The 144,179-nt window shown below is 28.1% G+C and overlaps 11 protein-coding genes across 25 annotated transcripts in view; 5 read left to right on the top strand and 6 right to left on the bottom strand.

Annotated features, from left to right (window-relative positions):
• LOC130663650 (protein twist-like) overlaps window positions 1-39 on the top strand; it is a 6,329-nt gene extending 6,290 nt beyond the window's left edge. Inside the window, exon 2 of the mRNA XM_057463008.1 lies at window positions 1-39. This exon is cut by the window's left edge and continues 2,382 nt beyond it. The gene's annotated coding sequence lies outside the window, so the exon portion shown is untranslated.
• A 7,325-nt stretch (window positions 40-7,364) lies between these two features.
• LOC130662916 (uncharacterized) lies at window positions 7,365-16,504 on the bottom strand. The gene is made up of 2 exons (XM_057461887.1): window positions 11,679-16,504; window positions 7,365-8,318 (listed from the first exon to the last, which is right to left on the bottom strand). The coding sequence occupies exons 1-2, from the start codon at window positions 11,749-11,751 to the stop codon at window positions 7,885-7,887; spliced, it is 507 nt and encodes a 168-aa protein (XP_057317870.1). The 5' UTR covers window positions 11,752-16,504; the 3' UTR covers window positions 7,365-7,884.
• A 144-nt stretch (window positions 16,505-16,648) lies between these two features.
• LOC130662915 (ubiquitin-conjugating enzyme E2 J2-like) lies at window positions 16,649-22,426 on the bottom strand. Its single transcript, XM_057461886.1, has 5 exons — window positions 22,273-22,426; window positions 21,778-21,913; window positions 20,283-20,517; window positions 18,438-18,566; window positions 16,649-16,923 (listed from the first exon to the last, which is right to left on the bottom strand). The coding sequence occupies exons 2-5, from the start codon at window positions 21,891-21,893 to the stop codon at window positions 16,711-16,713; spliced, it is 693 nt and encodes a 230-aa protein (XP_057317869.1). The 5' UTR covers window positions 21,894-21,913; window positions 22,273-22,426; the 3' UTR covers window positions 16,649-16,710.
• Window positions 22,427-27,532: 5,106 nt separating this feature from the next.
• On the top strand, window positions 27,533-33,595 carry LOC130662914 (SAP domain-containing ribonucleoprotein). The gene is made up of 7 exons (XM_057461884.1): window positions 27,533-27,786; window positions 27,891-27,987; window positions 28,075-28,136; window positions 28,986-29,222; window positions 29,500-29,631; window positions 29,720-29,791; window positions 30,923-33,595. Exons 1-7 carry the CDS (start codon window positions 27,736-27,738, stop codon window positions 31,028-31,030), a joined length of 759 nt encoding a protein of 252 aa, XP_057317867.1. The 5' UTR covers window positions 27,533-27,735; the 3' UTR covers window positions 31,031-33,595.
• LOC130662912 (tyrosine-protein phosphatase corkscrew) lies at window positions 32,990-42,572 on the bottom strand. Of its 5 annotated transcripts, none has more exons than XM_057461881.1 (12): window positions 42,253-42,568; window positions 42,050-42,104; window positions 41,380-41,502; window positions 39,604-39,961; window positions 39,427-39,539; window positions 39,089-39,360; window positions 38,936-39,015; window positions 37,492-37,674; window positions 37,230-37,406; window positions 35,730-35,946; window positions 35,500-35,651; window positions 32,990-34,267 (listed from the first exon to the last, which is right to left on the bottom strand). In XM_057461881.1, exons 3-12 carry the CDS (start codon window positions 41,454-41,456, stop codon window positions 34,100-34,102), a joined length of 1,797 nt encoding a protein of 598 aa, XP_057317864.1. In that variant the 5' UTR covers window positions 41,457-41,502; window positions 42,050-42,104; window positions 42,253-42,568; the 3' UTR covers window positions 32,990-34,099. The 5 variants fall into 5 exon arrangements, with proteins under 5 accessions (XP_057317864.1, XP_057317866.1, XP_057317862.1 ...); XM_057461883.1 differs by having other exon boundaries at window positions 41,385-41,502; XM_057461879.1 differs by lacking the exon at window positions 42,050-42,104 and having other exon boundaries at window positions 42,253-42,572.
• A 212-nt stretch (window positions 42,573-42,784) lies between these two features.
• On the top strand, window positions 42,785-53,007 carry LOC130662911 (leucine-zipper-like transcriptional regulator 1). Its single transcript, XM_057461878.1, has 4 exons — window positions 42,785-43,131; window positions 44,596-46,714; window positions 46,797-46,974; window positions 52,866-53,007. Exons 1-3 carry the CDS (start codon window positions 43,025-43,027, stop codon window positions 46,911-46,913), a joined length of 2,343 nt encoding a protein of 780 aa, XP_057317861.1. The 5' UTR covers window positions 42,785-43,024; the 3' UTR covers window positions 46,914-46,974; window positions 52,866-53,007.
• LOC130662910 (pleckstrin homology domain-containing family G member 5-like) lies at window positions 50,394-116,446 on the bottom strand. Of its 6 annotated transcripts, XM_057461872.1 has the most exons (22): window positions 108,187-108,403; window positions 107,529-108,005; window positions 105,836-106,194; window positions 100,262-100,340; window positions 96,212-96,305; window positions 93,640-93,766; window positions 71,505-71,765; window positions 69,121-69,224; window positions 64,090-64,229; window positions 62,189-62,265; window positions 60,170-60,467; window positions 59,625-59,773; window positions 59,222-59,533; window positions 57,539-57,688; window positions 56,818-57,078; window positions 56,412-56,663; window positions 55,099-55,313; window positions 53,459-53,632; window positions 53,189-53,394; window positions 52,847-53,081; window positions 52,540-52,744; window positions 50,395-50,992 (listed from the first exon to the last, which is right to left on the bottom strand). In XM_057461872.1, the coding sequence occupies exons 2-21, from the start codon at window positions 107,698-107,700 to the stop codon at window positions 52,726-52,728; spliced, it is 3,684 nt and encodes a 1,227-aa protein (XP_057317855.1). In that variant the 5' UTR covers window positions 107,701-108,005; window positions 108,187-108,403; the 3' UTR covers window positions 50,395-50,992; window positions 52,540-52,725. The 6 variants fall into 6 exon arrangements, with proteins under 6 accessions (XP_057317859.1, XP_057317855.1, XP_057317858.1 ...); XM_057461875.1 differs by lacking the exons at window positions 105,836-106,194; window positions 107,529-108,005; window positions 108,187-108,403 and adding an exon at window positions 116,249-116,446 and having other exon boundaries at window positions 50,397-50,992; XM_057461874.1 differs by lacking the exons at window positions 105,836-106,194; window positions 107,529-108,005; window positions 108,187-108,403 and adding an exon at window positions 115,851-115,976 and having other exon boundaries at window positions 50,397-50,992.
• A 3,987-nt stretch (window positions 116,447-120,433) lies between these two features.
• LOC130662908 (uncharacterized) lies at window positions 120,434-124,975 on the top strand. The gene is made up of 7 exons (XM_057461869.1): window positions 120,434-120,647; window positions 120,753-120,893; window positions 120,970-121,087; window positions 123,461-123,622; window positions 123,681-123,914; window positions 124,441-124,745; window positions 124,824-124,975. Coding segments are annotated over exons 1-7 (1,050 nt in total). The 5' UTR covers window positions 120,434-120,645; the 3' UTR covers window positions 124,912-124,975.
• Window positions 124,976-126,377: 1,402 nt separating this feature from the next.
• On the bottom strand, window positions 126,378-128,412 carry LOC130662909 (N-acetyltransferase family 8 member 3-like). The gene is made up of 2 exons (XM_057461870.1): window positions 127,989-128,412; window positions 126,378-127,021 (listed from the first exon to the last, which is right to left on the bottom strand). The coding sequence occupies exons 1-2, from the start codon at window positions 128,285-128,287 to the stop codon at window positions 126,496-126,498; spliced, it is 825 nt and encodes a 274-aa protein (XP_057317853.1). The 5' UTR covers window positions 128,288-128,412; the 3' UTR covers window positions 126,378-126,495.
• Window positions 128,413-130,599: 2,187 nt separating this feature from the next.
• On the bottom strand, window positions 130,600-143,420 carry LOC130662906 (protein jim lovell-like). Of its 6 annotated transcripts, none has more exons than XM_057461867.1 (5): window positions 142,997-143,420; window positions 142,552-142,882; window positions 134,736-135,019; window positions 134,322-134,669; window positions 130,600-132,952 (listed from the first exon to the last, which is right to left on the bottom strand). In XM_057461867.1, exons 1-5 carry the CDS (start codon window positions 143,039-143,041, stop codon window positions 132,311-132,313), a joined length of 1,650 nt encoding a protein of 549 aa, XP_057317850.1. In that variant the 5' UTR covers window positions 143,042-143,420; the 3' UTR covers window positions 130,600-132,310. The 6 variants fall into 6 exon arrangements, with proteins under 6 accessions (XP_057317850.1, XP_057317849.1, XP_057317846.1 ...); XM_057461866.1 differs by lacking the exon at window positions 142,997-143,420 and adding an exon at window positions 136,813-137,393 and having other exon boundaries at window positions 130,645-132,952; window positions 142,552-142,681; XM_057461863.1 differs by lacking the exons at window positions 142,552-142,882; window positions 142,997-143,420 and adding exons at window positions 136,813-137,393; window positions 140,124-140,456 and having other exon boundaries at window positions 130,645-132,952.
• Window positions 143,421-143,955: 535 nt separating this feature from the next.
• Window positions 143,956-144,179, top strand: part of LOC130662905 (protein son of sevenless) — a 14,595-nt gene continuing 14,371 nt past the window's right edge. Inside the window, exon 1 of the mRNA XM_057461861.1 lies at window positions 143,956-144,087. The gene's annotated coding sequence lies outside the window, so the exon portion shown is untranslated. The remainder of the gene's footprint in view (window positions 144,088-144,179) is intronic.

Genomic DNA, 144,179 nt, shown 5'->3' with positions numbered 1-144,179 from the left:
ATATCAGCATTCGATACTCCACTATATTTATAATGTAATGCCCAGTATTTTTGTAACTAATAGAGATAATAAATTTTAATAAATAATCTTTTCATAAATTCAATTATTTTTTATTTTTTTACTGTAAAGAATTTGTAAAGTCATCGCGGTGTGAATCTGAAGTGAACGCGGGGTGATTATTTTTTACACAGAAAAAAAGAATTTTTTGGCGGAAGAAAAATTTTTTCTTACTCTCTAGATATGAATTAGTAAAAATAAGTGAATATTCACTAACTCCAAGTGCAAACCGAACCACTAATTTCAAAAATTGGTTCGGTTGGCACTCAGAATTAGTGAATATTCACTTATTTTACTTATTCATGTTTAGAGAGTATAAAATGAAAACAAAAATTTTTCTTAGGATTAGAAAAAATTTATTGGAGTAAGAAATTTTTTCTCGTTCTAAAAAAATTTTTGTTTCCTATTTGTAAAGCAAAAAATTTCGTAGAGCAAGTAAAAAAGTTTTCTTGGACCGAGTTAAAATTTTTTGCGCCAAGGAATCCTTTTTTTCTGTGTTCGAATTTCGATTCGCGAAGTTGAAAATACTAACTTCTTACTAAATATTTGTGAGCTAAGTCCTCAAAAGTAGAAGCATGAACAAGATTTCAATTCCAAAACTCGACAAGTTCAAAAATATTCTCTCAAAATAAATTAGCAAAATTCACTAGCAAATAGTGAATATTCATTAATTTTTTCCGCCTAAAAATCCTTTTTTACTGTGTACAGATAACTAAAATCATTGTTCACTTGATCACAAATGTATGGTTTACTTGACTTACACACTAGATTGGTATCAATTATATAAAAGTAATAAGTAACAACATTGATAAATAACTGATAAATATTTAATATTACCAATAATTATTACTTTATGTTTAACGATACTTAAATTTTTATGCTTTTCAATGAAATACTTATAGTAAATAAAATTTTATATAAATTCACTTAATTTTTTTCTCAGTATACTCACTCCCTTTCGGAATGAAATTTATTCCGAAAGGGAGTTTTAGAAAATATTAATTATAATAAAACTCCGCAGAATGAACTCGTAGTAAAAATTAATCAATTTTTTATTCAAATAATTATATTTTTCATAAAAAAGTTATTTATATCAAATATAAATATATTTAAATTTTAAAAATCCAGGAGCGAATGCGGATTGAAATAAAATCCGCGTCACTCTGAAATCACTCCACTGAAAAAAACCTACTTATTTATCCCGTATGCAGAGAGTTTTTTTCAAGCTCCGGAACTCCTGAAGTAACGGAGTAAATCCGGACGAAAATAAAATCCGCAATCACTCCCTATTTTTTACAAGGGTACACTGTAAAAAATTCGCGGAGTGAATGCGGAGTAAATGAATTTTTAATTATTCCCTCCCCTCGGAGTGAAATTTACTCCGCAGGGGAGTTTTCGCGAAGTAGATAAATTTTTATTAATTTAATTCCCCCGGAGTGAAATTCACTCCGGAGGGGGGTTTTGGAAATATTATTAATGAAAAATAACTCCACTAAATAAAGTCGAAGTAAAAACTCGCGTATTACATTGCTGATCAACTGATACGCGCACACACACGCACACACATATTCGGACACACACACGCAATCGCGCACTCGCACACCTTCGCACATACACGAACCCACGTGCACACACATTCGCACACACCCGAATAGACACACTCTCATTCGCACACACAAACGAAAACACGCGAACTCGCACACGCACTCGCACATACACACTTTTTAACAGTTCAATATAAATTAATTTCAATGTTAAAACTCCGGAGCGGAGTGAATTGGGAGTGAAATAAAATCCGCGTCACTCCGAGATCACTCCGCTAAACAAAAACTCCCAATTAACTCCGCATGCGAAGCGATTTTTTTTAAAACTCCGGAACTCCAAGTGGCGGAGTGAATGCGGAGTGAATTCGGATTTAATTTCAATCCGAATTCACTCCGGATTTTTTACAGTGTAGGTATAAGTTTATACTTATAGGTTTTAATCATTTTATCAAGGATGAATGATAGATAATTTATGAAGACTATACTTCTAGTATGAGTTTTAATATAGCTTTATTGAACATCTTAAATCTCCGCCCAGTTAGCGATGCAGTTGGCTTAAAAGATGTCAACTGCATAAAGACTGCATCCAATAGTTATGCTTCCATTTGTTTCAAGGCGGTACGTTTTTATTATATTTTTTTTTTTTATCATCTTCTCTATGACTAAGACATAATATTACATGAAATATCGTCTTAAAAAGCGCAATAATTATCATAAAATAATACTTGATGTAGATAAAAAAATTAATTTTAAGTTTAAATTAATATAATTGTTTTATCAAAGATCAAAGTGATGAAAGAATAAAATTTTTTTTGTTAAAAGTAAAGTAAGCGATAAGAAATAAAAATAAAATGATAACTAATAATGACGTTAATGCGATGATGCGTATTAAACTTCGAGGAAATAACAAAAATATGTCATATACATATGTATATATACGGAAGTCAATTATTTTAATTGTTTTTCGAACATTTTAAGATAACGATGACCTTAAAATATGTCTATATGAATTGTGTACAATGACATAGAAACAATAGCTGTTGTTTAATACATTTATATATGTTAGATTGTATTTAGATATTTTTAGAATTTATACGGTAACGGAAATAAAAATTGTAAGTATACCTAGTAAAAAATGTACACTGTAAAAAATTTGCGGAGTGAATGCAGATTAAATCCGGAGCAAATGTGAAGCGGATGCATCCTATGCAGTCTTGACTATTTATTTATTTGATCTCTTCGGAGTGAAATTTATTCCTGAAAGGAAATTATTTTAATATTAAAACACTGTTTTTTCAGCGGAGAGATCTAGATTTCATTTAAATCCGCATTTACTCCGATTTAAACTCCGAATTTTCTCCGTCTCCGGAGTGAATTTTTTTAAAACTCCGGAACTTCGATGAGTGAATTCGGATTCAAATAAAATCTGTAATCAATCAAAATTCACTCCCATTTGTTCCAGTGTATCGTCAATCGATAAATAAAGTGCGTGTTAAGTATTAATATTTTTTCATACTCTCTTAAAATAAACCAGTGAAATTCCACTGATTCAACCAGTGAATTTCACTGGTTGAATCAGTGAATGTCGCGCTCACTGGTTTCAACCAGTGAACTAAAAATATGTAAGCGCGCGAGTACAGCAGCATTCTGTACATGAGTATATTTAAGCCTTTTATTGTATCAATAAGTAAATAATATTTATTTATTATCTTTATGTAATATTTCATCTAACTTTTATATAACAATCATAATTATATGACACAATTTTTACAGCCCTGGCGGTTTTGAATCACTCTGGAAACAGCCTGGAAACACCCTGGGAGTGGAAACACGGTGGAATCCCGGTGGATCCAGGGTGGTTACACGGTGGGTTTGTGCCATTTTACCACCGTGTATTTTACCCATGCACAAATTTGCACACACGCACACAAACACCTGCACACACGCACACATTTGCACACACACACACACACACACACACACACCCACACCCACACCCACACACACACACACACACACACACACACACACACACACACACACACACACACACACACACACACACACACACACACACACACACACACACACACACACACACACACACACACACACACACATTGTTTAGCAGTTTCATATAAATTTATTTAAGTATTAAAACTCCGGACCGGAGTGAATTGGGGGTGAAATAAAATCCGCGTCACTCCGAGATCACTCCGCTAAAAAAAAACTCCCAATTAACTCTGCATGCGGAGTGATTTTTTTTAAACTCCGGAACTCCGAGTGGTGGAGTGAATCTGGAGTGAATTCGGATTTTATTTCACTCCCAATTCACTCCGGATTTTTTACAGTGTGACAAAACTTGAACTCATTTTTAAAAAAAAAATTATTTTTTTGTTCAATTATAGAGAACTTTTCCAGTTCCAAATTTAAAAAACATTTTTAATGCTGCTGCTATCAGAACTCAACAGCAAACAGTTCATATTGAAAACAAATTAAATTTTTATAATTCCTAATAAATATTATTTATTTTATTACTAAATAATTTATAATTAAATATAATTGTTATTAAGACTCTTTTAGTTCACTTTGTTTTTAAATAAACTGGAGAATCAGTGAAATTTCACTGGTTCATTTTAAGAGAGATAAATTTACCACTTCGTCATTATCCCAACTAGAAATTTTTAAGTGAGACCTATTGAGACCTTATTGGGTTGCCTTATAGGGACCCTACATGGGGACGTCAAGCTAAGACTTATTGAGCAGTCCCAGCTGGGCCCCAACAAGGAAATCCCACCTCGGCTTCGCCTCGGGTAACAATTACATGAGATCTGAGACATTTCTTACTTTACTGCCCTAGGTGTGTACTATACTATTTATTTTTTGCTGCCAAAATGGGGTACTCCTTAAAAAAAGTGAAAAACTTTTTTTTATTTTAACGTCGGGTTTTCTCACTTAAGTCCCACACAGAACCCAATGGAAAATATTGACGATAATTTTTTATTTTTACACTGGGATTTCCTACTTAGGCCCCACTTAGGACCCGGTTGGGAAATACTGACCATGAATTATTTTATTTTGGTTTGGGATTTCCTGATAAGGATTTACCTATTGGAAATGCCCCATTGGGGCCCAATGAGGTCCAGATGCGTACGCTGGGCGATCCCAAAGTAATTTCTAGTCGGGTATCTGGTTCTATCAGTTTTAATAAATTTATTTTTTAACACAAAAAAGTGGTATTTGATGAAAAATTAACATTTTTCAAATGTTACTATCAAATTAACTCTTAATATTTCAACATTTACTTGTATTGCGTTTCAAATTCATGTGTGTAACTTTTTTCAGACATCGACGCACGTGAAAATAATATATAAATAAATGCAAATTCGTTGTTTTTACAAGCGATTTGTGTCAATTTTGACGAAAAATTTTTCACTGTGTATTCAATTAAATTTAAAAAGCTGCATGATTTAGTTTATAAATATCAGAATAAATAAATGAATGCCAGAATATCGATGTTATAATGATGACTTACTGCATGCTTTGTTACCAATTTTCTAGTTTCACTGCACTGTATGTTATATATAAAGATCTAAAAGTCACGTAAATTGTGAAGACTATATGGATTTTAAACGATCATATACTTGAAGTAAAGCGCAAAATACGAACTTGCAGACCTCCTCTTTCGTCACTACCCCTTACATTTAGATCGTAAAACAGTTTCATAGTAGCTTTTTGGTAGCTAAAGAGACCTGTTTCGTTTGCCTATACGTCTCTACTTTAACGCATTAAAATATTTGAGAGAATCAACACTAAAACTAAACATAGATTTTATTTAAGTTTAAAACCCAATGCACCAGTTATTTATGTAGAATTATAAAAATTTTTCGGCTTCGCCTCGGCCAACAATTACATGTGATCTGAGACATTTCTTACTTTACTGCCCTAGGTGTGTAATATACTATTATGTTGTTTTAAATATATATATATATATATATATATATATATATATATATATTAGGGTGCTTCGTTTCCGGCGAAAGTATTTTTTTCGATGCTCATCAAGCAAAATATTGTTTTTTATGCTGAAACAAAAATTCCTGCCAAGTTTGAGCTCTTAATTACAATTTCAAGTACATTCCATTTGATTTCAAAGATTTCCCATTTAAAATACATGTAAATTAAATTACTTTTTTTTTAACTTTCTAATACTCAGCTGCATTTTATGATATCGACGCGGTTTTGGTCGCAAATTGTAGGGCATTTGGTGTTCTTCAAAAGTGCCCGTAGTTACTTAGCTGTAATTCCAGCTGTTTTACTAGTGTCCGTTGCGGAAGTTATTTTTTCTATGAAATTGACCTTTATTGACTTGCGGAACGTAAACCAATGAAAGTACACTAAAAATGCTGATGGAGATTTTATAGGAAATTTGATTCCCTTCAAAAAAAGTTCTATGAGTCAAGTCGCTAAAGTCCATAGTTTCCGAGTTATAGTAATTTTAATAATTTGAAAAATATAATATCAATTATAATAGTTTTTTTTTATATTTTATTTTTCAAATTATTAAAATTACTATAATCCGGAAACTATGGACTTAAGCGACTTGACTGATAGGACTTTTTTTGAAGGGAATAAAATTTCCTATAAAATCTCCATCAGCATTTTTAGTATACTTTCATTGGTTTACGTTCTGCAAGCCAATAAAGGTCAATTTCATAGGAAAATTGAGTTCCACAACGGACACAAGTAAAACAGCTGGAATTACAGCTAAGTAACTATGGGCACTTTTGAAGAACACCAAATGCCCTACAATTTGCGACCAAAACCGCGTCGATATCATAAAATGCAGCTGAGTAATAGAAAGTTAAAAAAAAAGTAATTTAATTTACATGTATTTTAAATGGGAAATCTTTGAAATCAAATGGAATGTACTTGAAATTGTAATTAAGAGCTCAAACTTGGCAGGAATTTTTGTTGCAGCATAAAAAACAATATTTTGCTTGATGAGCAACGAAAAAAATACTTTCGCCGGAAACGAAGCACCCTAATATATATATAAATTTCGTTTTTTATTGTCTCCGAGACGATTTTTTTATGAAACATTTTATAATATAAAATTTAAGCAATAAAAATTTTATGGTTATTTATTTATTTTATTTATTTAATTGATAAGAAGTCGGAAAAACCATTTTTTTTTCTTCTATTATCAGAAACGTCTAGACACAAGTATTTACGAAAGCTTATTAAAGCCGGTAAGGAGTTTGTCTCATAGACAAATTATCTTGGGCCGCCATACCAAATAAGGTATTGAGAAGGATAATGTGACACTTAACTACCCGTGATGTAAAAGGATTCCTTGAAACGATTTCGAGATATTGATGAGTTTCTTTTGCTTTACAACAACCATATGGACAATTATAAATAACTTTATTTTCTTTTAAACATCGAAATTTGGAAAACAATCGACCATTGTCCGTCACAATGTCACTAATAATCACAGGTCGATGCCACTAACTTTAAGATTTTTATACACTATCAAATTAATCAGTAGATAAAAAAATGTTCAGAACTTAAATTTGAAATTAATTTTATTTTTTGAAAGCTTGAAAACAATCCAATACAATCATTCATTAATAACTAAATTAATATTAATATAAATTACTTAAATAATGCTGTTAAGCAGGAAAGTATGTGTCCATGTTCACACATACGGGAACATATACTTGCAGCCTTCCACACTTTCGTATTATGGGGAAGAAGAATTATGATAGTAAGGGATTGGGCAGGATAAGGAAGGAACCTCCTCAACGAAAAGTTTATAAATAAATTGAGAAAAATATGGATAGTACGAACTGGGAATTGAACCGAAGCCATGTCGGTTACGCGCCAAGTGCTCAAAATTGAAGAATCAATTCTCTGAAAAATTTATTTATTAGCTTTTAAGACGAAATAAAATAATAACCAAATTTTAGTAGATTTCTTAGGGTCCATTTTGCCCCAAATTAAAATTTTTTATTTTTAGAGCATATTGATTACGAATACATGGAAAAAGACTAGAAAAAGTAAGAGGGGTGAAAAAAATTCAAATATTAACACTTTTTTTGGGAGGCCCATTTTGCTCCAAGTTTAAAGATTTTTAATTGTCAATAGGCGCGGCGTATTGAGACCAAATATATGGTAAGAAGCTGGAAAGAAGTGAAACAAATAAGAACAACTGACTATACATGCCCGTTTTTATTAAAGGGCCCATTTTGCCCCTCCCTCCCCTATATAAATTAGAAAATTATAATAATACAAAATATGTAGTAACAGCTGATATCAGCAAAATAGTAAGCAACTGGGAGCTATGACTTGATGCACTATTGTAATGATCATCTTTCGGATCCATTGTTCCAGCAAACGAAATCCTTTGAGCATTGCTATCGTCAGGGCTACGAGTTCCAAGCAGTACTTCTTCGGGTTCCTTCGTAGTCGTATCTTCTGATTTTTTTTGTGAAGTCGGAGGGTTGGTTCCAGATGCTTGAGTCGTATCGTCTGATTTTTCTGATGAAGTCGGGGGCTTGGTTCCAGATGCTTGAGTCGTACCTTCTGGTTTTTCTGTTGAAGTCGGAGGCTTGGTTCCAGGTGCTTGATTCGTATCTTTTGGTTTTTCTTGTGAAGTCGCAGGGTTGTTGGTTCCAGGTGCTTGTTTCACATCACTTGTTTCTACAAATACCCCTGGAAAATAAATATATTTTTTTTTTAATTCATGACGATAATTTGGCTTAGAAAATATTGAAGACTTTGAACTTTGATCTATTACTTTAATATTTCAATTACATTTTATGTATCATTCATACTTAAGTAAAATTCAAATTAAATAATAATAAGTCGCAGAATTTAGGTTTCTCTATAAGTAGAGAGTAGTCATTTTATATAAGTTTCAAAAAAATAAACACAAAAATTACCGAAAAATTTTTCTAGGACTGACATTACTTTAGAGTGTTCTCTAGAGAACACGTGAAACGTTTTCATATATACACTGTAAAAAATTTTGAGTCCGTGATGGTGTTAATAATTTGGTGTTAAAGTTTTCAAAACCGCCGGTGTGAAAGTTACACAACGCGATTACTTCGACACCAGGTATTTAATTTTTATTTAAAAATAATCTACATCAACAATAATAATAATAATAATATACTACTGTTGCAACTTATATACTATTTATTAATTTTTAATTACAGATTATATTATCAGACAATGTTTGAGCGAATAACACCCAACGGTGTGTAAGAAAAGCCTCATACCGTGTCAAAAGTACACCGCTTGATATTTCACACTGAAAATATTTAACACCGTCAATTCACACCGAACTGACCGTAAAAAGTCCTAGGGATCATTGTCACACCGAAAATTTTTTACGGTATAAATAATTCTTTGCTAATTCAGATTTTTTATGCTTAATACATTATAAGGTAAAAGTCCCTATACCCGCTCACTTTTTATTGGAGTAAGATTAAATCACTCAATATAAATGTTTAGTAAAATGAAAAACCAAATTTTTGTTTATAGTTTTAAGTATTAATTAATTAATGTAACGGGACCTAAGTCCACCTCCGCTGACCGGAGGCCGTTTTCTCACCCTTTTGGACATACACGCGCTGCGTTAAACCCTATCCTCTACCATAATATTATAAAAGCGAAATGTGAGCATAAGCTCACATTAGCGTACCCATTAGACATGCAGTGCATGTGGGTGCCTCACCACCAGCCACCACGAGTCCAACCTCACTTGGGTCCATCACTCCTCCCGTCTCAGGAAATAAAGAGACTCTGGTCGAAGTGGGGCTTGAAATGGGCCCCCGATGGCACCAATTCCCTGTATTGGTCGACAGGTTGCAGCATTCTAGTGGTGAGACGCAACTTCTCATCCCCATACGAGGTCACTTCCACTTATTGTCACTCAGATCTGAGACAGCAATTATAGACCTTGCTCTAAGTCACCTCCGAGTGACAGTTTTAAGTATGAGAATAAAATTTTAGTTTGAAGAATATAATGTTGATAATTAATTATTGTTAATTTTTAAAATAAGGTCCTTGAGTGTACCCATAGTCGCTCACTATAAGTTGTGATGTACCATTACTCGATCAACACATGGCCATATAGTCGCTCAAAAAACTATGATAAGTTTATTGATTTGGAAAATAATTTGTAAATTATATTACTTTATTCTTTCATAATATAAAATTTCATGAATTTTAAAAATATATTTAATAAGATATAGTTATAACAATTCTTAAAAAATTCGACGAAACTTAAATTTAATCTAACGAATCAACGTTAAAGTAAAAAATGCCCAGCTAGGGAAACTTTTTAGTTAAAATTTTTTTTTTATAAAAATTTTGAAAAACGCGTTAAACAGTTAAAGTGAGCGACTAATGGTACTGAGCGGGTATAGGCGCTTTTACCTGAAATGATTTTTCATAGATTTTTCTATTGGATTTGTTGTCAAAACCGTAAATAAGACGATGTACTACACGCAGATAAATTTTTAGTAAATATTACCCAAAAAGTTTGATACTGTGAGGACTTATAGTAAATATCTTAATTTTTCCCAAGTACATTGTAAAATATACTACTCGATAGCATGTAAATGAAGTGCAATTTCTACTAACATTGTAAAAATTTAGTTGGCTAGATGTCCATTTAAATGTCGGAAACGGAATAAATGAATTAATAACACGCAATTTTGATCAATACACAGAAAAAAAATATTTCTTGGCACTAGAAATAGTTTGCATTATGAATTGAAGAGAAAAATTTTCTTAGGAATAGAAAAATTTTATTGGCATAAGAATTTTTTTCTCACCCCAAGAAAATTTGTTTTCAATTTATAATGCAAAAATTTTCTTGGGGTGAGTTATAATTTTTTGCGTCAAAAAATACTTTTTTTTCTGTGTAATAGCTGATTTACACATTTATATATAATACTAACGAGCAACCCACAGTCACTACGTGACTGCCCGAGTATTACTACCAAATTTGATTTGCGCGTTTATTAAGGTCTTAACAATTTACTTTCAGATGTTTTCATGAATTTGCAAACCAATCGATTACAAAAATTGTGTTAATTGTAGGATTTAAAAAAAAAATTTACACGACCTAATTTTTTTTTGTAAGTTGTCGATATAATTTTTTTTCCTAAAATATATCAACTACGATGAAAAATACAAAAAACTGATTACATTTCGTGGGTTTACCACAAGGCTGTTGTCTTTTATTGATACGAAAAAAATCCAGTATCTAATCTCAAAGTTTTTTAAAATTTTTATGCCCGTAATTTTATAAAATCATTGATTATTATCATAGAGACATGGCATGGACTAAATTTTTCTTATTTTCTCTTATTAATATAGATATTAGATGTATATTCAGTAATAGAATAAAGTATTAATTTATTTATTTAAAGAAAATAAATACGATCGACTTTTTTTGGCGCCTAATTTAAATGTATTGCGAACCCGATGAAAAAAGATTTTATACAACTGTATAAAATTGGATAGAAAAAATGGCCCGATCCAATTGTATACAATTCTATATAATCATATACAATTCTATACAAATTATATACAATTCTATATGGTTGCAATATATAGAATTGTATACAATTGGATCGGGCCATTTTTTCTATCCAATTTATATATAGTCTATATATAATTGATATATAATTTTATACAATTGTATAAAATCTTTTTTCATCGGGAATGACATAAATAACTTTGTTTCACTCAATACTTAGCAATAAAAAAGAGTTTAAAGTATGAAAAGGCACAAATTCAAGTAAAGACCTTTCTAATGATACCAAATTTAATAACATTAACTTATTTTATTATGTAGATATGACGGGAACAAAATTTTTCTTATTCTCTTAATAATATAGATTACAGCCTGAATTTGTAATGATGAATAAATCTTGTGTAATAATCGTCTATTGAATATTTTTAGGTGGATATAAAACACATTTTAAGCTTCACGTCAAAACATCCAGTATTTTTTTTTTTATAGTTTATCGAATTTAAAATTTTATTTCTACTTACTTTGATTAATACTAAGAATCACTAAAGTACTAAATAGCACTAATAATTTTGTATCTATCATCCTTAAAATCATTTAAACAATTACGTATATTATTAAATATGTTATATTCTTCCACTGCACTAAAGTGGACTACGTGGATTTTTTATTGATATCTTTTTATATACATTGCCATGATTAACACTAAATTACCGATAAAATTTCGATTCCATTAACGGTGGGATTTTTTTACATTAAGATCCATAAAATCAATTAATACCTTGACTTACTTTATCTTTTTACTAATAATTGATATTGTTCTAATTACATTCAAGTGTCGTAGGTAGAATTGGATCATCAAAATGCTTTTAGCTGTAAAAAAATGAGTCAAATGTTATACTTCTACATATATATATTAGTTTAAAAGTATTGAAAACCTATACTTGTATGAGAAAAAAATTAATTGCCCCTAAAACGGTAATTCTCCAAGCTCTTAGCACTTAGCACTCAAAATATAATGCATTATACCTATTAAATTCATTAATTCGATTAATTAATATCATTATCTGAAAAAAATTTTTATTCTCTATAAAAAAAAATTAATAACTAAATTTATTTTATTTCGAATTTTATTTATTAATTATTTATAAAATAAATAATATTTTACAGCTTCGCATTTTACGAATTTTCACATAATTCACAGACTGTAAAAAATTTTCAGTGAACCCGGAGTAAATCCGGAGTGAATGCAAGCGGATGACGATTTATTTGTTTAATCCCCTCGGAGTGAAATTTATTTCAAAGGGAGTTTGTTTTAATAGTAAAACTCTGAATCGGAGTGGATGCGGATTTAAATAAAACCAAATCATTCCAATGAAAAGACAAACTCCCTATTTATTACGTATGCGGAATAACTTTTTTAACAACTCCGAGACTCCGATTGACGGATTGAAGTCAACTGATCCCAACAATTTTATACCACAAGTGATCCCTACAAATTGATCCCACCGACATCTGATCTCATCTACAATTAAGGGGGAAAGAGGTTTGAGATACAAAACAAAAAAGCATATTTTTGTGATTTTTTTTTAGAGGACCTTCTTTTTTAAAATTCTTAAAATTTGTGACATTATTAAGCATCATTCCAAGAACATTCTGCGAAATTTTCATAAAAAAGTATTGAAAAATAAGGCAATGGTAGTGGGGAGATCCGAGTCACCTTAAAAAAAAAGTCTCCATGTCGTAGGCAGGATAACTCATGACTTTCACCTGAAATCAAAAAACGAAAAGATTTCTTTTTGTACATAAGTTTATCTTGGATTTGAACGAAAGTTTTTTTTTTTCAAATACTACTTATTTCTTAATTAAACAAGAGGAACAATTTTTAGCAAAAATCAGAGTTTTTTGATTGCATTACCATAAATTCAAAAATGAATATTTTGCACGACTCTTAATGCGAAGCATTAGAGTGTGCTTTACGATCGAAAAATTCAGTTTGCCTCTTTTTCGCTAATGTTTTTAGTGTTTTACTCTTGTTAGTCTACGGAGCTTAACCAAGTTACACATCAACGAATAGAGAATTTAATAAGGTATAATTTTATTACTTATAAAGACGAATTTGATGTATCGAAAAACTGAAAAAACATCAAAATGTAAAAAAAATTTCTCGTCAAGCAGTAAAAAGTGTCCGTAACCCGTAAACACAAACCCGTAAAAACTCGAGAAAAAAGCCATTATTTGGATCATTTTATTTTTTTTAAAGATTATTTTAGGGATGAAGAAGAAGTCTGTCATAAATGGCCATCAAATTCGGCCCCGTTTAATTATAATTAATAAAAAGAACATAACTACTTTATATATCTATATATGTTTTTTACATATACTTTCGTTACACCAGTCACGCCTGCGCGAAAAAATACATCTGACTATCTGTCGAAGCAAAATTTAAATTTCTAGTGTAATAAAAAGGAAAAAAAATTGTCCTTGAAACTTTTATCATTCATTTTTATTTTTTTTCGCCAAACTTTTGTTTATTCCTTCGTTCAAATCCAAGATAAACTTATGTACTAAAAAAATCTTTTTGGATTTTTGATTTCAAATGAACCAGTCATGAGTTATCCTGCCTACCGCATAGACTTTTTTTTTTTAAGGTGACTCAGCTCTCCCCACTACCACTGGTTTATTTTTCAATATTTTTTTATGAAAATTTAGCAGAATATTCTTGGAATTATGCTTAATAATGTCACAAATTCTAAGAATTTTAATAAAGAAGTTACTCTGAAAAAAAAAATCACAAAAATATGCTCTTTTTTTATCTCAAACCCCTTTCCCCGCTTAATAATCAATTGATTTTCTCAAAAACTAAATTAACTTTTTATATTTATAAGAGTGAATTTTAATTACTCATATCATAGTAATTAATGGTTATTATATAGAAGTGGGGCTCCCCTGTTTTTTGGCTATAAAAAATCGAAAAATGAAGATATCCGAGAATTTTTTTTTTTCTATTTTGTTCTACTCTTCGGCGGATTTATGGTAATTAATAATAATTATTAATTAATTAGTTAGGAATTACTAATTAATTAATAAGGAATTATTTTATGAAATTGTCTGAGGGATCAGTTGTCTGTGTGATCACTTGTTGGGAATCAGTTGTCATGGAACCTCAAGTGACGGAGTGAATTTGTATTTAAATAAAATCCGTAATCACTCGGAATTTACTCCCGATTTTTTCCACTGTAAATGATATTTTTGATCTATAATTGTATTTTAAAAAAAAAAAATATTAATCGTAAGAAATAAGAGTACTTGTTAAAATATTACATTATTATCGTTATTTTTATTATTATTTCATTTTTTTTTAAATAAATAATGTTCAAATGAAATTTACATTAACAATAAATTGTACGCAAACATTTTGTTGTTGTTCAATAATGCAGGAAAATTCAAAAAATTCTTTGGTAGACAAACTTTATAAACCTGAATAGTGTTGGAAGTATATTGACAAGTAATTATAACATTAATTGATGTGAACGAAAAAAAAAAAATATATATATATGTATATATATTTTTTATAAACTTTTGTACTGAAATAATTGATTGTTTTAATTTGTAAATATGTAAATTGCATCTTAATGTTAATATTATTTATTTACAAATATTTCTACCGATGGCCTCATTTATATTTATTAAGTTTAAATTTTATATCTATACTCAGTTGAACATTGGTACAGACTTTATTTAATTTATATTGACAATAAAGTGATTATGACAGTAAAACTTATAAATACATATGAAGCAATAAAATATCTTATCAAGGTATTTCTCGGTTTAAAAACTAACAATTACAGACAACTGACAAATAAAATTTTTTTTATTATTAACTGTATTATTTTTTAACTAAAATTTTTAAAAATCTAAATCATTTTAAAAAAATATATACTTTTAATAAACATTAATTAAAGTTAATTTTTTTTTCTCTGTTATTAATAGGGGAGAGTGGGCAAAATGGGCTTATACTTAGTTTGAATATAAGCCTTATTTTCTTGAGGAGTCCATTTTATCCCACTCTTCCTACCTTTAATTTTTTATTTTTTAGTAAAAAAAATTTTATTGCAAACTAATTTTAGTTTTTATTAATTAAATAAGCAAAAAAATTTATGGTATTTAATGGGCCACCATTGAATAAATTTTGTTCTTAATAATTTATATATAGATATTTATGTATATATTAGATTGATTAAAAAAAATCGGCTATTTTTTTTTACAAAAATTATATGGAAAATATTGTTCGAGATGACGAAAAAAAAATAATGTTAAAGTTTGAGCTCTTAATTAATATTAAAATTAACCGCGTTATCGCAATCATCGATTTTCCATTTAAATAACATGGGAAAATTTTTTTGAAAGTTTAAATTTTATCAATGATCAGCGAATCAGTGCATCGGAAAAATTGATAGACATTTTTGTTGGAAATTGAACGCTGTACAACAAAAGTCTCTTATCATTTTTCGATATATTTAATTTTTCAAAAATTATTCGAGGTCAAAGTTGAATCCACAGTAAATTTTAATATTATTTAACTTTTCCGACGAAACTATCAGACTTATCGTAAAATGTCATAGGACTTTTTTTGTACATTATTTCATTTCCTACAACTTATTTTCTACAAAGTTTTCTAAATTCCGAAATCTCTTTAGTTATTTGCATTCAAATGTCTAATTGTTCTAAGCAATCGTATTCTGTCCGATTTTAATTATTTACTTGTAAATGCAAAGAACTAAAGACCTTTCGAAAATTTCGGAAACTTGATGAGAGATTATTTATAGGAAATGAAATGATCTACAAAAATTGTCTTATAATATTTTAAGATAAATCTGATAGTTTCGCTGAAAAAGTCAAATAATACTAAAACTTTACTATGAATTCAACTTTGACCTTGAATAACTTTTGAAAAATTTAATTTATCGAAAAATCATTAGAGACCTCTATTGTAGAGCGTTCAATTTTCAACAAAAATGTCTATCAATTTTTCCGATACACTGATTTACTGATCAGTGATAAAATTCCAAACTTCCAAAAAAATTTTTCTCATGTTATTTAAATAGGAAATCGAAAATTGCGATGACGCGGTTAATTTGGAAATTAAGAGCTCAAAATTAAACTTTTTTTTTTTTCGTCATCTCAAACAATATTTTCCGTATAATTTCTACAAAAAAATAGTCGATTTTTTTGAATCAGTCTAATATATGTATATATATATTCACAATAAAATTAAAACTTCATGAATGTTAGTAAATTAATGTTTCGTTATCTACTTCACAACGCGTAAATATCAATTTCATTAAATTTATAACTGCAGCAACTTTAAGTAACCCTTCTTAAACATTTTCGTAATATTTAAATGAGTTATCTTGCACCACTCAATGGACTTAAGGTTATTTATTTAATTATGATTTGATATTTTAGTCACCAAATTTTGTTTCTTTTTAAAAACTTTTTTTTTCTAAGATACTTTATTACCTTAATAATTTTATTTACGTTTTTTTATATCACTCATTCCATCGCAATACTTCTTAGTACATATTTGACAGTATAAGCAAATGCAGCAAATCCTACAATAACTGCTAAATTTGTTAATGCGCTATGAATAGGACTTTGTTCTCTATTTAATTGATTACGAATTAATGAGGATACTTCAGATGTTGTAGATTGATGTCTTGTTTGCATCTCTCGTTCTTTTCGGCTTTCCAGTTCGCTGTTAATCTCCTAAACAAAATTTAATTATTTATACAGTCATATTCAACTAAATAAATAAAGTATATAAAACATATATGTAATAAAAATCTAAAGTTAATTACGAAATCTCATATATTTTCAAACAGGCGTAACTATTATTAATTATAAATCATAAATACAGATTAATGAAAAATTTCATTAAGCTCAGGGAGCTCGAAAACGTTATTAGTTGTAAACTTTTGAGCCCTGCGAGGTCAAAAAACGATTCAACCGAGTCGCTACTGCTTTACGGCAATCGAAAGAGCTTGAGATTTAGATTTGATCAAATCTTAAAACAAATCGGCCGAGGGATTCAGAATCATGCAACAAAAACTTAAAAAAAAAAAACATTTTTTTAACTTTTACTTTTCGTATAACTGGTAAACTACTCGACTGATCAACACCAAAATCTAATCAATTCTAAGTCTTAGTGAGGCCTTTCAATTGTCGTGCGTTCTAATCGGTTGATTCCTTCCAAAAAAACAGTCAAAGACGATTTTCGATAGTCTTTTTTCCGTCAATCACAAGATTCACAATTACTTAGTTAAACTCATAAATAAAATAATTTATAATTAAAGTGATTTCAAACTTAAATAGCCTTCAGTTTATCACTAAAGTATGCGAGAGCACGGCAGTGCCCAGCAGCTCCAACGACACTACCAGATAGTGTTATTATTAAAGAGTGTTTTTTAAGTTACATTTCTTCTTAATGCTCCCGGGTTAAAAAAATTTCGTTCATAATGAATTTAGATCTGAATTTCATAACGAAACTCAGATCGTGACGCAAATATAACTTTTATCATGAATTTGCCCCAACTTTTCGTCTAGTAAATCAGTATCAATTATAAAATTAATTTATTACGTCTTTGAATTGGACTTGGGATGACTTCGAGAGAAACTTGACTGAATTTTTACTGAATTAAACCTTTTATCAAATTTATCGGTTCAGAAATTACCAATAAACTTGTTCTATCAAGTACTTGAGTTACGTAAATCAGTTTCAATTGTAAAATTAATTTAGTGAATGAACTTCGGATCACTTGGATTTAAATTTTACTGAGTCATAATTTTGACGTGATTAAAGTTCTTGATACAAATTCATGATGAAAGTCATGTTTGTGTCATCATCTGAGTTTCGAGATGAAATTTATATCTAAATTCATTATGAACAATAATTTTTTTAACACGGGTTAAAACAATGTACTGACTTCAACGAAATAAACTTTATTTAAAAAAAAAAAAAAGATTCCTTCCAAAGATATCGTCGGGCAAAAAAAGTTTACACACTTATATACGGCCGGACGTCCATCCGGAAATAGCCAGAATGCCTAGGACTTCAAAACGTCAAGATCTGATGAAAACTCGATGTTCAAAAATCGGACCGAAACCAATAATTTCCATTTGTTTCGAAAATTTTCAATTGTCATAGCGGGAAATTAGAAAAAACTCAAAATAAATACTAATATTATCTAGTGTAATAAATAAAATAAAATATTTATAGTTACCGTAACTGTGTCCGGAAATAATTCACAAAACGTTTTGTCTTTTAGATTAAACTCTAAACTCTGATATGCCCATTGTTTTTTTTCCCAGTCGGATGTATTTATACTACCAAGAGTAGGACTTTTTTCAATCTATAACAATAAATTGTTTGTGTCTATAAATAATTTGTATAATTTTATATGAAAAATTTATTTCTTAATAATTATGTTATTTTTCAGATCCTGGTATATCATAAGAATGTTAGGATCGGTTGTGGTTAATTAATAACTACTATTACAAGACGCAACATTTCGCAATTTATTATCGCTTCTTCAGGCGATCTATAAAAAAGCAAAATGAGCAAAGCAATATAAAGAAATAGACGGAATTAATTACATCCATTACGGTATGTGGTATATGTCCATAAATGACATCAGATTTATATTGTTAATGCTAAAATTTATAAATTGTTATTTATAGATCACCTGAAGAAGCAACAATTAATTGCGAAACGTTGCGTCAAGTAATAGTAGTTATTAATTAACCACAACCGATCGTAACATCCTCTGAAACGGTACCGTCACTTATTATCCGAACACAAAATATCCGCGATAAAATATCCGAATACATTTTATCCGATAGACAAATTATCCCTGAACTAAATACTCGATAGATAAAATATCCCCGACAAAATATCTTATAATATAAATACTTTTAATTTAAATAGTACGGTACCCTTTTATCAGAAATGTTTAATAAATTTGCACATCAAATTTGAGTGTGTGATATTAAAAATAGATCAACACATATGCTTGAAATCGTACTGTGCCCTTTTTTCACAGATTTTAGGTGGGTATTATTTTGGAAATAGGTCAACACATATGCTTGGAATGGTACGGTACCCGTTTATCAAAAACCATTAATTATTTTTTCACTTAAAATATATTTTTCTGAATAAGATTTATCGACAGGATATTTTGTCATGAATTTTTTGTCTCTTGAACATTTAGTCTGGGGATATTTTGTCTATCGGATAATTTGTACTTGAATATTTTATCCACGAACTACAATTCGTGCTACCCTCTGAAACATTAACTTATTTCATAATAATATTATAATTTAAACCATTCGCGATTACAATTCATTGATCTGTTAAGTAAAAATTTTAATACCCAACAACGTTTCGGTTTTTATTATTTAAACTATTATCAGATCTGTAATATTTTTTCTATCAAAATATTTTCTCAATATTTAAATTATCAATTATTTTTTTTAGTTCGTGTCTTTGATAAGTTATGAATTATTGATTCTTAGGAAGAAGGACTTCTTATAAACATTGGAACTTAGTTTTAATTTCTGTTGAACGTTTCGTCGACTTTATTGCGACTTCCTCAGTAACTGCAGTAAATCAATACATAAAACAATAAAACACGTGTAGTAAATTTTATTGTTTTATGTATTTATTTACTGCAATTGCTGAGGAAGTCGCAATAAAGTCAATGCAACGTTCAACAGGAAGTAAAACTAAGTTCTAATGTTTAGAAGTCCTTCTTCTCAAGAATCGATAATTCATAATGTAAATTATGATATAACTGATTACACAATCACTAAGTTTAGAGTTTAAATTTTATGTCTTACGGGTAAACATAAAATTTTATAATAAAAAAAGTATTACAAACCTAAAATTTTTTTAAATAATCTAAGCAAAATCATTGTCATGTACTAAAATTTTTCCTTAATACATAATAATCAATAAGTTGTAATCATAAACGTTTGGGTTAAAATAAATTATAAATAATAATCATAATAACGTGTAAAAAAAATTAGAATTAAAAATAAATAAATGTTTAGATTTAAAATGAACGTACCATAAAACTTAAAAGACCCGTGAGAATAGTTGATACACTCCAAGCAGGATTCCACGTATCAGGGTGAAAGTCAGATATTGATAAGCACAATCGCGTATTGACTTTAAATCTACCGTTTGGTGTTGTCATATATATACTTGGTGGTTGAAATGGAAATTCACCAGGAAACACTAATTTACCATGATAATAACCACCTTCGTACGGTGTATTTTCTGGTCCTTTTACGACATAGTGCCTGAAATAATAATTATATTAACTATCAACACAAAAAAAAAAATATACTGAAGTTAGCAGACGTCTGATAATTTTTAAATTTTTTTCAAAACGATAAATTATAAAAAAAATATTTTTAAAATTTGCACTTATAGTTTTTTTAATTTTCTACATGTGCATATTTTTAGTTTTGCTTTTTTTTGTGAATGATTTGTTTAAAAAAATCCGAAAATTTTTAACTGTGTTCTAACTTCAAGATCATAAAAAAAATGGGTGTAAATGTGGCTGATAATTGTCAATTTCATAAATTTAAGAATAAGTGAATAAAAATTAGTAGAATGAAAATTTAAAAAAAGGTGTATTTATATAAAAAATCAGACCGCGCATTTTTTTTAAAACCATTACTTTAACATGGTGACCAGATTTTTTAAACTGAAATTTCTTGACTTTTTCATGTATTCCAGTAAAATAATTAAAAAATTCCTTGACCATATGCAGTAATATTGAATCATTGAAAATATTTATTTAATTCAAAATAAAACGGTATAAGTCAGTTTAATAAATAATCAATCATTGTCGTTAAATGAAACTTCATTTTATTATTTGTCAATGATCATGGGTTTTTTTTTATTTATTAAATGAATAATTTTTTATTCTTTATTTTAAATCTATGATTTTATATAACTTACTCTGTAATAAAATATAAATAAACCTTTCATTTTCACTAGAATAAATTTCATAAATAAGAACGTTTTATAGAATTTTAATAAAATATTAATCAAGTACGTGGATAATAAATATAGTGAAACTTATTAGCTCAATACTTATGTATACTTTAATGTTTTTGGTTTTTTAACTTGTCAATATGCATGTTAATGGTTTGAAGATCCTGACGATTGATTTCTACTAAGACTTTTTTTTTCTAACAGTCATTTTAATTCTGACTGCTTAATTTTTTCGCTATCGGAATCAATTTCTGCTGATTTTTTTTTCGACGGTATTCAAATCGCATTCGCGCCACGCCACTTTTTGAACAATTTTGACAGAAAAAAAAATTTATCGGATTTTTTCAGTAAAAAAAAGAAAGTAAAAATTTTTCCAGCTTTGAGACGAAATTCCCTAACTTTTCCCTGATTTTTGCAGTATATTTATAATTCCCTGACATTTCCAAGCTTTCCATAAATGTGGCCACCATGTTTAATTAATCAATTTATTTATTTAAAATTTATAAATCATCTCATGTATGCTTCATTAATTAAATAATAAACAATTTTTCATTTACCATTCGAGAATATTTGAAGGAACTGGTTCTGCAACAACATAAGGTACTGGATCTTTTTTTAACCGCAAATAATCTTGTTTTAATCTAGCAGTTGCACTATTAGTCTTTCTCGCCATTATGGTTATCTATTGATGACCTTAAAAATAAATCACAACAAATCACTACAATACGATCATTTAAATTTTACAACAATATTTCATTAATCATCATCTCAATTGATAAATTTTATTTCACTTCGTTACTATTATTATTATTATTATACACAAATGTCAATGTCAATATCAGTCATTGATAATTTTACTTCTACATGATAATTAATAATTTGAATAATAATAAAAAAAAAATAATAAGTAGGTAATAAAGTTTAAATAGTAATAATAATAAATATGTGAAATCAAATATAAACTGAGTAAATAAAAAATATTAAATATAAATTAACAGCACGAACTATCAAATTATTGTATTGTTAATATGAATATATAAATATATACTTACATAAAGTATAAATAGTAATTTATTTTTATATTATTTGTTAATAATATGATAATAATATTAAATAGTAATTAATTGGTGAAATACCATATATTTGACAGAACGTTTTCGTGCGACACACAAAACATATGACGATGAAATCGTTTTGACAAACACGTTCTGCCCTCTGTTATGTAATTATTCAATTAATTAATTATCGACGTATTTATTGTAAAAATTATGTTAAATAAATATTTTTATTATTAAATTAAAAACAGTTTATTGAATATGATAATTATTTTTTTTTTCATTTTTTAATAAAATAATTTTAAAAAATTATAAAATATTTATGATACTGAAGTTAGCCGACGTCTAATAGATTTTTTTTTTGAAACGACAAATTGAAACAAAAAAATATTATTTAAAAATTGCACCTATAGGTTTTTAAATTATCTACATGTGCATATTTTTAGTTTGTTTCTTTGTTTTAATTAAATTGTTGAAAAAAACAAAATTCGAAAATTGTTAATTGTCAGCTAACTTCAGAATCATGGGATGCAGCGTAGCGCATTTCGGAATGCACCCTTATTAATTATTCTTATTACTTGCGCGGTACATTTAAATATTTGAAAAATAAATTGTTAGAAATTGGAGAAAACTAAAAATCGTAGGTCAAAATAAAATGGCGGCCGAATATAATAGAAAAATATTTTTAAAAAAAACACGCAAGTGTTTGAACAAACCTTGGTGGGGAAATAATATGCAGAAGGGTGTCCTAATACACTTGGAGATTTAATTCAAATTGCTCCAAGTGTATTACAGCTAAAAAAACGTCACAACTGCTATTTCTCACCAGACAATGCCAGATGATTTTGCTCAGGAACTTGGAAGTTATCAGTATCAGCAATTCGCAACACTTTACACTAGCACTGAACACTCAACACTTAACGACACCACAGACACTTTGCACAATTTAAATTTTACAAACACTGCACATTTTAATTAAACAATGACTATGAACAATAAATTTTATGGATAATTCCGCGAATTAACTGCAATACTGTGTTTAAATTTCAAGAAGGATCTAGACTACTACTGCCGTTGTCGAGATGATACTGACTGCCGCTATTGAACCTTCAGTTGATAGAAAGCAATCGAATTTGCGATTCTTTCGCCCCCCACTTTAGCAAGAATTTAAACGTTGAACTATTAATTAGATTAAAAAGTATACTGGAAATGCAAACATTTCCAGTATACACATTAACCCTGTGTTACTATCAAAAAAGGGTAAGCGTCACTCTGCTAATTTATCTGCGAATATAATAACTCTGAAATAAGTTTCTTACCAGGGACACTACAAGCTGTGGGCACGATTTAGTGGCGAGCACCGAACTACTCCCGCTGCTGCTACCTAGCACTATAACTTCTTCTCTATTTGGAGAGCAATCTTTCTGATCCAACATATGGAGCAAATTAAAGCGTGTAGGTATCATAAAAACAAAACAATCATCGCCTCTTGATCATTTTTCTGCTGATGCTCTAAATGAATTTTATGCTAAGATTCTAACTAGATATCCATCATGTAATTTCGATTTTGTTCAAAATCTCCCACTTCTTTCCGCAAGGAAAGTAACTTGTGAATTCAAGTGGAGCCTAATAGACATTGTTGATGTTACGAAAAATTTACAGTTAAATTCGCAAAAGTCGAGCGGTAAAAGTCCTGATGGCCTTCATTTGAAGTGGTTAAGAGACCATCTATCGCAAGTGTCTCTTTTCCTGAAACATATTTTCAATCGTTCGTTAAATACTGGTCTGTGGTCTTACAATAATATTTGATTTAAAAAATATAAATAATTTTTTAATTTTTAAATCTGCTTCCATAGATTTTATTTTATTTCATATTTCGTCCATATAAAATAATGGAATGAAGATGATTGCGAATTCAGGTGATTCTGAATAAGCATGAGGTGAATTCATATTTTTATCAATATAGATGTCGCTATAAGTACAATATCGGTCATTAATTCTTGCGCGGTAGCATAACATCGGGAAAAAAAAAACTTCTCTAAAGGAAAATATGTATCACTTTTTTATACAAATATTATCTATAAAAAAAAAAAATTGTAAAAAAAAAATACAATATTTAAAAATATATCTATATTAATTAATTGTAAAATTATAAATATGTATTGTAAAATAAGTGAATAAAAAAAAGTCCCTATAAAAAAAATCTCTAGATTTATAAATCACTAAAAAAAAATTACAATAAAAAAAAAATTCCTACAAAGAAACATTTGCATATCTAAACATCTACTTAAAAAAAATATATAAAAATGAAAATCTCTACAAATAAAATATCTATAAAAAATCGGCTGTTTTGGAAAATCTCTATAAATCATCACATGTACAAATAAATATCTGAATAAAGTATAACCTCGAGAACTGGAAGCATTGCCACCACGTGCTCATAATCATGAATAAGTTCGTGTTGTAATATATAAGTATAAATAATAATAATAATAAAAATTATGGTTATTATTATGTTATTAAGAAAAATATAATAAATAATTTTAAACTTATAATAAGTGACTTCGAAAAACGTGAAAGATTCAAATCTGATAACTCCAAAGCACTGAGCCTGTAATAATTCATATAATTTTAATTTTTTTAATTTTATTAGTTAAACTTTATTTGAGAATATCATAAAATTATTATTATTTATTTTATAATTTTTAATTTTGTTTGACTATCAAGCCGTATGCCAGGATTCGATGAACGTCCAAAAATCACTTTTCTTTTTTAACTTCCCGCTAAGAGAATCGACGATTTTCGAAAGTCGAGTTTTCATCAGATGTCGACGTTTTGAGGTCCTAGGAAGCTATTCTAACTATTTTCAGAATGATGTCCGAGTGTATGTATATATATATATATATATATATATATATATATACTAATGCAAAAAATTAAAGGAGCAGAAAAATTTTATAAATTTTTTAGTGATTTTTGGAAGACTGTAACTTGGTGAAAAAAAATCGTATCGAAAATTTAAAAAAAGCATTTTATAGCTTGAAACCTCTAGTTTAGGTGTATTTTTTCAAAATTTTTTAAAAGCTCCGATTATTGCGCAAACATGAGAAATACCGCGAGCCAAAAAATTTCTAAATTTTTTTTTTTTTTCGAAGAGCCCACGGACCGCGGAAAAATTCTTTCAACTAAACGAATGCATACATCGTTTAGCAAATTTATTCAGCTTCAATTTGGTTTTTTTTTTAACCTCGTAGGACGATTTGTCGCAGAGATATCAGCCTTCAATTGATTATGATTACACAATTAAAGGAACAAAACTTGCTCCTTTCATTGTTTAGCTAAACGTTGATCGATGATTCCCAAAAAACGGTACGATAGATCAATTCAAAAATTTACAGGGGTCTTGGGGGTACATTAAGCTAAAAAAGTCCCTGGCAACATTATTTTTTTTATCGATATATGCAGAGTAGCGGTTGATTTACTAAAAAACCAAAAAAAGTCATTTTTTTGTACTTTCTTCTAATGGATGTTAAAAATAAAAAAAAATTTTTTTTTCAAAAAATGATGACAGGATCTTGTAGGGAATTTATTCAAGTTTTTAACGCCGCCCTTCAACTTTCTGTGCGATCATTGGTACCTGAAATATCGAAGATCAAAGCCAAAAGGATCACTTTCTATTTGAAGGCTGATATCTCTGCGACAAATCGTCCTACGAGGTTAAAAAAAAAACCAAATTGAAGCTGAATAAATTTGCTAAACGATGTATGCATTCGTTTAGTTGAAAGAATTTTTCCGCGGTCCGTGGGCTCTTCGAAAAAAAAAAAAAATTTAGAAATTTTTTGGCTCGCGGTATTTCTCATGTTTGCGCAATAATCGGAGCTTTTAAAAAATTTTGAAAAAATACACCTAAACTAGAGGTTTCAAGCTATAAAATGCTTTTTTTAAATTTTCGATACGATTTTTTTTCACCAAGTTACAGTCTTCCAAAAATCACTAAAAAATTTATAAAATTTTTCTGCTCCTTTAATTTTTTGCATTAGTATATATATATATATATATATATATATATATACATACACTCGGACATCATTCTGAAAATAGTTAGAATAGCTTCCTAGGACCTCAAAACGTCGACATCTGATGAAAACTCGACTTTCGAAAATCGTCGATTCTCTTAGCGGGAAGTTAAAAAAGAAAAGTGATTTTTGGACGTTCATCGAATCCTGGCATACGGCTTGATAGTCAAACAAAATTAAAAATTATAAAATAAATAATAATAATTTTATGATATTCTCAAATAAAGTTTAACTAATAAAATTAAAAAAATTAAAATTATATGAATTATTACAGGCTCAGTGCTTTGGAGTTATCAGATTTGAATCTTTCACGTTTTTCGAAGTCACTTATTATAAGTTTAAAATTATTTATTATATTTTTCTTAATAACATAATAATAACCATAATTTTTATTATTATTATTATTTATACTTATATATTACAACACGAACTTATTCATGATTATGAGCACGTGGTGGCAATGCTTCCAGTTCTCGAGGTTATACTTTATTCAGATATTTATTTGTACATGTGATGATTTATAGAGATTTTCCAAAACAGCCGATTTTTTATAGATATTTTATTTGTAGAGATTTTCATTTTTATATATTTTTTTTAAGTAGATGTTTAGATATGCAAATGTTTCTTTGTAGGAATTTTTTTTTTATTGTAATTTTTTTTTAGTGATTTATAAATCTAGAGATTTTTTTTATAGGGACTTTTTTTTATTCACTTATTTTACAATACATATTTATAATTTTACAATTAATTAATATAGATATATTTTTAAATATTGTATTTTTTTTTTACAATTTTTTTTTTTTATAGATAATATTTGTATAAAAAAGTGATACATATTTTCCTTTAGAGAAGTTTTTTTTTTCCCGATGTTATGCTACCGCGCAAGAATTAATGACCGATATTGTATATACTAATGAATAAAGTTATCGTTGAATTTACATGTTGGCAAATGAAGATGTATTTTTACCATTTGAGTAGAGATGTTTAGAATGGCGCGCGTATAGTATCTATCCCACAAATTTCCTTTTCTACTCACTCGATAGATAAATTCCCGACAGAACTCTCAACTAATTATAATTTAAAATACCAAGTACACGTGTCGCTAGGGTGTTAAAATAATAATTACAACAATAATAATCATTTTATAATTTCTTCTAAAATATTTCTATGATCAAAGTTTTAAGGAATCGATCGTGTGGTTGGTTATTTGGTTTGCGTCGTTATTGGAAACAAAGTTAGACCACGCATTGCAGATTGCATTATTATTTTTATCATAAACGACTATTTAAATACAGTTGATTATTCAAATTTATTATTTAAACTCAGTTACATTACTATTATAATTATATAAATATTCACAAAAGATATATTTAAAAAAAAAATAATGGCTGATTCGTCATATGAAAAAGGACTGAGCGAACTTTCAAAAATGAAAGTAAGAATTTTTAAATTTAAATAATTACAATAAAATATAAGTTTGTTAATTAAGTTAAATTATTTATTTTATTTAATATAAATTAATAATTATTGTTAATTAAGGTCGCAGATTTAAAAGTCGAATTAAAACAAAGAGGCCTACCTACAACGGGAAATAAAAATGAACTTGTTGAGAGGCTTCAACTTGCTATTCATGGCGGTAAGTTGGCTATTTTTTTTGCTATTTTAAACACGTGGCTGCTGTAAGAGATAAAGTGATTTATCAATAAATTGTTTATCATTTAAGATAGCGCACTATCACTGGACGAGACGGCGGATGAAATTTTAGATGAAGATGCTGTACTTGGGGTATGTAATAATAAAATAAGTAAATAAATATTATAACCATAGTGGCCACATTTCTGGAAAACCTGGAAATGTCAGGGAATTATAAATATACTGGAAAAATCAGGGAATTTCGTCTCAAAGCGGGAAAAATTTTTACTTTCTTTTTTTTTTACTGAAAAAATCCGATAAATTTTTTTTTCTGTCAAAATTGTTCAAAAAGTGGCGCGGCGCGAATGCGATTTGAATACCGTCTTGAAAAAAAGTTAGCAAAAATTGATTACAATAACGAAAAAATGAAGCAGTCAGAATTAAAAAGGCTGTTAGAAAAAAAAAGTCTTAGTAGAAACCAATCATCAGGATCTTCAAACTATTAACGTGCATATTGACAAGTTAAAAAACCAAAAACATTAAAAGTATACATAAGTATTGAACTAATAAGTTTTACTATATTTATTATTCGCGTAGTTGATTAATATTTTATTAATATTCTATAAAACGTTCTTATTTATGGAATTTATTTTAGTGAAAATAAAAAGTTTATTTATATTTTATTACAGAGTAAGTTATATAAAAACAAAGATTTAAAATAAAAAATTATTCATTTAATAAATAAAAAAAAACCTATGATCATTGACAAATAATAAAACAAAGTTTCGTTTAACGACAATGATTGATTATTTATTAAACTGACTTATACCGTTTTATTTTGAATTAAATAAATATTTTCAATGATTTAATGTAACTACATATGGTCAGGGAATTTTTTAATTATTTGACTGGGATGCATAGAACAGTCAGGGAATTTCAGTTTAAAAAACCTGTGGTCACCATAATAATTTTTTATTTATATAATTTATTTGTTTATTACAGGATGAAGAAATAGAAGAATTGACACCAGAGAAACCAGATTCTCAAGAAGTTGGTGAAAAACGAAAATTATCCACAGATAATAATCCAGTGTCTGCTAAAAAAATAGTTCTTAATCGTAATTCAGTTATTGAAGAGATAAAAGTTGATAAACAGAGTACTGAAGAAACACCAAAACCCGCTGAAACAACTGAGACTCAGAAACGTGTCATTAAATTATCGGAAGTCGGAATAAAAGAGGTAACATAATAATTATATTTTTAATAATTACTATTCGTGCTGATAATTGGCTAATTTTTTCAATACATCGACATAACGATGACATTTGAATTGTGCACGAATACGTAATAGTGTAAAGCTAATATTTTTCATTGATATTATCGTAACTTGAGCTTATGTACAGTATTCATAAATACAGAGTATTATTAGTCATTTCATGATTACGTGTTTCAAAACAGTAGAGTTGGCAGTACGATGATTGTTATTATTTTTTTAAAAAATTTATTTTATGTTTTAGCGATTGGAAATGAGAGCTAAGAAATTTGGTGTCCCACTATCAGAATCAGCGAAAAAAGAAGCTAGGTCTGCAAGATTCAATAGCATTAATAATCAAAATAATAAATCTGCGGCGTCTATTAAAATACCTGTTGTAAGTAAAATATTATGATAATTGATTCTATTTTATAATTTAATTTATTAATGCAATTAATTTCATTAAATTATTGTTATTGTTACAGGAAACGTCAGTTGAAACGTTGAAAAAACGCGCTGAAAGATTTGGTACCAACGTTTCAAACGTTGTAGAAAAGGTAATTTATTATTTCTTGATAAAGTAACAGAATTATCAGATAACTGGCAATTTTCTTATTTTTAAGGCCATTCTTAGACAGTGCCCCCACTTTTTAAAATATTCAATGACTATCAATTGTATTTACCGTATTCAAATTTTGATAATTAACCCTAAACCGCGAACATAGGTCGTTTGTGTTGATGAATTTTTAAATATTTTACGGTGAATAGCCTACATGCCTCCGAATTTTGATGAAAATGTTCTTTGGAAAAGGGATTTTCCGGGCTGGCAACAACTTTATCGCATAGTTATTAGTCTAAAGAAGATCTACGAATTTTTTAAGATTTTTCCTTACAGAATAACACAATTAAATGAGCGGCGGACGCTAATGACCCATTTTTAAGTACGGGTGCTGAAAACAGCGACATGGGATTAGTGTTAATTGAAAAAAATTTTAATTACAATTTTTCCAAAGCATATTTTTTTAAAAAAATGATTTACAGTTGATATCAATTAGGAGTTAAACGAAATTTGAAAATTAAATTTTAGTATAATCTTCATGTCAACATTATAATTTGGAATGTCAAATTTTGAAGGGTAAAATTTATTTAGCAAATTTCCTTTAACTTCTAATTGATAATAACTGTGAGTAATTTTTTTAAAATTCTATATCGGCGAAATTGTAGCTGCGTTTTCCTTTTTTCAATTAATTTCTTAATTTTTTTGAAATTAATTAATAAAATTTTAATACTGTTATGACAGTTCGTCATTGAATATTTTTAAAAAATAGGGGGGGGGGACTGTCTAAGAATACCCTTAAAAAAAAATTTAATATTAATAGAGAAACAATTTAAAAAATGTATATGGGAGTTTTTTGAAAATTTCTGTAAGGTAAGAGATCCAGTACCCCATCAGGGAACTAATACCTGATCACTCATGTATTTATATATATATTTACCACATATATCTATACAAATACATGGAGTGATCAAGTATTAGTTCACTCATCGGGTACTAGATCTTTTACCTTCTGCATAATTTAAAATAATATTCTTTTATTGTTCCGTAATTTATTTTTAAAAATTGTTGGATGTCCGGTATCATTTAATAGACGAATTAAACATGAATATAAATTTTTTTTTTTTTTTAGGTTGAACTGCAGGAAAAAATAGAAAAACGCAAGGCAAGGTTCGGTGAAGTTCAACCACTACCACTTAAGAAACCAACTTTTGTTAATAGAGTTAAATATGTCAAATGATATAATTTATTGTATATGCCTTTATCAAAACCTATTATTTAAAGTTCATATTTAGCCTTGGATGTTTCATTAATTTTATTTTATTATTTTTTTTATTAAATAGTATTCGTTATTAAAGTTGAACGAACTGAAAAGTAGCCTGAGTTTATTTCATTTGTTAAATTTAAACTCTAATGAATTTATTATTGCAAAATTAAATGACTACGAACTTTTTTTTTTATAAGAAATTTTATAAAAGGATCTAAAATAATATAACTCATTACCATAATGACAGGGTTTTTTTTTTATTGATCTAGACATGATCAGGATTACATATAATCGAAGAGCTTAAATCAAATGGAGACATTTTAATTTTTTTTACCCAATTATAAAAATGACTCATTTGATTTTAAGATCTCTAATTACAATGTATGAAACAAATTAATAAGTATTTTTAAATCAAAATAAATAAAAATGAATTGACAAGAAAAAAAAAATACAAAACGACAAATATTATATATTACTAATAATTGATAAAAACAAGTAGCAATTGGTCAAATTTAAAAAATAAATTTCCATAAAAATAAAAAGCAAAATTTTTTTTAATTAATTAATTAATAATAATTATAATTGTTGACATAATTTGTTATTATTTAACTTAAAGCTTTATATTATAAAAAATCTAAGTCAAGACATTATCACAATTTCGCTTGTCTTGAAATAGGATACAAAAAATTTTCTTTTTTTTTTCTTTCTACTAAACAAAAATAACACAGAAACTTTTTCTTTTCCCTCTTTTTTTTTTCTTCATTTCATTTTTCTTTTTAATTATCATCTCACATTAATATAAATTTAATATAATATAATATAGAGGCAGTTTGAAAAAATTTACAATTTATTTTCACCGAAAGATACATTTGAACTTCAGGTGTCGTATGGGAATTTTAAATATTTTTTCACACTTGTGCCGAAATTATTGTTAAAAAATAAAATATAATAATGTCGTATTGTTTCAAAATGAACTGTAACGTTAAAAATATTGCAATCAATAAAAATATTTATATAAATTCATTTTATTTTAAATCGAATAACAAATTTTTTTTTTTTTTTTAAGGGCATTCTCAGACAGTGCCCCCACTTTTTAAATATTTTCAATGACTTAATTGCCATAAGCGCATCAAAATTTTATTAATTGATTAAAAAAAAGTTAGAGTATTCATTGAAAAAAAGGAAACTTCGCTGATATAGATTTAAAAAAAAATTACTTACAGTTGATATCAATTAGGAGTCAAACAAAATATAGAAAATAAATTTCAGTAAAATCTTCATGTCAATTTTATAATTGAAATTTTCAATTTTTTTAGGCTGAAATTTATTTTCCAAATTTTGCCCGCACAAAAAAATATATAACTAACATATGTCCCATGTAGCCGATACATTGATGGATATATGTCACATATATATTTTTTCGTGTGGGTGTTTAACTCCTAATTGATAACAACTGCAAGTAATTTTTTTAAAATTCCATATCTCAGGGAAATTGTCCTTTTTTCAATTACACGGAGAAAAATGGAGGTAAAAAACGTACGAATTTTTATTATGCCGTCGACCAAACTTGAAACAGAAAGTTGAGTCACTAAAAAATGATTATCCTGCAATCCAAACAATATTATACACTTAAAACTTATTGATAAATTGTAATAAAAACTATTTGTGTGAACTAGGAATTATAGTAGAAAATGAAAAAATTTCTAGAGGATCACAATAATAATTATAGTGCAGCATAATTTTTTGACGACTCAACTTCCTGTTTCAAGTTTGGTTGACAGCATAATAAAAATTCGTACATTTTTTGTCTCCATGTAAGGTTTTAATTTTTTTTTTAATTAGTTAATAAAATTTGAATACGGTTATGACAGTTGGAGTCATTGCATATTTTTAAAAAGTTTGGGCACTATCTGAGTATACCCTTAAGACTCGTTATTTATTTTTTTTTCCAAGATATTTATAAATCAATTAGTAAAATACTGACAATAAATTTCAAAAATAACCCCAGGTTTAATGGGTATTAAAAAATAAAAAAAAAACCTTTATTATAAAATCGTTTTTGGAATTATTAATTGATTAATAATTATCACAGAAAATGTTTAAAAATAATTTACTTTTTTTAGTTAACGAATCTTGAATATAAGTTAAAAAAAAATGTGAAAAAGACAATGCGTTTTTTTATATTAAATCAGACTCTAACTTAATAATTATTAATATTGTTATTGTTTCTATAGCGTACGCTTTAACGAAATCTTATTATAACTAAAAATATATATAAATATATATACGAAGCGTGATTTGTGTTTTCATAGCACATAAGTCTTTCAGTTATTTAATAAATTGTCATGTGTTTTATTTAAATCTTAATTATTATGACAAAAAAAAATAATATTAATAAAAATAAGAAAAAAAGTAAAACATTCTCATCACTTTTACAATTCCCATCAGCATTTGCACATATCCATGGACCGAAATATTATTTAATTATATTTTAAATCACAATTTAATTATAATTAGCATTTTTTTTTAAATTTCTTTTAATAAAATTCGAATTGCTAAATTAATTTTTTTTAAATTGCACTCTGGTGCATACTATTATATATTAATATTAATAATTATTGTGTCGCATTGAATTGATAACAGGCTTCTGCAAATATTTTAAATAAATTTTACAATATGTAGAAAGCTATGCAACATTGTGATAACAATGATAAACTTTTCAATAACCCGAATATTATATAGTAATATATTTTATTAAATTAATGCAAGTCAATTGTTGTAAATTGACGCATTAATGTATTTTATAAAAAAAAAAAAATAAAAATAAATATTTCATTTGTTTATTAATTTCTTTTGAACAAATTCCAATCTATATTTATCTAATGACTAAAAATTCTAGGCTTAAGATTGCATTATAGAGAAAAAAACTAAATAATTTGAACGTGGATGTACAATTATTTCCATTACCGTAATCATCAGAGCCTGTTGTTTTTATGTGTATTAATATTTATATAAATAAATTGCAAATATATTAACTAACAACTACTTAGGTCTCAGACTGGTGACAGGAGATGGAAGTGTGAAATTGTTTGTCGTTGCTAAGGTCGGTGTTTGAACAAACGCTGAATTTTCGTTTAAACTTGTGCTCAAGGAATTTGTTTCACTCTTATAACGTATATTCGTGTACTCACGGCCAAATTGAAGAGATTTCTATAACAAATAAATATTCAATTGTTAATAAATATGTATAATATTAGATCAGAATGATCCGCAGTGAAGTCATTTGAGAATTAGGGACAAATTTTAAAATTCATTTTAAATAGAGAAATTTTTTCTAAGGGTAGAAGTACCATTTGTGGTCACTGCTCCACTTTTGGACATTTAATCCTTTATTTTAATTTATGAAAAAGTGTAAAATAATATTTTCATTTTAATAGTGGGAGAGAAGTATCTTTAAACATATTTAAAAAATTGATTATGTGATTGGGTCTTTTACAAATTATTTTATTTCAATTTTTCAAGTGTCCAAAACTAGCCCTAAAGTGGCCAAAAACGGTACCTCTACTTTATTTATATCGAGGGGTGTTCTCTCAGCAGATTTTTTTTAATAGTAAAAAAATTTTCGTTTCAAAATTTAAGTATTTAAAAATTTTTTTTTTAGTGATTCGAAATTTATATTTTACATTTTGAATTAATTTTTTTTAGTCTCAAATGTAAAATTAATATATGACATTGTAGGGGTGTGCGAATAGTTCGAATTTACGAAATATTCGTATCGAATCGAATAATTCGTAAGTTTTCAAATTATTTGTAATTTTTTGGATCATTCAAAACTTTCCAAATTATTCGTAAATTCTCGAAGTATTTGAAAGTTTACGAATAATTCCAAAATTTTCCTTGGAACAACTTAAAATTTTAATATTTTTTCCAATAATTCAAATTTTAATTAGAGATAAGTAGAGCTCAGACACGAATCTACGAAAAAATGATTATTTATCATCATTCGAAAAGTTACGAATAATTCGAAAATTCGAATTATTCGATTTGATTTGATTCGAACCCGATTTGCATACCCTTAAAAAATTGTAAATAATCAAAAATATAATCTCAAGTTATTTTATTGCAATTATTATTGAAAATTAATGAATTTTTAAATATTTTCTCTTATTTCTGGGTAATAATTTATCAAATAATATAACTAATTTTGTTTCAGTGAAATAAGTAATTATTTTCTAACAAAAATTCTTAAATTTTGAAATTTAATTTTTTTATTTATAAAAAAAATATATGAAATCGAGCTTATGAACACTCATTATGAAGACTAAGAAAAAAAATTTTATCGTCATGTGAAACCGATCATAAAATAAAAAGCAACATTCCGAAAAACGGTTCTTTATTAAGGATCATCCTAATAAAAATGCAAATATAAAAGAATAATAAACCTGTTCTGCTTGTCTTCTTTGTGTTGCAGTCTCAATATAATGCAGTACAGCGAGATAAACAAATTTATACTGCGCTTCTGTTTGTACCATTCCAGATCGTTGAGATCTAACTCGCTGAATTGTACGCTGAATATCTATTTCACAGTCCAAGCCTACAAAAAGAATTTTACACATGTCATGAATACAATTACTGCATTAAGATAATGGGCACTATTATTTATAAACCATACCATGTTGTTTAATTTGATCTAAAATCATATCAATGACGATAAATGTACCAGTTCGTCCAATTCCCGCGCTACAATGAACGAGAATAGGACCAACATGTGCTGGTGTTTGGCCATTTGAATTTAACGACGCTGCAATTGAATCTTGTCGTGCGTTAACATCATGAAGAAAATTCAATACACAACCTGGGTCCGAAGGTACACCGTGATCAGGCCATGCCTGTAAATAAAATAATTAATAATAATAATAATAATAATAATAATAATAATAATAATAATAATAATAATAATAATAATAATAATAATGACAATAATAATAATAATAATAATAATAATAATAATAATAATAATAATAATAATAATAATAATAATAACAATAATAATAATAATAATAATAATAATAACAATAATAATAATAACAATAATAATAATAATAATAATAATAATAATAATAATAATAATAATAATAATAATATCATTCGGCATCCGAAATAGAAGTAAATTTCTCATTATTAATTTTCAAGTTTTAAGATAAGATTGAATTAAAAAGATTTTTTTTTCGGCAGTTTAATAAATTTTGAGGTAAAAAAATTTCAAAGACATAATAAATGAATGAACATTGGGTACAACCTCTTGAATTGCGATGTTAAAATTTAACCCGTCAGCACTCTAGTGATTTTTTAGTGTCTCGCTTGCGCGACGGCGACATCCTATAAGTTGAATAGTGTCCTGTGAGCAAAATGCTCATAATGGAAGTGCTGACGGGTTAAAAAATGTTATACGGCTATAAACTTAATTATAGCAGACCCGCAAATTTAGGGAAAAATAGGAGAACAAATGCAACATTTGAATTTCAATGAATAAATAGGTGATTTATGTTTAAGAAAAGGCTGTTGTAATAGTACATAACACACCAAGGGAGGAAAGTAGGACATTCCAACCCACGTGTATAACTGCCTGCCCGAGCCGAAAATTTATTTTCTATTTCTTAAAAAATTTTGAAACTCATCAAAGTTTTAGGAAAAATTAATTAAAAAATAAGTAGTATATCACAAATTAAATGTATTATAAGATGCAATCACCCTAAATAGATTATCTTTTTAAGTTTAGAAGTTTTTTGACGATAAATCAACAAAAGTCGATTTTTTTGAAAAACAAAAAAATTTCATACGATCATAACTTCTAAACTTTCTGTCCGATTTAGTTCATTTTCGAGCTGAAATGAGCTCTTTAACTAAAGAATAAGTATATAAAGTTTCATTAAGATCGGTGTAGAATTGTGATCGCTATCGTGAGAGAACGGCGCGTTATATTGTATATATATAAACTTTCGAACCAATGGTTTTTTGGAACCTACTCGACTAGCTGAGGCAGAAAATGGTAAAGTTTTCGGAAAGTTGTCATGAGGACAAATACAATAGTTAGATTTTTTCAATGAAATCTACTAACATTAATAATTAAATTTTCATTTATTTATAATTTAATTACTGAGTTATTTTTCACCTGAAAATGATAATGATAAATTCTCCTAGGCTCTGAGAAATTAGGTTTGTTTCCTTGTAAAAGAAATTCACGCAGCGTATAATCGGCTGTTGATGTACGTGCGAGCGCACGAACTTTCCATTCATTACCGTATTCAGCAGCTTCACCTTCTTCCGGCCAGTATCTAGCACACTTGTTCTATAAATAAAAAATATACCAATAAATAAAACATAATGATGTGATAAATATTTTATTTATTAAGTTATTTAACAAGTTGCCATACCTTTCCCCGTTCCATTTCTTTAGTGGTCATTACAATAACTTGAGTATTCTCTTGATAAACCATGTGCCAAAAATCTTGAATTGTATTAGGAAGACAACCTTGAGTTGCAATATAACATTTATTAAATGCTAAAGAGTCATTACTGGCCACAGTACCGGTCCCTGAACCCTCTCTTTCTTCATTCTGCAATAAATTTATTCACATAAATTTATCACATTTATTTTTATTACAAATATATTTATGCTACATAAACTAATGCAGACACTGAGGGGAGAGACAATTAACGAAATCTGCTCCTATATAAAAAAATTTGAACAATTACTCGATCGTGAGGAGAAAAATTAAAGGAAGGCCAGCAGGGGGTCAAACGGAAGTGCTTGAAAAGAAGGAGATCCAAAGATGTTTTGTGACCAAGTGGAAAAAGTGTGCAATTAATTAGAATCTGTCATAAATTTAAAAAAAAGAATATTAAAAAAATCGCAGTTAATTAATCCAAAGAAAAAATGTTAAAAGTTTTATGTGTAAAAATAAATTATATTTGAGCCGTTCAAATAAATAAAATAATAATCTTATGACCTTAATAAAATAATTAATGAATTGATTGATTCGCCTGATATACTAGGAGGCTTTGGTATAGTCTGTAATAAACCGTGTCTCAGGAACAATCGAGTAATTAACACGCTAAGATCTAATAAAAAAGTATGTAGTTAATGGACCGTACAATAGAATAGCTGACCAAGTCAACAAGTTCAATTCGGACATCAAATTTTTTGGCGGATCATTCAAATATTATTGGTCGAGTATCAAATCGAATCGATTATATTTTACGGCATGTTACTTTTATAAAGCTTAGCACAGGTGAACCTAAATTTATACGAAGGTTGTTCAAAGAAGAGGATCCTGAAATCAAAAGATCTGATAGGCTAGCCATGAAAAATATTTCAAAACTTTAAACTACCAAACTTCGCTACAATTTTTTATGAGCGCTCGTTTGTTGTTTCTTTGACACGACTTTGAAGAGAGCTACCAGTTGATATTTCAAATTCATATAGTTTGTAAGTTTTTAAAAATAAAATTTTTGATTTTCTATTAAAACTTGAGGTAGAGGGTAGTAATAAATTGGCTATAAATTAGTGTACTTTAATTATTCGATTATTCGATTTGATAACGATTCTGTAGTACTTATGTAATATATTTATCTTGTATATAATTGTTGCCATTCGGCTTATGCCTTGGCATTAAAAAATCTAAACGAATAAAATTAAATTAAAAATCTCCATAAGTAATCAAGTTTTTTCTTTCCTCAGTCAAAGATGTCTAAATTTAAATATAATTGAATATGATTCGATTTTCAAATCATAGTTTTTCTTATATTTGTAACTATAATATGTAACCAGTTGTATATAGCCGATTGGCCTACAATATAAATAAATGAATTATTTACCTTAATGTAATTAGCGTTAATATAATCTGCCCCAGGAACATTGGGATCTACATCTTTAAGTTTCACTCTCGTATGATCGACTAAAAAGAAATTTTATTGTAACTATAATATATATAAAAAAAAAAAATTAAGTAGTTAAATAAAATATCTTACAAGGTAAAATATTTTTATAACGATTTTTTGCACGATTCTCCGGCCTCAATCCTTCCTTGCGTGAGAATAAATGGCGGCATTCAAGTTGCTGAAGAGATTCAAATTCTTCCCAGAAACCAGCTTTACCTTTACCACGTCCCGATCCAGATTCATCACTTCCTGGTGCGCCATTCCAGCTCGTCCAACCGTTTGACGAACCATTTTCTTTGTGTAATTGTCTTACTCGACTTTCAATGCCACTGGCATTAATGCGAGTTGCATTAAATGGTTGTCTAAAATTATTTATCATTTCATTTAATCTTCTTTATTTTAAATTTAATGATAATTTATAATCATACCGTAAATGTACGACACTGCCACTTGTTTCAACCATTGGATTGCGTTTATAATGCTCAATAAGGTCGCTTAAACTATCAAATTTTTCACCACCACCAACATCATATTTATTATCCTATAAAATAATTTTAAAAATTATATTTTACCAATGAATATTTTTTGTTTATATTAAAAAGTACCTGATAACGAATCATAACGTGTGTAACGCGATCGTCTGTACGTACAGACAATACAAAATCACCGGGTTTACTTTGAGACTCTCGCACCAAAAAAGATCCATTTTTACCCCGTTCGAGCATCAACCGCTCAGCTTCTTTAGCTGACAAGTGACCGTGAAACCACCTCTCTGTCGTAGGATCAGCACAATTCAGAGGATACTTTAATTCAATAACTTCACCATTTTTTTCACGCAACTGTCCCCCATTTTCCATATAATACTGCACGAGTTCTGACAGGGTTGCAAATTTTTCACCACCATACAAATCGTAAAAGTCACCAGTATTTTGAATTTTAATGTGAGTTACTTCGCTATTCCTTCTATTTTAAATAAAATAATATTGTTATAAGTTATCACTATCAACAATAGATGTAATTAAGTAAATTGATAGTTAAGGCAATTCGCAGACAGTGCCCCCACTTTTTAAAAATTTTCAATGGCTTTCAACTGTCACAAGCGTATAAAAATTTTATTAATTAATAAAAAAAAAAAAAATTGAGGCATTAATTGAAAAAAAGACAATTTCGCTGAAATATAGAATTTTTAAAAAATTACTTACAGTTGATATCAATTGGGAGTTGAACGAAATTTGGAAAATAAATTTCAGTAAAATCTTCATGTCAATTCTATAATTCGAATTTTCAAATTTTGTAGGCTAAAATTTATTCAACAAATTTCGTTTTCTGCCCTTCGACCGGAAAGTGGCAACTTTCGAGCCGCTGCCCTGAACGAAGTTACAACTTTCCGGCTCCGTCGAGCAGAAAAATAGTATACGCACCTTGGCCAGTAAAAAAGAAAGCCTCAGACCACATGTTTGTCAGCCTCGGCCTACAATTACATGTGATCTGAGACTTTTCTTATTTTACTGGCCTAGGTATGTAATCTACTATTTACTCCTAATCGATAACAACTGTAAGTAATTTTTTTAAAATTCTATATCTCAGCGAAATTGCGACTACACTGTAAAAAAAACCGGGGTAAGTCCAGGCGGTATAGGTGTTAAATTTCAACACCGAAAGCGGTGTTAAAATAACACCGCCGGTGTAAGTATTCTTTACCGGTGTTAAAATATTTAACTTTGTGAATATTTTTACTTACTCAATCACTACAGTTAATTAGTGTTTTTATTAATTAATTAAATTATTAGTGATTGAAATGGTGGGCGTAAAATTGTGTAATTTTTAAATAAATTACGTATAACATAAATAATTATTTAAATAAGTACATAGAAAAATTGAAATTTCCTCCAGATAATATTTATTAAATTTTTATTTTTTTTATAAATAATACATTTTTTTTCTAATTTCTATACGTGAATTTTTTTTACACCGGTATTTAAACACCACCTACACCGGTGTTATTTCATTTTAACACCGTTCTTTTTACAGTGTACGTTGTTTTTTTTTCAATTAATGCTTAAATTTTTTCAAAATCAATTAAGTAGATAGCGGACATCTGACAATTTTAAAAATTTTGAAAGAATAAATTAAAATGTTTATAAAATAAAAATAAAAAATTACATGTTCAGAGAATTCAAAATTCAGTACATGTATTTTTATTAATTATCTAATTTTTTTATATGTAATTAAAAAAATTGTATGTCTGCTGCATTTACACTTATGAAATTCAAATACAATTATGACGTTTAAATTATTGCATATTTTTAAAAAGTGGGGGCACTGTCAAAATACCCTTAATACTATAAATATATATGTATATTAATTTATAAGTAAACTACCTTACTGAAAGAGTAAAGTCACCAGGATTGGAAGAACTTGGACGTGCAAGAAATGAACTGTCATAGCCTCGTTCCATCAATAAACGTTCGGCCTCTAATCCTGATATGTTGGGATGAAACCATCTGCAAAATTAAAAATATTAAATCTAAATAAACTGGCAGTAAAAAAATAAATTAAGTAGTTTAAATAAACAAAACAAATAATAATAATAATATTAATAAACTCAAAGCAATGTAATTATTAAATAACTATAACATTTAAAATAAACGACAAAAGCTCGCTGTCTGCCGCGCCCTGTACTCTCATTCTCATGTGGGACATGTGAATTTTACTGTACATATTGACAAGTGATATTCATTCGATGCTATTGATATTCTATAAATCAGACTAGATGTTCATATATATGTATATACTTTTTTTAAGCCTCACCTACTAAACAAAACAATAATAATAATAATAAAAATAAATATCGAAAAATGATAATTAACAAGTATGTTATTGTCGCACTTTAGCTCTCAAAATAATTAGATCTTTTTATGCAAATAAACAATTTTTTTTATAACATATATTTATATATATATATATATATATATATATATAATAACTATTATATGATAAATTAATGAGTGCGATGAAATGATTTTGTTCACATAAGAGCGCATAACTTACCGTTAATGACTAATCTCAGCGATGATTATCAGCACCTCGCTTAATTATTCGCTGTCTGTGATGATATTATTTATGATAATAATAATTATCATACATTTATTTATTTATTATTATTATTATTAGTTTATTAATTAACTTATTTATTAATAACTTAGTAGTATTACAGTATTTTGTTTTTTAAAAAGAAGATAAACTTTTCTCACCTGCGAGATGCCATGTCGTGATTATAATTACGACCACCTGGCAATCAATAATTTGTAATATCTCATCAGAGATTTTTTACTTTATATATATATCTATATATATATACTATGTATATGTATATATCTATATTAATTATTATAAAAGTTAAATTAAATTAAATTGCAACATAAAATATTTAATTATTTAGTTTTACGATAAAATCCGCGCCACTGAATTAACATTTTTTAAAAATTTAAATAATAAATTGTTTAATTGTAAATTTAAAAATAATATAAAATAATTTATTTCTGTATGTACAAGCGGCAATGAAAATGCTGCTAAAAAATTGCACTCAAACTCAACTAAACGACAGATTGAGAATAAGAGAAATGGTCAACTAAAACCATTGGTTATAAAAATATATTGAGATATGAATTGATAAGCTGGATCTGGATGCTGATAACTTTATTTATATTTTATCTCAACTGATAGCGTTACTTGTCTGTTTCTAAAAATAATTATTTAAAATTCTCTACCTTATCGATTCCATTGTTGTTGTTGTGGGTGTTGGTGTTTTCGTTTGACAATGAAGCAAATTATTTAGCTGCTATTAAAATTTTTAATTACTCGTTTTTATATTTTATTATTGTTAATAATTAGTGACAGATAAATTTATTAACATGTGCACATTTTTACAAGCAATTATTACGAGTAAATAAATAAATAGTTGTAAATATATGGGTTTTAGAGTAATTAGCTGTTGGGTTAATTAATTAAGTGATAATTAATAATATGGATAACACTATGACTGCTGAATGTTTGACACTAGATTTTGGACCTTTTGAAACTGTTCATCGTTGGCAACGAATGCCTGAATGTGATGAATTTGTTGGAGCAAGGTACGAAAATTATGGTACCTAAAGTTAGCAGACTGCTGACAATTTTTGGATTTTTTTTAAATTGATAAATATTCCAAAAAAAATTGCACCCAGTTTTTTTAATTTTTTACATGTACATATTCTATGATCCTGAAGTTAGCAGACGTCTAATAATTTTTGGTTTTTTTTTAGGCGATAAACCATAAAAAAAAAATAATTGAAAAAATTGCACCTGTAGTTTTTTAAATTTTCTACGTGTGCATATTTTTATTTTATTTTTTTGCAATCGATTTGTTGAAAAACAAAAATTCAAAAATTGTTAAATGTCTGCTAACTTCAGGATCATCAGATTTTTAATTTTTTTTTAATTGATTTGGTGGAAAAAAAACATGAAAATTTGTAACCGTCTGTTAACTTTAGGATCATCAATAAATATATTTTTTTATTAATTAACATAAATTTTAATGAGTGAATGTAATGATCCTGTGAAACTGAAAGTAGCAGACATTAAAAAAAATTATTCCTTTTAAATAAATAAGTAAAATACTTATAGGAAAATCTTTGAAAAATTGCACATAAAAACTGTAAAAGATCTTTTTGTGCAAATTCTAAAAATTGTATTTTACTTACAACTAATTAATTCATAAAAATTTCAAAAATGTCTAATGTCTGGTACTTCCAGTATTATATGATTCTAAAATTAGCAAATAATTAACAATTTTCGGATTTTTTTTCAACAAATCAAATACAAGGAAAAAAAACAACTAAAAATTTGCACGTGCAGAAAATTTTAAAAACTACAAGTGCAATTTTTTTGAATATTTTTTTTATGATTTATCATTTTTGAAAACATCCAAAATTTATAAACTTTAACCCTGACAGCATTCAAGTCAGAATGACTGCTTTACTTGGTCTTTTTGAAAGCGTCCTCAAGAAGTCTTATATTGACTTCTTAAAGGTGCCATTTTTAAGAAATCTTAAGAGTTCTTGAAGACTCCATAAATAAGACGTCAATTTTGTGACGTCTAAATGTATCCTTTTTTTTAACTCCTTTGAAGTCAAAATTAGGAGCTCCTTAAGACGTCATGGTAAATTCAAACTGAAGTCTTATTTGCGAAGTCAGAAAAAAGAACTCTTTGAGAACTCTTTTTAAAGACGTCTTACTGAGTTCGCTAGGTGGCTCATTCGACATCTTGAGAACTTCTTAAAGACTTCTTTAAGATGTTGATGAGACGTCCAAATCATATATAGGGACTCATTCAGAACTCATCAAGACGTCATTTTGCTATCTCGGAAATAAATAAAAATAATGAAATTTAAAAAAATACGCGTACTGTTTTTTCATTGATCTAAATATGAATTTTTTTATTTTTATTCTTCTTACATTTTATTTATATCTTCAAGAATTTAAAAAATTCCTATTTGTCAGTTACATTCACACTCATAATTTAATTAATTATCTAATTTATTAATTATTGTTTATAGACGCAGTAAACACACAGTAGCTGCATACAAGGATGCAATTTATGTATTTGGTGGTGACAATGGCAAAAGAATGTTAAACGATTTACTACGTTTTGATGTGAAGGAAAAATCTTGGGGACGTGCTGTCGTAACTGGAAATCCTCCAGCACCCAGATATCATCACTCAGCAGTAGTTCATGACTCATCAATGTTCGTATTCGGTGGTTACACCGGTGACATTCACTCGAATTCAAACTTAACAAATAAAAATGATTTGTTCGAATACAAATTTCAAACCGGACAGTGGACTGAGTGGAAATTTATTGGCAAAACTCCAGTAGCAAGATCAGCACACGGTGCTGCTGTTTATGACAACAAATTATGGATATTTGCTGGATACGATGGAAATGCGCGTTTGAATGATATGTGGACAATATCACTACTACCTGGTGAACTAAGAACTTGGGAACAAGTTGTACAGTCTGGTGATTGTCCACCAACATGCTGTAATTTTCCAGTTGCAGTTGCACGCGAATCGATGTTTGTATTCAGCGGTCAAAGTGGTGCTAAAATAACAAATAGTCTATTTAAATTTCACTTTAGAGAAAAAAAATGGACGCGTATATCTACAGAACATATATTACGTGGTACACCACCACCTCCAGCAAGACGCTACGGTCATACAATGGTCAGTTTTGACCGTCACTTGTATGTATTTGGTGGTGCTGCTGATCAAACACTTCCAAATGATCTCCATTGTTATGATTTAGATACACAAGCTTGGAGTATTGTCATTCCCTCAAGTGACAGTGAAATACCATCTGGCAGATTATTTCATGCTGCTGCTGTTATTGGTGAAGCCATGTTCATATTTGGCGGTACTGTTGACAATAATGTACGTTCTGGTGAAACTTATCGCTTCCAATTTTCATCTTATCCAAAATGTACTTTACACGATGACTTTGGTAGACTACTAAGCTTAAGACAATTTTGTGACGTTGAATTTATTGTCGGTAAAGACAGTATGGAAAAAAAAATACCAGCTCATATTGCCATGGTAGCGGCACGTTCACAATTTTTGAGCGCCAAAATTCGCGAGGCAAGAAAAAAAACTGTAGCTGCAGCAAAAACTACGGAACAAGTAAAAGATAAAGATGATAAAAATACTGCAGCAAAAGAATCATCGTCGTCGTCATCAGTAGTATCATTATTGGAAGTTAAACTTGAAGACGCAGTACCAGAGGCTTTTGAAATGGTTTTAAATTACATTTATACAGATCGTATTGATCCGACAAAAAGTATAAGAGATCAGCAACCACAGTCTGAACAGCAGCAACAACAAACGAGTAATAGAATTGTTTTGCTTATGATGGATGTATACCGACTTGCATTTCAATTTAATATGAAGCGGTTGGAGCAGCTGTGTGTTCATTATCTTGAAGCGACAATTAATCATACAAATGTTTTAGAGGCGTTGCATAATGCGGCTCATCTTAAGTTATATTTTATCAAAGAATTTTGTTTGAGTTTTGTTGTCAAAGACAGTAATTACAATCAAATTGTCATGAGCCATGAGTTTGAGACACTAGATCAGCCGTTGATGGTAGAAATTATACGACGCAGACAGGTACCACAAACGACACGAGTGTATTCAAAGCAGTATGAACTGGGCACTGGTACGACACTTGAACAGGATATGGAAAAATTTTTGAAAGACAGTGGTAAAGAATTTTGTGATATCACTTTGATGCTGCGTGGAGATCCTTATCCAGCTCATAAAGCCATTTTAGCAGCACGTTGCAGTTATTTTGAAGGAATGTTTCGTTCCTTTATGCCTAAAAATAATACTGTAAATATACAAATCGGTGAAATGATTCCTTCAACAGAATCCTTTGTTTCGTTAATGAGATATATTTATTACGCTGATGTTTCAATGCCTCCAGAAGACTCACTCTATCTTTTTACTGCTCCAGTATTTTATGGATTTACGAATAATCGATTGCAAGCATTTTGCAAACAAAATTTAGAAATGAATGTCACTGTTGACAATGTCATACCTATTTTAGAAGCTGCTGATAGAATGCAAGCTAGTGATATGAAAAAATATGCGCTTAATATTATAGTTCATAATTTTAGTAAGGTAACGATATTAATTATTATGATTAATTCAGAACTTTATCATTTTTACTATTATTATTATTATTATTATTATTATTTTTTAGGTCGCACGATTGCCGAGAGTTCGACAAATAAGCCGTGAATTACTTCTCGATATTTTCGATGCTCTAGCAGATGAAGGAACTGAATCTTCCTGTCAAGATATGACTAGTGATTGTTGACAGGCTGTGATAATTATTAAGTTACGGATAAATGCTGAAAATTATACGATATTTCTTCCATGTAAGTATAAATATAATAAATAATTGTACTCTCTAATAATAAATTAATAACATTAGATATTTAAACAATGTAAGACATGTTTATTTATTGTTATCTGTCTTTAAGTATTTTTTTTTATTATTAATTTTTATCAGAAATTTCCAGAAAGGAAAGTAGTACATTCCGGAAAGTAGTAGCACAGTCCCTAAAAATAAGTATCAACAACTCAAACAATATTATCAAACTATGAACACTTTATTTTTGACAGACTTACATCTGTATTTAACATATGAACAACTTAATAACATTAATTGTCTAAATCAATTAAATTTACGAAGTCGTTACGAAATACATTAAAGTCATGATGACTATGGTAAATGTCCCAATACCGGAACGACGAAGGGTATACGACTGATTTTTATCGTTTTAAAAATATTCAAATAGATTATGAACCAAAATAATTTATTACGAACGTTTTTAACGTTTTGAAAGTAAATTGAACAATTGTTTTGTATTTTGGTTCATAAAAAATTGGTAATTTCATGAGTTATGATTTTAGTTTAATGATAACATTAATTAATTTATTTCAATATTTGTAATCACAATTTTCATAACCTTGATATCACAATATATGAACAGGTATAAATATATAGTGTTAAAGATAGAAGTATGAAACTGAAAAAAATTGTTTTTTAAAGTACGAATTTTTTATTTGAGCCAGAAAGGCGGATGACAAAATTTTACGGAATTGACGTGATTATAATCCAGGAATACAAAATCGATGAAAAAAATTTTTTGATATGCTTATGTTTTCTTATTGTAAGTCTAAATAGGTTTTAGTTACGTTTTCGATTTATGATACTCCAATCTACGTTTTGAATAAGTTGAAAGCTGTCAAATTGAGTTTTTAATGTCCAAAACGTTCAGTTTACGTTCAAAACGTTAAAAACGTTCAATTTACGTTTAAAACGTCGAAAACGTTCAATTTACGTCTAATATTTCGACTCGGGATTATATAGAATAGACATTTACCTATTCGAAAATAATCAAATTAGTTCATTTTTCTTGAATTTAATATAAAAAAAAATTTTATTTCTATGACACCCAAAAGACCCAATACCGGAACGCTGAAATAGCCTTGTCCCAATACGGGAATTCGGTTGTCCTAATACCGGAACAGTAAATAAAATGAGTTATTTTTTGTATTTATTCATAGTGAAAATATTAACAATTATTAAATAATATTAATGTAAAACGAGTGTAAATTTAGCAGACATCAGACAACTTTAAAATTATAAATAAATAAGATAAATAATGTAAAAATAATATTTATAAAAAAAAGACTATTAATTTCAAAATTTTTTGAATGCACATTTTTTGATATTTTATTTCATTAATTATTTACTCGATTTATTAATAATTTTAAATTTTTCTGATGTCTGCTATGTCACACTCATAATGTAAAATGTATTTAAAATTTCGTAGTGTTTAAAGATACAGAAAAAAACCTGTGTTCGGAATAGCCTATTCGTGTGGCACGTTATCGTGCCGCACGCTTATCCCTTATTCTATCACACCTATTTTTGTACACTTATCCGCGTCGAATTAATAAACACCAATAATTTATTGCTAGTAGATTAATGAGTGTAACAGTTTCAAATTCGTGGGATTCATCAGATTCATACAAAAATCAAAATGAAAAAATATATAAGATAAAAAAGAAGAAAATTTTGAAAGAAAGGAAAAAGATAAATAACAAACTCTGGATTTATTAAATAGTTTATTGACTAAAGTGACTGAGGGACTAAAGCTGGAGGATACTTTAATATATTATGTGAGAATATAACCAAGTACAACTTGGCAACACGGTGATTCGGTCATTTACCGGTTACTCACTCGCACGAGATATCGCTAATTAGATATCGGGCTATAGAATGTTCTACTTTCCTTCCTTGATGTGTAATATATTGTATATTTAAAATATAATTGTTTATTAAATCCTTGCTAATTAACTGATGGAAATTTATTTATTTTAATTATCACTAAAGCTTAATGCGACAACCATTTTTATCGGTCTTAAATTAAAACTGTCTGCGGTTTAAAAAATATATTACGAATCTTATTACCCTTTTTACTGATTACACTAAAATAATAAAAGATCGCTGCCCAATTTCAAAACACAGTAACTGACAAAAATAAAATTTTTGAAATATGTATTGAACCATGCTCACAAGACTCCACTGGAACTAAAAATACTAAAATATCGATTTTTAAAAATTTGTCTCTTACTGTGTTTTGAAATTGAGCAGCCGTAGAAGTAATTTAAAGCTCATTGATGAATCGTTTATTTGAGAAACCCCATAAGTCAAGAAAACAAAATTTTTCAGGAAACACAAAAAACATTTTTTTGGAAAAACTTGACATTAAAATAATAAATAAATAATTGAATACAATAATGTTAGCGTCTCTGAAAAAAATTCCAACAAGAAAAATTTAATTTTTTAACTGAAACTACTTAAAAAAATTATTTAAAGTTGATTGAATTATAGGGTTTCTCAACCAAACGGAAAAAAAAGTTATAAAAATGTTTCCACTAAAGTCATTTATTACACTGATGAAATGAAGTATTAAATAAACAATTAATGTAAACATTTTAATTAGTCATATAACAGTCAACAATAAAACAGCATTTGAAATTAATTTCCTAAAAAAGCGCGAATTTTAAATTAAAAAAAAAAAAAAGTTATTTCTGTAAAGCTAAAACTGCATATGTTTATTTGCGTCATTGACTTATAAGATTTCTCAATTAAATGAAATTGTTTTCACCCCGTAATTTTTTTTTTAAACGCTGATTTGATGCATATTTTGATTGATTTCTATGGAGAGACATCCAAAGAACCCAAAAATGCAAAAAACTCAATTTCGTAAAAAACATGACTTATGGGGTTTCTCAAATAAACGATTTATTTATTGAGTAGAGAACGTACACGTGGGAGGTTGTCGGGTAAAGAAAAAAAAATCATTTATAAATAATGAATTATTTATTAATATTTTTTTTATTAATTATAATTATTCTTAACAGTATAATTAGGCCTTATTGTGTTTTATTGATATTTATTTTTAATATTATTATAAATTGTAGCTTGATGCAAGCAACGTAACAATAGCAATCAAAATAATAACATTTCTTGTGTATAATAACAATAATACTAATAATAATAATAATAATACAATAGAAATAATCTTATCTGAATAATGCAAAAAGAAAAGAAAATATTAATTGGAGCATAAAATGCGCTACAAAATAAAGCGTCATCTCTAATTTGTATTGACATATTAATTTAAATAATATTTTTTTTTTTTTTTTCAGTCTATTAATCACAAATAATTATTGGTAATATATTAAATATGTACGTCGATAATTTAAGTATTCCACAAAAAAAAAAAAAAAAAAAAAACAATAAGTATTTTTGATCCGATTTTGTAGATTAATTAGTACATACTAATAATCAAAATATTACTACTAAATATGTACAGTTTTGAGAATCATTTGTTTTGTATTTTTCTTTGTCTAATTAATACAATACATTGCTCGTATTTTATAAAATTTACGAAACAATTGTATTTTACATTTTTCTAAAAGTCAAAATATCACTCCTAATTATACAATTTTCATATTTATTTAATTATATATTTTAGTTAGTCTACAGACTTTCTTAAAGCATTTATTTATTTATTATTTTTTTTTTTAACTATTAATTACAATCTAGTAGGCCCGTTTTTTTGCTTAGATATCTAGAAAAAAAAAAAATAATTTATGATATTAATCACAATTTACATTCACAGACAAGCGCGCACGCGCGTAAGTTGCACTGCAACATTAAACAAAACAAAAAAACTTTTTTTGATGACTGTGTAAATTTATATGCTTAACATATATAAATGTATATATTTTTATATTAACAATTAATAATAATAATAATCTGTATGGTCATCATTATAAACTTCATAATTTACGTTGATTTCAAGTGGCCCCTATCTGAAAATAAAAAATTATTTTAAACTTTATGGCATTAAAATCACAATAGTAAATTGTGTGACAAGGGATGAAACAAAATGATGTCAGACTAGGGTGAAGTTTGCTGGCATTACCCGCAGTCAGAAATCGTGTTTTATCCTGAGTTACACCCTAGATTTTTTATGATTACCTGCATTGAAACTTAAAGTTTCAGCGTCAGTAGCCAGCCAGAAACAAGTTGATTTAAGACCAATAGTGTGATCAACTATTAGTGTAAGCGTAAATTGTGATTTGCAATTCATAATTAAGCAGAAATTATAAATAGTATTTATTATTCACACTAATAACAAAGTCAGAACTGTCATTTACGTACACTATAAAAAATCAGGAGTGAATTAGGATTTTATTTCAAACCGAATTCACTCCGTCACTCGGAGTTGCGGTGCTTAAAAACAAAATCACTCTGCATATGGAGTAAATAGGGAGTTTTCTTTTTCAGCTAAGTGATTTCGGAGTGACCTGGATTTTATTTAAATCTGCATTCACTCCGATTCGGAGTTTTAATATTAAAATGAAAATCTTTCAGGTGTGAATTCCACTCCGCAGCGGATTTTAAATATTAAATTAAACTCCCCTCCGGAGTGAATTTCACTCCGAGGGGATTAAGTAAACAACCAGTCATCCGCTCGAATTCACTCCGCATTTACTCCGCGTTCACTCCGCTAATTTTTTCAATGTAATGGTACATTACACACCTAGAGCAGTAAAGTAAGAAATGTCTCAGATCACATGTTTGTTGACTTCGGCTTCGCCTCGGCCAACAATTACATGTGATCTGAGACATTTCTTATTTTACTTCCCTAGGTGTGTAATATACTATAATTATCTGAAATTACTATTGAACAAATGACAAATATCAGAGTTTAAATTGCGAAAGACTTCAGTCAGTGGGCAGAAACATTACCTGTTTCTTCTCAAGGGACGAAACAAGTTTGTTTCTGCCCGCTGACTGAAAGCATTCACAATTTACGCGTTTGTTAATATTCACTTTCGCCATATTTGCACCGAAAGTTTAAATTCCTACCCTGTTTAGAGGAAGAAAGTCGTTCTTTTCTCTTATAAGAAAACAAATGATGTAAATTAGCGCATGCGCCATTCTTCCCACAAACAGAGGTAGAAATTAAACCTTCAGGTACAGATCTGGTGAAAAATTGTATACACACCACAGAGGAAGGTAGGATGTCCCAATTCGCGTGTTGCCTTTGACACGGAAAGATTGGAACCCGACTGGTTACTGTTCTGCACCCGACTCAGTACAGTGCTGGAAAAAAATTCTCGATTGTGGTGAGTCGGGTGCAGAGCAGCAACCAGTCGGGTTCCAATCTTTCCGTGGACTTGGGTAAGCAATTATACACGTGGGATGGAATGTCCTACTTCCCTCCCTTGGTGTAATATTCTATACCGGCATTGGACTGGAATTTGCTGGTTTCGACTGGCTGTAGAGACACAGAAACTAAGTTTCGATGCTGGTATCATGAAAAATACAATCGTAAATATTATACACTTACATGTGTGTACAAAAACAATTTAATCAAGGGTGGAAAAAAAATACCGCTGTTACAATGTAAACAATAGCTTTTACATGTAGAATGCAGTATTCCAAAACCGTCAAGACGTCTGATGAATGAGCTTTTTGCCCTTTCAAACACGCTCGACTATAAAATAGCAATATCCTCTCAAAGGATAAAGACACTTCATCGATTTTCTTCACTTCTACAATAAAATAAAATAAATAAACATGAGTTATATTTATACACGCGTATAAAAAAATAAAAAATATACTGTCATTAAGTTATAATAATAAATTAAATGAACCTTTTTTCTTCTTTAACAGAGCCACCACTAAATGAGGGTGTACGTTGAGCTTCCAGCCTTCTACGTCTTTCTTCAATCGCCTCGGTATCAAAACTTACGGTCGATTGTACAGACGCCGAGGCCACTGACGCATTTACGTGCCTCGTTTTTATTAAAGGAGGATTCCGTGATTGAGGAATTGCAAATGCTCGTCTTAGTGCTCCACGTGGTGGCGATGGAGGTGGATATGAAATACCTATGACACAAAATAAATTATTTTTATTTGTAAATTTATAAAAAAAATTTTTTATGTTAATTGTTATATCATATAAAAATAAAAAAAAAATAATAATTAAACTGAACCTCTATGTCCTGGAGACAGTAGTGTATCCTTGCTCTTGGTAATTTGCGGAACTATTAAAAGTGAATTAGGTGGTGTTGGTGAAACTGTTGAAGTTTGTGGTGATGTTGCAAGCGTTAAATTAGGTAAAGATTGACCAAGACATGAGTATGCAGGTACTTGAACGCTTAAGGTATTAGGAGTTGGTGATTTACTCAACAATGATCGTCTACAATTATTTATATTTATTTAAAATATTTAAATATTGTTAAAATTGTTATTTAAATATTTACCTGATTTGAAGAGGCCTATGATTGAGACTAAGACCAAGTTCAGTACCTTCTTCTGACGAAAGACTCGATCCATGTGGGGGTTCATTGGTATCGACGCTGACATTTCTACTTTGATTATAACTCGGTAGAAAACTACTTCCACCCGGAGAAACACCTTCCATCTCTATACTCCCGCTGTAAATTTAACCAAACATTTATCAATAATATAAAAAAAAAAAAAATTTTGAAAAATTCAAAAGTGCACACCTCAATCGCTCATGATAATTATTAATATTTTATTTTTAGTTTTTTCTTTCAGTTTAATTTTTATTATTTAAAGTTTTTTTTAAATATTTCGCTTTTTTTTTCTTAGATATCACTTTTAATTTTTTAATCCTACTGTCACACTAGTGCTGCTGCCAGTAGTTGGAGGAAAAAAAAGAAAAAATAATAATAAAATTAAAAAAAAATGGCAGCTAAATTTTTCAGAAATTACCGGTTTTAAGTTTTTTTATTAATTACAATTAAACAAAAAGGATTTAGATAGAGATTTTCGACAGGGTTCTTGCGACAAAAGATACAAAGCTACTAAAAAAAAATTAGACCAATTTATTATATTTTTCGAAAGTAATCGTGATTCAGAAGATTCCCTGTTTAAAAAATTTCATAGAATCCAATAGATTCGCATAAATTCCTGTAGAGATTTAATAAGAATGAATGAGTTCTATGAGAAGTGCTATAGTTAAATATAGGGCCTTATACATACAGCTATAAGAATCTATCGGATTTTTTAAGCAGAGTTCACACGTAACAATTGACAGCATTGGTTTCTTGGATTAAAATAATTCATATTCAATCAATGGAATAATGAATCGACATGATCCTGAAGTCAGTGCTGCCAGATCGAGGGATATTTTTACCTTTTCCGTGGTAAAATAGCATGGAGTGTAATGCCAGGAGGGGGTAAAAATATTCCACGATCTGGCCACACTTCCTGAAGTTAGCAGACAATTGACTATTTTCGAATTTTTTTTTATCTAATTAATTACAAAAAATCTAAAAATATGCACATGTAAAAAATTAAAACAACTATAGGTACAATTATTTGAAATATTTTTTTTTATGAATAAAATAAAAAAAAGTTGACGTGTGATCAATGCATCATATAGTATTTTATTAACTATAGAATAATATATATTAATATTTATGATATTAATTATAATTATTGTTACAGTACTTTATAAAGTTTAAAAAAATAGACAAAACGTCGTACACCGGTATAGTCTAACATTTAACAGTTTTCTTTAGTCTACATACCTACGATTCAAACCACTTAATTTTTAAAAATAATTTATCGTTTTGAAAAAAATCCAAAAACTATTAGACGCCGGCTAAATTCAGTATCATGAATCGACTCAATACCGGGTCAAAATTATTCCTTAATAAATTATCTTTGTACTAGTATACAATTTACCCCATTTTAGAGTAATAAAAAAAGTGTAGAGATGATTTCACGACAGTGAATCAGTCGAAAAAGTAATTTCGATCGTAAAGCACCAGCGCGTTCGCGCTTGAGGTGTGCAAAAAAAAAAAAAAGAAAAAATATATATGAAAAGAATTGTATAGAAATGGTAGATGATTTATATATTTTTTTATTTTACCTATGACTGTGTGCTAAACTGCTGACACGAGAAGCTCGACTGCTACCCCGGGGTGTTCTTGGTAGCATATCATTGTCTTCCAATTCAAAATCACCGTCTCCCAAATACGTGCTTGCTTGTCTGCTCACTGTTGCCGTGGGCGGAATTTCACCGAGTGGTGGAATCTTCATTATTGCAAACTGCTGTTGAGATTTACGCAGAGATTCTATCCACGACTATTCCATTCCATGTGATATAAACAGTTCGTTATCAAGTGCATTGTTAATTATAATTCGTTTAATTAAATAAATTAAAATATTTATAAATTATATTTTATATATATATGTTAGGGGTGTGCTAATAGTTCGAACTAACGAATTATTCGTATCGAATCAAATCGAACTATTCGATTCGAACTTCAAATCGAACTATTCGAAAATTCACGAATAATTTCAAAATTTTCTTTGGAATGACATAAAATTGTAATAGTTTTTGAAATAACTCAAATTTTTGTCAGAGGTAAATAGAGCTTAGACACGAATCTACGAAAAAATTATTTTTGGTAACTTTAAAAACTTAGCTCACCATTAAATAAGAATTAAATATTTGAAAGCTGACCAAAATTTTCTTGATTAGAATCGAGCAATTTTAAAAGTTTCAAATAATTCAAAAACTTTCGGATAATTCTAAAATTGACGCATAATTTTAAAAGTTACGAATAATTTAAATAATACGAGAAGATTAGAAGTATTCGAATAATTCGCAAGTTTTCTACACTGTGAAAAATTCCCAACAAATTTTACTATGGCTGCATAGTAACACCGGACTATAAGAAAACTGATTCAAAATTTACAAGTGTCTCATAGTAAACGTATGCGCATGGGCCACAATTGTGTAGTCTGTGCATACGTTTACTATGGGACACTTGTAAATTTTGAATCAGTTTTCTTATAGTCCGGTGTTACTATGCACCCATAGTAAAATTCATTGGGAATTTTTTACAGTGTAATAATTCGGAAATTCGAATTATTCGATTCGAACCCGATTCGCACACCCCTACTATATATGATTATTATTTTGAAGGTATCACGAATGTTTGCCCGCGGACATCTAATCCGCGACTTTATAATAATTTATTTACTTTATTTACTCGTTTAATTTTTTTCAGTAACATTGCAAGCGTGGGTGTGTTGACATACTTTTGTAATTACAAACACACATAAACCTTTGAAAAAGGGCACATAACCGATTTACAACGTCGCGGATTTAACGTCTGCGGATGAAACATTAGGGAACTATTATTGTAAAATTAAATGAGAAAATAAATAATTTACCTTAGCAAGTTTCGGTTCACTTGCAGATAAAATAAATGCTGCAGTAGCAACTCCGTATTCATTTAAATAGACTAGACCAAAACTAGAAGATTCCTTAAGTTCATGAATACGTAAACGATCAACAACGTAAGGTTGTCTTATTATTTTTAAATTTCCAGCAGCACCTCCAGAACTAGCGCTACTGGATGTTTTCTTCGTTGATGATTTACACAGCAGTAGCATATCAGTCATAAGAAAAGCGTGAATTTCTGTCTAATATAAAACAAGATAAAATAAAAAAGAGTTTTAGTAAATTAATTAAACGATAAAGTTTTTAAATGGAAATAATAATAATTTAATTTATAATTAAAAATAATTAAATTGCTGAAAATAAGGTTTATATACAATTAAATTAAAGTTGCCTTACTTTACTCGTTGCTGAGTCTCGTAATTTAAAGTCGCCTTCGCGTAATAGTGTCCTCAGTGAATCTTTTGGACAGCCGGGCATTAGCGCAGATGTAATATCAAGATTACTGTACAATTTAACTAATTTTTCAAGCTCTTCGTCTCGAGTTTCCACTACGTCATAACAATCTAGACGAGTTGATGCACTTGCTAATCGAGCAGTTTCTTCAGACCTCCGCAGCGCGGCATTTACCGAAGCAACAAAATTATCAACGTATTTAATCTGCATATAATTATATTATTAATTGTAAATTTTTATTATAAATAAAGTAGGCTTAGAATCGCGACTTCACTTATTTTTTTATCGTAAAAATCAAAAGCTTGAGTTTTCATAAAATTTTTTTTTTTTTTTTCTTTTCAATCTATTCTATTTTTTGGCATAATCGAGATTACGAACCCATTGTTTTTTGAAAATGAATATTTTTACAAGAATTTTATTTCGAAGCTCGAAAAATATAAATTTTGGATGTTTTGTTCAAGAATTTATAAGCTCCGATTTTTTTAGACTACTGTTAAATTTTTTTTTATTAAATTACGTAAAAAGTAGAGTTAAAAAAAACACCGAAAAATATTAATTTGAAAAATTTTTTTTTTGATCAACGAAAAAATCAAATTTTAATAAATTTGGTCGAAAATAAATTAAGGCGCGATTCTAAACAGTAATACAATCAAATAAGTTTTACCATTAAAGTTAATTCAGAGCGTTGTTCCTCATCTTCAGTATTTTTCTGTACGGCTTTAAGAAGTAGTGAGTATTTAGTTAATCGCTGCATTGGTTTCACCAAAATATCTAAGAGCCTCAAACGATTGCAGTCTTTTTGAGTTTCACACCACTAAAATTATTTTTATAAATTATTATTTACATTTATGTAACAATTATAATAATTAGTATTATTCAATATCAACCATTTTCAATTCAAATACAGTTTTATTGATATTAAAAAAAATAATATTTGTGCTATAGTACAAGAAAAAAAATGATAAACTGTAAAAAGTATACGGAGTGAATGCGGATTAAATCCGGAGTGAATACAGAACGGATGACTGAGTATTTATTTAATCCTCCCGGAGTCAAATTCACTTCGAAGGAGAGTTTATTTCAATATTAAAACTACGAATCGAAGTGAATACGGACTTAAATAAAATCCAGATCACCCCGAAATTACTCCGCTATTGACTCCATATACGGAGTGACTTTTTCTCAAACTCCGAAACTCGGACGGAACGAATTCGGTCTGAAATAAAATCCGTAATCACTCCGAATTCGCTCAAGATTTTTTACAGTGTACTAATTATTATCAGCAATGCTAATTATTATTAGATTACTATAAAAAAAGGCCATTCGGCATCCGAAATGGAAGTAGAATTCTTACGATAATTGTTTCACTTTAAATGAGTATATATAATTTAATAATCACCCATAAAAAATTTTCAAAGATATAAACAATGGCATTATCACCATAACACATGAGTCAATTATGTGACTTTGAACCCTTATTAAAAAAGCCGAAAAAGTAGGATTTTTTGTTATTTTTAGGGATTTCAAATGTCCACCATTTCTAAACTAGTTGACCGATTTTACTTATCTTCGAACTTAACTGTGATAATTGTTCATAGAATAAGTGTGCCAAGTTTCATTAAGATCCGTTTAAAATTGTGGCCACGATCGTCGCAACATGGCGCGTTATATTACATATATGTATGTATGTATACTATACCGGACCAAAAAAATCGACTATTCTTTTTTTTTTTTTCGGAACGGTGAAATTATTATTCCTGATGACCAAAAAAAAATTATTGTGCAAGTTTGAGCCCTTAATATTGATATTAAGAGGTGTATCGTTACGACTATTAGTTTTTTGACTGAAATTTCATTTTTAACCCAAAACTCGTAAATCATCTATCTGAAAAATTTGAGCGATGTGTATTCTTAAAGGAAATTGAATTCCCTACAAAAAATCTCTCTTAGTAAATTTACGTAAAACGAGCCGTTTCCTTGTAACCGTGCCTTAACCATTGATTTGTTTTTTAAATTCTTTGTTTCTATTTTGGATTTTTGTAACTACTAGAAATGTTAAAATTTTTTTTAGTCAAGATACATATTCTTGAAGGAAATTTAATGCTCTACAAAAAAGGTCTCTTAACATTTTTTGCTAAATTCTTTCCTTCGAAAGTTATTCAAGGTTGAAGTTGAGTCAAAACGACTTCAGTAAAACACACATATATAAACTGTTGAACCAATGGTATTTTTGGAACCTACTCGATGAATTATGATAGATTATGGCGAAATTCTTTGAAAATTCCACTATGAGGACAAATGCAAAAGATAGATTGCTATGAAATCTAATAAAAATAAAAATACTTACAACTAAATAGGCCGTAAATAATTCGTTGTCATTAAGTCGATCGCGACAGTACTGCTGACATTTACTTTGTTCTGAGCAGTATCTTGTATATGGTGCAAAAGTTTGCTGAAACATTTCAAAACCTTGAAGAAGATGACCCGGGTCAAGCGGATTACCAGTCGTCCGTGTAGCATTTATCATTCTCAATACATGCTCACTCCAAAAGTAACGATTTGCCGTATAAATATCTGGAATATTACTGAATAGCTTCGTACGGTCTACTTCAATTAGAATATTTGAAGCTTGAAGACTACAAAGACAAGCCATAAAAAGCTGTAAACATTAAAATACATAAAAAACTAGTGGAAATATTTATCAAGTATTAGCATTATATATTTTATTATAAATAAATGATGTAACTTACATCCGTGACGACTTTAAGAGTCTTTATATAAGCTAATTCTGTTTGAGCCAACTCCCAGAGTGCCGTTTGTTGCTGCTGCTGTTTCTCAGTCAAGCAATCCCAACTCTCGACAATATCACGCCAATCTTCCTCCAGTGAATAAAGAAGTTCTGTTTGTAAAATAATTAAATTAAATTACAAACAATAAAAGAAAAAACAAGGATATAAAACGCATTATATTTTTTACTGGGATTATTAAAATTTTTTAATCAGACGGTAAATAAATTTGTCGTAGAACTTGGGCATTATTCAGAGTTGAATTGGAGAATATGTTTTATATAAAACGAAGAGGAAGAAAAAAAAGTTATATTGCCGGTATATATATATATATATATATATATATATATATATATATATATATATAAGAAATACTCGGGAGACACGGATCGATTCACTTTTGACTGAAGAGACCTCCTATTGGACTTAACTTTGTGTAGTGGAATGAAGCGTTGAATAAATATAAAAAAAGGGTATAAATATATACGTTAAATTTAGTTTTCTTAGACCTTGTTCATTTGCAATGAGATCGTAAGGTAGCTGAATTTCTGGTAAACGCGGTACACCGAATTTCGTATAACTATTAAGCTGCTCCACAAGCAATTCCATTTTCGTTCCTTTTGTATTTGTAAAGAAACCGCTCCAACGTTGCTTACTGGCTTTAAGACCCGCCGCACCACTAGATATAGTACTACTACTAGATGTAGTTTTCCCAGTTGTCAGCATACCTCCAGGTATCATCTCTGAATCCATACTCGAGTCTTCCGTTGATATACTAAAAAAACGACCGCCACGACCACGATAGCTCTGAAATAAAATAAATAAAAAATTTGTACATTTTATATATATGTATATATATTAGGGTGTTTAATATTTAGGCGATATTTTTATATTTTCTGTCCTACCTGAAAAACTAACAATTTATAGAAAAAAAAAATATTCCCGCTTGAAAAAAAATTATGTCAATTAGGGGCTTAGCGCATCTAAAAATTCGATTTCCCATTTAAACAACATGGGAAAAAACATTTTTTTTAGTTAAGAATTTTTTACCTCGGCAATGGTTCATTGTACGAATAAGCCCAGCATATATTTTTGTAGGGAATTTAACGCTCTACAAAATAAGTCTCTTATCATTTTTTGATAAATCCATCTGTTCAAAAGTTATTGGAGCTCAATGTCGAGTTAGAGTAAATTTCGAGATCTTTTTACTTTTTCGGCGAAACTATCGGACTTATCATAAAATGTCATGGAATCTTTTTTGTAGACAATTTTATTTCCTACAAATTATCTCTGATAATTTTTTTTATATTCTGCATTGTTTTCTAGTTATTTCCATTTTAATGCCAAGCTTTGAAGATCAATCAGAACTCTATTTTTTTAGAAGCATTCTAAGGTATCGGGACGCTCTATTTTTACTGTAACTGTAATTGTTTTTTTTTGTAAAGGTTCTCAAAGTCATATTTTCAATGCATATAATTGTGTAGGAAATTTGATTCTCTACAAAAAAAATCCTCTTAGTTAAGTTGCTCAACTCTTCGTGTAATAGAGGGATTTTCTTAATTTCCAAATTAAAATACTTATGAAAAATTTTTCCAAATTATTTTCATAAATGGGTCGAATTAATGAAAAGAAAATTAATTACTGATTCAAAATTAAAATTAAAAGGGATTTAGTCGAATTTCGGACAAATATTTTATTTATGAAATTGATAAATTACCTCTATCACGCGAACGAATAATTTGGGCTACTTGACTAAAGGGACTTTTTTTTGTGGAGAATAAAATTTCCTACAAAATTATTGCTTGCATTTTTATTGTAAATTTTGTTGTTCAGTCAATTTTCAACTAAAAACCAAATTACCAATGGAAAAATGACTTTCAGAACCGATACAGAAAAAACAATTAAAGTTACAGTAAAACTACTACGGAAACTTTAAAAGAGCGGTAAATTACCTACAAAATGTAGCGAATGGCGACCCGACACCTTGAAATGCGACTGAGCATTAGAGAATCGAAAAAAAAAAAATCAGGGTGAAACTAATAACTTCCCTTTTTTTGAAAATTTCCAATTTTCTCGGCAGGAAGTTAAAAATAGTTGGATTCCCTATGCGTTTTAAATGAAATAACTTTGAAATTGAATGAAAAAAAAAAATTGTTCAAAACGAATCACCCTAATATATATTTATATACATATAAGATTATACTTATTATACTACGCTGAAATAATTAAATAAAACAATGTATAAATATTATATGAACAATTAAGATGAATTTAATTAAATCAGATTAAACAACAGAGCTTTTGTTTAAACTCTTCTCATATGTAAATTAATTCATTAAAATGAACCTTTCATGAGATTTCTCATTCAATACATCACTAAGTCTCTTAAAAGCTCAACACCTGATTTACACCTCAGTGTATACCCTTATGAACGTATGAAAATTAACAATTTATCTCAGCGTGTTTATTTGTTTATATCCTATTATATTTATATATAGATATACATATGAATTTAATAATAAACTTACTCCAGTTTTACGTAACGAAACATTTTGATTACTTTTTTGGTTCCCTGTACGTGACAATGCTGTTTTCTCGTCTTTGGCTGTAAAATAAATACAATTTAGATAAAAATATAATAAAATATAGTCAAAAATATAATATAAATATGATTAATTTTACATAATTTAAAATTTCCTAATGATAAAAATTATGAAAATTAAAATCACGATGTATTTTATTTTATTTCGTTTCAATAATTGTTTTTTTATTGTCAATAAGTCAATAACTTTTAAATAATATTAATTTTAAAGCTGATAATTATTTAAAAAACCATAATTTTAATTGAAAATTCGTTTTTTTCAAGTATCATTGGTTTTAAAATACAAGAAATTTCATAGCAAGACTTTAATAAACTCGCAATCATCAAAAGCTAATCAAGATTATAAATAAAAAAGTTAGTACAGTATTTTAAAAATTTTTCGAATTAAAACTCAACTCAATATCTTGATTGAAGGGGAAAAGGGTCTGAGATACAAAAAAAAGAGCATATTTTCGTGATTTTTATTTTTTTAGAGTACCTTCATTATTAAAATTCTTAAAATTTGAGACATTATTAAGCATAATTCCAAGAATATTCTACTAAATTTTCATATAAAAATATTGAAAAAATGTGCCAGTGGTAGTGGGGAGATCCGAGTCACCTTAAAAAAAAGTCTCCATAAGGTAGTCAAGATAACTCATGACTGCTTCATCTGAAATCAAAAAACCAAAAAGATTTCTTTAGTACATAAGTTTATCTTGGATTTGAACGAAGGATTTTTTTTTTCAATAACTAGTTATTTTTTAATTAAACAAAAGGAACAATTTTTGGCAAAAATGAGAGTTTTTTGATTGCACCTTTACCAAAAATTCAAAAATGAATATTTTGTTTATTCCTTCGTTCAAATCCAAGATAAACTTATGTACTAAAAAAATATTCTTGGTTTTTTTATTTCAAATAAAGCAATCATGAGTTATCCTACCTACGGCATGGAGACTTTTTTTAAGTGATTTCATGACAGTTATTTTTGAAAATCAAAAAAACTTTTCGCAGTGCATTATTGCCCTGATCATCATCATCATCATCATCATCATCAGTTGTTGGGTTTTGATTTATCATAAATACGGTACTACCATGTATACAAATAGATAACCATTTATCATGCCCGTATTCTGATGAATATGTATGTATATATATATATTTATTGCGCAATGTATATTCGGTATCGTGCGTCATTGAAAGCCACAGTAAAGTGTTAGTAAAGGGTAAGGGAAACAAACATAGATAATAGAGGAGAGGAGTAAGAGGAAGATAGAACTGAAGCACGAAAGCATACCGATGTTTCACTCACTATACCCAAAAGTCCTTTCACCCTCTTAGAATATTCAACGTGAGTCCTGTTCAAGCCTCTCACGATACAGATAGAGCTTACCCTTCTCTGTTGCCCTCTACTTTATTCTCTTTTGTTGTATGCTGACAGGACAATTCTCACTTGTCACGTTTTTCAATATTTTTCACTAAAAATATTCTGATATATTGCCAACCCAGCGAATAATAAATCTATATGTAATATACCCCTAACATAGATGTAATTAATTAATACAATACTGCATACATAAAGTGTAAAGACAATACAATAAATATTTATAAGAATAGACAATCAAGAATAAATTTATTATATATATATATATATAATGCAGTTGCATTTATATTGATTGGTGATTAAGTGTAAAGAAAAATAAGTAGTACAAGTATATAATGTAATGCGGCACGATTATAAAACGTAAGCGAAGCTTTTACTGCTGTGTTTACTCAGTACGATTATTGTTATTAATAGTACGTATCATATATAATTTTTTATATAAAAATAATAATAATAATATTTACCAGTAACTCGTAAATGTCTACCACCTAAGCACGATGTTTCGGTTGTGTGAATTGGCAGAGGTGTAGAAAAAGCATCAAGAAATACGTCCACACGGGCCAGATCAATGCCACGACGATCGCAAGCCGCGCCAAGAATTTCTCTGAAATAAGAAAAAAGAAAAAAAATTATGTAACGTGTAGACATTTTAAGTAAATTGTGATATTGATGATTTATTTTAATTTTTGTTGATTTTTTTTTACATTAGAAAAATAAATTTTTAATTATAGTTTGTGTTTTATAAGATAATATTATTATGTGGAATACAGTGAGAGCAATTAGACGAGGAGTTATGGACAATCTTAAGGGGATAAGATAATAAATCCTACGAGACAACACACACGTGGGAGAGTACGTTCACCCTTATAGCACGACCCTCCATATCCATATATATTCGTGTATATACGTAGTAGTAATCATATTGCAGAAAGTGTTCAAGATAAAAATAATCCAATAGAAACGAATATAACTTTTCTTTTTATTTTTATAGCATTATAAAGCGGCAATAAATTTTTTTCGGTCAGTGATATGAAAATTTTTATTTAAATATTTACTAATTTTTGTTTTTTTAATAAAATTTGATTTATAAAATTAATTTTAGTCTTATTACGGTAAAAATATGAGCATAGTAATTATTTACTGACAAGGTTGTACGCGAGACTATTAAGGAAAAATAAAAAAAATTTTTTTTTAATTTTGTCCCGTCGTTAAAAGTGACACAGACCAAAAAGTTAAGAAGGATAAAGAATTAATGATGGAGGCATAGGTTATTAAGTATTAAGTACTTTTATTTGTTATTATTAAGATATACATCACAATATTGTGCAGAAAAAAATCGATTATTTTTATTTATAGTATATACTTGAATGCATAGAAATTATAGTAGATATCTTTTCATTATGCGACATTGAACTTATTGAAATAAATTTCAATTGAATCTAAAAATCACGATAACAAATTTAAAAAAATATAAAGATATTTGTATAGAAAGTAGCTAAAGTAAATATTATAAAATGAAAATGAAGATAATATTCAAAAAAATGTTGGAAAATCCAAAAGTGCACAACTCAATCGCTCATGATAATTATTAATATTTTATTATTACTTTAATTATATTATTTTTTTACATGATTAATTATTATTTAACTTTGAGCTAATTAATTTTATGTTTTATTTTTAGTTTTTTCTTTCAGTTTAATTTTTATTATTATCAAATATTTCGCCTTTTTTTCTTAAATGTTACTTTCATTTTTGAATCCTACTGTCACACTAATGCTGCTGCCAGTAGTTGGCGGAGGAAAAAAAGAAAAAAAAAGTAGTGAAAAAAGGGCAAACAGAATTTTTCGATCGTAGAGCACACTCTAATGCTTCGCATTAAGAGTCGTGCAATAATAATGATGAAAAGAAAAAATAGCAGCTAAATTTTTCATGAATTACCGGTTTTAAGTTATTTATTAACTGCAATCAAACAAAAAGGATTTAGATAGTGATTTTAAAAAAAGTTCTTGCGAAAAAAGATACAAAGCTAATAAATAAAAAGAAATAAAACCTAGGAATTAATAAGCCGCTTCGAATGGCGTCAAAGATTTAAATCGGTTCATTCGTTCAAAAGTTATAGAATATTCGCATACATACGTACGTATATACACATGTACATACACTCGGGCATCTTTTGAAAATAGTCAGAATAACTTCCTAGAGCCTCAAACCGTCAAGATCTGATAGAAATTCGATTTTCGAAAATCGGACCGAAACCAATAACTTCCCGAATTTTTGAAAATTTTCAATTTTCTTACGGGAAGTTAAAAATAATTTCGATCGTAGGAATTTAAATTGTAGATTGAACGTACTAGAAACGTTAAAAACGTAAATAGCTGCAAAAACGTATTCTAGACGTAGTTGACTTACGAAAACGTAAATAAGACTTACGTAATCGTAGATACAAACTTTCAAAACTTGCAATAAAAAAATTAAATTATATTGGAATTATTTCGTTGTCAAAAAAACACGTCTAGCAGTCAAAAGACGAGAATTAAAAATTTTTTGTTTTGGGTTTACAGACTACCTAGAAGCTTGTGGAAAAGAAATAAAAAATTTTCAGCAGCTTTTAAAAATTATTTTGGGGCCTTGCAAGAGATGACTCTACACGGAAAGAAACTTCAAGTAAATATGCCTATGCAGCATAGGCATATTTACTTGACATTCCTTTCCGTGTGGACTCTATGCTCTTTACCCTAGTGCACGAGGCATCAGTAGAGTTATCTCCTGCAAGGCCCAAAATATTTTTCCAAATCTGCTGAAAATTTATTAAAGCCCATAGACTCTCTTGAAGACAAGCAAAAATTTGGAAAATTTTTTTTGCGTCGGTTTTCTTAGAATTACTCCAGAACCGTGCATGATAAAAAAATTTGAAGTCCAGATCTGAAAACTTGAGGCTACAATTTGCTTCTATTTTTACTCTATGACCATTTTTCACCGAGTTACAGCATGTTGAAAATCACTCAAAAATTTGGAATTTTTTTTATATAACTTAATTTTTGTAACCAGTGTAGTTAAAGTAAATACTATCAAATTAATATAAAATGAAAATGAAGATGATATTTAAAAATAACGAATTAAGCGGCTTAATATATAATTATAAATGGGACATAACGTATCACGGAAGTTGAGAGACCACCGCACGTTATTCATTCGGAATGATGTGACTTGCAATTTATTATTGTACTACGTCTCCTTTGTTCATGCACTAATCAGCCTGTATATATATTTATATATAGATATTTATACCAACGTGATGTTAACTATTGTAAAATTAACAAATACATTAAGTCATGACGTATTAACTGTTGAATAAATTATAACAAATGTATATTAAAAATATAATTGAGATGTCATGACTGAGATAATAATTCTTTTACAGTAATATTAAATAAATTAAGTGTAAATTAATGGCATAAATTTATAAATGAATCAAGATATAAATAGATGGTCTATATGGTAAATGGTGACAACAACATTTTATATTTAATGGTCGATATATTTTTGAAATCCTGACGTGTAATAATTATGATAAATTCAACGGTTCAAAACCAACGTATCACTCTTTACGTCAGACACAAATGGACGGTGTTCATTCCCACGGGAATTAGGATAACATCAATCATGGAGTCTAGTTACATTCGTTACTATTTAAACCTCTAACAGAGATTTACTCAGAGTGAAAATAAAAGTAGAGAGATAGAAAAAATCGGTAAAATTTTTTCTATACATTATAAAATTGATTTACAATGGTGAAAAAAAAGCGAATAAATAAAAATGGATCACTGCGAAATGATTTATATATGATATTTATTGTAGTATATTTAAATATATATAGAGAAACAGAGTGCGAAACTATAGGGTACTCGATGCACGACAGAGTAACTCGAAAATTTATTGAAAAGAAAAAAAATCCAATAATTTTGTATATATTTCAAGTTTATTATGAAATTTGGAGCAAAACAGAACATCCGGTCGGAATCGGGGCTATAAATTTTAATATTTAAAAAAAAATGTATCATGGTACTCTTTATTGCCTGAGAAAAATTTTTCAATTAATAATTTTTCAATTCATTACAGATTTGTCTAATATAAGTAAAATGAAATTATGTATATAAAAATTATGTAGTCGCACGGTAAGGGAATCGTCACAATGTTAATTTCAGTGCAATATTGCCATGTCGATTTCGAAGTTTCACAAATTTATATCAGATTATTAATTACACGGAAAAAAATAAACTTTAAAAATGAGTTTTTGAAATTATAACCCGAAACCCGGGTGTCAATATGGGGAATTTTAACATTCCAAATAATAAATTTTATAATATGTGTCATCAATTTTCTAAGTATCAGTTATGATTTTTAAAGTTCAAATAGTAATTTTTCTTGCATAGACAATAAATTTTCATACTTACCCTGTAATTATTCACGTTTTAATCATAAACCTAAAAATTACTATTCAGAATGATAATTTTTACTGATCACTTTATCATTATATTACTTGTCGTTTTCAATTTATATACACTGGAGGAAATTTTCTTCAAAAATTACCGTTATATTCACAGTAATTGTGGGACCAATGGCACGACCTAATCATTTGTCAGTAAGTGAGATAATTTTTAACTTTTTTTTAACAAATTATACCGTAGTCTAATATTTATAATTTTTATTTAAAAAATGGTAATAAATAAAAGCGCCGCATTATGTTACAGTGAATTTAACGGTAATTTTTGAAGAAAATTTCTGTCCGTGTAGTTCATTTTTTTCCGTGTATTTATTAAAATTTTTTAAAATAGATATTTTCTATGAAATGTATTTATTAATTATACGACTAGGCTTCATATTTTTTAACTGATTGAATCAGATGAGAACGTTTTTTTATAAATATGACAACGTTGCACATCAAATTTTACTTACAAGATCAGTCGCACAGTGAGAGAATCGCCACGATTTCACAATTTATTCGCATTAACGTAAGTTTAGAAAAAAAAAATAATAACTAAAATTATATAAACTTTTTATATCGATCAGTAAGACATTAATACACGAATTGCTCAGTTGATTAAGGGAAGTAATGAATAATTTTTCTAAATTTATCACTAAAAAAAAAGGTGGAAATTCCTTCATAGCGCGACGGACGAAAAGTTAAATCAGTAAAAAAATTATTTCGGGATGTCTCATCGAAATTCGGAAATTAAAAAAATTAAATTATTAAAAAATAATTACGGATTAATTGGAAATTCATAAAAACTAATTATCCCGGTCTGTGTTATAAATTGAATAAATAACTCATTAATTGACTACGTAGAACATCAAACAATTTTTATTTTTTTGATTAAATTTTTTTAATAAACTTATTTTACTTTAGAATGTTAGAAAATTTATGATATTCATAAACTGGTAAGAAAAAAAAACGTACAGTCAACTTATCACTTAAGTAAACAAAGCTTACTTACGCTAAATATGTTCCTTTTGAAGCAGGTAAAAATTCCTCACGCTCAAGAGAACTGGTGTCGTCAGTTACTTCAAAGCTTACACTAAAGTACTCACTGCTAGAAACCTAGATCAAATAATTAAACATTCGTTTAAATTAAATTCATACTTTCATAAAGCGTTTGATATTACTGTTATTATTATTATCATTATTATTATTATTATTATCATTATAACTATTATTGTCTCGTATGCGGTCTTTGGAACAAAGTTTTCATCGTATAATTTAAACTACGGTGACGTTAAACCGAACTTTTTCATTAATTACCCGGTGAAGGAGCCTACGTTTAGTGAAACCTAAATCTCTATTACAGCCAATTTCAGGTCTTAATTGCATTCTCATTCGTGACGTAAATTTGCCACTAAAATCACTTAAGTATCCAATAAAATTTAAAGTTTAACTACTAATTAAACTGACATTACTTTTATAAATATAAACAAATAGTATATTAAGAGATAAGATAAACTAATAAAAAGTATTTAAATCCTTTATCATAAAAGCCATTGTTAAATTGATAGTTGATACATTTCCAATAGGCATATATACTGTTGTGTAAATTCCAGTTAATTGCTTTCCATCAGTAACTCAATTGTGTAATTTTACAATAGCGTATAAAATGTGAATAAAAAATAAATTAAATTCGATATTCGTGAGAATGAAACTCGTTGATGGTATTCTGGTATGCTAAACTTGCACGCTGTATATCCTGCCGTTGGTGTAGATTCCGCATGTTAGCTCGAAACGACATTCTGCATTTATTGCGTTCTTGCTACTTTTATATTATACACACATGGATATTTATATAGATATAGATATAGATATAAATATAAATATAGATATAGATATAATAGTTATGCTATTATTGAGCTTTATGCATTATTTTCAACACTGACATATTTAACAACTCAATAGTTTTATCTGCGTTCACTCGGTGTAATACGTACTACAGTGACTTTTATTTCAAAACCAATACTCGACTACCAGAGTAATACAAATAATAATAATAATAATAACAATAATAACTATAATAAATCACAAAAGTAGATAGTAAAATATATTTTTAACCAGCTGTAAAAGCTCCCATTAACTATTGACGTAAAAAAATGGTTCTAGGCCAGAATATCTAATGGAAAAATATCCATAAGTCAGTGATTTTCTGCATATATGGATAATTTTTTCAATGGATATTTTTATGATGGATATTCTGACCGGTCACCAAAAAAATTAACTATTAAGCATACACGGAAAAAAAAGATTTCTTGACACGAGTAAAATTTTTCATTATGAAATGAAAACAAAAATTTTCATATTCTAGTCGTAATGTGAAAAATTTCTTAGGGCAAGTAAAAATTTTCTTGTGCCATAAAGTTCTTTTCTTCTGTGTACACTTAATTTTTTTTTCTTTTTCAAGGATAATTGTTGTTAAAATTTATCAATTTTATATATAAGGTAAGAGACCTACCGACGATCAGAGAACTCGTACCCGATCACTCATGTATTTGTATATCTATATTTACTAAATTTTACTAAATATATCTAAACAAATACGTGGAGTGATAGGGTACTAGTTCCCTAATGGGCTACTGGGTTTCTTACCTTATATACAATAATTTCTCACGTACATGGAAAATAAAAAAACAAGAAAAATTACAATTTCACATCGTGACGCGGAATAGAAAACTGGTAACATTTGAAAGAATTCTTAAAAAATTACAATTTCAAATAATAATTTTATTAAACAGAATTCCGAGTAGTAAGTTTTACAATATCAGATGTACTTTCAACTAAATATTCAATGAAATCCTGAAGCTGTTATTTGAAACTATAATTCTTGAAGAATTTTATTAATGGTTCCAGTTTTTTGTTTGTTTTATTTTTTCCGTATAATTACAAAAATTAAATCGTAACTTTGAAAAATAAAATAATTGTTTTCTTAAAATTTGAAGTAGTTTTTGATACTCGTTAGTTTCTTAAATTTTTGACGTGAAATTTCGAGTATTTAAAAAATAATCGACGAAAAATAATTTTTTATGAATATTTATGATTTTTTGAAGTTCTGTTGCATATAAAATTTATACTATTGAAAATTAATTGATTTATAGAGAATTAAAAAAAAAAAAAAAAGTAATTGAAAGAAAATAAAATAGATAGTGATTTAAATTATATTTCATTCATGACGCGCGTAAATTTAAAGTAATGTAAAAATGAAGCATATAAATGAGTAAATTTATTATCATATTTATATGATATATTTCTGAGTGATTTTGATTTGTCAATAACTTGAAGAAATTTTTTTAAATCAAAGTAAATATTTTCAACAGTATAAATAAATAAAATTTCGAGTACCTGAGAACGTGATAGTTTATGACGAGTGCGATTGGACGTGGAAGTGTCTGTCGATGTTAAACTCGGCACCAAAAATCTTGGATTACTGTCTGTAGTGGGATTTGGTGAAAAAAGTAGCGGTGGCACAGGTGGATTTTGGTAGCGATGGTGATGTGATGTTGTCAGTTGATGTGACTGATGCTGAGTTGTCGTCCCACCTGACATATTACCGTGTTCTCCAGTATCCAGCATGTCAAGTTGGCTCAAAGATCTTGAGCGTACCTATTTATAAAAATAGAAAATTTATTAAGTCATAAGTCATAATAAATCCTGCTGCTGATGTGACAGATATTGATCTTTACGATCTTCAAGATTCAAATGTGTATTTATTTTCTGGATCATCTCGAATCTTGGGTATGTAATAGCTATTTTTTAGCTCGAAAAGGCTTAAATTTATTGCCTTCCTTATATCAGTATGCTGCTATGTTAATATAGAGTATCCATATATATATATAATAATAATAGTAAGGGTAAGCCAAAGAGAAGTGGGTCAGAGAGCCGCATGTGGGCATAAGATCGATCGTTACCAGAGCACTCCTACGATCCTTATCCATGGACGATCGATTAGTGTCAACTAAAACCACGCGTACATCAGCAGCATTCAAACTGTGCATGGTCAGCACTCATTTTTGTCAATTACTCAACTATTTAGCTTTTGCAGGTGCGAAATATTACTGACACTTTATTATATTATTGTAATTTCATATAGCAGTTATTAATGTTAGCAGAGGATAATATAATCAATTTTTTTTCCAGAGAAAAATGTTTTTAACTAAAAAAAAAAATAAAAGAAATAATAAGATTGGAAATAATAAGGGTCGTGGAAGAAAAAAACAAAAGTTTTATCTTTTTATTCCCATAAGGGAATAAGTCAATATTTGTGGGTTAGTAGAATTAAACTTTTGGATTGTATCTCTTTATTTGATCGAGTATGTTTGATCGTGTATTGAATTGAAACTGAATTTTGTGGTCAGGTTCTTATTTATCGTACGGCCTTGCGCCTCCACTCAATTTCATATAACGCTTTTACTTATAGGCTTTTATATGTATCTATATATATATAATATATAAGGGTGTGTGTGTATTATATATATATATATATATATATATATATATATATATATATATATATATATATATATATATATATATATATATGTATAAAAGAAAATTTACCTAGTATACGCATAGAATAGAATTGCGGGTACAACCTCGCTACCAGTCATGTCTATCATACATCTCTCCTTGTCGAAGCGTGTTGAGGCTAACAGGGTAAATATAGATGTTGTACGATACAAGGTGGGTAGTATAATTACAAATTGTTTAGCATCATGTGAGCAAGTGTAATTATATAATAAATTTCAAATTATAAATACTTGTTTATTTATTATTATATAACAGTAGATAATGTATAAATTTTGATTGCAGAATAATATAGGGCGGGAAAGAACGGGCGCAAAACGGGAGCGTCAAGAAAATAATGGATTTTAGTGGATTAAAATATGCTGGGTATTCATTTTTTTACTTCTGATGAAGCAAGTAACCGAATTTTTAGCGGCCATGAAAAATTATTTTTCTTAGCCGGTTGTAACAAACTGACGTATGGTTTCATGATGAAAGCAATTTGATTTGGGCACGATGAAGTTAAGCTCATATATATTTATTTAAATCTTATCGCATGTAAAGTTTTTGGTACAAATTGCCGACTTCTCAATTATAATTTAAATGTCAAAATAATTGATAGCTGTTATTTGTAAGTAAAAAAAAAAGTTTTAATTGTAATTCGTGATTTAAATATACGTCACTAGTTCCCTTACCATTGATCTTAAATTAAATGGTTTAGACTGGCCTTAAACATTGAAACTTATATAAAGTTTCGAGCAGATGTTATGGAAAAAATAATGCGTGATAGAGGATGGAACATGTAGGCACGGATGATGTCAGCCCTCGCCTTGAGCTCAGACAGAAAACTTCACCCTGGCTTGTATTCATCCCTTGTTACTCAATACACTGTAAAAAATTGGCGGAGTGAACGCGGATTAAATCCGGAGTAAAATTCACTTCGAAGGGGAGTTTATTTCAATATTGAAACACCGAACCAGAGTGAATGCGGATTTAAAAAAAAATCCGATTACTCCGAAATCACTTCGCTGGAAATACTAACTCCTTATTTATCCCGTATTCGGAGTGATTTTTTTTAAATTCCGAAACTTCGAGTGACGGAGTGAATCTGGATTTGAATAAAATCCGTAATCACTCCAAATTCACTCTCGATTTTTTGAAGTGTATACTATTGTATTTCCTGCTAAAAAGATTTAAAATTTTCTCCAAGAATTCAATGGATTGATGTGGGTGGGTGGTTGTAAACCAAATATTTTATCACACGATATCTTGAAAACAAATTAACTAATTTTAATTTATCGATTTAATAATTTATGTAATATTACGAAAATAAAAACTCAAAGAAATATAAATTATTTTTTTAACTTCCCGCTAAAAAAATTGCAAATTTTCAAAAAAAAAGGGAAGCTATTGGTTTCGGTCCGATTTTCGAAAATCGAGTTTTTATCAGATGACGACGTTTTGAGGTCCTAGGAAGCTATTCCGACTATTCCCGGATGGACGTCCGTGTGTATATATGTGTGTGTGTGTGTGTGTGTGTGTGTGTGTGTGTGTGTGTGTGATATTTTTTTTGTCCGACGATATCTTTGGCACGGATCAACCGATTTGAACGTATTTGGTGGCAATCGAAAGAGCTCACCAAAATTTATAATTGATTAGATTTTGGGGTAGATCGGTCGTGTAGTTTACGAGTTATACAAAGAATAAAAGTTAAAAAAATTTTTTGTTTTTGGTTTTTTGCATATAACTCATAAACCACTTGCCCTATTTACCTCAACATATAATCAGTTCTAACTCTTGGTCAGCCCTTTCGATTGCCGCCATGAACGTTCAAATCGATTGATTCGTTTCAAAGATATCGTCGGACAAAAATTATAATTTTTCAGTGAAGGCATGTTTTACCGGCCTAACAAATTTTTAAGCTCGAAGAGCTCAAAAATTTACAAGTGATAATGTTTCCGAGCTCCCTGAGCTCGAAAACAGCGGGAAGTTTTGGGGCTGGCCTGCAGGGTTTCAGATTTTTTTGTTTGCATTTTTTTTTCTTTAGAATTTAATCAGCTTCACCGTGATGAGCTCTTTTAATTGCAGTGGGACATATATTCGAATCAAATAATTCGTTTATGAAATATCGTATGATAACAAATTATTATTTTTATAACAAAAAAAAAGTGATTATGAAAGAAAATATGATCAATGATCTAATCTTCTTTTTTTGAGTTTGAGTAAGCAAAGAACTTCAGGGCTGACTCGCAGGGTCAATCATTATTCAAATTTTCGTATACAGTTCAATTATATTTTTCTTAATCTTTGAAAATAAAAAATAAAAAAAATTCATTTACTTTTTTTTTTCAATTTTCCACTTTATCAGAATTACCATTTTTTATTCATTAAAATTTTAATTATCACTTATCGATAGTATACTTCATTAAAAAAATGTATGAGCATTTTTAATACGTGATTTCTTTCCTGTGGACACGTAATTAACAGCACTTATAATTTCAATTAAAAATTATATTTTAATTGCCATTGAAAATAAATTATTTTTAAACATAAATTTTTATAAAATGATGATTATAAAAATAACTTCATTAATAAGAATCTAATTTCAATTATTTGCTCAGGAAATTAAAAATCTTCAAATAAAAGAAAGTCGTTAATGTTTATATGATTATATTTTGATGATAGCTAAGTTAGCTGACGTTTAATAATTTTTGGATTTTTTTAAAACAATAAATTGTAAAAAACAAAATATTTAAAAAAATCGCAACTATAGTTTTTTTCAGATTTTCTACCTGTGTATATTTTTAGTTTTGTATTTCTTAAAATTGAATTGTTGAAAAAAAAAATCCGAAAATTATTAATTGTCGGTTAACTTCAGGATCATAATAATTGGAGATAAATCAGTTAATTAGTTATGAAATTAATAAAAAATCTTTATTTACAGCTTTATTAGTTTAAAAACTTAGCAATTACTTGTTAGATCAGCCTTAAGATTTAATAAGATCTAGATCTTGATGAACTTCACGAAAGGGTTCATCAAGACTTAGGTTTGATTAAATTTTAAGCCCGATCAACTTGGTAGGCGGTGAGTTACTTAAATAATAAAAGTTCAGAGTAAAATTTTTCCTCTACATCTTAAAATTTTTTACAATAGTTTTAAAATTAACTGAACAATTTATTTTAAATTTTCGCAGATTAATAAAGTTTTTAATGACGTCAATTATTTGCCATGAGTATTATGTAATTAGTCACTTTATTTAAGCGATAAATTCAAACAAAGTATGTGATAAAAATATTTTTCTTAAAGTGGCAGTCGTTAATTAATTTTTCAGTAGAATTAAAAATAAAAAATACTTCTGAGGTTCAAGAGCTTGTTTAAATTTAAAAATAATTTCATTGAGTTCAAAGACCACGAGAATATGTATGACTTTCGCTGCAGAGAATCAATTATCTTATTCATTTTTTATTATTTTATTATTAGTGACAATTGATAATTTTCAGCATAAAGGGTAGACGTGCCAGTTACGGCTACTGTTCCATTTTTGGACATTTAAAACTTTATTTGAATGAATGAAAAAGTATAAAATAAAATTTCCATTGTATCAGTGTTATGAAAGTATCTTTGTAAATGAAGAAAAAGAGTTTCGACCTCATAACAAGAGACGGGATAACGAACAATTTCTTTATAGTGACAAACATGATAAGTTTACGGTAACAAATGGAATTGTTATAATTACAAATACAATTGTGTCGTAGTTAAGTAGTAGATTGGTTACACATGATATTTATTGTAACAATATCATCTTACTTCAAAGCAGACAACTAATTTTGGCGTTTTAGTCGTAAGAAATGAAATAGTAAAAATAAAGTTATAGGGCGACAACTACTCACGTGAGTTAAATTCGACCCTCTGCACTAGAAAAATAATATTAGCAAGTATGGAAAGCGATAGGTTCTCTGTTAAGGGAGCTATTGCCATTGACAATGGAGAGAGTTCTAATTTGTTACTCTAAGTAACTTTAGTTTATGAGTACAAAAATGTTGTCAGAGATATAAATTTACTTTGTTATTTTAACTAGCTAATTTTTTTACCGTAGCATAATCGTTTTTTCGCAGTTACAAACCATTGCTAGGTGCAACAAACAATCCGCTGGAGTTACAAGAACATCATTATCATAACGAATTGTCCGTTATTCGTATTTTAAGGCAGAAGTTTGTTACCGTAAGTTCTTTCATCTTCTGGTTACAAAAAGTTTTTTACCGTGTACACATTTTAAAAATTAATTGTCGTTACGTTTTTTACAAATTATTTTATTTTAATTCTTCTAAATTCTAAGTTTCTAAAACTGGCCTTAAAGTGGCCGAAAACGGTATCTCTACTCTATGTAAATTTTTTGTTTTAATGAACAAAAACATTGAGGAAAGAAAACAAATCAATAAATTTCTAAAGAAAATTTGAATCTATGTTTGACAATGTAGTTATAGATATATAAGGGAATCCGGGGAAAAACGAAACACCATATTCTTGATAGATGTCCAGAGCAAAGTGAGACATCATTTTCGAGACGATAGTATATTGTGCAACTACACGGAGAGAAATTCATAGTAACCGTTTCTAATAGCACGTTTATAAAATATCATCCCATACCGTTACGGTAATAAATACTTGGAATTATAGGATATAGGCCCACACTTTCTGGGAAAAGTTTCCATAAGCCAATAGCAATTAATCCTACAACCACATTGTAACGGTTCCTAAGTACATATGGGAATAAACCTATATATTATGGTAACCATTCCTATAATATATGTCCTCTAAAAATGAATTAGTCAAATTCACTGCGAATCAGGGGATAGTCACTATTTCTACAGCTATAAGTATACCACTAATTTAACCAGTGGTATATTGATAGGTGGTTCCCAGTGAATAGCCACTAATTTGAAGTGAATATCACTGATTCATTTTTAAAGAGTGTGAAATACTCCCATAATATTATGGTAATCGTTTCCATGATACTATGATTAGCGTTTCCATATATGATGGTAATCATTCCTATAATGTATGGGAATTGTTACCATAAGATTATAGTAATGGTTACTATAATATTATAGTAATCATTACCAAGTGTAATGTTCATATGTTACCATACGATATGGGAACCATTCCCACAATATATTGTTATTATTACCGTAAATTGCTCTCCGTGTAGTGCGGTAAGTTGGTAATTGCCTATGAAAGCAGTCGAGTGCGCTTATCTGCTCTTGTGGGCAATCGACAACACCGCATGAGTTGTAGATACTCTTTTTTTTACGCATGCGATGATAAGACAGTGGAGTAGATGGGTGAGTGGTACAATATTAGGCGATGTGGGATCCAGAGGCAAATCCCCCCACGCAAAATAATCAATTTTTTTATTATTATGATTTTTTTAAACATTATAGATATTTATTGTTATTGTTTATTGTTAATTTGTTGTAAACATAACGGCTTAAGGAAAAAAAAGGTTTAAAGAATTCAATAAATAAATGTGCGAAAAGAAATTATATGCAGACGGAAAATAAAGAATTGTTGCTGCAACAGGAATAGGTCCTATAGCAGCTTTATATGGGACTTATCCCGCATGAGTAAAAAAATTTTTTGTTCTGTTTGAAAATCATTAGCTTTGGTTTATAGAAAAAATGAGACAATTGATCAATCTAAACAAGGCGGCCAATTAACAATTTCAAACAAAAAAAAAAATTTTTACAATCGTAGCCCATTTTACTTTAAACTCAGTTATTTCCAGTTCTGAATGAAACAATTCAGCTAACTAACACAAAAAAAAAAATTTTTTTTTCTAAAAAGTTGTAAGTGGCTAAATTGCTTTAGCTATTATTCGTTGTGATCCATCTTTATTAAAAACGAATCATAACTAAGCATTTTCAAACAAAAAAAAATTTTTTTGTCCCAAAGATGGTGTCTTATTTTCCCCCGGGATCCCTTATATTAAATTGTCATCATCATTGAGTACACAATGTCTGTTTTTTTTCTTGAGTTAATGGGACATTTATTAGTGAGATTTCCTTCTTCCTATTATACTTTTGATAAAATCTCACGCTCTCAAACCACGTGAGCAATTTCTAAGCTATCTTTTGAAGGTTTTCAACTTCATGATATGGGTATAAAAAAAAAAAGAACATAAGGCTCGTGGAAGTGCTCGTTACAAACTTCCGCATATGAGACATATGAAAGTAATATCTCTGAGATAGAGTCAAAGTTATTGCAAAACTCTCGTGTCATCACGAACGGTAGACATTCTCGATGGAAAAAAAAATAAATAAATAAAAATAATGGCATTAAATGAGATGTATATTATGGCACAAGTACAGATGTCGAAAATGATAAAAAAAAACCCCAAAGAAAATTCACAAGTATAATCAATGGAGTAAAACTAGGTCGAGATAATGACCAATTTAATTTTTTTTTTATCTCAAGCTGTATACTTTATCACTCGTCAACTAAAAAAAAAGAACTATATATACCATACGATACACTCTTGTACAACCATCAACGAAATAAAAAAAATACAACAATGTGAATTTACGAGGAAATATTTTCTCGTATTACATTGTCACTGTCAGACAAGTGAATCCTACATTTATTTGACTTTTTATTTTTTCACACTTTAAAAACCAACTTCTAAAGACACTTTACCAGGTCAAACTACTATTGGAAACTACTAGAGAGGAAGGTGTGTTGAGATAAAAATATAAAACAGGGATGAAAGAAAATGATTAAAAAATAAGACAACGTGCAGTGAGCGTAGAAGGTATTGCACTCATCGACATGAAAACGTGATAGTAAAGAGAACTTTTTAATTTTAAGATATATAATAAATAATTACTTTCGATATTTTTCATAATAATCCCCCTTTCTGGGTAAACCTCGTGACTACTTTTTTTCAATAATTAAAATTGTAAAAGAAAATCATTCTTTAGTACTGCTATTGCGTAAGAAAAGCTTAAAATTTTAATAACTATAACAGAATGTTCGAGGGACTTTTTAATTTTAATATTTCCATTAACGCACGTGTAACAGAATAGATGTTTTGATCGATTTCTGAAAAAGTTACAATTTTGCAATAACGAGATTTACACGGAAAAAAATAATCGGTAACAGCTACCGATTATTTCGGTAACAGTTACCGATTTTTTTTCGGTAGCTGATACCGATTTCAATCTGTAACGGCTACCGAAATAATCGGTAGCTGTTACCGAATAATCGGTAGCTATTATCAATTTTTTTGGTATCAGTTACGTACACACACATACACTCGCACACACACACGTGCGCAGGGGAACGCACTCACGCACTCGCACACCCACGCATTCGCACACACACATGCACACACATTGAAATTCGTCAGTAGAACCGAAATAATCGGTAGCTGCTACCTAGATTGCCAATCGGTAGCTGCTACCGATTATTTTTTTCCGTGTACCCAGAAAGAAGACGATATGCTCATCATTTTTTTTTAATAATATTTTTTAACTGACTGTTGGTGGAATCAGGAAAAAAAAAACTTTAATAATTTTTTTTCTTTGCTATAATAGTTTAATAATCCAATATAATCTCGGATAGAATTTGATGAGTCAATTGACGAGGTCGCGCTTCTAATATTAAAAGAAAGAGTATACTAGAAAAGTTGACGCTAAGAAGATTTACTGCATATAAAATAGTACTTTGGTTTAAAATTGTGATTCTAGCGAAATTTAAATGAAAATCTGCAGTTCAATATGATATTAAATCGTTCGTTTTTTCATCACACTTTTAATTATAGATTTTTATTAAAGTATATCTATCTGAGCGTATGAACATATATTCTTTTTATTAATTGAAAATACTTCAATATCTCCATATTAACATCATCGATAACGGCAAAAAAACGTTACATGTGTTTTTTAATCAAGTAAAAAAAAGTTTATTAATGTCAATGTGTTAAAATTCTACTCTCTGATAAGACATTTTTTTATTTCTACGTTTATAGAAAATTTCGTATTCTGCATATGTAAGAACATGTAGAGTATTGACAAACTCTGCAAAAATATATATATATATATATATGAGTAGAAAAGAAAAACATGAAAAAAACTTATCGTTATAAGCATTTTATTGTAGAGTTCGGAAAGTTTTTTTTTTTTTTTTATTTTGAATTCAGAGTCGAAATATTAAATTTATCACAAAATAAATTTGAATATATTTCCAGAGAAAAATAAATTTAATTTTTAACACTACGATAAACGTATTTATAATTTAAATAAAAAAAATGTAAAACGCATTTTTTTATGAAGAATCTTATATTTTATCTTGAAAGAAATTTATTCTGCTTTTTTTTATCGTAGATTATATTTGGTTTCCGCTGTGCATTAATGAAGCAAAAATCAACGAACTAGATGCACGGCTTATGATTAACGACATCAGAAGAATAATAATAAGTCTAGAATAAAGAAATTTTTCTTACGTCGATCAAAGGATTATAAAGAGGTCAAAAGTTAAATTGTTTACGGGGTCGAGAAAAAAAGTGATAAAGAAGAGGGTAAGAGCGAATAAAATAAAAATATCATCAGGGGAAATTATTGACTTATAAAAATCTCAACATTTACCAAAAGAACATACATGCGTGTGGTTACATAAGTAATTAATTGTTACCGAACCTTAGAGAACCGTAAGACCTCATACTTGTGTACATTCTTTTGACAATCAATAGGGTTCGAACCTGGGCTTGACTGTTAACCTATATTCGAGGGAGCGCACACTAATCACTCGATCATAGAGAACAGATTCACGTATCCTACAGTATACATAGATGTAGTAAGACTACATGAGTCCGCACTTCCGTTTGCGGTCAGTACCTTCACGCCTATTAAATATTTTCCCCCAAAGGCCGTCGTTTAACGGACAGAGACAAAGACTATTTTAACCACGGTCAATAATTGCTTTGAAGATTTGTGAGATCCAAAAGCGACTGTTGTAAAAGTTATATAGAAATGTACGTCTCATATATATATGCAGATTTGCATGCATATATGCAGATTTGCCCGGATATATATTTTTTTTCGTATGGGGCGCAGGATGATTTAGCTCTTCTATGGGTCTGAAATAAAAAAAACAGAATGGATTTTTAATCAGTATAAATATATCTATCACAGGAACTAGAATAAACAACAAAAAAAAACCTTTTTTGAAGAAGTGGCACGTTGTTGAAATTTCTAGTCCGAAAATTGCATTTTTTAAATTCACATTTTGCATGTTAAAAAATAGAAATATTAGACGCAAAAATTTGGTTCTAGTTCCTGCGATAGATATATTTATACTGATTAAAAATCCATTTTGTTTTTTTATTTCAGACCCATAGAAGAGCTAAATCATCCTGCGCCGCCTGGGTCCTTTTTTTTAAAGAGGCTAACTTCAACGCCATCTTTGAAATGTTTAAAATAATTTTTTTTCTTCGTTGTAACGATATTTGTATACTTAAATAACAATAAAATAGACCCTTAAAATTTCAAAAGATTTGATTGTTATTAAGATATAAAAAAAAAATTTTTTTTAAACCATGAAATTTTCAGCTTCTAGATCACCGGGTCCCCTTAATATTTTTATTGATCTACTTGTTGTTGTCAATTGTATATTTACATTGCTTAGTATTATTTATTTGTCAATCCGGTCCATAGGACTTAACTCTCCTTAACTTTTACCTTATTGCATTTTTACAGATATTATTTTATAAATTTGTGAAAAATTAATGTAGATTTATTTCAATTTGTTTTAGGAAAAAATTTAGGAAAAAAACCTAATTACATTTATTACGGATTCACTGTGCATTTTAACGACTGCTCAAAGGTATATGTCATGTGTCTGAAAAGAAAAGGTTTGTGCGCTCATGCGCGGCCTAGTGGTGACTTCTAAAACTACGCTCTTCTCTCAGCTCTACATTACATTACACAGTAAAAAACGAATCGCCAAAGTGTAAAAAAAGCGTGTGATAAAATTCTGAGTGTTGAATTTTTAACACTTTTGTGTGTCAATTTAAAACACAGTATTTATCTTGTCTGAACTGTGGCAATCGATTGATCTTTTAACACACAAAAATGTTATTTTATACGAAAGTAAGACTTGGTATATGTTACTGTCAAATTAACACACAACATATTTTAAAAATAATCTCGACCATCACAAAAGAATTCTTGGGAAATTTTTTACTTTTAACATATACGTGTGTAACTTTTTCAACACTTACGACATGTTAAAATAATTTATAAATAAGTGTAAGCCGCTCGTTTTACACACGATATGTATTCATTTTGATGAATTCTTTTTTTACTGTGTACATTAAAATGTTTGCTTTTAATTTTATTAAGCCACCTAATAGTAATAATAATGATAATAATAATAATAATTATCATAATAATAATAGTAATAATAATAATAATAATCACTATAGTTGTATACCTAGAGTCAGACATAATTAATTTAGTGAGATGTGATCAGAGTAAAAAGTTTTTTTGATGAATCTCTATTTTAATAATGAAAGTTAACTAAAGAGGGATAGAAAGATATAGTTATTGAAAATACTAATAAAAGATGTGGATCATAAAGTTTTCCCTTATACTAAAAGAATGTTATTACGGAGGGAAAGAAAAAAAAAATCGTAAAGTTGAAAACATCAACTTGTCAATAAGTGTCTTTGTAACTTTGTAACTACTCGTTGCTATTTATTTTTGCCTTTTTAAAAATGACAAATTGTCAATTATTTACGTGTTATTAAATTTAAAGAACAAATTCGTGACAAAGTTTCAAAAGTAAAAAAAAAAAAAAAAGTTTATGATAATGCAAAGTTGCCTTTAATAAATAAATCGTCTGACTGCAGGTTGATTTAAACCTCTAATTATGAAACATCTGTGATCAAGGATTTTGATAAAATATGAATACAAATATCATCGCAATATATCGTGGTTAATTCCAAAAATTATTTATCACTTGAAACAAATAATTAATGGCTCGATAACTCCATAGGTTCCAATTATCAATTAATAACCTTTCATTTAGGTCGCGTATGAATATACTCAATATATTTTTTTTTTTTTTTATAATCGTTTTTATTATCGCCAATAAAAAAGGCAAATCTCTTTTCAATAATTATTATTGATTACGTAATTACCTTAATTGTTTAAGTTCGTGAGAAAACTGACGAGTTATTTAATTAGAATAGTTATCTAGAAATCTCGAACGCAAAAGAGAAAGAGATAATTGTTCGTTTGCCTGGCGCCAAGATGGGCGTCTTTGGTGAAATCATCTGTCTTCCGAGTGTTCCTTTATGTACATTCGTACTAAGAAAATAAGTGACTATGAAGATAAATTATCTAAAGTAATTATAAACCTCGGAGTAATAAATAATACTATTCTCAACAGACTTAAAGGAATAACCCAAATTCTATTTAAGTATAATTATAATCTTATTTCATTTTATAATGAAAACTTCATTTTTCAACAGTGAAATAAAATTATAAAAAATAAAAAAATTCTCTCTTCAAAAAACTGTGTAACAATTCAATACATATATTTTACGTACTCTAGCTGAAACTGTACACTAAAGTGGGAGGTGAGTACGAGTAAAAAAGTGCTAACAGCAATTGAGCCACTCCGATTGTCACGCAAATGCAGCAACGTATAGTAAGGCAACCTCAGCCGCATGATTGGATAGAAAAGGTGGGTCAAGAATGTAATAAGCAAAAGATCAAGTAAAAACTATAAAACGCGGGTAGAACGAACATACTATAAAATTTTTCAAGGATACAATTAAAAAGTATATATTATTCAATAACAATTTATTTATACTCGGAAATATCTCACCTGGACACGTGCCATAGGCGGTGACACAACTAAAAAAATCCTCATGGTTGCTTTGAGAAAATCATCTTGATTCTTGGTATCATTATGGTGAGCATGAGAGTCAATGATACTTGGACTGCTGGATGGTGTTTTACGTCGGACTTTACGTCGTATACTGCCAACTAGCCTTCGCCAATCTTGGCAGGCATAAGGAGGGGTGACAGGATGTCCGAGTGGAGTATTAACAGCAACAGCTGCATTAACATCACTGCTAATAACCGTTGCTGAATTGCTAGTAGGACTAGCGTCTCTACTGGCACGACGGCTATGATTACCGCGGCCACCTGAACTACCGCTACTCCCGGAGACGGACACTGTGGAACTGTATGATCTGGAGTCTGCAGCACGACTGACTTTGTCACTACCCCCACTTCCACTACTTAATCTGCGTACAAGACTGCGCAATACGCTGCGCCGTGGTCTGGGCCCGATTTTGCATAACGATTTCTCTGGCGTTTCCACTATCCGGCTTCTGTTTGTTTGTCTATTTTGTATCTGGTTTTTGTAATTTTTATCAAACCAATTACTATTTTTGTATTCAGTAATTGATTGCACTTGAATACATTCTTTGATTTTTTGCTGATTTAAATGAACTTTTATTTTATTTAGAATCTTTCTTTTTTCAAGTTCAGCAATGATCTAAGTCATTTACTCTTTAACGATTGATGTGTTTTTATTATTCATTAGTTGACGAAATTGAAGTATTATAGAAGCGATAAAAAAACGAGTTGAATAAACTGACTGTCATTTTTTGTGACTAGACAATCGAATCGAGATAATTAAATTGGACTAAGGACAACGACATTATGATGTCTACAGATTTTTTCTGTACTTTTATGTGTAAAAATATGTTCTCTATTTTCCTTTAAGATCAGAAGAGCAGTCGATGTTTTGAGGGCATTGAATTTGTTATGCCAACCGTACTGTTGTCAAGGAAGATCGATCAGCTTGGAACCCTCCACTATCGGTCTTCTTGCTTAATCGGATCCTACTCGAGGTTAACTTCCTAAAGCTTATGCAGGATAAGTCAGAAAGACGTAGTAGCCACAGACGACTATATTTTTCATTTATTCACTTCATCTTATAAAAGCAATGTAACTATTTAAAATATAAAATTTTTTTTCCATTAAAAATAATTTGGTCATTAATTTCAGCAGACAGAATCAAGTTATAATAAAATAAATTGCAAAAGTAGATATTATTAATATAAAAAATGATTTAAAGTTGTGATTGCACTGAGTTTTAATGCAAAAATATTTAGTTGTAAATTAGAGATTAAATTAGTGAGTTGAGAGACAGATGCAGTTGTCGGATTAGTCGAGTGCAATCAAGGACCCAGCAGTTCCAGTTAGATGTGCTCGGGTGGACTGACGACGACTATAGTCATTTGACATGAGTTAAGAGAATTACCGTGTCCACCTATCACAACTCAGACGTATAATAATAATAACAACAGCAACAATAAACATATAGTAACCTCGTGAAACTAAACACAATCAGAGTTACATGAAACAACAATAAACTAATGCCGTCATCACACAAGATCGTACTGAGATTTTTAGTGTATTATTATCGACAAGTATAGCTTTTGCTGGCCTTGACTTAAGGGTAGCGACGCTCGCTCGGTATCGATTGTTTCGCTCCTCTTTTCTAGATTACATTGCACGTAAAACTCGACAATTGAACATTCGATTATTCTTTCTACGCTATTTCATTTGCCAATTTACATCCAATTTTATTTTACGCGATACTCGCTAGCTGATTAACTATATCGATATATATTTTATCTTCTACAAAGAGAAAATAATTTTAAATATAAAGTTAAACAAAAAGAAAATGAATTTTATTTAAGCTGGCAACTGAGAACTACAGTTGTTCTTATTCTTTACTACTTTCTTAACATTTTTCAAAATGCAATTTGTATTCAAGTAAGAACACTACGATGACTAACAACGTTTTCTCTCAAATGGCTTTAAAGCATTTCAATTTTATTTCAAAAAATGTAAAATTGTCCTTAATATTGCTGATTCGAGTATGTACATGTAGTGTGGAATATGTGCAAGCAGGGATGAATGAAGCAAATGGAAAACTCAGATGACTCTCGTATAAAAGTATATAATTCCCATGACGCAAGCTTTTTTTTTAAAACAAAAAAAAAGTAAAAGATAAAACGAGTACAGGACTTGTAGACGAATGTACGTGTCACACTCGACAAAGTATAAACAAAAAAAAAGGAGAGAAATCATCACATTTCTCATTTCTCCGGAGATAACTTTTCGTCACCTACGCTACTAACGATGAAAAACTATTTTTAAAAAAACAGTGTAATTGATTAGATGTAATTCATTTCGCCTGTTTAAATATATTATTTTAAATTTAAAAAGAATAATAATTAAATTCGTAGGAAATAGGACTAGGAAATAAATGAATTACTTTAAATAAATTGAACATCTCGTCATTTATTTATGACTTTCTCAGCAATTAAAATAAAACCCAATAATAATTTATAAAAAACACTCAAATGACAATTGTAATACCCCTATCCAAAAATTCCCATAGAATCCACTCAACTGCGACAAAAACCGCACAGAATCCTATAAGGTAAGGGGCCCTGTTTCTGATCTTTTAAGAGTGCCGGTTGAGGTTATACTATGATAGTTAATGTAAGATTTAACTTAATGAGAAAAAAAAAATTTTATCGACTAGTTTAGGATTTGTCAAATAAAGTCATGTGCGTAAAATAATTATTTGAATTGAATTAATAATTTAAATTGAGATTTTAAAAATTGACTTTCAGAGACCCAGTTTCTGACCGTCAGAATTCTTCAGGTGGCAGTTTCTGACCCTCACAGTGGCCTGGTTTCTGACCCTCATATTAAACCATGATTATGAAGTACTTACTAAGTTTAAATAAATTAAAATTATTGTTTAAATAAATAAATTAATTATTTTTTACAAAAAATACATAGTTTTTTAAATATTTAAATATAAATAATTAGGCATGCTATAAAACACTACAGAAATGAAAAAATTAAAATCATTTGTTAAAACTACTCTGGTTTATTTTTTTTTTCCTCCATTTCATCACTCCAAAAATATACTTTCAAGATCTAAATATGATCTTTTATTTATAAAAATAAATATTAAATGTCAATTTATACCTGTATTATAAAAAATTATAAACAATAATTTAATAAAACTATAAATATTGTCATTTTCAAATTTTATAGACATGTAATTAAATAGATAACCTCGTTCGTAGTAAGTTAGAATTTGAGGGTCAACAACTTCATCATACCTTAAAAATTGAGCCTAGTTATTGACCCTCAAATTTTAGCAACAAAACTCATTTTAATATGTTTTATACGTACATTAAAATAAATTTTAATTAAATATTGATCTATCCATACATTTTTAATTAAATTTTTTTACTGACATGATAATTAGTGCATAAATTCAATTGTCGCACCTTCTAACATCAACTGTTTAGACTACACTTAAAAAATGGCTTCCTCAGTCACCTACGACTAAATCGTTTTTTTTTTATTAAGTTAATAATTTCTATTTTTTTAAAATTGCCATTAATTAGACTCAGAATAGATTACTATAAATTAAGAAAAAATCGATTTTCTTTTTAAAGTTATAGTTTTTTAAGTAAGTTAGAAAAAAGTTGAAAAGGTCAGAAACTGGATCATGGTCAACAACAGGGTCTTTTACCTTAGACTGTATTGGTTTCTATGCGGTTTTTGTCGCATTTGATTGGATTCTATGGGAATTTTCGGATAGGGACTGGCATAAATTAAGTAAGATTGTATGCCTTATTTTATAATTCAATTGTCTAACACATACACTGAAAAAAATATTTATTTGAGCCGACGAAGATTTATTTTAGCCAAAGACATCGTATTTTTGGATACAGCCAAATAAATATTTAATTGTGAGAAAGTAATAATACAATCGAGCAATTTAATTGCGTGGAATAAGTGATTAATTTGGGGTAAAGAAATGATTCAATTGCTGCCAATAAAGATTAGTTGGGCCATGCGCTCAAGTATCGCCAAATTTTCCGTTGTTTGTCACAAATTTAATATCTTTACCACAAATATATTTGTCATTAAGAAATATTAAAAAAAAAGCCATAATCCGACTCATCCTTATTGAAAAAGTTTGACTTTAAATTAATTACTGTTAATTTTACTCGAAATATTTAACAATTAAGGTTTTATCTACGCCACAAAAGTCATAAATAAATGACGAAACGTTCAATTTATTTAAAGTAATTCATTACATCCTACGAATTTAATTATTATTATAAAGTACGGACACGAGTTCGGATACTTAAAAAACAATGTTAATCCACGGATTATTTAATTACAGTTGAGTTCATGTATTGAATTAATGTCTTGTCGAGATGTCGTGCATCACGTTGAAAACGCAACGGTCCGTAACAGTTGGTGCCAGAAGTTAGGTGTCAGCTTCCCGCCAAACCGGAAAACGTGCTTGCATTAGGTGCATTGGAGCGCATTGTTACGATATAACCATTGCCTCTTAACCTTATATACATATATTTACATATATATACCGATATTAAACTCGGCCAAGCGTGTTTGTGTTTGTGTATATCCGCAATCGTGGCAATTTCTACATCAATATAAATGTTATTCGCGTCTGTCGAAACTCCCAAAGTACTATTTCACTTTGCCACCTATTTTTATATAAATAATCAGCTGACTTTCGTATAATAACGTGTAAATATAACCCTAATACTGTAAATTTACTCCTTTAACGCTTGTGCAGATCGTGTTTATCTTTGCGAATTATATAAACGTCATATCTATGTATATACAGTGATATATATTCATAGCTATAACTTACTAACTAAACGCTACGATTTCGATCCAATATGAGACTGTATATATACTCAAGTACGATATGTACTAATTTATAAGCTACTTCTATTCTTTTTTTATTCTGTACTTTGAACTTTAACTCATAAACTTGTAATCTATTATTCAAATTTTTTATTTTTCCATTTATCATTTAATTTAAAATATTTCACTGATATTCTGGATTATTTGCATTAATTTTGTATATATTAAATCAACATTGCAATTGGACTCGATATTTATTTTACTCCGTTTGCAATACATTTTAAGTGCTTACATAAAATTATTAAATTTATGACCAAATTATTTAAATGAAAAAAACAAATTTAATATATGAATAAATTTATATCTTACCGAGTGCTGATTTTTATTGACAATAAGAATAAGTGACTAAAATAAAAGGAAATCATAGAGAAAAAAAATTTTCAGATAAAAATTTATTGACACAATAAAAAAATATCGGCAAGTCAATTGGATTTGTTTTCTATCCTTTCAAGTCCAATGAAAAACTTATACAGTCTAACATTTCGTTACTATAATTTTTGTATTCACTTGATTAAAATAAAATATAACGCGACCTAATTTTACAGTCAATCACTTAATTTAATTTTCGTATTAAATAAATTGAATTTATATTTTAAACTTTTGTTTTTATTTTGTATTTTGAATTTATTTTCGATACGGTTCCTTCGAGTTTACCGTCGCGCAACGAACTGGACGAAGTCTCATTTTATTCCGACATCAACCCCTAGAGGATATTACCAGCGAGGGTTAAGCGCGCGCATGTACCCCTTTTCCCTGCCATACTTTTATTTAAGTTTTCATTTTATTTTTATAACTTATTTATAAATAAAAGATAAAAAGAAACAAAACTATGATAATTATTTACTTAATGTTTTGTAATAAATAAACGTTTAAGGACAAAGCAATGAGGAGAATGTTGATTAAATTTCAAATTAAGTAGAGTAAGTCAATGTATTAGCCGGCTGCTGATTTAATTTTTAATAAATACCGAGCTTCATATTGTTTGTTAAATTTTTTACTCTGATCAAATATATATTGGTGCTATTATTCTGTTTTTACTTTATTAAAACATTTTGTCAGATGTTTGTATAATTAATAATTTATTTAATATGAATATTTTTGAATATTTTCAGTGTAAGGTTAATTTATGATACACCAAATGTTAAATTATTAATCTTTACGGTAACAGATGGAGGTTGTTGCTTTTTTTCTGAATGGAAAAATTAATATTTCTCAAACGAAAAATACAATTAATGGACATGAGGTATAAAAAATTTAAAAAAAAAGACAACGTAAATATGTATTTCTACACTGTATAAAAAAACGGGGGTAAATCTGGGCGGTGTGAGTGTTAAAATTTTCGGTGTTAAGTTTTAACACTGAAAGCGGTGTTAAAATAACACCACCGCCGATGTGAATATTCCTTACCGGTGTTAAAAAAATTTCCCGGTGTTGAAAATATTTTACTTTGTGAATATTTTTGCTTACTCGATCACTGTAGTTAATCAGTGATTTTATTAATTAATTTAATTATTCATGATTGAAATGTTGGGTGTAAAATTGTGTAATTTTTAAATAAATTACGTGTAACATAAATAATTATTTAAATAAGTATATAGCAAAATTAAAATTTCATCCAGATAATAGTCATTGAATTTTTATATTTTTAACTTCCCGCTAAGAAAATTGCAGATTTTCAAAAAAAAGGGAAGTTATTGATTTTGGTACAATTTCCGAAAATCGAGTTTTCATCAGATGTCGACGTTTTGGGGTCCTAGGAAGCTATTCTGACTATTCCCGGATGGACGTCCGTGTGTGTGTGTGCGTGTTGTGTGTAAACTTTTTTTGTCCTACGATATCTTTGGAACGAACCAACCGATTTGAACGTACTTGGTGACAATCGAAAGGGTTCACCAAAACTTAGAATTGATTAGATTTTGGGGTAGATCGGTCATGTAGTTTACGAGTTATACGAAGAATAAAAATTAAAAATTTTTATTGTTTTTGGTTTTTTGCGTATAACTTATAAACAACTTGCTTGATTCGGCTCAAAATGTAATCAGTTTTAAGTCTTGGTCAGCCCTTTCGATTGTCACCAAAAACGTTGAAATCGGTTCATTCCATCCAAAGATATCGTTGGACAAAAATTATAATTTTTCAGTGAAGGCATGTTTTACCGGCCTAACAAATTTTTGAGCTCGAAGAGCTCAAAATTTACAAGTAAAAATGTTTCCGAGCTCCCTGATCTTGAAAACACCGGGAAGTTTTGGGGCTGGCCCGCAGGGTCAGGCGGTTTTCAGATTTTTTTTCTACTTTCTATACGTGGAATTTTTTTTTCACACCGATTTAACACCGGTATTTTAACACTGCCTATGCCGGTGTTAAATTGAGTCCGTTCTTAAAAAGCTCTTTTTACAGTGTATTTCATTTTTAAACGTACATTAAAAAAAAACGATTTCTTGGCGCGAAAAAGTTTTTTCTCACCCTAAGAAAATTTTTGATTTTAATTCATAATTTAAAAAATTTCTTGGGGCGGGTAAAAATTTTTTACTAAGAAATTCTTTTTTTTTGTGTACTAAGCTTTTAATATATTAATATCAAAATAATGAATATGTTGTTAATTTATGTCATTTTATTAAAAGGTACATCAATTATGATGTTATGAATAAAATTCATGTTAAAAAAAAAAAAAAAAAATATATATATGGTGTAGAAAAAATATTTTTGCATTCTGGTAATTGTTTTTTTAAAAAATGAAATAAAAAAGAAGCTTATCACTATAATTCCATCAACAGGAAAAATGAGAGGTGAAATATAAAAAATATATATTTCCATCGTAACCGTTTCCCAACGGAGATTAAACGAAGGAAATAATCTGGGGTAAAACGGAAATTAGAGAATGAACGGCTCCTTTGCTGCGGCTCAGTAGATTTACCAATTGGATTCTAAAATAATTCGTCTTTGGTATTATATTTATGATATATAGATGTATTATAAACATCCCTAGATATAGATGTATCTATATCTGTCGAGTTAATGCGATAAAAATAATCGCTATAAATTTATGAAAGTTAAAAATTTATGTAGACAATAAATAAATTTTTAAATAAAATTTTTTGTGTTAATAAAAAATTATACGAATTTTATTCCTGGTATACTCTTGTCATCAAAATTACCGGTTAACATTTTCATGGGACATAAATATAAAATGTATATGTGTTTAACACAATGAAATTGACATAATCGGTTTTTTTGTCATAAATATTTTTTGGTGGTATATTATATATGTCTTTATATAAACAGCACACACTAATATTTAAGTCTTTTCATGGATTTCCTGATCAATACCCGTAGACATGATAATTGATAGCTTGACGGATCGATCGGTTTGAAATGTTTGTATAGAGAGAAGATAGACCTAGCACGTGGGGGTTACACAGAAGAAATCAATGACGTATACGCTACTTTCCATGTTATAAATCTTTCATAAATTTTACAATATTATTTTTTTCTGAATCACATCATCATTATTAATAATTTTCATAACTACAAGATATTTGATAAATTATACGTTATTTGTAAATAATAAAAAATAATAAATCATCTTGACGTTAATAAATAAATAAAATAATTTAATATTAGAATATGCATCATTTTAAAAAAGTGATCCTTCAGTATGCAATTATTACTTTGACAAGTATTTAATAAAAGAGCAACGGAATTTATGATATAAAAGTAAATTTTGAAAATTGTTTATTTGAAAATAATTCGTAGTATCTTGGAAATAATATAACTGTATTCAGTTGAATTCATTTTAATAATTTTATATCCTCAGTTTATTTTATCTTGGGGGTATACTTGCTTTACTGTATAAATGTACAAAGTGAAGTAAAGCATACACAGAAATACTGAATCATTCATATAACTATATTTATATATATAGTCTGTACGCAGATACATATTATAAGAAAAATAGTAATGTAAAGAGAAAATGCTCGTTTTATAAATAAATTTCGGAAGTAACAGATATTCTATTCATTGAATAGAGTATAAAATGTTATAAATATGAAACATTGTTCATTCTGTATAGACGTGAAAATTATTAACATAAATGAATAATAATAAATAAACTCACTGAGTAATCTGGAGGTTCCTTGAATCCGAGGGTAGAGCTAGAGGTGTTGAGCCGCAGCAACGAATTTCGCGCACTCGATCTTAATATTCCCCATGCGTTCCAGCCTCGACTACTTTCTCTCCTGCAACTGTTAATTATATGCGTGTCTATATTTAATACCTTATATCCTATTAACGATGCACAATAGTATCATAATTATAGAACCGACTGAGGTAAAGTGAACCCCGACAAAAATTATATTAGTTTGTAAAGAGAGCTTCAAAATTATACCGAATTTTATAATAATTTATGTGATGAGTTTCGAAAATAAATATTTTTAATTTTTAGAAAAACGATAGTTGTTAATTTTATTTTGAAGATGATCTTGACAGATTTTGTTTAAAAAATATCTTACATGTTCATGTCAGTGAACTTTTGAATTTGAAACAATTCTGAACTTTTAATCATTTTTGGAACTTTTAAAAATTCAAAAGTATACAAAATTTTTAACCTGACCTTGTTCTTGAAGAGTTATAGTAAAAGTCAAATACCGTTCATAGTTTTTTGAAACTATTTTTTTTTTACGTTCTTCAAATCTGTAAAATTCTCGAATTATTTTTGCTATAAAATTAAAATTCCAAAAACGCGCCTAAAAAGTATTCAGTTAAAAAATTTTTTACTGTTGGATTTTTTTTCGTGACGTCCCAAAAATAATCAACTCATAATTTAGAATTCTTTCATATTTGGAAGTTCACTTAAAATTTTTTGTGACAGAATTGTACCAGAACGATCCATTTTAATAAAATTTACAGTAATTGAAAAGTATGTTGGAATTTTAATTCCAACAACTATTTTATTGTTAATGAATAAACAAAAAGAGTAAAAGTTTGACTTTGTAAAAAATTCGTTTATTAAAAGTATAAAAATCCATGCATAGCATCAACCAAATTATCCTCGTGAAATGAAATTATGAAAAATTATGTGACACTCAAGCAAGAAATCTTTTAGGAAAACTATTTTTTTGGAGATGACAATTATAAAATTAACCGTCTATGTATTTTAAATGAATTTTAAAGAAGAGGTGAGTTTAAAAGTTAAACAACGAAACAATGAATGTAAAAGTTGTTTGACGAGACTAAGTAATAATAATGCACAAAAAGCTTGAGGGTTGTGTCACGAGCAGTACTTAAGAATAAGAATGTCACCATGCTACTTGTTCTATATATATATCATACTTTAAAAGATAGATGAGAGTGATTTGTGGTTTACTTCACATTTACAAAAAGATTTCTCGCGGCTATCAGTTTAATTTATTACTTGTCATGTAGAAAGTCAATCAAATTTTGCTAACAAACTTTCTTTTTGTTTTACTTTTATACGAGTAAGTAAATAAAAAATTAGGCGTGTGCGAATAGTTTGAACTTACGAATTATTTGTATCGAATCGAATCAAACTATTCGATTCGGATTTCAAATAGAATTTTTTGAATCATACGTAAATTTTCGAAGAATTCGAAACTTTCTGAATTATTCGTTAGTTTTTGAGTTATTCGAAAGTATACAAATGATTCCACTTTTCTTTTGAACGACTTAAAGTTGTAATATTTTTTTCAATAATTCAAATTTTTGCCAAAAGTAAATAGAGCTCCCCTAGTAGACATGAAATCGAGTTTTTGTCCAGTAACTGGCCAGTTCGACTAGACTTAAACCAGAAACTGGCCAGTGTAATATCGAGTTTCTGTCAAGTAACTGGCTAGTTTGACTAGGGATCCAATGAAACTTGGCAGCTTTGAAAACACTGTTACTTTTAAACTTTAGGTTTTGAAATTATCAAAATTGTCAGTTGCTCGGAAAAAAAATAAGATTTGTTAATTATATGTGATCAGATATGAGTTTACAAAATAATTACTTTTGGTTACTTTGAAAAACTAAGATCTCCATTAAATAAAAATTTAATATTTGAAAGCTGATCAGAGTTTTCTCGATTCGAATCGAGTAATTCGAACGGTTATGAATAATTCGAAGTTTTGAATTATTTGAAAAGTTACAAATAATTCAAAAATTACAATTTTATCGGATTATTCAAAAATTTAAATTATTCGATTCAAATTTCAAATATATATATAACTATTCAATTCGATTTGATTCGAAGACGATTTCGCAGGTTCCTATAAAAAATAAATACAATAATAACTCGAATAAATAATATTTTTACAAATCAACATTATTTCCTTTTACTCTTGATAATTTTTCCGATGTAATTAAACCTAATTATTATTTTTAATTGGAAAATATTTAATTAATTTTTAACTGTACTTCAGATTATTTAAATTTATTATTGAGCGCTTAAATTAGCGATGAAAAGTTTTTAAAAATTTATATTGTATGAAATAAAAATTTTTTATCGGTTTTTTTTCAGCTCATTAAGATAAAGTTTATTGATTTCTGATTATTTAATAAAAGTATAACTGTTTATTTGTGTATGTTCCGTGCACAGTTACCGATATATAGATTGATAAGATTTATTTTATTGCACTACATTAAATGGCCTTGCAACGGTAATTTATTGATAAGATATAAAATGTTAAACTTACACTCGCATTGGCTCCACTTCCACTTCATCTTTTTCTTTAGATAAATTCGTTAAGACTGGTAAGCTACACGCTTCAAAAGGCGGCTTACTTAAATCTGAAAAATAATTATTTATTTACTTTTTTAAGTGTGTGCTGGTTTTTATCGGCTTTATTTTTAACAATCTATTTATTGCAGATATTTATGAGTAATTTAAGAAATTTATTTTATCGTGTTTATGTTCTCTTATATTGATTTCCGGATAGTTGTGAAGTTAAGTTCTTGACCACCTAGCGGCGATAATTTAATTACTTAAATCGATATTTCGTAGTTTCTGTAACTTAATAGTTTGACAGCAGATACTGGCACATGGCATTCTAAGAGCATTTAACCAATAGGAAAGAAGAGAAATTCAGTAAACTCTAAACCAACATGAAATTTCTTAAGTGAAAATTAAGGGCATTTACTGACAGTCCTCCACTTTTTAAAAATTTTCAATGACTTTTAATTGTCAGCGTATCGAAATTTCATCAATTGATTAAAGAAAAATTAAAACCTCAATTGAAAAAAGGACAACGTAGTAGTAATTTCGCCGAGGTGTAGATTAAACTGATATTTGGAAAACAAATTTCAATAAAATCTTTGTCAATTTTATAATTCGAATTTTCAAATTTTTTAAACTAAAATTTATTCAACAAATTTCGTTTAACTTCTAATTGATAACAACTGTGAGGAATTTTTTTTAAATTCTATATCTCGGCGAAATTACTACTACGTTGTCTTTTTTTCAATTAAAGTTTTAATTTTTTTTTAATTAAATAACGAAATTTGAATATTTGTACATTTTTAAAAAAAGGGCGGCCTTGTCTGAGAATGCTCTTAGAAAAAAATTAAAACCTTAACTAATTGAAATTGGAAAAAACACCACATAGTTGCAAGTTCGCCGAGATATAGGGTAGAAGTACCGTTTCTGGTCACTTTAGTGCCGGTTTTGGACACGTGAAAAATTTTAATTAATTATTTCGTAAAAGTCACAATCAGATGATTAATTTTTTAAAAGTGTTTAGAAATACTTTTCTCCCACTATTCAAATGGAAATTTTATTTTACTCTTTTTCATTAATTAAAATAAAGTATTAAATGTCCAAAAATGGAGCAGTGGCCACAAATGGTACCTCTACCCTAGAATTAAAAAAAAATTACTCAATTAGTAATTAAACAGAATTTTTCGAATAAATTTTAGCCTACAAAATTTGAAAATTCAAATTATAAAATTGACATGAAGATTTTACTGAAATTCATTTAAAAAGTTTTGTTTAACTCTCAATTGATAACAACTGTGAGGAATTTTTTTTAAACTCCATATCTCGGTAAAATTACTTCTATGTCGTTCTTTATTCAATTATGGTTTTAATTTTTTCTTAATTAATTGATAAAATTTTAATACACTTATGACAGTTGAAAGTCATTGAAAATTTTTGAACAGTGGTGGGGACACTGTCTGAGAATGCCCTTAAAATTATTAGCGAATAATTAAATAAGTAATTTATTAACATTATTTGATTCACTTTACCAAATTGAATAAAATAATAAGAAAAAAAATCTTTTGATGTTGAGTGCTTTGAGTAATGAATCAACTGAAAAAGTATCATTGCAGTGTCAATACGAGAAAAAGAAGCAAAACAAGACGCATAAGAAAAAATTCCGATCAATGTCATTTTTTTTCGGTATTTTCTACTTATTTTTTCTAGAAAATAAATTTATTGATGGGAAAATATTTGGGCGAAATTAATATTGAGTTATTATTTGAACAACAGTTTCAATTAAGCTATTAAAAATTAAATTTCGAGAGTTAATGATATGATTAAAAATATTTTTTTTTAAACTTTAGATGGTTCGATTTACCCTACTATGTTTTATTGTCTCCCAATACATAGAAAAAAAAAATTTCAACAAACCGATTTGACTCTTGTTACTCAATAATTTAAAATTAGTATGACTTTTTTCTATATACATATCAAATTATAAATTATTCACTGTAAAAAATTAGCGGAGTGAACGCGAAGTGAATATGGAACGGATGACTGTTTATTTTTTTAGTTACCTCGGAGTGAAATTTACTCCTAAAAGGAGTTTACTTTGATATTAAAACTTCGAATCGGAATGAATGCAGATTGAAATAAAATCCAGATCACTCCGAAATCACTTAGCTGAAGAAAACCCTATATATTCCGCATGCAGATTTATTTTTTTTTAAAACTCCGGAACTCCGAGTGACGAAGTGAAATCAGAATTAAGTAAAATCCAAATTCCCCCTCCCCCCCCCCCCCCCCCCAATTTTTTACCGTGTTTATTTATTCCGAAATCAAAAATATGTATTTATGTATAATTAATTTTTTTCAACAATAATCTTGTCAAACGACGCCTATATCTCCATATGATAGATTAGCTTCAACCCCTAATAAGGATAATCTTCTTTGGATACAAGAAAGACGATTTATTATTTTTATTTATTTATATTTACTTTTAAACTTTTCTCATTCAGTTAAATATAAATTCCTTATCATTACGATCATTTTTTAGCTATTCATTTTCTAAATTAAAAATATCGATTGCGTGGTCTTTTATAATCACATTTCAGTGATAAAACTTGCAAGTTATTTTTTTATTATTTATGATGCTTGGGCAGGTTATTTGTTATTTCCATGATATGACAACCTTTTGAATACTACAGTTTATCTTCGCGGATAATTGAGTCGGTTATATTATAGGGGAAACTCTTATTAAAACCCGAAAAAAAACATGATTTACTAAAATATATGTATTGTTTTTGTTTTTTGTCAATAAACTACCCTACATATTGACATGAACGTAAACGTCCAAAATTTATGTTATTAATAGAAAAAATAGTTATTAAAATATATGACTGTGATTATCGTAATAAAAAAGCGACATGAAGACAAATAATTTGGGTTATTTTTAACCCAAGTTTATAAATTAAATAAAAATGCAGTTATTCCTCACATATATTTATTAATAACACAAAAAAATTTAGATAAAATGAGTCGTCATTCACAGCACGACATCAAGTCAATTAAGGAATTGAATGTTGAAGGTTTTCGAAAGTCGGTTAATAATCGAATTTATTTTGCTGGCGGCCAAATAAAAACTGCTTGGATGAAAAAAAAAACTATCTCGTTTGGCCTATTTACTTATACCCACCCTCGTGTCACTTGCATACCTGTAAAATCTATACTTTTAGGAATTTTAGGTTGAAATGGACACACGACATTCTTTTAAATGTATGATAAACCTCCATGAAAAAAATTTAGAAAAAAATATATGTTAAAATATGAAAGATATATAAATACATATAAAATATGCCTAAAAAATATATATTAAATAGCTTACTTTTGACCGATTTCCGTATATATTTTAAAAATTATTAAAATATATCTTACAATATATAAAAAATATATTAAATATATATATAAAATTATACAAAATATATCGGTATGATATAAAAAAAATGAAATGTAATAAAAATACATATTTAATACATATTTTTTTATATTTTCATATATGTATTTTTTTTACATTGTAAGATATATTTAAATTACATTTAAAATATATGAAATATATATACGAAAATCGGCCAAAAATTAGCTATTAAAAATATATTTTTTATACATTTTTTATGAATATTTATATATTTTTTATAAATTTTTTTTCATGGGGAATATAAGATTTTTTTTTTTTGTTCTAAATATTTTAATGAGAAGCTTTCCTTGAAATTTGTTTGAATTTTACCACCGATTTATGAGTCGTGATTTATATTAATCAACTTCTCAGCTAATTATTCTCTTTTATATCATACTTAAAAATATAGCGGTTGACATAAGAGAACAGGGAAGGGTGCCATTGAAGCTTTTATGCTAGAGAAAAAAAACCACCCCTGTCGAGGAACAATTAACGAGCTATTCTGGTCTTACTTAAATATAAAATAATTATTATTTAAATTTTCATAAATGAAAATAATTAGACCTTAAATAAATTATCATAATATATATTTACCAATAGCAGAATCATAGTAATCACTGTGTCGCCCGTAAGTAAATTGCTCGCTAGTTTTTTGTCTTCTTCTGGTAACAGTCTGGAAACAAAAAAAAAGTTTATTTACGATTGCTATTTTTAAAGTTACAAGAAAACTTTTAATAAAAATTTTTTTTTCGAATTTTTTTCGTTCAGTATAAATGGATTTTCATAATTAGATGAAAGCTAGTTTAAAAGTTTTTTTAATAAGTATTTTAAAAAAAGAGAATTTCATTATTCGTTTATTAATGCAATAATATATTTTTACAACTCAAACTTTACTTTATGTTAAAAAAATAATAATATAAAAGTAGACATAAATTATACGGTAAAAAGTTACCACTGGAGATTCATAAAGTGTGTTAACGTCAAAAACTTTTCGATCTTTTCGTTGCAACGACTCTAGTAAGATATTTTTTCTCTTATTTTCGACCTACTCGTAATTTTATTTGTCTAAATTACATACATACTCATATAATACAATTTAACCGAAAAACCAAGTTAACTTTTATTTTGGAAAGCCATCTTTTAGATTGTCACATTGAGTTTTACTTCAATGAAATATTACATATGTACATTTGATACAGTATACAGTTCACTTTTATTGACGACTACATCAAAGGTTTCGTTATTAGTAGATATCAATGTTTCGTTTTTTATTTTTTTTTTTTTTTTAATATAAAGCTTTTGTTATATATCACAAAAGAAAATTCAATAAAGAACAATGAAGCATACAGTGTAAAAAATCGGGAGTGAATTCGCCGTGAATATAGATTTTATTTTAATCCGAATCACTCCGGGACTCTGAGTTCCAGAGATTAATATAAAGATTACTCTGCATACGGCGTAAATAGGGAGTTCTTTTTTTCACCAGAGAGATGCGGATCTTATTTTAACCGTACACAGAAACAAAATATTTTTTGGCGCAAGAAAAATTTTCCATTACGAAATGAAAACAAAAATTTCCTTAGGACTGGATAAAGTCTTAGCGCAAGTCAACATTTTCTTGCACGGAAAAAAATTTACTGTTGCTGCAACAGGATTAATACTGTTGTTGCGACTTGATAGTAAAATATAGTTACACAGTAAAAAATATTGTGTATCTGTGTTAAAAACGGTCCGTGTTAAAATTTTTGTGTTGATTATTTTGTGTCAAATCAACACAATTCTTTGTGTTACTTTAAAATTTTTAATCGATTTACTCTTTAACACTTTAAAAGTGTTAATTAGTATAAAAATCGATATTATCAACATTTATCAAGTGTTACTTTAAAATCAACACAAAAAAAGTGTTGAAATTTTAACACAAATTTTGTGTGGACCGTTTCTAACACACAGATTGTGTTGATTTTAACACAATATTTTTTACTGTGTGCCTCCTGTTGCAGCAACAGTAAATTTTTTCCCGTGTGGAGTAAGTAATAGTAAATTGTGTGACGAGGGATGAAACAAAACGATTTCAGACCAGAGTGAAGTTGGCTGCCCAAGCCATAGGCGAGTGCTGACATCACCTCCAGTTTTATTATCAGCAGCCAGTCAGAAGCAAGTTAATTAGCGTAAGCGTAAATTGTGATTTGCAATTTCTAATTAAATTAAAACTATAAATACTATTTATTATTCACACTAATTTTTATAAAGCTTAATCACGAAGTCAGAACTGTCATTTACGCAAATAAAAGTGATGGTCTGAAATCACTATTAAACAAATGACAAGTATCAGAGTTTAAATTGCGAAAGCCTTCAGTCAGCGGGCAGAAACATTATTTGTTCCTTCCCAAGGGACGAAACCCAAATGTTTCTGTCCACTGACTGGGATTTGACAATTTACCCGTTTGCTAGTATTTATTCGCGGCATTTCATTGAAATTCGCTTGTTTCGACTGGCTGCAGAGACACTGAAACTTTGAATTCCGATGCAGGTATCATGAAAAAATTTTTTGCACCAAGAAATCCTTTTTTCCTGTGTCCACTTCAATCCCAAGTTTTAATGTTCAAATAAACTTCTCGCCGTGAATTCTACTCCGAGGGAAGTAAACAAATAAAAAATCATCCACTTTCCATTCACTCCGTATTACACCCACGTTCACTTGGAAAATTTTTTTAACTAGAGGTCTATTAATCATTTAAAATAACAATAATGAAAAAAAAAAACAGATACCATGACAATAAATAAATGAATCGACTTATAGAAATGTTGTTATTAGAGTAATAAATAATTGGTAAAACAATTAAATCCTCAGAAAACAATAACACAGTAGTCATAAATATTAAGTACTAGAGAAATAGCATGACAGAAGACAGGATGCTTTTGCTGGCAACTTGGTTACCGCAATTTAACTACTATGCTGCTGTATTGTAAATACATGATAGAGGTATGTAGTTACTATTATCGGCTTTTACAGCAACAACTATTCTGCACCTCACCATACCACAGTCTCATACCAGGAACCCAGAGGGTATCGATACAAAGTTTTCCAATAAATCCGTTCCTACCTTTTTACAACCCTTAAGTACTTTCAGTATCTAAGAATTTATATATTGAAACAACTTACAACTTTACTCTTATCGTAATAGTTATTATTAAACAGAGAATTTTATCAAAAGCATTATTTCATAAATTTTTATTATTATTTTTTTTTTATACAGTTATAGTATGACTATTTTATCAATTATGCGGAAAAGAAGTTACTTTTTTTTTGTAAAGTTTAAATATTATTATTTAATAAATTATTATCAATAATATATATCACAGGTAGAACATTAATTTATTATTTGATACGTACATTTACTGTCAAAGCCATTTTATCATTAATCTTACTGATATCATCTACAACTTTTACGAAATATCCTTTTAGATCTTTTGATATCAATATCAATTTGATTGACGTAACTACATAGCGGTTTATATTTACTAATATATATATATGTATATTTTTTTTTTTATTTATTGATGTATAAAATCAATATAAATTATTAATTTAGTTTATTAACACAGTTTAAAAAAAGGCCATTTAGCAGCCGATATGAAAGTAGATTTCATGATATATACACTGTAAAAAATTTTTTGGACCCGGTGTAGTGTAAATGATTCGGTGTAAAAATTTCGATATGAAATTTACACTAAATATCGTGTTAAATTTGGGCGGTGAGAATTCAAAATTATGATAATTTTGCGTTAAAGAAAACTAATCATAAAAATATTTAAATGTTAAAAATACTATGTAATATCTAAATAATATTAATATAGTTATTGATTAAGTAGTTAAAGATGTCCAATGATAATTTGTTACCCGTTAATCAAAATTATAACGAGTACCACGGAATGGTGTAAAAAAAAGTAGATCACACCGTAGAAAAATTACACGGATAGAAAATTTACACCGTTATTTTACACTACACGGCCGTGCAAAGTTCTCCGGGTTCATTTTTACACCGAAATTTTTTACAGTGTATGTAAAACGTGTATAGCCATAATCAAGGACATTGGGAAAGCCACACAAAAGCTTTTCTAAACATCATCAAAAACGAATGCAATAGCGAAATTTCATTTAATGAGTAGTAAGATAAGTAATTTCTTAGGTCTATGCATATCTATAGGCATGAAAATTAAAGCTTATTTAAATAGCTTTTAGATGCATTTAATAAAAATTCAATAAGTTGTCACATTCCAAAGTTATGGAAGAAAGAATCAGTGAAAATATGAACTTTTGATATTTTGAAAATTTTGAAATGCTGTTGCTTCTAAATCAATCGACCGATTTTGCTCGTCTTCGAACTTGACCTCGAAAATCGTCTACAGAAAATGTATGCTGAGTTTCATTGAGATCCGTTAAGAATTGTGGACGCTATCGTCGTGACAAGCCGCGTTCTATCGTATAAATATATAAATACATACATATATAAACTTTTGAACCATATGCATTTCCTAACTCAGCTCACCGAGCTAAGTCCGGAGGTAGCGAAAATTTTCGAAAATTCCGTCATGAAAACAAATGCAATATCTAGAAAATAACTATTAAAGATTTCTAGAAAAACTACTAAAAAAGTAAATAAATAAAATTCTTCCTCGCTATCATTTTTAAAATATATAGAATATGTTCCATTATTAATATAAGTATAAAAACCAAATAACGTTGACCTATATTATGTATATATTCACAAATTATAGAATTTTTTTTTGTCGGCTACAAACCCGAATCTACTTAACGCAATAAAAAAAAAAAAGCATCTAGTAAAAACACTAGTGGTAAACCAGCATTGGCAAGTAAACTTATTAAACTAATTAAAGGCTCGCGAGCTCACTTGATCGTGAATAAAAATTTAAATATTCATTTTTAATTATTGGCGATAAGCCGACGGTATAGCGAAAAAAAAAATTTGTATATTTTACTGCGGTTTAACAATCACAATTCAACAGCTCTTTAGATAATTAACAGCCCGGGGTTGTGTTGTGTATGTATATATTTTATTTCACCTTACTAAACAGGGTAGACTGTAAATTTATTGTAGTGAGAAATAAAAAGAAAAAGGAACTGCGGCGTGAATAACGAGCCGGGCTTGGGGTCTGGATACATACAATGCCACTAGACCCGTGAATCTTGTGGTAAAACTAGAAAAAAAACCGACGATATACACTTACACAAAGATGTATCTGTACATACACATACATATATATTTGTATAAATGTACATGAGTAACGAAAATTTCAAAGAATTTCTAAAAACTTTTATAATTCAGCAGCCACCTATGCATGAGTGCACGTTTATATTTTCTAAGAGATTGTAACCTTTTTTATATTTATATATTTCTTACTCAAAACTTTTATCTTTCATATATTTGATAATAGTTAAATATGTACACAGAAAAAAAAGATTTCCTGGCTCAAAAAAATTTTTACTTGCTCTAAGAAATTTTTTGCATTATAAATTGAAAAGAAAAATTTCCTTGGGACAAGAAGAAATTTTTTGGGACGAAAAAAAATTTCTTGTGTCGAGAAATTTTTTCTAGTCCTAAGAAAATTTATGATCCTGAAGTTAGCAAACAATTATAATTTTCGGATTTTTTTTCAACCATTTAATTTAAAAAAAAAAAAAAAAAATATACACATGTAGAAAATTTAAAAAACTATAGGTGCAATTTTGTGGAATATATATATTTTCTTAATTTACCGATTTAAAAAAAGTTCAAAAATTATTAGACGTCACTAATTTATGATCCTGAAGTTAGCAGACAATTAAAAATGTTCAAATTTTTTTTTCAACGAATCAATTACAGAAAAAAAAAAATCTAAAAATATGCACATGTAGAAAATTTAAAATATTATAAGTGCAATTTTTTTAAATATTTTTTTTTTTATAATTTAATGTTCTGCATGAATTTCAAAAATTATTAGACGTCGGCTAACTTCAGTATCATGAAAATTTTTGTCTTCAGTTCATAATGCAAAATATTTCTTGCACAAAGAAATCCATTTTTTCTGTTTATATATATTTTGAAAGCATTAATTTCAAAAATAAAATAAAATAAAAAAATGATTATTGTTAATTGTTACTCTTACAGAATTATCCAAAAAACTATGAGTCCTTGAAACCTGACATTTTTCAAAATCAGCAAAGTCATCGTTATAAATATTTTTTTTTGCCATACATTGTCCTCCTTCATCCTTCGAATCAACTTCAGCCAAAGAACACAAACTGTTGTACCACTGGGCATTACGTGCCCTGCCATACTCATGATGATGTTGATTTTCATAAACACGATGTAAGTCCTTGTTGAAACTAAAACTTCTACGTATCGGCTGAAAGCTACGGTTAATCACAGATGGTAAGTCAGCGCTCCCACGAATAAAAGCTCCTAATTTACGTCTCAAAGACGGTTTACGGTCAAGCTTGCTATTACCAGCGCTTTCACCCTCATCTAAAACCAACATTTTTATACAATAAAATTATCATCAATCATCAGATATTGTATTATATATATAAGATAAAAGACTATGTATCTGCCCTCTAAAAATGAGTTAGTGAAATTCACTGCGAATCAGTGGATAGTTACTATTTCTCCAGCTATAAGTATATACATATATACCACTAATTCAACCAGTGGTATACTTATAGCTGGTTCCCAGTGAATGTTCACTAATTCGAAGTGAATTTCACTGAATTATTTTCAGAGAGTGAATATAGGAACGTTTTTCATGCAACGAAAATGAAAAAAATGGATGTAATTTGACTGCTTAAAGGGTAGTTCTGGAGGTTGGGGGTGGTCTAAGATTTTTGGCTGATATACCAACATCTATATACGAAACATTTCAGAAATCTAGTCATCCAGTAGATTTTTTACTTTCCAATTTTTTTTTTCGTTGCACGAAAAAAGTTTCGATCTTCAGGTACATAAAAGACCTAGTACCCCATCAAGGAACTAGTACCCGATCACTCATGTATGTGTTTATCTATATTCTCTAAATGTTACTAAATATAGATATACAAATACATGGAGTGATCGAGTACTAGGTTCCTGATCGGGTACACGGAGAAAAATTTTTGGTAACCGTTCTTAGTACGTTTATGAAATATCATCCCATATCGTTATGGTAATGATTACCATGATATTATGGTAATGGTTACCATATATCATGGTAATGGTTACTATAATATTATAGTAACGATTACCATAATGTTAAAAGTAACGGTTACCATAATATTATGGTAATGATTACTATTATATTATAGTAATGATAACTAAAATATATGGGTGCCGTTCCTATAATCAACATTTCAAAAAAACCGGTTACCATGCATTATGGGAATCATTCCCATAATATATTGTAATTGTTACCATAAATTTCTCTCCGCGTACTGGGTCTCTTACTTTAATTTTTTGTCTAAGATAAGAGACCCAGTACTCGATCAGGGAACTAGTACTCGATCACTCATGTATTTGTTTATCTATATCCCCTAAATTTTACTAAATATAGATATACAAATATATGGAGTGATTGAGTTCTAGTTTCCTGATCGGGTACTAGGTCTTTTATTTTATACTCAGAAAAAAAAGAATTTCTCTGTGCAAAAAATTTTTGCATTATGAATTGAAAACAAACATTTCTCTAGGGCATAAAAATATTTCCTTGGAGCAAATTTTCTCCATTCTTAAAAAATTTTTGTTTTCAATTCACAATGCAAAAATTTTTTGGGGCAAGAAAACCTTTTTGTCTGTATATCTATAAATATGTATAATATTTGATGACATACCAATTTTATTTTTCAAATTTCCAGAATTAGGATCATCACTTTTATCACCAGTTAAATTTTTATTTTGTTCTTTTGTTGTTTCATTAATTGTCGGGCACACTTTACTTTTTTTAACAGATTTATTTATTTTTTTATTAGTTTTTTTTTTATCCCCATCTTTTTTTAAAGTCATCTTTAAAATAATTGTCACGAACTTCTATATATATATATATATATACATAAAACACTTCACTGCACTTTTAGTATATTGACAGCATGACAATCAAAAATATCGTTATCAAACTTTTATATACACCCATATCACAGTCATACACCACGACACTTGATGTGCAAATATATAAGTAGACTTGTAAAATGTAAGTGGGATTATATATATTATATATATACTTCTATGCATATAAAATGGATTAATACATGGTTCTTGTTGTTGTCGTTATTAATTAGTCATACGTACTCAACTCTGACACACTATTGAAACTAGATTGTCAATTCAAAAACAACTACGTTCATTTATATCAAACTCATTAATTTTTTTTAAATAAATATATCATAATATTTTAAATACAAATAATAACAAGAAGAATAATATAATTTTTAACTTTGAATTATTTATAAAAATAACATTTTTTTTTGACTATACATTTATCTAAATATTTACCCAAGTGTTAAGAGTTTTTATTTTCGTCACGTAATTACATTGGAATTTATCATTATGTATAAGAGTTTACCTACTTTACTTGTAAAATAATCTGATATCGTAAATAGACGAATTAATATTATCAGCAAAGTATTTTTTAAAAATAAATATATTTAATTTTTTTTCATATCTATTTTAAATATACGCAATACTGTTAATTATGTATATGCATGGGTGTATCAATAACTTCTTTCCTATTGTGAATAATATATAGATATATATGTATATATATTTTATGACTAATGAATAAATCATTTGGATTATTGTTTCGTTAATTTAATTTTAAATTAATTACATATTGTCATGATTATTTAAATAATTAATTAAATTTTTTATTTATTAAACGATTTTTGTATAATTTATTCACGTAAACGATAAAAGTACTTAATTATAAATCAATTTAACTATCCTTGTCATATATTTAAATATTTAATAAAATAATTTAAGAGTTTTAATAAAAATACTGAACGTAATATTTCTTAAACTTGAATAAACAACCGACAAAAAACTATATCTTTAATTCAGGGACGAGTTAAAATGCCAAGATAGCGCGCGTTATCGGTTAAATTTTTATCGCTCCAGGTGCAATGTCGTCGTCATCATCGTCATCGTCTAGCAAAAAAATTTTTTTACGATTTAAATTTTAAATCCGTTAAATAATATCACATAATCGTTTTTATAATTATTATTATTTTTATTATTATTATTTTAACACTTAAAAATAGTTTTATTTTATCCACAATCAATATCCACAAGTAACTATTAAATAAAAATCGGGATAGTTTGAAAAAAAAAAAAATTATAAATAAATAAATTTAAAAAGTTAATCTAGTGTCTGTGTGCACAATTAAAGTTCGACTAAGCAAGAAATCAAAGATAGGTAACCGCGTGGATAAGCACTTGATGGCGATATGAAATAATCCAATGGAAGGAGACGAAATTTAAGTTGAGTAAGGGAACGTCACTAATACTATTAATATCACTATAGTATACATATATATTCATATACGTATATTTTCAAATACAACTACCATTTCTTATTCTTTATCTCATTCGACTAATACACAGCTTATAGTCTATATATATATATATATATATGATATATACTTTCTCACTCACTTATTTTATAACATCATTAAATCGGATAACGATAAGAAACACGCGTGCATTTATTTAACGTTATTGATAAGTGATCTATATTATAATATATATATATATATAATTATTATAGTACATTTAAATATATCTTACGGCATATGTGTACATCATTAAATGTATATATATATCTTATATAATATTAATTAAAAATTTTAATAAAAAAAATGTTGTTAGTAAAGAAGTATTTAAAAATTTATTATATTTTTTATTACCTCAGTAAAACTACCCTAAATATAATTATACTTGACTATTGCTACGTAAGAAAATCAATGATTTCCACAAGCAAGTAGAACACAACTGCTTTATGTTATTGCATTTAGTGCATCGACCTAACATGTAAGAGCCGTTAATTTTGTAGATAAAATTTTTTTTGTTTTTAAATTAGAACCATATGGAATTAAAATATTCCGCCGTAATTAAAAATAATCATTTAAATTAATTGTCGAAGTGGGGGCCTTTTTTTGTAAGTTTAAGAAAAAAAAATTGTTTTTTAATCTCACATAAGCAACGCACATTTAATACATATTCAAATGATGTACAGTGTTTTTTTTCTTTGCTAATCTAAAGAGAACAAAAATGAGGTAAATAGAGAAATAAATAAGCCAGGAAGAAGGATATTAGCGAAGGCGGATCTTCCGCATGAGCTGTTCATAAATAATCGTGACCCTTCTATTTAGCCGACTCACGCCTATTGTTCTCTGTTATATGCTTTTCTCTCCTTTCTTTTCTTCGGCAATACTGGGATATGTAGGAAGCATTTAGGTGGGTAGATGTCTCCAAAAAAAATTAAGTCTTATATATATATTGCTAGATAATGATATTAAAAGGAATGAACTAAAATTAATGCATTTATGCATTCTTATATTTATATTCATATACATTCATTAGACTTATTCAAAATTAATCCACTTTTAAATGAAACTACCAAGTCAGTATAGACTAGATAACTTTAATATCACTTTATATATATATATATTATATAATATTAGCGGAGTATATAATATGGAAATTCTAATCATAAGTCCTAGTTTTATAAGATATATATATATATATATATATATTGATAGATACACATAGGGGAGAGAGAAGCAAAACGGGGTAGTTAAGGAAATAGTAAGTTTTCGGGAACTCAAATACATTAAATATATATTTATTTTTTAATGATATTCAAAGCGAATAGTAAAAAAAAAAAATTTTTAATAGTTTTTATCATAAAACAAAAGTCATTAATATTTTTTGACTGACACTTTCGATTTTTTAAAAAGTTTTAACAAAAAAAGTCCAAAATAATGCTCAATTATATTTACAAAAGTGATTTAGGAATGTTTAAAGAACAAACTTTTTCTATAAGCGAGTATTGCTTTCTCACTCACTTATAGGATTGAATGGTCGTAAAATCCGTTCTTAGTGCGCGTTTACATTGCGAAAGAAATTTATATGCCAACTTTCAAGTCAGTAGGATCTATAGTTTTGGAGATCTTGGTTGCTATAGTAACAGTTTCTATGGCAACGGTTGCTACGTCATCTGGCAATAGCCAATAAGATCAGCGCGTTTAGTGGATAGCCAATGAGAAGAGAGTTTGGTAAATTGCTCAAAGGCCATTTTGAATAGAAGTTTCCTAAGATCCGTTCGTAGTACGCGTTTACATCGCGAAAGAAATTTATATGCCGAATTTCAAGTCAATAGGACCTATAGTTTCGGAGATCTCATAATGAGTCAGTGGTATATCTATTATATGTATATATATTTATATATATATATATATATATATATATATATATATATATATATATATATATATATAAGATCATTACACTATGAGGCATAGAAAATTTTATATCTGAATAATCCTGCTAATTGTTCAATGTTGTTATATCGTTCTATCAGATAGATATATAATTACTGTCAAAAAAATCTAAACCATTCAATAAATGTTACGTACCGGTATATTTCATTACATACTTTACTCTTAAAAATTCTTACCTATTATTATTATTATTGTTACTGTTATTATTTCTTAGTTTTTTTTTTTATATATTTTTACGTGGTAAGATGTCATTAAACAGTTATAAATAGCAACAGACGGCTATAATGATTTTAAAGTCACGCGAAGACGTCTTGAAACACAAAGCATTAGACTCTAATTAATGTACGAAAATTGTTAAAATTTTTTTACGATACTGAAGCAATCATTTGTTACTTTTTTTAATGCTTTTTTTTAAATTGATGGTAACTTTTATATACTTCTAAGACAGTGACAGTAAACATAAGTAATTAATGTAAAAAAAAAATCAATTTGATGTAAAAAAAAAAACACAAAAAAAAGTTGTATTATAAACGATAAGTATTATCTCGTATAATGGTAAAAGTTTTAAATGTTCGGCATAAAATTTTAGTAAAGTCAAGAACTTTATAGAAATTGATTTTTTCGTGAAAGAGTATTTTTTATAAATTTATATTTTTAAAAACTTGGTTTTGTAATTGATTTTTTTTCTTGACTAACTTTAGAGTAAATAATATTCTTGTTCTATTTTTTCTATGTACACATTCTGTATTATAAAAATATATATTTGTATAGTTTACTATATTTGATATACATATTTACTCAAAAGAATAAGGTTTCAAGAGAAAAGCAAATGCCTTACAGGAGATGATACATTTGTTTCATATTTTTCAATGTTCTGTTCTTGCTACGGTATTTGTGTGTACGTTAACTCTTTAAATATTTTTTGAGACGCATTTCAAATATTCATGCGATTAAAAATATAACAAAGATATCAATATGTCAAATATCTGTGCAATAGTATATATCGTATAAAAAATAATAGTGTTTATGTCTCATGTCTCAGTGTGACTCTATACAATCTTGTTTTAATTTTCTAATTTTTTTTCTTTAATTAAAAAAATCTGAAAAACGGCTTTGACCCTGCCCGAGTCAAAATACAAATTCTAGTTTAGTCTTCAAAAGCCTCAACTCCTTAGATGTTTTATTTGCTGCCCAGAAAGTAACTCTACTTTAGTACTCAAAATCCTCAATGAACTATGAGGTCTAAATGCGAATAATTTATCGATTTTGAATTATAAGTAAGACCTCAAAATCCTTAACGAATGAAAAGTCATATTTCGGACTTTGAAAAATTTTACATACAAAAGGAAGGGGAGAGAATACGTCGAATGAGACTTTGGAGGTTCAAATGTGGCTAAAATTATTCCTTTATGTTTTGAGTATTTTGAGACTTAAATCCAGATTATGTTATTCCAGTTTGGTCCTCACAGTGGTAAAATTGGTCTTAACTACTACTTTGTGGACTAAACTAGGATAACTTTCTATACTTTTGTCAATCTTCAAATTCTAAATTGATCCTCGAAACCCTCATTGAGAACTTTGAGACTTAAATCCGAATTTGTTTTTTGACTCGGGTGCAGTCCAACCTCGAATCTTCGAACGTTATTACTTGTAAATTTTCGAGTTCTTGGAGTTAAAAAAAATTTTTGGACCTAAAAACAATCCATTTCGGTGAAAAAAAGTAACTTTTACACTGTAAAAAATCGGGAGTGAATACGGATTTTATTTCGATCCAAATTCACTCCCTCACTCGGCATTCCGGAGTTAAAAAAAAAATCGCTCCGCATGCGGATTGAATAGGGATTTTTTTATGAGCGGAGTGATTTCGGAGTAACGCGGATTTAATTTCAATCCGCGTTCACTCCAGTCCGGAGTTTTAGTACTCAAATAAATTTATATTTGATAGAAACAGCTGTTAATTAGAAACATAATTATTTAAATAAATAATACTTTCAGATATTAATAATTAAACTTAAAATATGTTTTTAATTTATAAAATGTTTTAGTAACTCACTAAATTATAATTTCATATATATAATACATAGTGAAAATATAAAATTATTGAATAGCTACAGTGACAGAGTTTTTATGGGAATATTTTATATTTCGGTACAATATGAAATGTTATCTCGTGGTATGATTGAAGTAAATTATACGCCAGTTTGTGACTCAGTGGAATTATATTTGTTAAAGTTTTATTATCAGCTGCTTATAATTTTTAAAAATCATTTCGCGTGAATATATGGACAGGGAGCTCGTAATTATTTCCGTACTCAATATAAATGTCTAAATATCAAAGACCTAAGCTCACTATGTATTAGGAATTTTTTTATAATTTATATTTTCCGAAACTTCCCTTCGAAGTGAAATTCACTTCGAGGGAATTAAATAAATAAAAAGTCATCTACTCCGCGTTCACTCCAAAAATTTTTTACAGTGTATCTGACCATACCCTTGGAAAAAATCGACCGATTTGCACGTGCATTGCGGCAATCGAAAGTACTTTTAGAGACTTAGCTTTGATTAAATTTTTCAGCAAATCGGTCAAGCGGCTTACGTTACACAAACAAAGCCTCAAAAAACAAATTTTTTTTTCGTATAACTCGTTAGCTACTCACTGACCGACTTCAAAATCTAATCAGATCTAAGTCTTGATGAGCCCTTTCGATTGTTGCCAACTACGTTCAAATCGATTGATTCGTTCCAAAGATATCGTACGACAAAAATTAACAATTTACACACACGCACACGGATGTTCATCCGAAAATAAAATAACTTCCTAGGATCTCAAAACGTCGAGATCTGATGAAAACTCGACTTTTGAAATTCGGACCGAAAAATAACTTCCCTTTCTTTGAACATTTTCAATTTCCACAGCAGGGAGTTAAAAAAAAAAGGAATTAGTATAAAATAAAAATCAATAGTATACATTATACACCTTTAAATACTATAAAACTTTTCTCTAATAGTAGTAGTACGTGATAAGAAAAAAGTATCGTCAATTGTTTACGATGCAGAGTGGAATTAGCTGAATGATAGGATTATGCGGAAGCGATGAGGCTTAAACTGATAAAGTTTACTATATATATACTTGTATACTTGGCGAAAGTTGCTGCAGGAAATTCTATACCATAGTATATAAACTATACAACAATAATAATAATAATTATTATTATTATTATCATTATAATATCACTACAAACATATAGTTAAAGACCACATTTGGCCTTATGCCAAATTAAGATTTGCTTGTCCTTATTTTATAACTTGTATTTAATTTACAATTACGTCTAGTCAAGACGTACAAATCCATATATATTATATATAACTTGCTAAAAAAAATCGTGAATAGTCAATGTACGCCTACGACATTACATTTGAAATTCAAAAAAAAAAACAGTAACATCAATAATGTTAATCATAATAATATGTCGGAGAATTATTATGATAGGAGAGTTGAGGTAACGTTAAAAATAGAAAACAAATTTAAAAATTTGCGTCTACTTGCGCACTTACGATACGGTCAAAGGTCAAGAGCTGATGGTCACGACATTTAGATAAATTATCACGATAATTCGTCAACGGTAATTACTATTATTATTGTTAAGTATAAATTTTTATATAAATAAAATTAGCTAGGAATTTTTTTTTATCTTTTTCTATGTTAAAATATAAAGCTGAGTTAATAAATAACTATATAGTGGCATGCAAAGAAATTACTTTAAAAACAGTATGACGACTTATTGAGAGGGTGAATAAACGAAAATAAATGGTGAAGTAGTTTTTGCGCAATCTTATTTCCAATACTGATATTTTTTGCTGTATATACTTCGAAGGACTTGAAAAAATACAATAAAATAAATGAGATGATGTTAAAGAATTTGACGTTGCTGAAACAACTCGTAGGAGCTTTCGCACCCTACCGCATTATTTCGCGTCACATTTTATTCTCTATAAGACTTTTATTTCTGTTATTTTTTCTTATTTTTTTTTTTTTTATATCTCATACGCGCGCTTTTTCTCACCTCTTTCATAAAACATAAAAAGATAATAGTATAAAGAAGTAATCTTATTACTGTAGTAAAAAATGGTTACGGAGAAAATGATTAACTCTTACAGTAAATGGTTATATATTTCCAATCAATGAACTTAAATCACCCATAAAAAAAAAATAAAATAATATAAAAAGTTTTAAAGAAGTTCGATGGCTTATTCTTTTATTTTTTACTTTCAGTCTCTTGAGTTATTAAAATAAAGCTGTGAGAGAGATTAAATACTATTTCATTGAAATTCTCATTAAATTTAAACGAGCTAACTATTATCTCACTCTTGAGGCTCAATTAATTCCTTCTGGCCGGAAGTCTTCGACGGCTAATTAATATTATCACATAAAGCGTATTGATTACTGATACGAAATTTCGTTTAATTATCACGTTAATTTATCATCAAACAATTAAATTAATTCAGAAATTTTTATATCAGATATTTATTTATTTTTAAAATTCATAAATATATGAATAAATTTATTACTCAAAATTTATCGTCCATGCATTTTTTTATCAATATTAAAAAAAATAATTATAGCAATTAGCAAAAATATTAAATTAAAATTTTTCTTACCTCTTGTAATAAATTATTTGGCGCGAAATTTATTTTCAATCACAAGTTTAAATAAATCCATTTAAAATAAAAAATTCAAATATTTATGAATTAATAAATAAATAATAAATATATATAGTGATATAAAAAGGAATTTGTAAACAGAGAAAGTACGCGTTAGGGATCGGATGTTTTCAATAGAACTGACTACTGCGGAGGACCGCGTGGCCAGAGTACCTGACACGGGGTGGAACGTTTTACCCCCACTACCAAGTAATCTCTTGAACCCTCAACCGCGCCAAAGCCTCCCTTACTATACCTCCCTATATCTATTTCTATTGTAAGTGTCTATAGACAATCTATGTAAAGTATACGTATGTATGTACCGTATGTACTGTATATGTATATATTTAACTTACCCTTGGTTGTTGTCTGTTTTCATTTCCAACCACTGGTCTCGGGAGTTTCGTCCACTTGTATTATATACAGTCGTAGCAGTGACGTTGCTTCTATACAGACATTCACAATCACCCCCGCAAGCTCTATCCTTGACTATCCTTCGAGTGTCAAACATCGACTTTGATTCCCACCGGAAATAACTTTCAAATGTCCGGTGACGTTGCACTTTCATACTTTTACAAGGGCCGCAAAGCTAAAAAAGTGCATAAATCATGTTCAATTATTGTTGTTTTTATTTATTTATATGCGATCGATCATAGTTATAATAATAGGAGCAATAAAAATATATATAACATATATATTTAAGTGAGCGTTAATCGTCAAGTTAATAATAAGTTATAAGCTTTCAAGTGTTATATATATGTATATATATCGTCCCAAGGGTAATATTGGAATTGAATGATACACGAGGGAAAGTAGTTGTGAGGTTGTCAGTAAAAACCTGGTGACTTTGCGGTAAATATGTCATTATACCCTTAAGACAAAATTTTTATCTGCGTATGTTATAGTTATGAAACTATAACTTTATCAATTATTGCAATAACAACAACTGTATTTAGACTGATTGAAACATTTTAAAAGGTCACTAGTTTTATCAACAAATGCAACCTTGGTGAGAATTTCATTTCATACAACTAATCAGTATAACTTTTTATTGGCTAGTTTTTCCTTTTTTTTTTTTTTTTAACGCAACTCGTCCTGGAACTCGGAATAGTATACGTTGTAATGAGAAGAGACGAGTACTGTGAGTGAAGCGCAAGAGTTTGTGATCTACATGCGCCGTAAGTGCCTTAAAGTCCTAAAAAATAATGGGTAAAATACGTGAGGAGAATAAAATGTATTACATTCGTGATAATAAATGTTTGTAAAAAAAAATTTAAAATAAAATAGTCTTTAAGAAGATGATGAGAATTATTTATTAAGTATTATTTTATTGTCACAAAATATATGTATACTGTAAAAAATTAGGAGTAAATTCGAAATGATTGCGGATTTTAATTCGATCCGCATTCCCTCCGTCATTAGGAGTTCCAGAGTTTTAAAAAATCGGGAGTGAATTCGAAGTGATTATGGATTTATTTGAATCCGAATCCACTTCGTCACTAAGAGTTTAAAAAAAATCATTCTGCATACGGAGTGAACGGAGAGTTTGTCTTTTCAGCGAAGTAATTTTGGAGTGGTCTAGATTTTACTTAAAATCGTATTCAGAATTTTAATATTAAAATAAACTCCCCTTCGGAGTAAATTTTATTCCGAGAGGATTAACTAAATAAAGTCATCCACTCCGCATTCACTTCGAAAATGTTTTTAAGTCTACGGAGTAAATAGAGAGTTTTTTTCTCAGCGAAATCCGCATTCAGTTCGATTCGAAGTTTTAATATTAAAATGAACTCTTTTTAGGAGTGAATTTCACTCCGAGGAGATTAAATAAATAAACAGTCATCCGCTCCGCAATCACTCCGGATTTATTCCGTGTTCACCGTTAATTTTTTACAGTGTACACGGAAAGAAAATTATGGAAACAGTTCCCATAATTCTATAAAATTTTTTCCTATACCAACATAGGAATTATCACCATAAATTATGGGAGCAGTTCCTATAATTATGGGAATGCTACCCATAACATTATAGGAATGGTTCCTATAATTATAGGAATGGTTCCTATAATATTATAGAAATCATTCCCATAAATTATAGGAACCATTCCCACAACATTATAGGAATGGTTCCTATAATAGTATAGGAACTATTCCCCTAATATCATAAGGAAGGTTCCTATAATAGTATAGGAACTATTCCCCTAATATCATAGGAATGGTTCCCATAATGCTATTGGAATAGTTCCTATACCATTATGGGAATCATTCCCATAATGATATGGGTATAGTTCCCATAATATTATGGGAATGGTTCCCATATTGGTATAGGATCTATTCCCATACCATTATGGGAATGGTTCCATAATGATATGGGAACTATTCCCATATATTATAGGAACCATCCCTATAATAGTATAGGTACAATTTCTATACCATTATGGGAACTATTCCCATAATGCATAGTAAAAGTTCCCATAATTTTCTGTCCGTGTATAGATTTATATAATTATATATAGATATTGTCTTGTAATAGTTTAAGAATTTATTGGTAAGCTATTTTAGTGGACTATTACAAAGCGGAAACTCTTGGTAAATGTAGATTCAAGTTCCGGTTAACGATCAGAAGAACCCTGATTAATTGCTAACTAGTATAAATGCAATTGCAAAACTAGTGTTGCGTGTCTTATAGCAGTGAATCATTATAGTTGATGTGTTATACTAATAAAACGCTTCAATGCTAAAACTCGAAAAATTTTTTCTTAAAGTTATTTAATAATTAGCGTGATAGCGGTAAAATTCAAATAAATTTAATATAGATATTATTAATAATTAACAAATTTATAAATATTTTTTTAAAAATAATAATTGAGGATTTTTATTACGATAAAATTAAGTTAAAAATAATGAATCAAATGGAAAAGAAAAGAAAATAAATAAAGGATTGAATTTTCTTGATCATTAAATCCCCAGTAAATAACAGCACTTTTATTACCAACGACTGGGTTAATAAAAAAAAAAATAAATCGTTTAATAATAAAAAAGTTTACTTTGAATTAAAGTTACAATTTCAAGTTTATTTTGCTATCGATTATTAAAAAATACTTTTAATATTAAAAGTTTTTAAATTCTAGTATTAAAAAAAATTGCGGAATTTTTATTAAGTTCAGCGAAGAAATTTTCGCAAAAAAAATTTAATGATTTTTCTAAGCGCAATAAAACACCGAATTTTTAAAAATCATTGTCAGTAAAAATAATCGTATTCAAAGATATGAGTTTTTGTTTTTAACCAAATTCATCATTACTGTAACAATGTAGCAAGAAATCTTTGACTCGGTTAATAAATTTGCAATTCAAATACAAGAATTTTTAGCCCATCGGTTTTTTCAAGCACAGAAATGTTATTAAAATATTTGTCAAGTATTTACTATTTTTAAATTTCATACTTTTACCAGTAAATTATTTCAATTAATCTTGTAAAAAAAAATATAATAATGATTTGAATCGTTACATTATTCATTAAAATTATGTGCAACAATATTCAAGTCACGATTTATTTTACTTAATTGAATTATTTTAAATTTATATGCCGTGTTATTAGTAGATACTGCACACCAAAGTCAGACATATGTCTAAAAGTAAATTAAATTACGTCATCAACTATGCGATTTTCCCAAAAACTAACTGGTTTTTTAAGTACCCTACTATCGCTGTCACTGTAATTTCTAGCTCTATAAAAATACTTATGTAAATTTATGATCAAGTCAAACATAACTGATGGAACAGTTTAAACTTTAAAGGCATGTACATCTTATAAAACTACTTGCGACATCAACTTGGTTTTTTATTATCTCAATGTACATGTAATGTTCGAAGTATATATTTTTGATCCATGAAAGTACTCAAATATCTGTATAACTTTTTCACTGATATGAAAAGAACGGAAACTCAAGTACGTTCATAATGGATATATCTCATTGATCATAAATAACTTGAATTTTAGTGTGGGTAAATATTTTTTTTTATTTTTAAAAATTTTTACCGAGTCTCTGCAGAGGATTTGTGAAGGGTACAAGCTGAATAATGGCATAGATATGATATATATAAATCGAGCAGACATATATTCAATCATAGGATAGGAAACAGCTTGCGTTGGCATTGCGTCTATCTAATCCATTGGGAATTAACGCGGCAGTAGAAATTGCTACTATATATATATATATATATATATATATATACATATATACATATATATTGTATATATATGTATATATTCATAAACTATATAATATGAAAATCAATTGTTACGAATTATAAACCAAAGCCTCGTGAGATTTAAATTGTAACATAACATTATAAAAGAATAAATACATATAAATATTTAATATTTAAAAAATATATTTATTAATTAACTTTAGTAAATTATTTTGACATTTGATGAACGTTTAGTACTTTGCGTTATCATTAGCTGGTACAGAATTTATCAATAAGAGGTAAAAAAAAAAAATAAATAAACGTTATCTTTTATTGTCTAGCATCAGCAGCAAATAAGAATTAATACGGGAATATTGCGTGATAATATTGATAATACAATATTTTTCTATATTTTTGTATCATTATCTTTGTATATATATTAAAAGCTAGCGTTATCACTGATAAATTAATCAGTTGCCTTTGAATTAAGCTCAACATTATTAGTCTATCAATAATTAAAACCGAAATTTAATCCGTTGATTTATAAATTATCAGTGATCTATAAAATGTATGGGATCGATTTTTAAATCATATTTATTTTATTTGTTTTAAGTATTGAGTTTTTAAATATAAATTAGTATTAATGATTAAAATAAATAATTATTGTTTTTAGGACGAAACTTCCGCCTACTTATGTCGAGGGTTTTCATGATTTGGAGGCAGTAAAATCGATGAAATATTCAATTTTAGGTAAAACTGGTCTACTTGTTAGTAAATTGTCTCTTGGTGGAGGCCCACTTGGTTGTCATTATGGGTAAATGTTTTTTTTGTTTTTAAATAATTATTTGTTGTGATGAAAAATAGTAGGAACGTTATTAATTGCACTACAGAACTTATGACGAAGACGAAGCTATTGAAACAATCAGACAGGCGATTCGCCAAGGAATTAATTATATTGATACGGGCTACTGGTACGGTCAAGGACGCTCGGAAATAACTATTGGAAAGGTGAAAAAAAAGTTTTAACTAATTAGTAAGATTTTTTGTTTTAATATCTGTTTCCGATTATTGAAAAATTTAATAATTACTTTGTAATTAAGCCTCATCATGGAAAAAACCGGATATTGAAAATTAATATAAAGTAGTAAAAAGTGAAATTTATTATCCATAATTACTGCTATATATTTATAAATTTAAACCAAAGCAATTTTACACTTCCTACTGTCAGTTATTTTAGAAATCACTATAGTATTGTATGTAGATCTAAATTCGTAACTAATTAGCGAGAGCTCATTAATCGAAAATATACATCAATTAAATAAGACAATAAAATTCAAAATTACTATCCCGAATACTAACTTTTTTAAAAAATTTGTAAAATTATATTTGTTAATAATTAATAACATCTTATTTACTAATTAATGCAAAATAATTTAGGGAAGATCGGAGTACAATTACTTACCTAAGCGAGTAATTATTTCTTTTTGACTATAAGCGAAAAACGAATTTTTTGTCATCTATTTTTAATAAATTTAAGAAAATTTTATGCAAAAAAAAATTTTTGTAGGGCACAACAGCCCACTCCTTTACAGAAAAAAAAAATTTCTTGGTGCAAAAAATTTTTACTTGTCCTAAATAAATTTTTACTTGCCTCAAGAAATTTTTTATATTAGGAATTGAAAACAAAAAATTTCTTGGTTCGAAAAGTTTTTTCTCGTCCCAAGAAAATTGTTTTCAATTCATAATACAAAAAATTTCTCGCGCCAAAATATCTTTTTTTTTCTGTGTAAGAAATATTTTCTAAAAAATTTTTTAGATGTCTATTTTTACTTCGAATACTCTATTTTGCTTTTAAAATCCTTACAAAAAAATATTTAAAAAATTAAATTTTTTTCTTTCTTTCCAAACTTTGGGACGGGCAATCGGATCTCGATCTTCCCTATAATTTACACCAATAAAAATAAGATACTTATTAACTTAAATATTAGGGTGGGTTGAAAAAAAATTTTTTTATTGTTTTTCTTAGCATGGGGGTAGAATGTGTACCTAATAAAAAAAAAAAAATTTTTAAGAAAAAAAAAATTTTTTTACTCAACATTTTGAGGTGGCCCACTCGTTTTTAAAATAAATAATTGATCAAACGGGGTAGTCCCAACGAAAAAAATTACATGGTGTTCTAGAATCTGTAGGGTGTCCCCTTGAAAGCTAATTGTAAGTCAGAAGTTGAAAAAATTTTTTTCCTATTATTTTTGTAATTTAAGTAAAAAATCCCAAAATGAAAAGCATTTTCTTTTGAATTAAAATGAAAGTGAAGTAAAAAAAAATCACATTCGACAATTATTAGATATTTTCCACGCTTTTGGACAAAAAAAAATTTTTTTTGTTGGAACTACTCCGTTTAATCAATTATTTATTTAAAAAACGAGTGGGCCACCTCAAAATGGTGAGTAAAAAAATTTTTTTTTTCTTGAAAATTTTTTTTTTTTTATAAGGTACAAATTCTACCCCCATGCTAAGAAAAACAAAAAAAAAGTTTTTTTTCAACCCACCCTATTAAATATACCAAATTATCAATTTACTTTTCCTATGTAAGGTACGAGACCAAGTACTCGATCAGGGAACTAGTACCCGATCACTCATGTATTTATTTATTTATTACGCCAATCGGCACTATACATCATCTTAACCTTAGTTAATTATAATATAATATACAATATATGAGATAATAGGGATAGTTTGTTATACAATATCGAATTTAACTGTGTGAAAGAAAATAGAGAAGATTAGTTGCTTGAAAGTTACAGTGTGTGAGCAGCTAGTATTTTAATAATTGTTTTCTAATGCAAGAGCGAAAATTCTGGTATGACCCCTGGAAGAAGTTGTCATCATTATGCAGAGAATTGACTAGATTGTATATCCTATTCTTAGGTCCATTTATCACATAGTTTTTGTTGGATTTGGTGGTTTCTATGATCCTGTATTGCCTGAGATTCAGCGCGTTTGGTATAAAGTCAAAATCATTCATGATTTCTGGGGAATCTATTAATCCATTGAATAGTTTGAAAAAGAAAGTCAGGTCAGCTATTTGCCGCCGCTATTTGTATATTTATATTTACTAACTTTTACTAAATATATCTATACAAATACATGGAGTGATCGGGTACTAGTTTCCTGATCGGGTACTAGGTCTTTTACCTTATTTAAAATTTTGATATAAATGTATATAAAATTATAGTCCCGGTTCAAAATTATTCTATAAATTTACTAATTTAAAATAAAAAACAAACTACCAGCTATGAAAATTTTCAAACATTTCCAGATATATGATAAAAAAAAAAATATTATACATCAATAGATATCATTAATATTCATAATTAATAGGCTTTGCAAGGAATTCCACGACAAGCTTATTATATTGCAACAAAAGTAGGCAGATATGAATTGGATTACGAAAATATGTTCGATTTTTCAATTGAAAAAACACGGGAGAGTATTAAAAATAGCCTCGAACGTCTTCAAATCGATTACGTCGATGTCATACAAGTACGTTATCATTTAAATAATTATACAATATTCTATTAATTAATTATTTATCATATAGGTTCATGATATTGAATTTGCGCCTTCAATGGATATGATAATAACGCAAACACTTCCTGAAGTATCAAGACAAGTGTCATTAGGAAAAGCTCGACACATAGGAATTACAGGATATCCTATTTCCGTTTTAAAAGAATGTATTTTAAAAAGTAATATTAATATTGCTTGTGTATTAACTTATTCCAGATATACACTTTTAGATCAAACTTTGTTGGAGTATCTTCCATTTTTCAAGGTAATTTACGTTACTAATTCCAAAAAGACTTACATTTTTATATGTCCGTTTGACTTTAGGGAACCTCCTAGAGAGTTTTATGACAACTGATTCCCGAAAAATGATTCTACAGACAATTGATCCCACTAACAACAGATCCCACCGATTACATAATATATGTTTTCACAGATATATTGGTAATTGTCTATGGGATCAGATGTCGGTGGGATCAATTTGTAGGGATCACTTGTCGTGGTATAAAATTGTTGAAATAAATTGATGGCACATCCTTTTAGAGCCGGGAAATATGACTTCTGTTTCATTACAAATTGTTTTGAAGACTCGTTTTAAAGTTCAAAATTTAAAAAAATTTTTAAAGCCTGAAGGACGTATGACTTAAATTAAATGGCTTTCAAAAATTTTTTTTTTAATTAAATAAAACGATTACTAGTGAAAAAAAAAAAAAAAAATCAAACGCCTTTTTGGAATCAGTAACGCAAATTAATAGACAATTTCAATTGAAATAAATTATACAAATATTTTAAAGGAACATAATATTGGAGTAATTAATGCTGCTGCAGTTAGCATGAGACTTCTTACTAATGAAAGACCACCAGAATGGCATCCAGCTAGTGATGAAGTTAAAAATCAATGCTCAGAAGCAGCTAAATATTGTAAAAGTAACGAAGTAGATCTTGCGCGATTAGCCGTTTGGTATTCGATGCAGTGTAATGATATTACGACTAATCTTATCGGGATACAAAACATGAAACAATTGAAAGTAAATATTGACGTCGCTAATAATGGTATCAGTGATAAAGAAAAACAATTGTTAGAAAATATACAAGCAAAGTATGTAATGATTCTAATCTTATACTTTATTAGTATCAAAGCTTTTAAATATTGATAAAATAAAAATTTTATTTTTAGTTTTTTTTCGAAGATCAAAGGATCACATTGGGAAGGCAAAGAAATAGAAGCTTACAAGATTGCTATGGATAAATTGAAAAAAAAATGATAAAAAATAAGAAAAATATCATGTTATTAAGTTTGTATATTTAAATAAATTTTTATAGAATAAATTATTGATACCCGTATAAAAAAAATCGTTAACTGTTTTAAACTCCAAAACCTGACACAAAATCAAAATTTTTTTAAACGATTTTTAAACTTCGTAAGATACAAAGAAAAAAATAATTGGACTTAATAATATAAATTAACATTTTTAGACTCTTTTGTAAACTTTTTTTGACTTTTTATACAAGTGCTAGGTTTCGTAATTCTTTTCAGTGCAAAATACGTTGAGAAAAAGCTGATTTTGAACTATTTTTGAACGTTTTTTTTTTATTAGCATATCGATGCTGCCATTCTAATACGTCGTATTCCACAAAATTTGACATTTTCACTTTTTTTGAAAAATGGAATCATCGTAACAATGTGCAGCTTACGTAAAAATTTTAGAGGTCAAATTTTTTATTTAGTATTTTTAAATAAATATTCTAATATGTCATATCCCACACGCAGACTTTCGCGCCATTCTAAGATATCGTATCCCACATTCGTAAAGGTTCAGTCACGCTTAGGATTTTTAATTTTAAGTTAATTTTAAAGAAGCAGCGACATGAGTAAGAAGGTAATTATGCATAATTTTCTTGTAACATACAATTCAAATTTATTTATTCACTACAAATGCTTGTATTTTATGAAAAATATGAAAATAAATTTGTAAGTTATACCAATACAAACATAATACAAAAAATTTTTCTTTTACGATGGTGAAACGTTTTTATCGTCTCCTGAAAAATTTACCAAATGTGGGATACGATATATTAGAATGGCAGTATCGATATCTTAAACATTAGGATATTGACTTTTTCTAGAATTTTCAAAAATTTAAAAAAAGTTAATTGTGGTGTCATGTTTTAAAGTTTAGAATAGTCAACGGTTTTTCAACCTTTTTTCAAAAGTTTTTTTACATGAGTATATTTTTGTACCCATAATTTACATGAAGAGTGAATTTTAATAAAACATTACTGATATTTCTGATATTTCTATAACTGATTTCTAAATTTAATTATAGAAAATTAATTTCACACGATAAACCGCAGCAATTTAATTAAAATTATAACTCAAAAAAAAAAATTATTTAAAAAATTAAAAATGAGCGCCAATTATAAAAATTGATTAAAAGAAAAAAAAATTAATAACTTTCAACTGAGCAAAAAAATAAAACACTTGATAATTTTTTGAAAGATAAATATCGGAAACGCATTACCGTAAGTAACAAAAAATTTAATGAAGTTATTTGATAGATAGTTTGAAAAAAAAAAAAAAAAATTTAATAATAGACACTTGGACTGTGGGTATCAATTTACATTTCTCATGTTTTAAATATTTTTGTGTCAACTTCTATTTGACTCGATAAAAAATCATTCAAATTTTAAAATAATTTTTATTTAAACACAAGTTTGTTATTGTGATCAATAATAATAATAATAATAATACATCAATGTAAAATTTTTTTTTACAGAGTATAAAAAAATTCAGTATAAAAATATGAATAATTAATTTTAATCCTTATATATCTTAATAAATAATCAGTCTATAGAAAATGTTGCTTCGAGTTATAAATGTTATAACTACTGTAGTGATTATTATAACAATCATCAAGTGGTTTAATTTGATATGTCAATTCATATTGAAGAACATTAACAATTGGTCCAATAATTGATTTATGATACATTTGTTTCAATTCAAAACCTTTTTTGAAACACAATTCACGACAACCGTCTGTGTATTCAGAAAAAACAAGATCGACACAACTGTATCCTTGGTCGATTGCAAATTTAACCGCCGTTGAAAGTAAATAAGAACCTACTCCTTTACGCCGATAATTTTTATCAACGCACAACCTTTTTATCCATGCACCTTTTTCGCTCCTATGACTTTTTAATAATCCAATGGTACCTACGATTTTTTTACATTGTGATGACACATCAATATTTGAATCACGAAACTGTTTCTCTGTCATCACTGTGTAATTAATGTCAGCTGGATTACGAGTCATCGTGTAAGGCTGGAATGCTTCTGCTACCCAAAAACACGAGAATGCATTTGACATGTAAAGTCTAAACATAAATTTGAAAAAAAAGCAATTAATTAATGATAATTTTGATTTTTATTATTATTATTATTATACTTTAATGATGAACAGACTTGTAAGATATTTAAATGAGTAGGAATGTAACTGACAAGTGGGAATTTTTTAAATTTTAGGATAAATAAATTGTAAGTAGAATAAAAATTTAAAAAATGCGTGTTTTTATAATCGAGAAAACAGCGCGCGCATTTTTTTAAACTTCATTTTTTAAATGAATTTATTTATTTGAAATTTATAAATTGTTTCATATCTGCTACATTCACATTCATATACTTAAAACACTTTTTTTTCATCCCAAGTATTTTGTACTTGAATTTGAATATTTTTTTATGTATTTTCTTCAAAATTTCAAATACTTTTATATTTTAGTGAGAAATCAAATGGAGTATTGAGTATTTTTATTTAATAAATTTTAAAAAAATTTTGTCAGTGAATTATGATCCTGAAATTAGCAGAGAATCAACAATTTTCGAATTTTTTTTTCAACAAATGAACTATCGAAAAAAAAAAAATTTTTTTAAATGCACATGTAGAAAATTAAAACAACTATAGGTTCAATTATTTAAAAAATTTTTCTTATAATTTGTCTTTAACAAATCAAAAAATTATTAGACGTCGGCTAAATTCAGTATCGTATTAAATTTCTTTCTCTGCTTATCTGTACTTTTTTCGGAAAAAATGATCCTGAAGTTTGCCGACATCTAATAATTTTTGGATTTTTTTTCAAAACGATAAATTATAAAAAAAAAATTGTATTTACAGTTTTTAAATTTTTTAGTTATGTAAATTTGAGTTTTTTTTTCTAATTGATTCGTTGAAGAAAAAAATCAGAAAATTCTTAATTTTTGTTAACTTCGGGATCATTTGATTTTGCGTATTCTAATACTTTTTTGAAGAATTTTTTACAGGTACGCTAATAAACAACTGATAGTTACCTTGATATTTTGGTTAATTCTTGATTTATTTCGGCAGTTATCATCGTAAATCCAAAATAAGTAGTTGCGTATGTAATAATTATAATTAATGGAATAACTAGAAGACAAAATGTAAATGGCAGTCCAAAAAATATAAACATTATTGCGGCAGATAATATCATCAATTGAAATGTCAATTCTTTGAAAACATTTGAGAGAAATGCTGTGTTTAATGATGACATTATGTTTTTTTTCATCATATCATGACAATTTAATTCATCCCCTGGTTTATACTCTCTTATTACTATTATGTGACTCATTTCGTAAAATAGTTTAGTTTTAAATTAACGAAAAGGAAAAAAAAATGTAAATAAAATATATATACATAAACAAAAAGAACACGTTATGTTGTGAAGTAATACGAGGTTATGTTCACATGCTGCATTATTACCGCTAAACATTACCGACCGATAACTTGACCACCTGGTGACGTAATTGTGAGAATTGGCGGCTAATTTGAAAAGAAAACAGCGCAATATCCAATTATAAGAGTATTCTCAGAGAGTGCTTCCCCTTATTGATTATTCTTATTACTTGCGCGGTAAATTTAAATATTTGAAAAATTAGTTATTAAAAATTGGAGAAGACTAAAAATCGTACGTCAAAATAAAATGGCGGCATAATATGATAGAAAAATATTTAAAAAATAAAAAAAAAACACGCAAGTGTTTGAACAATTTAAATTTGATTGATTTAGTTTAAATAGTTTGATTTAATTTAAATTGCTCCAAGTGTATTGCAGCTAAAAAAACGTCACTTAACTGATATTTCCCACCAGACGATGCCAGATGATTTTGCTCAGGAACTTGGAAGATATCAGCATCAGCAATTCGCAACACTTTACACAAGCACTGAACACTCAACACTTGACACCACAGACACTTTGCACAATTTAAATTAACAAAAGATAAATTTTATAATCACTGCACAATTTGACACGATTTAACTATACAATACTGTGTTTCAATTCAAACGTAAAGAACAAAGAAAGATCTGGACTATGACTGCCATTGTCGATGATACTGGCTGCCGCTATTGGACCGCTAGTTGATAAAAAAAAATCGGTTTTGCGATTCTCTCGCCCCCCACTTTAGCATAAACAATTGAACGTTGAATACAGTACACGCAGTAGCGCCGTCTTGGCGCGAAATTTTAAAATTGTAATTTAAAAACTATTAAAATTTATTTGTGTCAATAATTATATTAATTAGACTAAGAAATATACTCGAAATTTTTTATTTTCATCAATAATTTATTAATTACTCTCATTACTAACGCGGTAAATTTAGTCTTCTACTCTTAGCATCATCACTACTATTGTAAATACAAATTATTTTATTATTTTGTTTTAAACTTAAAGATTATTACAGATTAAAGTACGTAATTGCAAGTTCTCTACCATTATAGCCACTTCTCGTATATATTTTATTAATTAAATTATTTTAAAACGTGATTATTTATTATTTTTACTGTTAAAATTAAACCAGTTACTGAAAATTTTCTAGGTTATTAATAACATAATTATTTATTCGAATCTATGTTTGTTTTTATAAAGAAAATATAAAAAATACACATGACCGTAATGTATTTCACCTGCGTGTGTATATTTGAATAAATTTGATGAAATGTTTCTAAGTGTATAATATCTTTTTTCAAAAAAATGTATGTATGTAATTATATAAATATACAAATAACGGAATCCTAAATTCAATTATAATAGAATCTGTTGTATAAAAACATAGAATATTAATTTAATTTACAGTTAAAGCTGGGCCGTAATAAACCAATTTTTTAATTTTACTTTTCTTTTAATTTATTAATCAATTGTTATTACAGAAATTTTTATAGCTTCCAAAAGAATGTGAAAGACAAACTTTTTCAGAAGGCTATTATCATTGGAGTAACGTAATTGTTCAAAACCTAATTAGAAAAGTAAAATTGAAAAATTCGGTTAGGACTGCCCACTAGGGTGGGTTGAAAAAAAACTTTTTTTTTGTTTTTCTTAGCATGGGGGTAGAATTTGTACCTTATAGAAAAAAAAATTTTTTTACTCAACATTTTGAGGTGGCTTACTCGTTTTTTAAATAAATAATTGATTAAACGGGGTAGTTCCAACGAAAAAAATTTTTTTTTGTCCAAAATCGTGGAAAACATCTAATAATTGTCGAATGTGATGTTTTTTTACTTCACTTTCATTTTAATTCAAAAGAAAATGCTTTTCATTTTTGAATTTTTTTACTTAAATTACAAAAATAATAGGAAAAAAATTTTTTCAACTCCTGACTTTCAATTAGCTTTCAAGGGGACACCCTACAGATTCAAGAATACCATGTAATTTTTTTCGTTGGGACTACCCCGTTTGATCAATTATTTATTTTAAAAACGATTGGACCACCTCAAAATGTTGAGTAAAAAAATTTTTTTTTTTTTATAAGGTACAAATTCTACCCCCATGCTAAGAAAAACAAAAAAAAAGTTTTTTTTCAACCCACCCTACTGCCCACCCTTAATTAAATCGAGTCTCTAATGACCATTGAGTCGGTCACCAAATAAAAATTATTCGAATTTTATTTTTATAATCAATATTTTGCAAATAAATTATTATTGTTAATTTACAGTCAAATAAAAAATTTTAATTTCAATATTTAATAATAAATCATATAGAAATTCAAATGCTCCAACCAATTATTTATTTCTAATACTTTGTTTTATGAATTACACGTTTTTATACAAGTATCTCTATTTTGAATTGACAATAATGAATTTTATAAATTTTCAAATTTTATATTTATATTTTATTATATGAATAATTTTTTTATACACATATATGACAGTGCTTTTATTTTACGATCAAACATTAAATCTATACTTTATTAATTATTAATAAAATCTGTTAATTAATAAATTAAAGTTTCATAATGAAATACATTATATTTAATTAATGATAAATTATTGTTATTTAAATCAATATTCATGTAAATGCAATAGTAAAATAAAAGACCTCATACCCCATTACTCCATATATTTATAAATATAGATATACAAATACATGAAGTGATCGGGTATTACGTTTTTTACTTCACCTATTTTTCATATTTTTTAAATATATAAAGATATTTAATTATTTTATAATATCAAATTTATCAAGTGAATAGCTAAAATTTTTTACTCTTAATTACTTTTAAATTTATAATAATTTTTCCATAAAGAATTACTTATTAATAATAGTAATTATTATGTATATCTTTTGTTTTATATTCATACATTTATTCTTAATAATTAATATAATAATTTTTATACACACACATCACTCACAATCATGTTAAAAATAAAATCTTTTTCAAATTACAGGTGGTCTCATTGTTTTCTTTAAAGTTTTATTTATTTTTTTTATTTTTGTGAGTATATTTATAATGATCCTGAGATGATTCTTTACAAAGAAAAAAAGTAAGGAACAAATAAATTATAAACCTATGAATGGTTACAAAATATTCAGTATTTGGAAATGTGACTATTTTTTAAAAAATCAATATCACAAAAGCAATTCGATTGAATAATAATCTAAATCGATAATAATTATGGCAACAAGTATATAATTATAACTCCTTAAAGCACAAACAGTTAATTACCGTTAGTTAATTCAGATAATGTACTATTGAAATACATTTTAAAAAATATAGTGGTCGAATTCGTTTCAAAAATTTATAATAGCAAATGTATATTATTTTTAAATAAATGAAAAAAAAATTCCAAACATTTTTATAATTTATTGCAATAAAAGACAAGCTAACCATACACTGCAAAAAGAGCGGTGTTAACATGAAATAACACCGGAACAGGTGGTGTAATTTGACGGTGTTAAAATACTGGTGTTAAATCGGTGTAAAAAAAATTCTACGTATAGAAATTACACTGAGAAAAAAAATACTTTTCAACACCGAAAAGTATTTTAACACTGCGATAATTTTTTTAATCCTGGTAAAGAATATTTACACTGGCAGCGATGTTATTTCAACACCGCTTTCGGTGTTGAAATTTAACACCGAAAATTTTAACACCTACACCTTCTAGACTATCCCCGTTTTTTGTTACAGTGTAGTATTTGAAATCAATAAATAGCATACGCGAATCAAAAGAATGCTATAAAGAGTTATTTACTTATATATATTTAATTTAAAAAAAAAAGAAAGCAAAACTGACAAAACTAACACATTAATTTGTACCTCTCGAATAAATATAAATAAAAAAAAGGTCTTATATTAATTATCATATCAATAAGAATTTCACGTTATTTCAGCTTTACATCCATGAGCATCATCATCGTCATAATTTTTAATGTCGTCTCTGTCATCTATTTCATCATCCACTTCCTTATATCCAATATCCTTGGCACTTGTTTCTTCATTACTACTTTTACTGCAGTCACCATCAGCGTCTTCAAGAATATCTTGTTCTTGATCTAAAAAATCTGTCGGTACAAATTCCATGTTTTCATCGCCGTCATTGAGATCCGATGGTCCAGATAATGAACAAAATTCAATATCACCATCAGTATTATCCAGTGGTTCATCTCTACCGGGGTCATCTTCATGCATACTCATCAAATGTTCATAATTTGTTGTTAAACTGTCATCGTTATTATCAGGAAACATATCTGTTGGACTTAGAGGAATATCAAGTGGTTCTAGTTTTACTGCTGGCGTTGATGAGGTAGGTGTCGTTCTTTGAAGACGAATTTTAGTAAGTGGTTTAATTACATCTTTAGATTCTGGATGTGGACGTTTTGGCACGCGTTTTGGACTAGTTAATGAGGGTATTGATGCTGAGGTTTTAGATTCTTTGGTTTCCGGTGTAGGCTTTGATACCTGAGGCGGTGTTGATTGTGTTTTCTTAGGTTGAGGTACTAGATTTGGTGGTTTTTGATTCTATAACAACAATAATTATTATTGTTATCATTAATGTCAACTAATGCAGCCATAGCATTGTAGTATGCCGAATTTATAAATTAATATCACTTAAACTAGAAATAATAACACCACCATTAACAGCAGCAAAAGAAAGACAAGAGAGATATAGTTTATTGAATACAAGATGTAAGCTGTTATGCTGTCAAATTATGACTGACTGACTCTAGTCGCGCTTCTATAAAACAAAGGAAGAAGGTATTTGTTTTCTAGTTGTTCAAATATTTTAAAATATCAGCTTCTCAATAAACCCACGGAACACACTTGCCTTTGAGACATCTATAAGATATCAGTTTTTAGGCTACTTTTTAAGATATCGATAAGGCACCAATATGTTGACAAAACGATGAGAAATGTATGTCACCGAAAAAATATCTACTGAAAAGACTTAACACAAGTGACGACAAAAAGTAAATTACAAATAGTGGTAAAATAAGTCAGCTAAATGACTTCCTAATTGAAATAAGACAGCAAAAACAACACAACTCGTCCCTGTCTCCGGAACCAACATTGGCATGTCGTATTTATACCAAAAAAGGCGACTTTGAGATGAAAAAAAAAATTTCTTATCCTTTTAAAAGATATCTTAAAGTTGACTCTGTGCTACGTGGGAAATAATCGTCCCGATGAAAAGTTGTGTTGGAAAATTCGAACTTAATCTATATTATTAAGATAATAAGGAAAATTTTGTTCTCGCCATATCTATGTGATAGAATTAGTCAAAAAAGTGTGCATAGAAAAAAAAAAGGATTCATTGACACAAAAAATCTTTACTCGCCTTAAGAAAATCTTTACTTACCCCAATAAATTTTTTGCATTGGGAATTGAAAACAAAAATTTATTTAGAACTAGAAAAAATTACTTGGTGCAAGGAATTATTTCTTGACCAAAAAAATCTTTTCTCGCCCCAAGACAATTTTTGTATTTAATTGATAATGCATAAAATTTCTTGGTGCAAATTAAAATTTTTTGCAGCAAAAAATCCTTTTTTTCTGCGTATCTTATAAATTTAGTAGTGATATTTGGGCAGTCACGTATTGACTGCAGGTTGCTCGTTTAAATTAAAATCATTTACAATCTCGGTTCGATTCTGCTATGGTCCCAACACACCCTATCTATCACCCTACAGGGAAAAAAACACCATAGTCCAAAAACAACCCTGTAGCCTAACGCAAAGATAATAAAAAAATAGTCTATAATTTAATTGAGCTAATAATTGATAATAAAAAAGAAATATTCTGCTAAGAAATTAATTGATGTACGTGACTCTATTTAGCGAATCAAAATAATCATTCGTTACAGTATTATAATTTAAAAAAACAAAACATACCTGCGATGGACAAGGTCCAGCTAGACCTTTTACTTGAAGTGCCTCTGCGGCATTTAATAATTGAGGAAGCTTGTCATGAGCAACATTAACTTCTCCTCGATACATAAATTTAACAAGTGCTTCAACTTCCCAAAACTTTAAATCTTTCATCAAAATAATTGGATGCTGACATGGATTTTCACGTAACAAAGCTGCGAGATAATCACTGCAAGATGATAATATCATTTTATGGCACTTTAGTGAACGTCCTTCACAGGCAAGAGTTACATCAACAAATTCTTCAGAATCCAAAAGTGATGGAAAACTATTCTGCATGTTACTGTGGTAACTATTCCACCTTAAACAAACCTAAAAAAAAATACATTAGATCTTTCAATTTATTTATTTGTTTATTTTAAAAATAATTATTTATACCTCAGTGGGTTGCTGAGGGTAAGTAGTATTTTCAGGTATTCTAGCAGCTGGTTGTGACTTTGATGGCGTCTTAACAGTACCAGCTGATGAAACTTGTTTTACTTTCAACGGAATTGTTTTTAAAACAACAGTCTTTTGCTGTTGTTCATGTTGCTGTCGTTGTTGTTGGGGTTGATAACTTTTGGTACGTAGACTATTTTTTGCTTGTCGACGGATTGCTGATTGTTGTGCTAATCTCACTGGTTTTGGTTGTGTCGAAACTCCTTGGGTGTGAGATTGTAACACTGAAATATAAAATACGTATATGTATTATTAGTAAATTATATATTTTTTATTTAACAGTAAAAATAATATCAATGGCATATGGAAAAAATGTTATATCAAAAATTAATATAAAATAGAAAAAACTGAAACTTACTATCAGTAATTAGTATTGTTTTCATAATAAAATCAATAAATTTAGTAGGCTTACAATTATTACTATAAATTATTTTAAAAACCAGCTAAAAATATTATTATTTTTAGATATTAATTTATAACATTAGTAGAAGCTAATTAATTTATGAAATTCAACAATAAAGTGACAATTAGTAAAATAAAAAATTGCTATTATAGACACAGATTTTTTTACCCGTGTAAAAAAAATTTTCGTTCATAATTTAGGTCTGAATTTCATGACGAAACTCAGAACGTGACACAAATATGACTTTCATCATGAATTTACTCCAACTTTTCGTTTAGTAAATCAGTACAAATTATAAAATTAATTTATTACGTCTTTGAATTGGACTTATGATGACTTCGATGAAACGACTGATTTTTTACTCGATTAAACCTTTTGTCAAATTAATCTATTCAGAAATTACCAATAAACTTGTTCTATCAAGTACTTGATTTACGTAAATCAGTTTCGATTGTAAAATTAATTTAGTGAATGAACTTCGGATCACTTGGATTAAAATTTTACCGTCATAATTTTGACGTGATTATAGTTGATGATACAAATTCATTATGAAAGTAATATTTGTGTCACGATCTGAGTTTCGAGATTAAATTTATATTTTAATTCATTATGAACAATATTTTTTTTACACGGATAATTTTCCGCTATAAAAATTTAAAATTTTCAAAAAAAAAAATCGAGTTTTTGGTTTCGGTTCAACGTTGGACAATCGAGTTTTTATCAGATCTCGACGTTTTGGGGTTTTAGAAAACTATTCTAAGTATTTCCGGATGGACGCCCGTGTGTGTGTGTGATTTTTGTCCTACGACATTGACGGCAATCGAAAGGGCTCATCAAGACTTAGACCTGATTAGATCTTGAAGTCGATTGGTCAAGTAGTTTACGAGTTATACGAAAAATAAAAATAAAAACTTTTTTTTTGAGGTTTTTTCGTATAACTCGTAAACCTCTTGACCGATTTGCTTCAAAATTTAATCAAAGCTAAGTCTTCAAAAGTATTTGCGATCGCGCAAAGTGCAAAACGGATGATTTGTTTCAAAGATATCGTCGGGCAAAGATTACTTTCTTTCAGCGAAATTCTTTTACAAATAATGTTTTCGAGCCCTCTAAGCTCGGAAACAGCGGGAAGATTTGGGGTCGGTCCACAGGGTCAACCGTTTTTTCAGATTTTTTTAGTAAGCATTGTCAAAATTTTGTATTCTTACCAATGATTAATATGAAATATTAGAATCACTTATTAGTGCAAATTACTTTAAATAAAGTAAGAGACCCAGTACCCGATCACTCATATATTTGTATATCTATATTTACTAAATTTTACTAAATATAGAAATACAAATTCATGGAGTGATCGAGTACTAGGTCTCTTATCTTGTACTAAATTATAAATTTAGCTTTCTCATATATTTAAAATTTTGAAACTAGTGTATTGCCATTTTTTAACATATTATAGTTCTAGTTTAAAATTACTATATGAATATATTAATTTAAAATAAAAAATATACTCCGAACATTTAAAATTCTAATAATAATTTTTTTTAGGTAATGAAATGACGTTGTATAAATAAATGTTAATTTGTTCCACTATATTTAAGTTTTTCCAATGAAATTTACCATGATATCGTCTGCCTATAAGTCTACCACCATGATGAACCCTTAGATGTCGATGAAGATTGGTCGTACCGCATTGACGAGGATTAGCACCGCCTCGTACGACAACAGATCCACAAATGCGGCATTGAGCACGAAGTGGATCTTCAACGCACAAATCAAAATGTGCCCAGACAGCACTTGGGTTGGCCATTGCTCTGAGACTCCGGGCGTGTGAACGTACTCTGGTTGCTGGTTGAAGATTTATTCCAGTGGATAATGATTTTGATTCATTTAAATAAGATTCATCATCACCATCATTGTCATCGTCCTCATCATCCTCGTCACCAACTTCGAATTTCATAGAACTCTCCAATTTATCTTGTAACAGACGTTTTGATAATTGATCACTCAAACTGAGATAATGAGAGCCAAGTTTTGTAGCAGGAGTTGTTCCACTTACAAATAATCCACCACTGGATGCCATTCCAATTATTTCCCCAGCAGATTGTTATAGATAATAATCAACTGGTGTTATTTTTAAAATAATTATTACTCAGCTTAAACTCTACTGGATTTTATTACTCCGTCCCAATGGCTGATTCCTAAAGATTAAATTTTTTATATTTTTTTTTATCTACTAACCAAAGACCGTTTCATTTCTTCAATACTAAGGTCAATTGACCTGAAATAAATTGTATCGAAAGGGTCTTGTATAAAAAACCGGTTGTCCACTTTTTAGATTTATTTTCACCAGACAAATTTATAGAAAAAATTCTAAAACCTTTGATATTTCATTTAAATTAACATAATAAATATTATCAATAATTTAATTAAAACTTAAGCAACAAAACAAGATAAAAACAAGTAGAGGGAGTAAATACGCGCAGTCGCACTCATTACATCAGTTCGTTTTACCGAAATATTTCATTTTGTCTACTATATATATCCTATTATTATCAACATCGCGAGCTCACTACTGTACACACTCGGGTATAAAAAATCTTCATAATGACATATTATAAGATTATAATATATGAGTGTGAAGATAGCAGACATCAGGCAAATTTGAAATTGTTAATGAATGGAGTAAATAATTAATAAAATAAAATTTAAAAAATACGCATTTGAAAAATTTTGAAATTAATAAGTGCATTTTTTAAAAATATTATTTTTTAAATTATTTACTCTATTTATTTGTAATTTTAAATTTGTCTGATGTCTGCTACATTCACACTCATTATAATATATCTCTTATTTATTTTTTTTTACTACCATAAACAACCCCAATAATTCAACCGTACACTCACTAAAAATCTAATCCTTGTTTTTACCATTAATTCAATAATTTTTTGCTACATGAGTGTGAATGCAGCAGACATAAGACAGTTTATAAATTTTAAATAAATGAATTAATAAATTTAAATAATAAAATTTTAAAAAATGCGCGTACTGACTTTTCAAATATTTAAATACGCAATTTTTTAATTTTTATTCTACTTAAATTTTATTTATTTATTCAAAAATTTAAAAACTCCCCACTTGTTAGTTACATTCACACTCATTTTTCTACTCTTATGAGTGTAAATGTAGCAGACAATTTATAAATTTAAAATAAATAATAAAATAAATAAAAATAATGAAATTTAAAAAAATGCGCGCGATAATTTTGAATTAATCTAATACGCATTTTTTAATTTTTACTCTACTTACATTTTATTTATTTATTTACAAAATTAAAAACTTCCTACTTGTCAGTAACATTCACACTCATTTTTCTACATGGTAATAAAGTTAGCAGACATCTGAAATTTTTAAAAACTTTGAAATAATAAATTAAAATGTTTATAGAATAAAAATAAAAAAATGCATGTTTAGAAAATTCAAAATTCAGTACATGTGTGTTTTTAAATTTTATTGTTTTAATTAATTTATTTACTTATTTAAAATTTATCAATTGTCTCATGTCGGCTACATTTACACTCATATTTTTTTACTCTCATGAATGATACTGAAGTCAGCCGACGTCTAATAATTTTTGGATTTTTTTTAAACTGATGAATTATAAAAAAAAAAAAAAATATTTCAAAAAATTGCACCCGTAGTTTTTTAAATTTTCTACAAGTGCATATTTTCATTTTTTATTTTTTTTGTAATTTATTCGTTGAAACATAAATCCAAAAATTGTTAATTGTTTGCTAACTTCAAAATCATTCTTATGAGTGTAAATGTAGCATGATCCTGAAGATAGCAGACAATTGAAAATTTTTAGGTTTTTTTTTTAACAATTAAATTTGAAGAAAAAAAAAAATTAAAAATATACACATGTAGAAAATTTCAAAAACTACAAGTGCAATTTTTTAAAATATTTTTTTTTTTATAATTTACCGTCTAAAAAAAAGTCCAAAAATTATTAGATGTCGGCTAACTTCAGTATCATAAATGTAGCAGACAATTTATAAATTTAAAATAAATACAAGAAATAAAATAATTTACAAAAATGCGCGTACTGATTTTTCATTGATCTAAATACGCATTTATAAATTTTTACTCCACTTACATTTTATTTATTTATTCAAAAATTTTAAAAATTCCCACTTGTCAGTTACGTTCACTCTCATCTTTAATTATCTAAAAAAAATAAAAATAAAATTTAACTGATACTTAACTTTATACTTTTAATAAAATATAATATTTCAAATTTATAACTTTTATTTTTTATATCAATATTTTATTTGTGGACTGAATGTCTAAGATGTAAAGGCAGATAAAAAAAAAAATTTCCTCATATCACATGTACTGACATTACCGAGCGTCATGTATGCTATAAGTGTGTACAGTAGACATATATGTATATGTATGTATACATATATATATTTAATATGTATATCTCGACACTCGATCACACCGCATGTTATATCGACCGACTAGACACGATACGATAGTTACTTGTTATACTGTACTACAATTCATTCAAGTAAATGTTACGGCATCTACGATTAAATGAACACAATAGTAATAAGAGTAACCATGAGCAATAAAAAAAAAATTCTATGTCATATATTGATCAATTAATAAACTATATATATAAATAGATAAAACTCTACACTTACAATTTACAAGCTAGCCTACTCGGAGTGTAAATGATTGACCGGTTCGGCAAATGGCCGATCGACTACGTCGTGATAAGAACAATAAAATTTTTAAATTTTAAATACTGTGGACAATCTTGTTACTCATAACCAACTTATATTTCACAAATAAATATAAATATTAATGTTATGATATTTATTATGTATGAAAAAGTAAATTGTAAATATTTATCTTCTTTGTACCTTTGGTTCTTGATGTTGAAAATTAAAATGGGCGAAAAATTTGTTAATGGATTTAAATATTTGTGTTTTAATAATTAAGTTATTAAATGACAAATTGATGAATGTTATAGATCCAAGTTTTGTGTGCACACTGGCCCTCGACAAACTAACGATTTATACGATTCCCCCAGATTCCCCCAATACAAGCCGTACCCGGGAATGACTAAAATCGAAATCGGTGTTTAACGCAATGGCGTGTGAGCGCATGTGCGAAAGCCGGTTCCTCTCTTCTCTCCATTCTCACCCTCGTGCATGCTCGTATCGTTCTGGCGCATTATCCATATTTTCGTCCTCGTCCCTTAGTAGAATACATACATGTATAGATATATATATATTGTGTTGTATTGCATTGTATTGCACGTGCATATTTCAATAAATGGATGTCTTGCTTGATTTTCCTTCCTCTTTTAATCTTCGATGACTCTTATAGATTTTGCGTCTTGGACCATGTGCTGGTTGTTGTACTACTGACGTACTAACCATTTTAATTATGTTCGGTTTTATTCTCTATTATCATTAAGGCCATTCTCAGACAGTGCCCCCCCTTTTTAAAATTTTAAATGACCAAGTTGTCAGAAGCGTATCAAAATTTTATCAATTGATTAAAAAAAAAATCTGTCTATCGGTTAACCCTGCGGGCCAGCCCCAAAACATTGCCGTGAACACATTTTCGAGCTCTTCGACCTCGAAAATACTATTTTGAGCCATTGTTTTCGAAAAAAAAACGTTTTTTACCATTTATTTCTTCAACGATATCTCTCGAACGAATTAATCGATTGAGACGGTTGAGGTGGCAATCAACGCGTTTTATTGAGTCTAGAGCTGATTAGATTTTGGAATTGATTGGATGAGTCTCTTCAAAGATAATCGAAAAAAACCGTTTTTTACCATTTATTTCTCCAACGATATTTCTCGAACAAATTAAACGATTGAGATGGTTAAGGCGGCGATTGACGCGTTTTATTAAGTTCTAGAGCTGATTAGATTTTGAAGTCGATCGTTCAACTCGCTTCTGAGAAATCAATAAAAAACTAAAAAAAAAAAATTTTTTTTTTTCGTAATTCGTAAATATTTTCGAGTTTTCTTGGTCAAATGATCTGAAATATTCAAGAAAGTTGATGGCCAACAAGCTCTTTCGATTGCCGCCTTAACCACCCAAATCGATTCATTAGTTACAAAGTTATAGACCGTTCACACACATCCATACACACACACACACACACACACACACACACACACACACACACACACACACACACACACACACACACACACACACACACACACACACACACACACACACACATACAGACACTCGCATATCATTCTGAAAATAGTCAGAATAGCTTCCTAGGACTTCAAAACGTCGACATATGATGAAAACTCGATTTTCGGAAATCGGGGTGAAAACAATAACTTCTCGAATTTTTTGAAAACCATCCATTTTCTTAGTGGGAAGTTAAAAAATTAAAACATTATTTGAAAAAAGACAACGTAGTAGTAATTTCGCGGAGGTATAGATTTAAAAAAAAAATTACCGTTGATATCAATTGGGAGTTATACGAAATTTGGAAAATAAATTCCAGTAAAATCTTTATGTCAATTTTATAATTCAAATTTTGCAGGCTAAAATTTAATGATCCTGAAGTTAACAGACAATTAACAATTTTCGAATTTTTTTTTCATACATCAATTACAAAAAATTAAAAAAACTAAAAATATGCATGTGTAGAAAATTTAAAAAACTTTAAGTGCAATTTTTTAAAATATTTTTTTTTTTATAATTTATCGTTTTGAAAAAATTCCAAAAATTATTAGACGTCAGCTAACTTCAGTATCATAAAATTTATTCAACAAATTTTGTTCAACTCCTAATTGATATCAACTACAAGTAATTTTTTAAAAATCTACAACTCAGCGAAATTACGACTGCGTTGTCCGTTTTTTCAGTCAATGCTTCAATTTTTTTTTAATTAATTAATAAAATTTAAATACAGTTATGACAGTTAAAAGTCATTGAAAATTTTCAAAAAGTAGGGGGGGGGGGACACTGTCTAAGAATGCTTTTAAATACACAGCTTTATTTTCTATTTGTATCAATATAATATGTAATCTTTGGTTACGTATTTTTTGACTTCTTTATACAAACTTTATTTTACTTGCTCATTATTTAATAATTACAGACAAAAATAAAATTTATTTTTAAAATTAAAATATTAAGTATAAATAAAAAGTAATTAAATAAAAATTATTATTAAAAATACTTTCAGTTTACTAAAATATAAATTTTAAATTTACCGCGTAATTTTATTTAGTTTCTTGTTTTCCAACTGTTGGTAATGCAATAATAATTTTTATTTAATTAATATGGATGAATTTTATTAATTACCTTCATTAGTTGAGAAATTTTGTTGATTATTTGTAATTGTTCTATTTGAATTACAGTCGTTGTCATCAACAACTCGGTTATCATCACGATTACTTTGTTGACGGAATTCAAATTTACTTCTCGCAGTTTCAACGGCAGCGAGATTTGGTTGGTGATTATGAGGAATTTTTTCACGAGGTTCATCGTAATTAATTGTTGTATGCATACTTCCACGACAGTGTGCCGATCTTTTAACACACCTCCATATTATATTTTTAGCTGTTTTTTTGTGAAAAGTGTACATATGATTTTTGTAAATAATTTTAGGCCCGCCTTTATTAGATCTGATAAACTAAAAAAAATGTTTTAAATTTTTTAAATATTTATTACTTGTTTACATACCCATAATTTAAATGACTAAATTAATGATTCGAATTTCAAATTTATCAATAGTAACATTACTTACTTCAGCGCCGGAATGATTAATTAAATTAAAGTCCTCTTGTGACATTTTTAAAATTTTTTATTTTTAAAATTTACAAACAACTGCTTACATTTAATAAATTTAAAATTTCAATATTTAAATATAAAAAGTATCACTTATTTTATTATTTATTTATTGTTATGACAAAAAAGTAACCTAGTGTTAAAAACGTGGGCCATTTTATTTCTTAGCCATTTTATTTTTGTTTCCAATTAAAAAACTCTGCCGATAAGATAACAAAATTCATACCATAAATATACGCGCAATTAAAAATTTCGAGAATCGAGATTTATTCGATTACAAGATAAGAATATGAGTGTGAATGTAGCTGACAATTGTCAATTTTTTAAATGTACAATAAAGTGAATTAAATTTAAATCGAATAAAATTTAAAAACCGCAGATATACAGAATTTGAAAATCAGTGAATTTTTCAAATTTTTAATTTTTCAATTCGTTTATTTGTGATTTTAAATTTGTCTCATCCGCTAAATTCACTCATATAAGACTACATAAATTAATAAATAACAAAGCTGTCAAAAATATAAAAACAAAAATATATCAGTAACCATAGAGTCTTTTTTTGAATTTTTAAAAACAATATCTGTCAAATCATCATAATTTATTTAATTTAAAAAAACAAACACGATAATGGATTATAACATATCGATCGATCGAACATGAAACTATATATATCTATATTTACGTAGATGTATGTGGTATGTACGTAAGTTGAAGTATTGGACAACATGGAATCATTGGAATGGCAGGCAGTAGCAGTGATTCTCATACTGTCATTCAAATACACATTAAATAGTTACACCTATATGTTGTATGGTTACTGCTGATGTGCGCACTCTTGTACACACTGATAATAGTTACACATATAAATATATATCAATATTTTTTTCTTTTATTTAATCAATAGCTTTAATACATTTAATAATTAATAGTATCAATAAATAAATAAATAAAATAAAATAAACTAAAAAAATTGTGAAAATAAAAACAAGTGTTCGTTGGGTGTTTTTGAATAAAAAAACCACTGGTCACTGGTGTAAACGACTGCTATAGGTACATACAATGATACAATACAAAATAAAATAAAATAAATAAATACTATAACTTGTAAAGTACTTGGACTTGACTCTACTTGTGTATTATAC

This window comes from Microplitis mediator, chromosome 2 (genome assembly GCF_029852145.1).
Source record: "Microplitis mediator isolate UGA2020A chromosome 2, iyMicMedi2.1, whole genome shotgun sequence".
Lineage (NCBI taxonomy): Eukaryota > Metazoa > Arthropoda > Insecta > Hymenoptera > Braconidae > Microplitis > Microplitis mediator.
The sequence above is the reverse complement of the archived record's forward strand: the minus strand, read 5'-3'. Positions and strand labels throughout refer to the sequence as shown.

What these genes read in the sequence shown, in the direction of transcription:
- LOC130662909 (XM_057461870.1), bottom strand. Translation starts at nt 128,287, where the DNA reads ATGAGTCACATAATAGTAATAAGAGAGTATAAACCAGGGGATGAATTA. An exon ending in GAATTAACCAAAATATCAAG is followed by an intron (nt 127,022 to 127,988) that starts GTAACTATCAGT and finishes ATTTATGTTTAG; the next exon opens with ACTTTACATGTCAAATGCAT.
- LOC130662908 (XM_057461869.1), top strand. An exon ending in CCACTTGGTTGTCATTATGG is followed by an intron (nt 120,894 to 120,969) that starts GTAAATGTTTTT and finishes ATTGCACTACAG; the next exon opens with AACTTATGACGAAGACGAAG. An exon ending in TTAGAAAATATACAAGCAAA is followed by an intron (nt 124,746 to 124,823) that starts GTATGTAATGAT and finishes TTTTATTTTTAG; the next exon opens with TTTTTTTTCGAAGATCAAAG.
- LOC130662916 (XM_057461887.1), bottom strand. Translation starts at nt 11,751, where the DNA reads ATGATTTTAAGGATGATAGATACAAAATTATTAGTGCTATTTAGTACT. An exon ending in GATTCTTAGTATTAATCAAA is followed by an intron (nt 8,319 to 11,678) that starts GTAAGTAGAAAT and finishes TTTATTTTCCAG; the next exon opens with GGGTATTTGTAGAAACAAGT.
- LOC130662914 (XM_057461884.1), top strand. Translation starts at nt 27,736, where the DNA reads ATGGCTGATTCGTCATATGAAAAAGGACTGAGCGAACTTTCAAAAATG. An exon ending in GCGAACTTTCAAAAATGAAA is followed by an intron (nt 27,787 to 27,890) that starts GTAAGAATTTTT and finishes TTGTTAATTAAG; the next exon opens with GTCGCAGATTTAAAAGTCGA. An exon ending in CGGAAGTCGGAATAAAAGAG is followed by an intron (nt 29,223 to 29,499) that starts GTAACATAATAA and finishes TTTATGTTTTAG; the next exon opens with CGATTGGAAATGAGAGCTAA.
- LOC130662910 (XM_057461872.1), bottom strand. Translation starts at nt 107,700, where the DNA reads ATGACTTTAAAAAAAGATGGGGATAAAAAAAAAACTAATAAAAAAATA. An exon ending in GCTCTGAATTAACTTTAATG is followed by an intron (nt 57,079 to 57,538) that starts GTAAAACTTATT and finishes AATTATATGCAG; the next exon opens with ATTAAATACGTTGATAATTT. An exon ending in ACTGTCTCCAGGACATAGAG is followed by an intron (nt 53,082 to 53,188) that starts GTTCAGTTTAAT and finishes TTTGTGTCATAG; the next exon opens with GTATTTCATATCCACCTCCA.
- LOC130662915 (XM_057461886.1), bottom strand. Translation starts at nt 21,893, where the DNA reads ATGGCGAGAAAGACTAATAGTGCAACTGCTAGATTAAAACAAGATTAT. An exon ending in CCTTCAAATATTCTCGAATG is followed by an intron (nt 20,518 to 21,777) that starts GTAAATGAAAAA and finishes TTATTATTTCAG; the next exon opens with GCACTATGTCGTAAAAGGAC. An exon ending in TATTTCCGGACACAGTTACG is followed by an intron (nt 16,924 to 18,437) that starts GTAACTATAAAT and finishes AATTTTGTTTAG; the next exon opens with GAGATTAACAGCGAACTGGA.
- LOC130662912 (XM_057461879.1), bottom strand. An exon ending in ACGTTATGATTCGTTATCAG is followed by an intron (nt 39,540 to 39,603) that starts GTACTTTTTAAT and finishes ATTATTTTATAG; the next exon opens with GATAATAAATATGATGTTGG. An exon ending in TTAACGCTAATTACATTAAG is followed by an intron (nt 37,675 to 38,935) that starts GTAAATAATTCA and finishes AATTTATTGCAG; the next exon opens with AATGAAGAAAGAGAGGGTTC.
- LOC130662911 (XM_057461878.1), top strand. Translation starts at nt 43,025, where the DNA reads ATGGATAACACTATGACTGCTGAATGTTTGACACTAGATTTTGGACCT. An exon ending in GATGAATTTGTTGGAGCAAG is followed by an intron (nt 43,132 to 44,595) that starts GTACGAAAATTA and finishes TATTGTTTATAG; the next exon opens with ACGCAGTAAACACACAGTAG. An exon ending in TAGTTCATAATTTTAGTAAG is followed by an intron (nt 46,715 to 46,796) that starts GTAACGATATTA and finishes ATTATTTTTTAG; the next exon opens with GTCGCACGATTGCCGAGAGT.
- LOC130662906 (XM_057461866.1), bottom strand. Translation starts at nt 137,275, where the DNA reads ATGGCATCCAGTGGTGGATTATTTGTAAGTGGAACAACTCCTGCTACA. An exon ending in ACCCTCAGCAACCCACTGAG is followed by an intron (nt 134,670 to 134,735) that starts GTATAAATAATT and finishes ATTTTTTTTTAG; the next exon opens with GTTTGTTTAAGGTGGAATAG. An exon ending in CTGGACCTTGTCCATCGCAG is followed by an intron (nt 132,953 to 134,321) that starts GTATGTTTTGTT and finishes TTGTTGTTATAG; the next exon opens with AATCAAAAACCACCAAATCT.